Source organism: Beta vulgaris, chromosome 8 (genome assembly GCF_026745355.1).
Source record: "Beta vulgaris subsp. vulgaris cultivar EL10 chromosome 8, EL10.2, whole genome shotgun sequence".
Taxonomy (NCBI): domain Eukaryota; kingdom Viridiplantae; phylum Streptophyta; class Magnoliopsida; order Caryophyllales; family Amaranthaceae; genus Beta; species Beta vulgaris.
The window spans coordinates 31,253,639-31,397,817 of NC_079209.1; the positions used below are offsets into that span (position 1 = coordinate 31,253,639).

General features: G+C 37.7%; 5 protein-coding genes and 1 non-coding gene across 7 annotated transcripts; 1 reads left to right on the forward strand and 5 right to left on the reverse strand.

Moving 5' to 3' along the window:
* Positions 1–18,104: 18,104 nt before the first annotated feature.
* LOC125493044 (small nucleolar RNA R71) lies at positions 18,105–18,211 on the reverse strand. The gene has a single exon (XR_007269425.1). It is a non-coding gene; the product is annotated as a small nucleolar RNA R71 (small nucleolar RNA).
* A 37,136-nt stretch (positions 18,212–55,347) lies between these two features.
* On the reverse strand, positions 55,348–59,732 carry LOC104901293 (uncharacterized). 2 transcript variants are annotated; one of them, XM_010688846.4, is made up of 4 exons: positions 59,301–59,732; positions 56,369–56,896; positions 55,948–56,092; positions 55,595–55,774 (listed from the first exon to the last, which is right to left on the reverse strand). In XM_010688846.4, exons 1-3 carry the CDS (start codon positions 59,553–59,555, stop codon positions 55,991–55,993), a joined length of 885 nt encoding a protein of 294 aa, XP_010687148.1. In that variant the 5' UTR covers positions 59,556–59,732; the 3' UTR covers positions 55,595–55,774; positions 55,948–55,990. The 2 variants fall into 2 exon arrangements, with proteins under 2 accessions (XP_010687147.1, XP_010687148.1); XM_010688845.4 differs by lacking the exon at positions 55,948–56,092 and having other exon boundaries at positions 55,348–55,774; positions 59,301–59,724.
* Positions 59,733–66,592: 6,860 nt separating this feature from the next.
* On the reverse strand, positions 66,593–77,538 carry LOC104901292 (pentatricopeptide repeat-containing protein At3g59040). Its single transcript, XM_010688844.4, has 7 exons — positions 77,166–77,538; positions 75,876–76,188; positions 74,736–75,026; positions 71,842–72,090; positions 69,837–69,961; positions 67,847–67,945; positions 66,593–67,449 (listed from the first exon to the last, which is right to left on the reverse strand). The coding sequence occupies exons 1-7, from the start codon at positions 77,294–77,296 to the stop codon at positions 66,915–66,917; spliced, it is 1,743 nt and encodes a 580-aa protein (XP_010687146.1). The 5' UTR covers positions 77,297–77,538; the 3' UTR covers positions 66,593–66,914.
* A 1,547-nt stretch (positions 77,539–79,085) lies between these two features.
* On the forward strand, positions 79,086–89,223 carry LOC125492820 (uncharacterized). The gene is made up of 5 exons (XM_057391508.1): positions 79,086–80,093; positions 80,620–81,026; positions 87,625–87,709; positions 87,799–88,883; positions 88,966–89,223. The coding sequence occupies exons 1-4, from the start codon at positions 79,086–79,088 to the stop codon at positions 88,327–88,329; spliced, it is 2,031 nt and encodes a 676-aa protein (XP_057247491.1). The 3' UTR covers positions 88,330–88,883; positions 88,966–89,223.
* A 2,357-nt stretch (positions 89,224–91,580) lies between these two features.
* Positions 91,581–95,246, reverse strand: LOC104901298 (uncharacterized). The gene is made up of 5 exons (XM_010688851.1): positions 95,073–95,246; positions 94,677–94,801; positions 94,395–94,569; positions 91,774–91,902; positions 91,581–91,658 (listed from the first exon to the last, which is right to left on the reverse strand). Exons 1-5 carry the CDS (start codon positions 95,244–95,246, stop codon positions 91,581–91,583), a joined length of 681 nt encoding a protein of 226 aa, XP_010687153.1.
* An 8,424-nt stretch (positions 95,247–103,670) lies between these two features.
* On the reverse strand, positions 103,671–104,697 carry LOC130589882 (uncharacterized). Its single transcript, XM_057391509.1, has 3 exons — positions 104,595–104,697; positions 104,290–104,498; positions 103,671–103,689 (listed from the first exon to the last, which is right to left on the reverse strand). Exons 1-3 carry the CDS (start codon positions 104,682–104,684, stop codon positions 103,671–103,673), a joined length of 318 nt encoding a protein of 105 aa, XP_057247492.1. The 5' UTR covers positions 104,685–104,697.
* Between the last annotated feature and the right edge of the window lie 39,482 nt (positions 104,698–144,179).

A 144,179-nucleotide genomic window follows, 5' to 3' on the forward strand; every position in this document is an offset into this window, starting at 1 on the left:
ACGGTTTCCCAATATCCATTTAGTTTTATGATTCTTTTTTTTAAATAATTGTTGACGACTTCTTTAAGAAATATATATATTTAATAAAACCTTAACAATGGGGTAGTCAAATAAACGCGCTCACTCCGCGTGTAGGTATTAAAGGAATTAAAAAATCCACGCCTACAATTTCGTGACTTCACTTGGGAGGATTTTAAAAAAATTACTTTTCTTAAATGAGTGGGTGAAACTTAAAAAATACGATTCATTCTTATTTCATGCCTTTGAATACTATATTGTCTTACATATGCATGGCTATTGTTCATCCACCATAAGGACAATCTACCTTGCCTCATTAGCATATGTTCTATGTGTGAGGTCACCCCTGGGGGGTTTGCGCTTTGTCCTTCCAAAAACCTTCCTGAGCGATAGTGTTGGATCTTAGTTATAAGCAAACCTACACAATCATGACATTGTTATCTTGTTCGTGACTTGAGAACTGGAGTACGTCTTACACATGGCCACCTTTTTAAGCAAAGGTATGAAGCATGAGATCAATCTCTTAGTCATGGAACCTTTTTAGCCTTACCTAAACCTGGCAATAGTTGAATGTAGAACTGGACTTTACGTTGAGAACTTTGCATGTAATTATCCTACTTGTGCATATCTACTTGTGCGTGCCTTTAATTATTTTTGTGTTACACGAGTTTCAAGCTAAAATTGTCACACAGATTAACGCGACGTGAAAAGAAGAAATAGCAAATTTCGGATCATCGTCTGCTGCCCGTCGTTCGACTGTGATGAAGCCTCCTGCGCTTCCCATGTCTGCGTGCATCGACCTAGATTGCATGACACGCAATAGCCCAACGTCTCATGCATTCCATTCTGTTTGTTCATCTTGTGTGTCACATTTTGTCCATTTTTTTAAATCTCGCAAATCCTTTTTAAACCTATCTACATCTTTTTCGATCTCTTTTTTTAAAAGAAAAAACCCCATGTGTACCATTTTCTTATCTATTTCAAAATTCTATCATCTTTTTCCAAATATAATCTCCCTTCTTTTTGTTTTTTGAAAATTCTTCCTCATCTTTTTTTCAATAAAATCAATCCTCTTATCTTTTTTCGAAATTTCATCCCATCTTTAGTCTCCTATCTACTTCAAAGAATTTGTCTCCGCGGTTTTTTTTTTCAAAAAAAAACATCTCCATGTTTTTTCCTATCACATATCTTTTCTCGAAAATTCATCTTTTTTTCTCTATCCTATCTTTCTATGTATATTATCCATCCCTTATGTGCACATTACTTAGGATTTCTTTTAGTGTCCATCTTGTTGTGAAAGTCTCATCCACATAGGAATTCTATTTCCATAAAAAGTCCATCTAGCTCATGTGTCTAGGTTCATCCAGTTTTACTCCATTTAGAGTTCTTAACTCCGTCTAACTCTATCCATGTTAGAAGTTTTCATTTGCTTGAGTTCCATCCATCTTAGAAGTCTATAATCTTTATGTTATTTCCCTAGGAACACTACAAGAGAGGGGTGAATTGTAGGTGTAGAAATAAACGTAACTTTTTGCGGAAATTTAAACTTAAACGAATAAACAAGCTAGAGGAACACAAGGGATTTTTACGAGGAAAAACTTCTTGGGCCCAACAAGAAGAAACAACCTCGACCACTAGGGATTTTAAACTCAACTCTTTCACTAATTAGGCCAAACAACTTTGTTACAACCTAATTCTAACTCGAGCCACACCTTGAGTTCCTAAACTCAAGTTCCTGAGCCACTGTTCCCTTAACAGTAGTTCCTCTCAACTTCACTCGAAGTTTTCTCACTCATACAAGCTTTACTCAAAGCCTCTCTCTTACAGAACTTCACTCAAAGTTCCCTTACCCCAAAAACCAAAATACAATTGATCGAAATAAGCTTAGTGGAATTAGAGTAAGAAAGCAAAGAACAAATGGCTATTATGAGAGAATGAAGGCACTGACACTTAATTAGTTAAACTCACTTAATTACTTAGTCAGACACATTTTGGAACTCATTTAGACTTCAATATTTATAGTGACAATCACAAAGAACGTGGGAGTAAAACTAGATTTCATGTTAAGTCCATTAACCCATGATGTTCCTTCCCCTAAGGAACACGTTCTCATCATGTCCCATGATCCCATGATCTCATTATGAACGTGGATATATTTTAGCCACAACTCCTAAAGTTTAGGAGTTTCTTGAGCTTTATCCGAAAATCAGTTTAATTACCAAAACAGATTTATTATTAAAATGAATTTTAATCTATAAGAAAATATTATCTTTTTGAAATAAAAAACCGGATAATATTTTTCCTATCTATTTCGAAAAACAAAATCTTTTCTTTAAAAAGATTTTCTAATTAAAAACTGATTTTCACTTAAGTTAAAAACTATTTCCTAATTTTAGGCATGACTTACTCAATTCATTATTGTACCGTTATTAACTTACACACGCCTAAGTCTAGTTCCTTTATAAACCAAGTTCCTTTAAACGATTCGTTTAGTGCCACTTAGTTTGTTCCTTCAGAAAGGAACAAACTCTCATTCTCAAATAAAACTGCCACTGTTCCTTACCATCCTTACTTTGTTCCTTTACAATGGAACTAGAAAATAAAACGCCTAGCTTTTATTCTTCTTGATCCAATGCTTGCTCCAGTATCAACTTATAGAAACTTCTTTACTTAGCCTTTGAAATCCTCTCTTGACTTCTTCCTTGACTTCGTATTCTCCCAGTTCCTTTCATTGATACCTTAAAAAATCATACACTTAAATAACTCATTAGTTCACTACTTAGTTTGCATCTTTGTTTCTTTGTCATCATCAAAATATTCAAAACTAGGGTTCAACAATTTCCCCCTTTTTGATGATGACAACAAAGGTACAAACTAAGGCAATAACAAATAATATAAGTGAATGAGAATAAAACAATAAAGAAGAAAATCAAAAATAAGACACAATTAAGTAAGTTACTTAATGTTTGAATTTTGATTTTTCATTTACCTTAACCTATTTTTGATTTTTCATTTACCTTATCCTAATTTTTAATTTTTGAATTTCAGTTTGTTCCTTAAATTCTTTCCCCCTTTGTCATCCTCAAAAATAATAGACTCTGCGTGTATTGATGTATTGGTTTAACACCGTAGGACCTTATGCAAGCACCATTGGTGGTTAAGTTAGAATTTCAAAGAATAAACTTGCTCAAACATCAATCACATAATACTAGCCATTCCAAGGAAGAAATTATGCATAAACATTCACAAACACAGACATAATAGCAAAAGTCATTGTTTATATAAGCACTTTCCATAACAAAAACAAGGAAAGGAAAAGAAAAAGGATTAAACAAAAGTCGTGTTCCTTGAAAAGGAAACAGGAACAAAACAACAAAAAAAACTAAGAAAGGGAAGGGGAATGGTGTTCCTCTACAATCTCTTCTTCAACCACATCCTCTAGCTTCTTCATTACCTCTCCATGATTTACACCAACTTGTTCCTTCAACTCCTCCAAAGCTAGGGCCATAATATCCATCTTCTTTTTTGCGCAATATCGTATCACTTAGATCTTCATAAGACTCGTCATTTGTCAGTTTTAGCATCCAAAGTCCAGTGAAGGTGATTATAAAATTTTATCATGTGTTGAGCAGGAAGACAAACATCATTAACCCAGCTACAATCATCCGGAGATTCTTGTTCCTTACCCTTGGAACCTGAGGCAGAAGGATGAGTTTGTGGAGGAACTTGGGGAGGTTGAATGGAAGGCTCATCAGTTCCGGGAGTGGAAACAGATGGAGAAGGGTTTTAAAGGGGAGGAAGAAATGGTGGTGTTGGTGGAAGCAAAAGGGTTAGGTCCTTTTATTTCATCCTTAATCTGCTCAAAACTGGAAGGAACAGAAAAGGATGAGGGAGAAATGGAGGTCAGTTTTGTGAAAGGAACAGAGAGTTTTGGTGATGTTGGTGGAGTGAGTTCCTTGAGAGTGGAGGGTTCCTATTCCTCTGCATCAGAAAGGACTAAAGGGGAGTCCTTGTTAGAAGGAACAGAAACAGTAGGAGCAATTGTCAAACGATTGATCTTCCTCACTCTCTGAGGAACAGGAGGGGTAGGCTTTTTGGCAATGTGTTTGCGCCTCTTTGGTTTCGGTTCCTCCGGCTTAGGAACATGTTCCTCCAAGATAACATCATCATCTTGTTCCTCTATGTCTACCTTAGGCATTTTTCCTTTTGCTTGAGGAACTAGGAGCTATTCTCCCTGAATGAGTACTCCTTCTTGGACAGAAAGATCAAGTCCATTAGAGTCTTCTCATTCAAGATGTTCCCTTGTTTTCTCCTAAGTAGGCCATCCAGTGAGTCTTACTTCAAAGTGATGAAGTAGAGAGTAATCAAGCTCCATACCAATAACACAGTGATTTTCATACAATGGGTAAGATGTTGGATAAAGAGAGAAGGGAATTGATTTGTATGTGGTGGTCTAAAAAAACATGTAACACATTCTAAGAGACCCACTTCATTCCTCTTTTCAGTGCGAGGAATGAGTGCTCTCCATACTAGTTGAATAGACTTTGTGAAGGGGAGAGTAGGTTATGGTTTATTTTATTTTGACCAGCAGTTCCTCCAAAATATTCACAATTTTGTCCTGAGGAAAATTCGGAAAAAAAAGTTCCTTTCCGTTTAAAATATAAATCGTTCCTTTGCAAGGAACTTCCCAAATTTGCCCAATGTGGCTTGATTAAACTTAATTTTCTTTCCTCTAACCTCAGTTGTGCATAGTCCATTATCATTGTAAAATTGCACAAAATTCGTCCATAGCTAAAGGAACAAGTCGTGTTAAAGGCGAATTCAAACAAGAATTCCATGCCTGTTCCTTTAGAATGGTAGTTAATTCAGAAATTCTACTTTATTTGCCCATTCTAAATCTAACAAAAACCCAATACATACTAGATTGCTTCTTTCAACCCGTTTCTTGGAAGAGGAAGAAACAGTTCCTTTGGAAGGAACAGGTCGTAATTCTTCTTCTTCCCCCTGATGTTTGTTCCGGGGTTTCTTCTTCATCTCTTCCCCAATTAATTCTTCTTCGCATAGTCCTTCTGGAGATTCTAATTGTTGTTCTTATGGGGTTTCTTGAATTTGTCGTTTCAAGGGTTTTGGTGGAGAAGAGAATTTTCCATTTTTGAAGTGTGTTTTTGATGTTGGAAAAGGAGAGTTCGTGAGTTTTTGCCATGATTTGAGAGAGTTTGAGGTTTTTATGGAGTATAAGAGGTGTGATGAATTTTCGGCTATGGTGAAGATGAAAGTTGAGAGGAACACGGTTTCTATAATGTGAATTAAGGGGAGTTTTGCATGTAATAGTATTTTGACACGCGGGAAAAAATAAACAAATAAAAATAAAAGAAAAAGAAAAAAAGATGATAAATAAGAATCAAGATTTAATTAAATCTGATTCCTTTATTTTGGGATTTTTCGGATTTTTATGAGTTTTAATTTTTGAAAGAAAATAAATGCTAAGGAACTTGTGCTATAGGAACAACTAATGCTACATTCAATGTCCTTCATATCATGCATGTTTCTTACCTTAGGAACAGTAAGGGAGTATTATGTGACATTTGTGAGTTGTTTAATTTCTTTGAATTCATGTTTATGTTTTGAACATTCCAATTTGCAATGGTCTTAGGCAATTAAACACAATTATTTTTAGCACACAAAGTCACTCAAATTGATTCAAACATGGGGGAATGACATAGGAACAATCACTTAATTTTTATTAACCCTAACTCAAGCCTTAATTTTTCATATCTATCTCTTTGCAAAGGCTTAGTTAGTAATCAGCAATCTGATTCTCAGTTTGACAAAACTCAAGTTTAATCAAACCTTTTTCAACATTTTCTCTTAAAAAGTGATGTCTGATATGTATATGCTTTACTCTAGAATGATGCACTGGATCTTTAGAATACTATAGCACTTGTATTGTCACAATAAATAGGAACACATTAAAGTTTATTCCATAGTCACTAAGTTGTTGTTTTATCCAAAGCATTTGAGAGCAACATGCAGCAGCTGCTACATATTCTGCTTCAGCAGTGGATAAAGCAACTGTGTTTTGTTTCTTGGTACTCCAAGAAACTAAACTATGACAAAGGAATTGTGCCATACCTGAGGTGCTTTTCCTATTTACAAGATCTCCAGCATAATCTGCATCTGCATATCCTTTTAGTTCGAATGTATCACTTCTTGGATAGTAGAGTCCAAGATCATCTGTTCCTTTAAGATATCTAAGAATTCTCTTCACAGCAGTTAGGTGAGACTCCTTTGGATTTGCTTGAAATCTAGCACACAAACCAACACTGAAAGCTATGTCTGGACGACTAGCAGTTAGATACAAAAGTGAACCAATCATTCCTCTATATTTTGTTTGATCAACACTTGTTCCTATGGAGTCTTCATCTAATCTAGTTGAAGTTCCCATAGGAGTGTGATTTATCTTTGAATTTTCGAGGCCATATTTCTTTAATAGTTCCTTTATGTATTTTTGTTGGTGAACAATTATTCCTTTTCAGTTTGTTTGATTTGTAGTCCAAGAAAGAAATTTAACTCACCCATCATACTCATTTCAAATTCATTCTCATGAGACTTGAGAATTCTTTGCACAATGTTTCATTAGTAGCTCCGAATATGATGTCATCAACATATATTTGAACAAGCAAAATGTCAGTTCCTTTAGATTTTAGGAACAAGGTTTTATCAACCTTTCCTCTTTTAAAATTGTTTTCTAAAAGGAACTTTGATAATCTCTCATACCATGATCTAGGTGCTTGTTTTAACCCATAAAGAGCTTTATCAAGCTTGTAGACATGATTTGGGAGATTATTATTTTCAAACCAGGGGGTTGTTCAACATATACATCTTCTTTAGATAGCCATTTAAAAATGCACACTTAACATCCATTTGATATAGTTTAAACCCATGTAAGCAGCAAATGCAATTAAAATTCTAATGGCTTCTAATCTAGCTACAGGAGCAAAGGTTTCTTCATAATCTATTCCTTCTTGTTGATTATAAACAAGTCTAGCTTTGTTTCTTACAATGGTTCCATATTCATCTAGTTTGTTTCTAAACACCCATTTTAAGCCAATTACTTTTTGTTGTTTAGATGAGGGAACTAGATGCCATACCTTGTTTCTTTCAAACTCATTTAATTCAGCTTGCATTGCAGTAATCCAATCAGAGTCAGTTAAGGCTTCTTCATGATTTCTTGGTTCCATCATTGATAGGAACGCATGAAATGCACAAAAGTTCCTTAACTGAGATCTAGTTTGCGTACCTTTGGATATGTCGCTGATTATGAGTTCCATGGATGTGACTTTTGTTTGTCTCAAGGTTTTGGTTGAAACTCTCTTATAGGAACATGTTGTTCCTCATGAGTTCCTTGAGTAGATGAGGAACTCGTCAGTTGTTCCTCTGTTAGCCTCGGTGGACTCAGTTCCTTCATTTGAGGAACAGGACATCTTCTCCTCCTTGAGGAACAGGAACATCATTGATGTTATTTTTTCAAATTCCTCGTTCCTTTCCTCTTTCACTTCTTCTTCTTCTTGTGAATCTGCGTTTCCTTGGTTGACCACCATCTCATAGTCATCAACCTGTATGCTTGGATTAGTATTTGTCAGATTCATCAAAGATTACTGAATGCTTTCTTCAACACACATAGTTTCTTGTTATATACTCTATAAGCTTTACTATGTGAGAGTATCCTAAAAATTTGCTTCATCACTCCTTGCATCAAATTTTCCAAGATTATCTTTTCCATTATTATGCACATAACATTTGCAAAATGTTCTAAAATAAGTGATATTTGGTTTCTTTCCAAAATAAAGTTCATAAGGAGTTTTATTAATGATAGGTCTCATCATGGCACGATTAATTATGTGACAAGCAGTATTAACAGCTTCAGCCCAAAAGTTCCTTGGAAGTTCACTAGCAATTAACATGGTTCTAGACATTTCCTCCAAAGTTCTATTTTTCCTTTCTACAACACCATTTTGTTGTGGTGTTCTAGGGGCAGAAAAATTATGATCTAGGCCATTATCTCTGCTTAAGTCATCAAATTTATAATTTTCGAATTCTTTCCATGATCTGATCTAATGTGCATTATTTTATGACCACTTAAGTTTTGAACTCTTTTAGCAAAGACAAGGAACTATCATAAGTTTCATCTTTACTAGTGAGAAAAATAACCCAAGTGTATCTAGAGTAGTCATCTACAATCACAAGTACATACCTCTTTCCACTTCTGCTTTGAATTCTCATGGGTCCACATAAGTCCATATGAATTAATTATAATGGTTTAGTGGTACTTACAATCGTTTTAGATTTGAAAGAGGATCTTACTTGTTTACCTCGTGCACATGCATCACAAACTTGATCAATATGAAATTTTATGGATGGTAATCCTAAAACAAGATCTTTTGATCTAAGTTTCTCAAGTAATGAAAAGCTAGCATGTCCTAGACGCTTGTGCCAAGAAGTGAATCATCTTCAATAACACTAAGACAAGTTAAATTGATTTGAGGAACAAGGTCTAGATCCACAATGTATGTGTTCCCTTTCCTTGTTCCTTCCAAGATAACCTTCTTAGTTTTAATGTTGATGATCAAGCATTTTTCTTTATCAAATTTTACAGTATTTCCTTTGTCACAGAATTGAGAAATGCTTAATAGATTATGTTTTAGACCTTCAACTAAAAATACATTTTCAATGGAGTGTAGTGGTGACTTACCGCCTTACCCATAGCAACTATGTTACCTTTCTTATTTCACCAAATGTTACACTTCCACCTTCATAGGTTGTGAGTGAGAGAAACTTGTTTTGTCTCCTGTCATGTGCTTGGAACAACCACTATCGAGATACCATGTGTTGTTCCCCCTCACTCCAACCTGCAAAAATCAACTAGTGTTAGTTGTAGGAACCCCATCTTTCGTGGGTTCCTGTTCTTGACTAGGATTTGTTTTGACAACCCATTTTTTCTTACTTATTTTCACATTTTTCCCAATCATCTCAGATTTTAGTTGACATTGATTTATGTAATGACCTACCTTGCCACAATACATACAAAATTATCACTAGGTAGATCAACTATTTCTTTGTCTTGTTCCTTTTCTTGTAGTTTTCAAAACCAAGACCTTCCTTCCTTTTGGTCTGTGGTTTCTCAATCCACTTAGGAACTTTCATGATTTTGCCTCTGTTCCTTGCGACAACCAGTTCCTTTTTAAGATTACAGATCTGTTCCTTTAAAATATTTTCTCTTTATTCAATTTTTAATCTCAGATCTGTATCCTTTCAAAGGGTTGATCTTATATCAAAGGAACTCAGAACAGGGACAAATCCTTCAAGTGTGAAATCTCTAAATTAATTAGATAATTTTCATTTTTCAAACTTTCATAAATATTTTTGATTTTTAATTTTTATCAAATAAATCAAAGAATCTTGTTTCAAATCTGTTCTCATTTTCTTAAGCCATTCTATGTGTTCCTTGCAACTTTAAGGCTTGTTCCGTTTGTTTACGTTTTTCACGTTCTCTACATTCAAGAATTGCATCATAAAGAAGATCATATATTTCAGCCTAGTTTTACCATCTAGTCTGACTCAAGACCATGTTGACTTACCTCAACTTTTTCTTCATCTTCTTTTTCGTCAGTGTTTGCCATGAGGCAAAGGTTTGCTGTTTCTTCAGTTGGTGTTCCTCTTCTTCTTCCGTCTCTGAATCTCCCCAAGCAGCTATCATAGCTTTGCGCACATTTGCCTTAGAGAAAGGTGCTTTTGATTCTTTGTTCCTTTCAGCAAAGCGTTCCTTGTTCCTTTCTTTGGTTTTGTCATTTTCCCAAAGAGGACATTCCTTGATGAAGTGATCTGTACTACCACATTTATGACAAGCAGCTTTGTTAGAAAATTTCTTAGTTTTACCTTTGAAGTTTCCATTCTTCATGTTCCTGTACATCTTTCGAAATTTTCGAACCATGAGGGCTGCTTCTTCTTCTTCGAGTCCGAATCATCTTCATCATCTGCTTTGAGAGCAATTGATTTTGATTTGGAGCTTTCACCATATTCAGTATCAAGGTGAAGCTCATGAGTCATAAGTGACCCTGCCAGCTGTTCTAAGTTGAACTTAGTGAAGTCTTTTGTTTCTTGAAGAGCAGTGACTTGCCATCCATCTGTCCTTAGGAAGACTCCTAAGAACTTTCGAACCTGTTCCTCAGATGAAATAAACTTTCCAAGAGAAGCCAACTCATTATAATGTTAGTAAAACGAGTAAACATGTCTCGGATGCTTTCTTTGGATTTCATGCAGAACAGTTCATATTGATTCATAAGTAAATCAATTTTGATCTTTTAACTTCATTAGTTCCTTCGTGGGTTACTTCTAGTAAATCCCATATTTGCTTTGCGGATTTGCATCCCATGATCCTATTATGTTCATGGGGTCCAAGTCCACAATGCAAAGTTTAATAGCCATGGCATTTACTTCCATTTTTTCAAAATCAGATTTATCATAATCAGAGAGGGGTTTTAGAGTTACCTCATTTTTGTCATTTGTAGTTGTGACTTCGAAATCACCAAGCTGATAGTTTTCAGCTTTGATGAATATCTCCATGCGGTTCTTCCGGTAGTTGTAGTACTTCCCATTGAACATAGGAGGCCTTTGAGTGGAATAACCTTCTTCAAGTTTCTCGGTGGTATTCATTGTTCCTTGGATCTTTTTCTCAATAGGGTTTCCTATCTTACGTGAGTTCTGCTCTGATACCAATTGTTATTTCCTAGGAACACTACAAGAGGGGGGTGAATTGTAGGTGTAGAAATAAACGTAACTTTTTGCGGAAATTAAAACTTAAACGAATAAACAAGCTAAGGAACACAAGGGATTTTTACGAGGAAAAATTCTTGGGCCCAACAAGAAGAAACAACCTCGACCACTAGGGATTTTAAACTCAACATCTTTCACTAATTAGGCCAAACAACTTTTTACAACCTAATTCTAACTCGAGCCACACCTTGAGTTCCTAAACTCAAGTTCCTGAGCCACTGTTCCCTTAACAGAGTTCCTCTCAACTTCACTCGAAGTTTTCTCACTCATACAAGCTTACTCAAAGCCTCTCTCTTACAGAACTTCACTCAAAGTTCCCTTACCCCAAAAAACCAAAATACAATTGATCAAAATAAGCTTAGTGGAATTAGAGTAAGAAAGCAAAGAACGTGGGAGTAAAACTTGATTTCATGTTTAAGTCCATTAACCCATGATGTTCCTTTCCTAAGGAACACGTTTCTCATCAGGTCCCATGATCCCATGATCTCATTATGAACGTGGATATATTTTAGCCACAACTCCTAAAGTTTAGGAGTTTCTTGAGCTTTATCCGAAAATCAGTTTAATTACCAAAACAGATTTATTATTAAAATGAATTTTAATCTTTATGAAAATATTATCTTTTTGAAATAATCTTTTAATAAAAAACCGGGTAATATTTTTCCTATCTATTTCGAAAAACAAAATCTTTTCTTTAAAAAGATTTTCTAATTAAAAACTGATTTTCACTTAAGTTAAAACTGATTTCCTAATTTTTAGGCATGACTTACTCAATTCATTATTGTATCGTTTTAACTTACAGCACGCCTAAGTCTAGTTCCTTTATAAACCAAGTTCCTTTAACTGATTCGTTTAGTGCCACTTAGTTTGTTCCTCAAAAGAACAAACTCTCATTCTCAAAAAATGCCACTGTTCTTACCATCCTTACTTTGTTCCTTTCATGGAACTAGAAATAAAACGCCTAGCTTTTATTTTCTTGATCAATGCTGGCTCCAGTATCAACTTATAGAAACTGTTTACTTAGCCTTTGAAATCTCTTTGACTTTTCCTTGACTTCGTATTCTTCTAGTTCCTTTATTGATACCTTAAACATCATACACTTAAATAACTCATTAGTTCACTACTTAGTTTGCATCTTTGTTTCTTTGTCATCATCAAAACTAGGGTTCAACACTTTAGAAAGTCCACGCATAATAGAATTCTAAAATCATTAATTTGAAATTTGTCAATCTTAGGAGTCTAAGTCCATTAGAATTCCATCCACTTTAGGAGTCTAGGTCCACTAGAGTTTCATTCACTTTGGGAGTGTAAGTCTACTAGAGTTTCATGCATATTAAGAGTCTAGCATCGTTGAAAGTTCATCAAATCTAGAATTCTAACGTCATTAGAAGTCTACCAACTCTAGCATTCTAAAGTCATTAGCATTTCATATCAATTAGGATTGCATTCATACTAGAGTCCCTCTGCATTGCATAGTTCGTCATGCATACACTTCATGCATAAACAGAGTTATTAAGCATTTAGGAGTCTCGTTGCATCCATACTTTCCATTTCATTTTATGCATTCCGTATTTAGTAGTTCCGAACTACAAGCGATTTGATTCCCTCTTTCGGGATATGTAGGCAGCCCTTACAGGTTCAAACGCGTTGATTGAGTCATACATACATACATTAGGTCTAGGTGCATCCAAAAGAGTCATGCATACATACATTAGGTTTAAGTGCATCCAAAAAAAATTCATGCATTTAGGATATTCAGATTCGTTGATAGAAAGCTCAACTTTTTTTTGACACAAATGTACATTCTTTGATCCCATTTCTGTCTCCCCATCATCAATCCATTTTTAATCTCCGCTTGATGGTCCACTGTAGCAAATACGTAATATGTCAAGCACACTTCAAGAAAAAGTTAATGAGTTGAAGGGTATACTGGTAGAACTTGTAGCACGTGTCGTCAGACTAGAGGCACACTGCACTCTTATTCAAGAGAATCGTAGTGCAAATTACAAGTCACCAAATAGTTTTGCTGCAATAGCGACTGACCAATAAAGGATCAATGAACTACATGACATCATACAACATAGTCCGCTAAGAAATCCTTCCATCAAATCAGTCTCTAGAATCGCCTCTTTCCAAAGGAGGCAAAAGAATCATTGATGATTCACCTAACGCCAAAGTATCTATGAAAACAAAGGAAACCTGTGAGATACATTCCAGACTTCACTAACTCTTATGAGGCCTCAAAGAAAAAATGCAGGAGAGAATATATCTCACTGGGTATAAGTTATGGAACAGCTTTTGACCGCCTTCGAGCATAAGGCGCACTTTCCCCTCTTGGGCCTATTCCAGATCCAGACGAAGATAAAAGTGGGCCAAATTGGGACAAAGATGCTTATTGCAAGTACCATAGAGGCCATGGGCATAAGACTGACAATTACCACCCATCCAGACGAAGATAGAAGAGGGCCAAATTAGGACACGATCGATGATGGGAGACTTTCAATTTCTCCTACTGCAAAAAGGCCTCAAATTTGAGATCACTTGTCACATGACGTAGGAGTCTAGACTTAGGATATCATTTTATGTTTCATCTATCTTATTTTGCCCAATCTATAATAGGATTTTCCTTCTTATTTCATGTACTCATAAATGCCAATTAATAAATGAGTGTTTATTTATTTATTCTCTAACCTTGCACCAATGAGCATCAATGAAAATCACGATTGTCGCCTTAAAATAAATGAATTTCTAATTCTCATGTCTCTTCTAATGAAGGCAATGAACAATTGGCATATATAAAAGAGGTAGTCTTCCCTTTCACACAATTATTTATCCAATCCTTATCATGCATAACATCCCCTCTCCCTTAATCTACCAAATAAGAAGTACATTTGACGATAATTTAACGTAAATGGCAAGTAAAAAAAGGAGCAACAACAACAAAAAAAATCAAAGCAAAAAAAATAAAAAGCACAAAAAAATGAAATAAAAATTGCAAAATATATATATAAAAAAAAAGAAGTGTTGCAAATAAGCCCATCAAAACTTTGCCAAAGGTATTTCTTTAAACCTTTAACCTTCAACCCAAAACGATAACTAATCGCCCTTGACCTTCATAACCAACAAACTATTACGAGTCAAATCATGCCTCTGATAAACCTTCTCACGACCATGCATATTGCATCCCAATAAGCCATAATAGACAAACCAAAGCCCGCTAGGTCGAAAACCCACAAGGGCGACTTAGGCAAAAGTCAGAGCATCCTCTCATTTATCAGCCTGAACTACGAATGATCTGATTCTGCTAAAGATGCATAGGGAACCTCACCCTGAGGCCTGACCGCTTTAAACCAAACCAAGCCTACATCACTATCCACCCTTCCTAAAAACCTCTTCCAAATCAATGCTTAATTCATTACAAATGGCTCTAAAGCAAAATGCTCAACCACCATTAAATCTTAAGAGGTACGACTAACCTGATTCCATCACGGATATGTAGGCAACCTCTTTGGAGGACCGGCCATTTCAATTCAAAACATATTTTTAAGGCTCACCTAGGCTCATGAGAAAAGCACGATCGCCCACATCATGAATTTTAAATGCTTATCCCTACCCTTAAAACATAGATTAGAATTCAAACCTACATCATTAGCTTACCATATTACGTGAGTCGATTTATGACTTCAACACTCAACGCTATGACCGCGCCTCATCTTTCGAGTGTTCCTTTATTTGGCCTTTCTTGTCTTCTCATCTAGGAAACTTATATGGAATCCTTGATCGAAACTTCCACTAAGCGTTAAGAGATATCTTCAAAACCAAGCAATCAAGCTTAGTACTTCATCAACGCCATCATACTGGGGGCTCAATCAATGGTTCACGTAGAAAACTATAGGCTCGAAGTCTAGGCCTGTTGATAAGGCTATATTTTATATATGATTTTTGCTCGTTATATTACTCTTTGGTATAAGTTATGAGACTTATAATAGATTTTCTTCTAATATGTCAATGTTTAAAGAGTTGAGTTGCTTATGTTGTAAAGCTAATTTCAAATATGAAAAATGTGTTCAATAAATTATTTTTCTTGATGCTACTACTACCAATCTCATATATGTTAATTTGGCTTGTTAAATATTTATAGTAGCAGTATTACTATGCAAATATTTTACTACTTTATTGATTTATTTGTAGGTAAAATTAGGAGAAGGAGAAAAGAAAAAAGAAAAGTGGAAAACTTTCTTCCCTTGGTCCAAAAGACGAACAACAATAATGAGCGGAACTAGAGTAAAAAACCTAACACAACAACAGAGGTAACGAAGTACAGAGGGACGCAAGAGGACAACAGAGACCAGAGATGCAAGAGGCGATTGGCGCACCAGCCGAGCGAGTCACATCTAGCAAATCCGCCCATTGTGTTGGAAGTTTCTTCTGTTTCTGTACTCAACTATTTTTATTCAATTGTTAAACTTGTTAAATTACTATGTTCAGTAATGATTTTCCATTGTTATTCAATTGGATTGATTTAGTTGTTATGTCTTGCTAAATTTCTATGTTCTAGGTTATGGATGTAGTCTTTTATATATCTATCAATGAATTGAATTTGTTGTTTGGGTTTGATTTAGGGAAATTCTATATGGTGGCCTCCAAGTTTCACTTTTTCTACATGGTGGCAAAGCAAAAAAATTATTATATAAAGTGACTCCTAACTTAAGGAGATTCTACATAGTGACCAATTTTTAGTAATTAATGATTCAATAAGTAAACCTTATCCTTTTTCACTTAGCCCAACACCTTATTACTACCAACCAACCACCAGCCATGGTCACAGTATCTTCTTCGAAACTGATTTGATTCGAATCTCCTTCCAATCGACACCAGCCATCAGCAACGCCACCAACCTTCGAATTTTGGGGGTTTGATTTGGTTCGATTAGGTCGTGGTGGGGGTCTGATTTAAGGGCGTTTGAATTGAGGGGTGGTGCAGGTGCTTCGAAAGGGATGATGCAGGTGCTTCGAAGGTGCGATATTAGGGGTGCTTCGAAGGTGGTTTGAAGGTTCGAACACCGGCAGCCATAACCTTCAAACCTTGCCGACCTTCGACCTTTGAATTGTTGGTGGTAGTGTCAGCCTTCGAATTTCGATTTGGTGGTAGTGACAGTAGATGCCGGCGAATTTGATTCGACGGTGGACAGAATATGTCAGTGAGTAGTATAAAGTAATGGTGGTGATGCTGAGAAGGAAGTAGCTAGGTGCCTAGGTTTTGCAATTTTTAATGTGGCGGTGGTGGGTGGATGAAGAGGTAGCAGGTGATGGGTGGTGGTCTATTGGTGAGTCGAGGGAGTGGGTAGTGGTGGTTTGTTGAGAAGGGCTGTTGTAGGTGGCGGTAGTGGTGGTTTGTTGGGGTTGCTGCATGTGGCAGCAGTGGAGAGAAGGTGGTTGGTGGTGGTGGGCTTTCGGTGGTGGGCTTCGACAAGGTGGTGGGGTTTGGTTGTGTTGGTGGGGATTTGGGTTGTGTTGGTGGAGTTTGGGTGGGGGTGGTGGTTCTTTGGGTGGGTAGGATAAATGGTTGTGTGCTTGTGGTGATGGTTTGGTTGTTTTGTGGTTGAGGTTAGGATAGGTTAGCCCACTAAGGTCACTAGGTATGATTTCTCAAAGTTGAGGGTCACTTGGTATAATATTTTTTTTTTACCTACCACCACATAGAAAACTTAAAAATAGGAGGCCACCATATAGAATATCCCTTTGATTTATTATAATTGCAATTTGATAATCTTGGTTTGTTTTCATCTAATTGATTTGACCAGTTGATTATATGTTTAAGATATTGGATTATTAGCGGAAGTGAAATTTCAATATTAGTTCATGGGATTGTTAAACGTCAAGTAGTATAATTTTAGGAATAGTTATACACTTGAGGTGATCCTTTATATGAATTTCTTGTTTGTAATGAGTTTTTATTAATTGTTATGACCACGGAAGTAGGCGTAAAATTAGTACAAATACACGTTTTCTACCTTGGAAGACGACATAACATATCATAGGAAGTTCGATCATTGCAACCCAATATTATTTCAATCCAACAACTAGTTTAATATCATTATAGGAAGTAAAAGGTGAAACCCGAAACCTAGAACTATCTCTCTCATATTTTATTCTTACCTATTGTCCTACCCTTTTAGTGTTAGAATTAGTAGTTCATATTACTATTAGTTTATCACTATCATTCACTATTTTTGGATCATCTAAATAATATTAGTATCTCCTAATTTGGTAGTTGATTATACCTCCTTGTGGGAAACGATATCTTGCTTACCCTATATTTACTTTAATTGACCCGTGCACTTGCGGTATTTTGATGTACATTTAGGATTGACCAAGTTTTTAGCGCCGTTGCCGGGGAGGCAATAGTTCAATATCATACTAGAGGGATTTTTAATATGAGTTTAGACTTTATTTTCTTGTTGACACCTGTTTTATTTTTCGTTAAATTTTTTTTTATTTCCTCTCATAAACATTTTGTTAGAGCTATCTTTGTGTTCTTAAGCTATTAGTATTAAAGTTTTTTTTAATAACTAGTTTCTTTGTCTAATCACTAGTAGTTGTATTTTATAATTATTTAGCGTAGAAGTTGCTGCACATTTGGTGATTTTTCTTTCTTTGTGCTCACAGAATTATTAAGTCAAGTTCAATCTTTCTGATATTTATTAGTGTATTACACATACTACTCGTGCTTTGGTTTCTTTTGATCCTGAGATTGAAAAAACAACGCGTGCGCTAAGGAAATCGAAAAGGTTGGAGCAAATATAAAAGCTGCTAGATTTTGATTTGGTGTACATCTTCTCGGAAGAATCTAACACTAAACCATTAGAGATGGGGGACGACAACAATGAAAAGCCTTTACGTGATTACACAATGCCGAATGCTAGTGGTGCACCTTCAAGTATTGTAAGACCTACTATTTCTGCTAATAATTTTGAGCTTCGCCCTGCTTTAATTCAAATAATTCAACAAGAACAATTTAGTGGCCTAGATAATGAAGACCCTAATGAACATGTAACCAGTTTTCTTGAAAAATGCGATACTATTAAGTTAAATGGAGTGACTGACGATGTTATTCGACTTGATTTTTTTCCGTTTTCACTTAAAGATAAAGCTAAAACCTGGTTAAAATCTAATCCATCTAATTCATTTACAACATCGGCTACATTATCTTAAGCTTTTCTTAAAAGATATTTCCCTCCTGGAAAAACTACTAAGTTTAGAAACAATATAACTAGTTTTGCGCAATATGATGGGGAGTCTTTATATGAAGCATGGGAAAGGTTTAAAGATTTACAATGTAAATGTCCTCATCATGGTGTTCCTGATTAATTGCTAGTGCAAACTTCTTATAACAGTCTTAATGAATCTGTTAGAATAACTATAGATGTGGCCGCCAGAGGTGCAACAATGGATAAGAAGTAGCTAATAGGTTACTTGAAGAAATGGCTTCTAATAATTATCATTGGTCTAATAATAAGGGTAAACCAAAGAATGATGCTTGTATGTATGAAGTAGAAGGAATTAACATGTTAAATGCCAAAGCTAACAAATTAATTAATTTGTTTACTAAAATGAGTAGTGTCAATTCTGTGTCTACTACCATGCCATGCAATTTGTGTGGAGGTGCTCATTTGACCAATGAATGCATTAATGTGGAACAAGCTCAATTTGTTTCTAATTTTAATAGGCCACCTAATAATGATCCATACTCCAATACTTTTAATCCAAGATGGAGAAACCATGCTAATTTCTCTTGGAGGAATCAAGGACAACAAAATGCTAATGTTAACTCACAAATTCCACCTGGTTTCCATCAAAAACAACCCCAACAAGAAATTAGACCACCATGGGAGTTAGCTATTGAAAAATTGGCTAACGCTTCTTCTGAAAGAATTGAAAAGTTGGAAACTAAAGTTGATCAGATCGCTATTTCTAATATAAATGTAGAACTTCAACTTGGACAGTTAGCTAATGCCATTAATTCTAGAAGTCAAGGAACTTTGCCTAGTAAAACTGAAGTTAATCCTAAACAGCACTGCAATGATGTCACTCTTAGAAATGGTAAGGAGTTAACATCAAAGGTAGAATTAAATAAAATGAGGTCGCCAATGAAAGTGAAAAAAAGAGAAGAAGAATTATGAAGTTGAAAAAGAACCTAAATTAACACATCTTCCCCCAGTGACACCTTATGTTCCCCCTATTCCTTTTCCACAAAGACTTAACAAACCAAATTAGATAGTGGATTTCATAAATTCTTGAAAATGTTTAAGCAATTACATGTTAACATTCCTTTTATTAATGCTTTAATGCAAATTCCTTCTTATTCTAAGTTCCTTAAGGAAATTATGTCTGAAAAGAAGAAGTTGGAGAATATGAAACTATTGCTTTGAGTGAGGAATGTAGTGTTGTGATTCAGAAAAAGCTTCCCCCTAAACTGAAAGACCCAGAAAGTTTTTCCATTCCTTGCACTATGGGTTATATTAAAATTTCTAAAGCCTTGTGTGATTTAGGTGCAAGTGTCTCTCTTATGCCTTTATCTATTTGCAAGAAGTTAGGATTGCATAATATAAAATCTACTACTGTATCTTTGCAACTTACTGATAGATCTATCAAATATAAAATAGGAATACTAGAAAATGAGCTAATTAAAGTCGATAAATTTATTATTCCTGTTGATTTCATTATTCTTGATATGGATGAGGATATAGAGGTACCTATTATTTTAGGTTGACCCTTCTTGGCTACTGCTGGAGCTATTATAGATGTTAAAAATGGTATTTTAACGTTTGAAATTGGTGAAGAGAAAGTTCACTTCAATATATTCAATTCTTTAAAAAACAATTCACAACGTGATCTTGTTTATCAAGTTGATATAATTGAAGACATGATGAAAAAAAAACATGTAACTGATGCTACTAATGCTCTACTTGGAGTGTGTTTGAGTAAAACAGGTACTCCTCCTAAGCCATAGAACAAAAAGGTAAGAAAAGATTTTCCTCCAATCAAGGAATGTTTTTCATGGAGGAAAAAGGGTGAATTCAAAACTAAAGGTAAGTCTCCCTTGATTAGTAAGACGACCATTAAAGGAGTTAACTCCTCGATTGATCTTGGTTAAATGGAACTTGATGTAAGTCAAGCTATAGACTCTAAACAAGCGCTACTTGGGAGGCAACCCAAACTACTCTCCGTTTTTATTTTATTTCTTTTGTCAGCATTCTTATCTTCTTTTTGTTTTTATTTTTTTTTTTCATTTACCTATGCAGGTATATAGCTATTTAAAAAGTCATAAGTCATTTCAGCCTTGTGTGTTATCTCATGCTCAACTACTTATAGTGACTGGACTAGAAAACAACTAACTAGAGGAGAACATTTATGTACTCCTTCTACTAGCTAGCTGTCGCTCTCTTACTTTGTTGTACGAGAGAAGCCGTCTTAAACCCCAGATTGTTTCTTTCTAAGTCTTTTCTATTGCCATGGTTATTGCTACAATTTCCCCTTTCCCATATAGTTTGGGTATATTTAAACACTAAGGACAATTTTTATAATAAGTATGGGGGAGAGGCTTAATCCTTGAATTGTTGGATTTGGTGTATTGTTGTGATGTTAGAATTAATTTGTGTGAAGGAACAGGTCTAGAAAATGAGAAAAAACTAATTGGATATGCCATATTTTAGGGGTGGTGCTGTCAAAATTTATGCAGAAATTTATAATTTTCATGTCTGATATTGATTTGAAGGCAAATTCCGTTAGCTTAATTTGACTGAAATGAAGAAAAAATTTAGTTTTTAAAATGGAATTCAAAAAAAAATGATTTTCTAGTTTTGTTGCAAGCTAATGGGTTTTAATGTTGACTGATTCGGAGAATAGCATAACATAATTGTGTAAGTGTCTAGCAAGTGGTAAGACTAGTTATTTAAGACTTGATTGTCATGTACTTGGTAGACATTTATAACCATTGTGAGACCCTTTTGAGCCTTCTAATAGACTAAAACATATATATTAGTCTCTATTTTTTTTATGAGAGTGTGCGTTAGTTCCTAGTGATGTATAGATTCTTGAATTTGCATTGGTTTCTTCGAAACTACATCAAAACCTGAGCATATATTAAAATGATAAAGGCATTTGTTTTAGTTGAACCAAATTTAGCCTAAGCCACCTACACTATCATATTTCTTTCTAAAGCCCCTTTGAGCCTTAAGCCTATTTCTTAGGTTTAAACCATATTACAAGCTTATTTCCTAAACACGTGACTTTTACCTAGTCTTTGAGCTAAATATATGACAGGATTTGAATGGGTTTGTACATTATACTTTTATGTGTAGGTGATCCTATTAGTTTCCATATATGTTTTTCTCAAAAAGAAAATATCAAAATGAAATGAACAATATGAAGGAACAAAGAAATTACTAAATATGAAAAAAAAAGAGAAGGAGAGGTTGATACTGAGAATGAAAATGAGTTCGGAGAAGTTTAATATTAGATATATATTGCCAACATTTGAGTAGTTGAGGTTTTGATTATGGCCATTACTTTTGGGCTTGTTACAGATTGTGTACTCCACTGGTCTTAAAGGTTTGAGCACCAAATACTTCCTACCCCTTACCCGAGCCTTACGTTATAACCTTACTAAAGCCCTTTTGATTTTTGTATGCTCTATGCCTTCTCACTGGTGGAAAATTGAACGATATGCAAATTCAAAGATGATATATTTCATTTCGAGTCGACCTTATAGGTTTTGAGTGATAATTATTATATCCTAAACACATGAGTGATTATAATTTATTTTTATTTGCACAACTAAAGTGAGGGTTCATCAAGTTAATTACTCAATTCTTGAATATGGTTGTGGTAAGACTGAATGGAAACACTAATACATGAAGTACTATGTTTTTTTTTTTTGAAGAGGTGGTTGGTCTTTGGCTCATTGCTTGTGACGTCTAAAAAATGTTTTTAAACTAAAATTATTTCCATAAATCATATTTTTGGTCTTTGTAAAAACTTTCAGTTGAGCTATTGCTACTTATAATAGGATTTGCCTAAAAAGTCAGTTGGTTGGGAAGTTAAAATTTATATTGACAGATAGATGCTTCTATTATATAGTTTTACTTTGCTCGAGGACTAGCAAATCTCAAGTGTGGGGAAGTTGATAAGCTTAGGTCGAAAACCCACAAGGGCGACTTAGGCAAAAGTCATAGCATCTTCTCATTTATCAGCCTCAACTACGAATGATCTGATTCTGCTAAAGATGCATACGGAACCTCACCCTGAGGCCCGACCGCTTTAAACCAAACCAAACCTACATCACTACACCCTTCCCAAAAACCTCTTCCAAATCAATGCTTAATTCATTGCAAATGGCTCCAAAGCAAAATGCTCAACCACCATTAAATCTTAAGAGGTACGACTAACCTGATTCCATCACGGATACGTAGGCAACCTCTTTGGAGGCCCGACCATTTCAATTCAAAACATGTTTTTAAGGCTCACCTAGGATCATGAGAAAAGCACGATCGCCCACATCATGAATTTTAAATGCTTATCCCTACCCTTAGAACATAGATTAGGAATCAAACGTACATCATTAGCTTACCATATTACGTGAGTCGATTCATTATGACTTCAACACTCAACGCTATGACTGCGCCTCATCTTTTGAGTGTTCCTTTATTTGGCCTTTCTTGTCTTACTTCATCAACTCCATCATACTGGGGGCTCAATCAATTGTTCATGTAGAAAATCATAGGCTCGAAGTCTAGGCCTGTTGATAAGGCTATATTTTATATATGATTTTTGCTCGTTATATTACTCTTTGGTATAAGTTATGAGACTTATAATACATTTTCTTCTCATATTTTAATGTTAAAAGAGTTAAGTTACTTATGTTATAAAGCTGATTTAAAATATGAAAAATGTCTTCAATAAATTATTTTCCTTGATGCTACTACTACCAATCTCATATATGTTAATTTGGCTTGTTAAACATTTATAGTAGTAGTATTACTATGCAAATATTTTATTACTTTATTATTGATTTGTTTCTAGGTAAAATTAGGAGAAGAAGAAAAGGAAAAAAAAAAAGTGGAAACCCTTCTTCCCTTGGTCCAAAAGACCAACAACAATCATGAGCGGAACTAGAGGAAAAAATCTAACGCAACAACAGAGGGAACGAAGTACATAGGGACACAAGAGGACAACGGAGACCAGAGACGCAACAGAAGATTGGCGCACCAACCCAGCGAGTCATATCTGGCAAATCAGCCCATTGTGTTGGGAGTTTCTTCTGTTTCTCTACTCAACTATTTTTATTCAATAGTTAAACTTGTTAAATTACTATGTTCAGTAATGATTTTCCATTGTTATTCTATTGGATTGATTAGTTGTTATGTCTTGCTAAATTTCTATGTTCTAGGTTAGGGATGTAGTCTTTTATATTTCAATCAATGAATTGAATTTGTTATTTGGCTTTGATTTATTATAATGACAATTTGATAATCTTGGTTTGTTTTCATGTAATTGATTTAGCCAATTGATTATATGTTTAAGATATTGGATTATTAGCGGAAGTGAAATTTCAATAGTAGTTCATGGTATTATTAAACGTCATGTTGTATAATTTTAGGAATAGTTATACACTTGAGGTGATCCTTTATATGAATTTCTTGTTTGTAATGAGTTTATATTAATTGTCATGACCATGGAAGTAGGCGTAAAATTAGTATAAATACACGTTTCTACCTTGGAAGAGGAGATAACGTATCATAGGAAGTTCGATCATTGCAACCCAATATTATTTCAATCCAACAACTAGTTTAATCTCATGATAGGAAGTAAAAGGTGAAATCCGAAACCTAGAACTATTTCTCTCATATTTGATTCTTACCTATTATCCTATCCTTTGAGCGTTAGAATTAGTAGTTCATATTACTATAGTAGTTTAGTTTATCACCATCATTCACTATTTCTGGATTATCTAAATAATATTAGTATCTCTTAATTTGGTAGTTGATTATACCTCCTTGTGGAAAACGATATCTTGCTTACCCTATATTTACTTTAATTGACCCGTACACTCACGATATTTTAAGCTACATTTAGGAATGACCACCTGTCATACTAAGGACTTCATTACGAGTCTATATATACATGGAATCTTGGGTTTCAAAACCTAAATTGATACAAGATTGAACCTACTTTATGGGCTCATTAGGCTCTTGACATACAAAACTCAAAGCATATACAACTCAAGCGCTACAAAACCTCGTTGTATAACGCATTTCAAATGACAATATAATCTATTAACTAAATAGATCTTCTATAGAATCCAAGTGTACCTCGATTGGGACTTCGTTACGAGTCCATACAAAAAATTGTGGGATCCGGACCCATACGAGATCCTAACTGTTTTAGGGGCTCACTTAGGCCCGTAACGACTATGCCGCATTTCGAATCAAACAATAATTTACATGGATCATCCTTGGGGGCTTCCGATTTATCCTTTTACAAAAAAAAAAACAGTTTTCTAAACAAAAATTTGAGCTTCTAATGTAACATCAAATCATATTATCTGCATTAGTGTCATATCATCTGCATTAGTAACACATCTCTACATTGGCATTACATATATGCATTGTCCAAACATTATGTCAAGCATTATATCTTTCCTCCTTAGCCATATGATTCTAGCGTCAATCATGGAGTCGCACACACATACACAAACATATGCACACACGATAGCACCTTTAATTCTAGAGTATTGAAGGTAACTCTTTATAGGTAAAGTCTTCTCATGTCCATACACTAGCACCCACATCACGGCACATATACATATCCCCTAATTGTTTATTTGTTTAATTGTGTATTCTTCATATTTATAGGTATCCAATATTAAACAACACTATACGAGTTATAGTGGAAGACAAGCGCTATACACATGGTGCGTCCAATGCACTGACAACGTTGTGCCACACGCAACAAATTACGTCCAGCAAACGCGAGTTCTTTCAGAACCGAGACTCTTCAACAATGGCTAGTAAGAAATATTAAACTCCAAAATTGCCATGACTTAATACTGGAGACGTGGCGAATCTTCTTTGCAATTGTTATATGGTGGTTATGGCGTTGGAGGAATTATGCTACATTTAATATTACAAATGAAATACCGATTGATGCCTTAAGCTTTCTCATGTTCCGCTTTGAAGAAGCTTGGAGGACCTTGGGTGATGTTATAGTTAACAAGGAGCAACCAGTTGTTCCTAGGCAAGAAACCTTCATCAGATGGACGCAACCCCATCATGGATGGATGGTTCTGAATTCAGACGGTGCAGCAAAGGGGTCCCCAGGACCTGGGGGGGGTGGTGGTTCAATAAGAGTCCACACTGGAAAACTACAGATTGTGTATTCTGTAAACTATGGTGCTTGTAGGGCCTTCGTGTAGCAGAAGTAACTGGAGTGGATTTTGGATTTGAGTTGTCCAAACGTATGGGCGTTTTCGAAGCTACAAATACAAATCGACAACTTACCAGCGGTTTAGGGACTAAAAGGTACTAAAAATTATGGTGGAGAATGCACGCACATTATTCACCACTATATGGAGATCATTGCTGAAGATGATTGGGAAGTGGAAATCACCCATTGCTATAGAGAAGGTAATAGAGCTGCAGATTGACTAGCTAATCAAGGTGTTAACTAGAACAACAAAATAGAGTTGATTCAAGTGCCCCCCTTTACATTTAGGTAGAATTTTATTTGAGGACATTGTAGGTGTGGCCATGCATGCTTTGCCCGCCTAGTATATGTTTTGTTTGTTATTTAGTTACTTTGTTTTTCTGAGGTTGTTTCCTCTTGTTATGCATCAAAAAAAATCTCTCTTAATGAAGAAGAGAGTTTTCTCTCTAAGAATCAATAATAAAATTCCATATACATTTTATGTTCTACATTTTACTGCTGAATTTCTTCACAAATGTCAATAGATTAGTCAATTCAAATCACGTTTTTCATCATGGTATCAGAGCAATGATCTTAGTTCCGCAACTTCAATTGATGATTCATGAATATTAGAATCTGGAATCCAGATTTCAATCAGAAATTCAGAGTTTCTTATAAGATTTTGAAGAACAGTTGAAATTCTTGTTCCAGCTAAAGTTTACTGTAAGTTTCCAGATTAAATCTCCTCTTTCATTTCTAATTTTTCTCATCCTCTCTTCAAAATGCCTAGAAATTCAAACTCACAAGATTCTCAATCAAATCAAGAAATCACACAAGATCCTAGTAGTGCTTATTTTCTTAGTTCATCTTATTTAAGCACTATAAAACTAGTTCCAAATGTTTTCTCTGGTAATGCTTTTTCTTACTGGAAAAAAATCAATATATGATAATAGCTTTGTCTGCAAGAAACAAACTAGGATTTGTTGATGGATCTCGTTCTAAGCCTACTGGAAATGCTAGTCTTTTGAAAATCTAGACTAGATGCAATGATCTAATTTCTTGGTTCTTAACTTCACTAGAACAAACTATAGGTAGATCAATAATTCTCTACTTCAAACCTGCCAGAGAAGTTTGGTTGAATCTGGAAGAGAGATTTGGAAGCATTGCTGGAACTAACTTTATGGATTACAGCAAGAATTGTTTGATATAATTCAGGAAGAAAATGAAATTATATCTGAACTTTTCACAAGGATAAAGTCAATTTGGGATATGATTGATGGTTTATATCATGTTCCTTCTTATGTTTGCACCGGTTGCAGTTGCTGTATAACTATACAAGTTCTGAAGTCTCAGCAAAACACTAGGCTCCTTCACTTTTTGATGAAAGTGAGTCGAAATTATGCACTGGTTAAGAGTACAATCTTGATGATGCAACCTCTTCCCAACATCACTCAACCTTATAGACTTTTATGTCAAAAAGAGAATCATAGAAATCTAAGTGATTCTGCAAAGAATAGCAATGAAGTAGTGGTCTTCACAGCTAAACCCTGTCTTGATTACAAGAATCATAAACCATAGCAGCAGACTCAAAGAGTCACATTCAATACCAGCAACAATCAAACTGGATTAGGAAGAATGATTACAGACTATAAAGGAAGTTCAACCTTTTTTTGAGATCATTGCAAGATGTCTGATCATACCATGGAAAGATGTTGGAAGATTCATGGATATCCAGCAAATCACAAATTAGCCAAAGGAAGGAAGGTTGCAGCACTGACACATAATGATGATAATGAAGAAACTTTTCAAGCAACTTTTTCTAAGGAGCAATATTATAAACTGATGGAAGTTCTTAATGATCATAATCCAAATTAGCAAGGGGAACACAACTATCCTGGAGGATCTGGTTCTCTTGCAATGGTAGCCACTACACAATTAACAGGTACAATTTCTCTTAATTATTCAGCTTTAGGAAATACATGGATAATTGATAGTGGAGCAACTGACCATATATGCTCTGATTTGAGTCTCTTTACTTCATTTTAAGCAGTGAATGATAATACTTATTCAACCACTATACCTCATGGAAATAGTGTACAAGTTTATCACATAGGAAGTGTAAAATAAAGCCATTTCGGGCCGATTTTGGCCTTTGAAGCTCCATTCACTTAATTTCCTTTTCTTTCCGCATTTAGCCACATGTTAGATCATATAGTTCCAATAGGTACATATATAAATATTAGAGTCAATTAAACTCCACCCATATGCATTGAAACCCATTTTAGGTAAATGAAGGCCATTTCAGGCCGATTTTGGCCTTTGAAGCTCAATTCACTTAGTTTCCCGTATTTAGCCACATGTTAGTTCATATATAGTTCTAACGGGTATATATATAACTATAAGATCCAATTAAAGTCCGCCCATATGCTTCAAAATCCATTTTTGGGTAAATGAAGGCCATTTCAGGCCGATTTAGGCCTTTAAAGCTCAATTCACTGAGTTTTCCGCATTTAGCCACATGTTAGGTCATCTATAATTCCAATAAGTACATATGAAAGTATATAAAGTCAACTAAAATCCACTCACATGCTATGAAACCCATTTTGGGTAAATGATTGTCATTTTGGGCTGATTTTGGCTTTCAAAGGTTGATTTCCTTAATTTCTTACATTATATTATTTGCTCAATCTCTTTACAGTTGACTAAAGTCTCACTCAAACTCAAAATGATCTTATATGTGTTTCCTTATATTTAAGGATTCCTCGATGGCAAACAAAGGAATAGTTCTTTCACCATAGCCGAGATAACCGAGATTCGGGATTTGCTAGCACGCTACCTTATCGAAGTTTGCATGTGCATGATGCCGCGACTTTGAGTTTATTTTGGATTTTAGTACTTATTACAACTTCATTTGTAGTATATTCTCAAAATATTATATGTATATATAACATTATGATCTGGTCCACTAATAGAATCGGATACGTTAATGTTGCTATGCATACAACATTCTTGGCGCCAATAAAAAAAACTAATCCAGTTTTGACATGGAAACCCGGATTGGTTAATTTTTCCATCAAAATCAAATTGGTAAAGGCTTAACTGATTCGATCAAGGACCAGATCAGTTAATATTTAAGGATCGCTGCGAGCCCACCCGATCCGGACCAGAATCGAATCGGTAACCCGATTTTGACCAGATCGGATTGGCTTTTTTCCACTAGTGTTAGGACCATATATAGAACTTTAAAATGTTCTACATGATGCTGGTTTCAGATTTAACTTGATCTCTATTCCTAAAATGTGTAAGGATGATTCTTACATAGTTCAATTAACTCATAACAAGTGCTTGGTTCAGAGACCTTTGATGAGCAAATTTATGGTTCTTGGTGAGCTGGAGCATTGATTATACAAGCTCAATGCAGATATTTAATCCTCTCCAAAGACTGCATATAAAGATCATGTTACTTCCTTGCATTCTAGTTTCACTGCTTTAGAGAATAGTAAATTGTGGTATCTCAGATTGAGCCATATTTCTTTCAATAAGCTCAAAACTCTTACTAATTATGTGGATATTAATGGTTGTTTAGCTAAACATATTCGTCAAATATGCCCTATTGCTAAGCAACCTAGAAAATATTTTCCTATTAGTACTATAAAGTCAACCTTTGCTTTTTAAATGCGTCATGTAGATGTATGGGGGCCTTACATAACATGTATATATATAGGACATAATATGTTTCTTACCATAATATATGATTTTACAAGAGCCACATGGACTCACTTAATGAAGAATAAGACTGATTTTGTTTCTCTTATAACTTAGTTTCTAAACTTTGTTAACACATTCATGTTCATGTGCAAGTTATTAGAATAAATAATGCACCAGACCTTATAGAAGGAGAAATGAAGCAATTATTTTTTTTTCAAAAAGGCATAGAGAATTAGAAGAGATGTAGTGGTAAACCCCAACAAAATGGGGTTGTTAAAAGAAAGCATATGCACCTGCTAGAAACAGCTTGGTCCCTTTTACTTCATTCCAAAGTATCATCAAAGTATTGGGTTGAATGCATATTGACAGCAACCTACTTGATTAATAGAATGAGATTGAGCAGTATACAAAACCTCACACCTCAAGAGAAGCTTTTTCATCATAAGCCTTAACTTGAACATCTCAAGATCTTTGGATGTCTCTGCTATGCTAATACTAATCATGTTCGCAGATTAAAGTTTGATCCCAAAGCTAATCCTTGCATTTTCCTTGGTTACCCTCCTGCACAAAAGGCCTACAAACTCCTTGATTTAGTCACAAACAAAGTCATCATCTCTAGAGATGTAACATTCTATGAAAAACACTTTCCTTATCATTATGCAGCTCAAACAAACACTCCTATTTCTTTCATCTATCTTACTCAGATTTTCTTACCTAGTGTCACTGATCTTGGTGTTTTATCTCACACTTTACTTCCAAAGTTTTTTTGCAATCTTCCTCTATTTCTCCCTCTTCCTCTACTGAATTTGTTCCTTCTACTGATCTTACTCATTCTCCGCCACCTACTCTAAGAATATGTAACAGGACACCTAAGCCATCTATTCAACTAAATGATTTTATTTGCTATACCTCTTTAACATCTCATTGGTGTAATATTGTTTCTTCTCATCAAATTCCACCTCAATTCAAAGCCTTTGTTGCTACATTGATGAATGAAACTGAACCTACTGCCTATTCAGAAGCTGCCATCAACCCTTTGTGGATTAAAGCTATAGAAAAGGAACTCACAGCCTTGAACAATAATCATACCTCGAATATTGTCCCACTTCCTTCAAGAAAGAAACCATAGGCTGCAGATAGGTCCACGAACTTAAAAGGAAAGACGATGGTTCTGTAGATAGATATAAAGCTAGGTTAGTTGCTAAACGTTTCACTGAGAAGTATGGAGTTGATTTTCAAGAAACCTTTTCACATATTATCAAAATGCCTACATTATCAAAATGCCTACAATCGGAAGCATTTTAGCCTTAGTGGCAAGCAAGGGATGGGATTTGTATCAACTTGACATAAACAATACCTTCTTACATGAAGATCTCCATGAAGAAGTTTATATGAAGATGCCAAATGGTTTATCCAATCCACCATAATCATGCATGTCTGCAAGCTTACTAAGTCCCTTTATGGCTTAAAACAAGCCACCAGACAATGGTTTGAGAAATTGCATTCAACTCTCATCTCTCAGGGTTTTGTACAATCTTCTAATGATCAATTATTGTTAAAGAATCTCCTTATCTCACCATCTTAGTAGTGTATGTTGATGATATTATGATCAAAGGCGCCAACTTAGCTACTATTGACTCTATAAAATCCTACCTTCATCACACTTTCAGTATTAAAGATCTAGGTAAGTTTAGCTATTTTCTTATAGAAGTTTGTAAAACTTGTGATGGGTTTCTTCTTTCGATACAAAAATTCACCAAGGAACTATTACAAGATAGTATCCTTTCCTTCACTAGAAAAACTTCTACACCTTTACCTACACATATCAAGCTTTTATCTGATGATGGTGATTTTTATCTAGACCTTGATGGTTATAGAAGCCTTGTTGGTAAACTAAACTTCCTCACTCACACCAAGCCTGGTTTAGCCTTTGTTGTTCAAAGTCTAAGTCAGTTCATGCATGCTCCAAGAGTTCAACATTATCATGCTTTGATTATTCATACCCTTAATTATGTTGATCCACTATTGGTCAAGGCATCTTGCTCAAAGCTATAAACAATTTAATCCTTCAAGCCTACAGTGACTCTGACTGGGCCTCTTGTCCCAACACAAGAAGGTCAGTTACTGGATATGTAATGCTTCTTGGGAGTTCTATCAGCTGGAAGTCAAAGAAGCAAGGCACCACCTCTAAATGTTGTTTAGAAGCAGAGTATAGAGTCGTGGCTCAAGCTGCTTCAGAGGTTTGTTGACTTGTCAGATTACTCAATGAGCTAGGAGTTTTTTCTCTTACACTTGTCACTCTACAGTGTGGTAACATGTCTGCAATGCACATAGCTAAGAAAACGATCTTTCATGAAAGGACAAAACACATTGAAATGTCACTAGAAAGAAGGTTAATAAAGACCTTCTACAGCTAAGCTATCTCCCTACACCTAACCAGTTAGCTGATGATTTTCACTAAGTTATTACTTGTCACTCATCATAAGCATCTACTCTCCAAACTAGGTATGGTTCCTGTCTCACCATCCTCTAGTTTGAGGGAAGGTTGTTGAAGTAACCACTTCTATTGTAGCCTGAAAATCAATGGCTACGATGATGACACGTGGTACCATCTTGGCCCTACATGTGGCATTCACTTATGAAAAGAAAGTACATGGGTCTGCAGGTTATTTGGGCTAGAGTACACTTTTCTGAGGAAAAAGTGTACTGCAAGAACTCCCTTGTGGCCCTAAAATTGTACTTAGGCCCAGTACAGATAAAGCCTGATTCTACAACAGAGTGAAATGTACTCACCAATCAGCACTTGCCAATCAGCACTTGCCATGTGTCATATTATTATTGCTTAGCCAATTAGATGCTCCCAAATTAGGGTGACATCAAGGTACAACAGTCATCTCAAACAGTATAAATAGTCCTTGAAATCAGGGGAAAGGTACGTTTTTCAGAGCATAGTATTGTTATTCTACCATAAATTCTCTCTCTCTCTACTTTCTCTCTCTAAAAGTTCCTTCATATCCCTGAAATCTGACTTAAGCATCGGAGGGGGAAATACCACCCAAACCTCTAGGGTGGGTCCCTTTTTGCAGGTTGCTAGCCGGAGATCTAGATCGGGATTCGAGTCCAATCATTGTTGCACAAGTCTCCTAGTTGAGAGCCTGTTGTTGGGAATTGTTGTATTAAATTACTAGTTTCGTACTACGTAACATTTGGCGCCGTCTGTGGGGAGACGCAACGATGACTGATTGTCACGCATCTAATATTGCTCGGAACAGAAGTTTTAGGATCCAAGTAGAGGATACAGTGGATGATGAGAGGTTGCCCCGAGGACGAGACAGGCCCTCTGCTGCCGCTCGCCTCGCTAGAGGGAGTAGGACCCCTGTCATCCAGGAGAATCTTGACCGTCCAGTGACAGCGGGTCATCTGGAGAACGTCTTAAATGACTTCCAGACTAGAATGGCCGCTGTCATGGAGGAGCAAATTAAGAACAACATGTTGTTCTTCCAGATTAGCCCAGGGAGGGAGGCCGTTGAGCCGCTCAAAGGAAAGTCTCAAGAGGGTCGTCCAGGGACTAGTCGGCCACCACGGCCAGAGTTGACCAGGCCTCTGTCTAAGGGAAAACAGCCTGCTGGCAGTGAGCCAAGAAGGAAGATGGACTGGAAGTTGGTAGTTCGGCCAGGAGATAACGTCCCCCCCACTGGTCACAAGATGGAGACGGATGCCAGGGAGTACTTGGAGGCCAAGAGGGCTGCCGCTCTTCAGCATTCAGCTTCAGGTTCTACTCCTTACATGAAAGATCCTCCATTGCGAGGTCCGTCCAAAACAGCAGAAAGAAATCAGGGACCTTCGGATATTCAGCCAAGGCAAGAAAAAATAGTAATACAACCTATGGTGTACAGGCGTCGGGCCGTAGCCAATACCTCCTCAAACCCAGTACTTAAGGAATATCGCCGGGAGCACATACCCACTAAGGGACATGCTGGGGCACTCAGGATTGATTGGCCAACTCCCTTCTCGGTCATAATCATGGAGTCCCCCCATTCCCAAAGGTTAAGCTTCGGACGATTGAACCTTTTGACGGTACTATAGATCCAGATGATCATTTGTCAGCATACAAACATCAGATGTACGTTCAGGGAGTTGATGACACTACATGGTGTAAGAACTTTCTAGCCACATTGAAAGGAGTGGCGCAGAAGTGGTTTAACAACCTTCCTCCTAAGTCAGTAAATAATTTTACTGAGCTTAGTATATTGTTTACCAGCCATTTTGTTGCAAAATGTCAAGAACAGAAGACAAGCATGCATTTGGGCAAGGTCGTCCAAGGACCTAAAGAACCCCTAAGGAGTTATGTGAAGAGGTTTAACTTAGAGGCATTACAGATCCAGGACTTGAATGCTGGAGTGGCGTTTGACGCTTTCATCCGAGGTCTAATACCTAGGAGTTTTAAGTTTGACTTAGTGAAAAAGAAGATAACCACCATAACTGAGGCTCTTAAGGAGGCCGAAGCTTTTATTCATGCTACTGAAGTTTGTGCAGAAGCAAAACATTCGGAGGTAAAGAAAGTTGAAGAGGCTACTCGGCCAAAAAAGAGTCTCCCCAAGAAAGCCGAAACTTGGGCAAGGACTTCAATGACTACCTCGTCCAAGAGGAGCAGAAGATCTGAACCGACAGCCTCAGCTGAGCCCATAGAGTTCAGCAAGGATCAGTATTCCACTCTTATGGAAACCAAGGATCAGCATGAGCTGAAAGCGCCAGCAAAAATGAAGACGCCCTACAGAAACAGGGACAAAAGCAAGTACTGTCATTTCCACAAAGATTGTGGTCATGAGACGAATGAGTGTAAGCATCTAAAGAGTGCATTGGAGGATCTAGCCCGAAAGGGTAAAATGAACTCTTATCTACCTTCTTCAGGAAGAAAATTCCAGACAAAAGACAATCGTCAGGGAAGAAGGAAAGATGACGAAAGCACTGATGAAGATGTGGTGATGGTAATTTCTGGGGGATTTGCAGCCGGAGGTCCTACAAGTCGCGGCCACAAAAATTATCTGAAGGAACTCAGCCAGGTGATGCTCACCAATCAGGTAGAGTCTGATCCTTTCCCCAAAATAGTGGTCAGCGAGCAGGATCGAGGAAAGATAAGAACCCCTCATGACGATCCACTGGTGGTCGAGATGAAGATTGCTAATATCAGGGTAAGACGGATCTTGATTGATACAGGAAGTTCTACCGATATTATCAGCGCGGATTGCTTGTCAAGGTTGAGGTTTGATGAGAATGACTTAGTCCCTGTCAATCACCCTATAATCGGCTTCGGCGGAGGGGTTATTCATCCCATGGGAACGGTTACCCTACCCGTCAGGGTAGGAGATGAAGATGTTGCGAGAACACTTTTTGTGAAGTTCTTGGTAGTACGAGATATGACAGCTTACAATGTCATCCTCGGACGACCTACCTTAAACCACATTAAAGCCGTCATAGTAACCCATCTAATGCTCATGAAATTTGAGTGTGACGGTGGTAAAATCGAATTATTGTATGGAGATCAGCAGGCGGCAAGAGAATGCTATCTTACTACTTTGAGACCGTCATCATGGAAGGAGAAATCAGAGCGGCCAAAGGCCATGGAAGATGAATCGGCCGAGAAGATGAAAGGCCATATAAATGAGTTGAAACAAGAGGTAGAGAAAGCACAAACAAAGCCCCTCCTAGAGGGCAAGCCGTCAATGCTTCTGCCGAGCAAGAAAAGGAGATGCTTGGCTATTAAGGAACAAAAGAATTCATCCGAAGAAGTTATAGCTATCATGAGCTTAGGACTAGAACGTCCAGAGCCAGTAGAAAGTCCAAATGAGATTTGCTTGAGTCTAGATCGTCCAGAAAGGACGTTCAAATTTAGATCCGTCCTGGGCCCTCAGACCAAGGACGCCTTGGTTGCATTATTAAAAGAATGTGAAGATGTCTTTGCTTATACGGTGGAAGAGATGCCGGGAATTGATCCCGAAGTTGCGGTGCATAAGTTGAACATAGAGCCGGGGCAAAAGCCAGTCCGGCAGAAGAAGAGACACCTGGGTCCGGCCAGAAACCAAGCAGTTGGTCAGGAGGTCCAGAAGCTGCTAAAGTCCAAATTCATCCGAGAAACCTACTATCCGGATTGGATCGCCAATGTGGTCATGGTTCCCAAGACGAATGGTAACTGGAGGATGTGTGTTGACTACACTGATTTGAACAAGGCATGTCCTAAAGACAGTTTCCCTCTACCTAAGATTAATCGGCTGGTGGACTCCACAGCAGGGCATGCACTGCTAAGTTTGATGGACGCCTATTCCGGTTTCCATCAAATTCCTATGTGGCCGGACGATCTGGATAAGACTTCTTTTATTACTGAGAAGGGGCTATATGGCTGGCTTAGGATGCCCTTCAGCCTGAGGAATGCACCGGTCACCTTTCAGAGACTTATCAACACTGTCTTTCAGCCGCAATTAGGGAGGAATATGGAGGCTTATATTGACTATATGATCGTCAAGAGCCGAAAGGAGATGGATCATTTGGACGACTTAAGAGAAACATTCATGACGTTAACAAAATACAAGTTGAAGCTCAATCCGCAAAAATGCGTATTTGGAGTAGTAGCAGGCAAGTTCCTAGGGTTCTTGGTCGACCAGCGAGGAATTGAGGCCAACCCTGACAAGATACAAGCAATATTGAATATGACTTCTCCGTCCAAGATCAAGGAAGTCCAGCGTCTGACGGGATGTCTGGCCACTCTTGGAAGGTTTTTATCTAAGTCTGGCGACAAGTGCCATCACTTCTTTGCAACAAAAAAGAAGAATGCAAAGTTTGAATGGACAGAGGAAGCCGAGAAGGCGCTTCAACAAGTTAAAGACCACCTTCGGCAATTGCCCAGGCTAATCAGACCGGTCGAAGGAGAAAAGTTGTATGTATACCTGGCCGTGTCCCCATTTGCAGTAAATGTTGTTCTCTTAGCTGAAAGAGACTCGGTACAAATACATGTTTATTTCGTTATCCATGTGCTAAAGGATGCGGAAGGCAGGTATTCGTCAATAGAAAAGTTCGGCCTGGCGCTGCTTATAGCCAGCCGGAAGCTAAGGCCTTATTTTCTTGCTCACAGTATTCTAGTCTACACTGACCAGCCCTTAAGACAAGTTTTGCACAAAATGGATGCGTCCGGACGAATGTTGAAGTGGGCCGTAGAGCTCAATATGTTTGATTTATCATTCGAGCCCAGAAAAGCAATTAAGGGGCAAGCTTTGGCAGACTTTATTATAGAGCTTACCCGGCCTACAGTAGAGTACGTCCAGGATCCGGTAGAGGGAAAGAAGCATTGGACCCTAATGGTGGACGGATCATCCACCGCTAATGGATGTGGAGCCGGGATCATCTTTCAGTCACCAGAGGGGGACAAATTTGAGTATGCAATGAAGTTCCAATTCCAGGCTTCCAAAAATGAAGCAGAGTATGAAGCACTCTTAGCCGGCATCAAAATGTGTAAAGCTGCCGAAGCCCTGGAAATTAAGGCAAAAACAGACTCTCTGCTGGTGGTCAGCCAAGTGAATGGAGACTTTGATGCAAAGAGGCATCTATGAGCAAGTACATGAGTTTGATCGAGGAAATAAAGACATTGAAACGATTCGTACTGGATCAAGTACCACGGTCTGAAAATCATCAAGCTGATGCCCTCTCCAAACTAGCTAGTTCGGCTGAGGGGGATGTGGCTAGAACAGTGTTTTGGGAGGTCAAGGCGGCTAAAACCATTGATGCCAAAGAAGTCATGTTTCTTAGCCGAGAGAACGAATGGATGAGCCCTATTATTGAATATAAGAAAATAGGCCAGCTGCCCCTTGACCCCCTAGAAGCTAAGTATGTGAAGGCTAGGGACAAGTGGTTTGAGTTATGAACGAAACTCTGTACAAGAAATCTTTCAACCGGCCTCTTCTCAAATGCATCACTAGGAAGGACGGCATAAAAGTCCTGAAAGAGTTGCATGAGGGAGCTTGTGCCTCCCACATAGGGGGGAGGGCATTAGGATAAAAAGCTTTGAGGACTGGTTATTTCTGGCCGACTTTGAAGGAGGACGCCTTGCTTTACGCAAAGAAATGTGATAGTTGTCAAAAGCATGGCAAAATCTATCAGAAGCCGTCCAATTATTTAACTCCAGTCCTTTTTCCTCTTCCCTTTGCCAAATGAGGAATGGATATTCTGGGTCCTTTTCCCATAGCTGCCGGCCAGAAAAAATTTGTGATAGTAGCTGTCGACTACTTCACCAAATGGGTAGAAGCTGAAGCTATGAGGAGCATTACCACCAATGACATCAAAGGGTTCGTCTGGAAAAACCTAATCACACGGTTTGGTATGCCTCAGTCCATTGTCTTTGACAACGGACCACAGTTTGAGACGTCCAAGCTTCGCCAATGGTTGGCCGACCAAGGAATTAAGGCTCACTTTGTGGCAGTAGCCCATCCCCAGGCAAATGCAAGATCCTATTGGTTGGAATCAAGAAGAAGCAAGATAATGCAAGAGGGTTATGGGTTGAAGAATTACAGTTGGTTTTGTGGTCAATTAGAACAACGGCCAAGAACTCAACTGGAGAAACCCCATTCATGCTAGTCTATGGCTCAGAGGTCGTTCTCCCCATTGAAGTTGAGGAACCAACTCTGCGAGTCATGATGTACTCAGAGGATGCCAACTGGGATGCTCTCCGGACGGCCCTGGATCTGGTTCCTGAAGTCAGGGGGGCAATGCGCTGCTAAGGATGCAACTGTACAAGCTAAGAATGGCTAGAGAATTTAACAAAAGAGTAGCTAGGCGGCCATTGAAAAAAGGAGATCTCATCCTGAGGAAAATGGAAGCAGTAGGCCGAGCCAAGGAGCTGGGCAAGCTCACTCCAAACTGGGAGGGCCCCTACAAAATCGTCGAAGAAGTTCAGAATGGCACCTTTCGTCTGGAAGGCATGGATGGTCGTTCTATTCCTAGGACGTGGAACTCTGATACTTTGAAAAAATACTTTGTTTAAGATATCTTGAGAAAGTGTAATCTTTTCTTAGTACCTCGCAATGAAAATGTAGAAATGTATACATGTACCTTGGCTCTCCGTCAAGCAAAATTCATATAATACAGCTCTACTTCTCTTCTATGACTGTCTCTCTATTTGTTTTGTTTGCCTGGTTTAGTTAAAAATGCATACTATCGGCCAGACTAACTAATAAAGCAGAACAGCAGCTAAAATTATCTTCCATTAGGAGATCGGCCAACATGTTACTATCCTATCAAGGATAAATGCATGATGTCGGCCTAAAAACTTGTTTACTTAAAGAGTTAAACATCTCCTAAAAGAAGTCGGCTGGAATTAGGACGCCTTAGTAAAGGTATTCTACTTTCCGTCCAAAAGCCATTCCTAGGAATAACAACCTTAGTAAAGGAACAAGTTATTTCATCATTTAACAAGGACGAGTTACTATAAATTTCATTAAATGTCAAAGTTATTTAGCAAATTCTGGTCCTTCTCCTTCTTGAAACAAAGAAGGGTCACTAAGACCTCTTCGTCCAGGAAGGGGGCATATAGGGACCTAATTGCAATAGATAACCAAGTCCTTGTCCAATGACGAATGATAGCCAAAATTCAGGACGAACAAGTTCTTAACTTACAAGTTTTTGCTTACAAGTTTTAACTTAGCTTCTGAAAAATTTGCTAAAGTATTCGGCCAATTAGTGCCATTTGACTGGTTAAATTGTGTTATTGTGTTAGGACGAGTTGAACAGGCGTCAAGTGCATGAAATTACGAAGCTTTGAAGATATAAAAAGACAACTCTTTTATAGATAATAGAAAAGATTACAAACTAGTCTAAAAAAATACTAAAAAGAAAGCAAAAAAGTACAAAAAAACTACGAAGTACAAGTGGCCTGCGGCCAAGATCGAGAATAGGAGAGTTAGGCTTCTGGAGGAGTGTTGTTCTCTTCGTCCTGAGCTTCGGTTTCTTCTTCTTCCTCTTCATCTTCTAAAGATTCCTGAAAGACGGGAGGTTCCTCCCCTTTAATGCCAGCTCTATGAAGACTCTCCTGAAATTCTAGCCGACGAACATATCTAGGGATATCCTCTTCTTCGGCCAGCATTTCAAAGGCCTTCCCTGCCTAGGATTTCGAAGTATCAATCACTTCGTTCAGAGCCTCTTTGGCCGACTCCTCAGTAGCAGTAACCTCCGCTTTCAGTGCGTGGCTCTTACCTCGGAGATAGCGGTTCTCTCTCCTAAGCTCCGTCGCGGCCAGCAGGGCCGAGTTTCGATCATCCTTGAGGGAACGCTCCAGAGCGGCCTTCTCGTCCATAAGTTCGGTCAGCCGGAGAAGGTAAGTCTTGTTTTGGGACACCAACTCAGCTGACCGCTTTTCCCATGCTATCTTGGACTGCTGATGCAGTACCTCCTGCTCAGCCATGGAAAATTGAGCATGGTTGGCGGCCTCTGTAACGTCCGGGACGAGCTTTTTGTTCTCCTTTCTTAGCAGCCTCGCCCAGTCTTCGGTAATAATACTTTTTGTAAAAAGGCCCGAAATGGCCTAAAAGGGCTAATTTTGGTTCCTAACTTGTCTATATGTTGTATTAGCAATCAAATATACCTATAAATACATCAAACTAAGTATATATGATATGTTAGAGTTGTTTACAACTTAAACTAGCATGAAACAAGTCATTTTCATTCATTTGGGAAGAAAAAGGCCCGAAATGGCCTAAAAGGGCTAATTTTGGTTCCCAACTAGTCTATATGTTGTATTAGCAATCAAATCTACCTATAAATACATCAAACTAAGTATATATGATATGTTAGAGGTGTTTACAACTTAAACTAGCATGAAACAAGTCATTTTCAATCATTTGGGAAGAAAAAGGCCTGAAATGGCCTAAAAGGGCTAATTTTGGTTCCTAACTTGTCTATATGTTGTATTAGCAATCAAATCTACCTATAAATACATCAAACTAAGTATATATGATATGTTAGATTTGTTTACAACTTAAACTAGCATGAAACAAGTCATTTTCATTCATTTGGGAAGAAAAAGGCTCGAAATGGCCTAAAAGGGCTAATTTTGGTTCCTAACTTGTCTATATGTTGTATTAGCAATCAAATCTACCTATAAATACATCAAACTAAGTATATATGATATATTAGAGGTGTTTACAACTTAAACTAGGATGAAACAAGTCATTTTCAATCATTTGGGAAGAGAAAGGCCCGAAATGGCCTAAAAGGGCTAATTTTGGTTCCAACTAGTCTATATGTTATATTAGCAATCAAATCTACCTATAAATACATCAAACTAAGTATATATGATATGTTAGAGTTGTTTACCATAGTGTCTGTCCACATCACATTCAACAAGGTAGGAGAAATTGTCTCCATGACCAGTTGATGTTCAGCTTCCGCATAGAAAGACCGATCCAAACACCATACTTGGCTCGCCATGGACCTAGTAAAGAAACAATTAGAAATCCAAATATGAAATTGTAATAATCTAAGTATGATAAATTACATCTATTTACCTGTTGGTCTTCCCAAATCATCGAACTCTAAGACCATATCTCCTGTGTTGTGGAGATTCATCGTGGGACCTTGTTTACTCTTTCGTGTTGCCTTTGGATTCCACTTGACTTTCTTCCCGCTCCCTGTGCACCATAATATGTATGGTCTGACCTGAACCTAACATGCAAAATAAGAAAATTAAATTAGAGAACGAACAAGTAAAATACATAATGAATATTTAAAAAATTGAAATAAACGCGAACCTGACGGGGGTGGCTGCCCATCACCTGTCACCTCAATGCCAAGTAAAGCATTCCTATCATCCTCTAGCTCAAATCTCTCCGTCCACTCATCTAACACATGTGCATCACGATCACTGGCCTCTCCCTGATCAGGCTCCTTTTCTAGGTGAAAAGGGGCATCAGAATCCGATGAATGCTCGCTCGAATCGTCACTAGCCATATCTGTAGCATATAGATAGAAACAAGAAAGAGTGTTAACGAAATTTAAAACAATATACATCTTCACGTTACTGTAACAAAATTCAAAACAAGTCAAATTACTCATATGGAACATTTTTTACCTTAAATTTTGGTCAATAGGTTGCTCAATGACTGTTATACCTTCTTGGTGATCCATTCGCATGTAACTATTTTCAGTATCAATCACATTCATCACATCATCATTTGGGATTGAGAAAGGGGGGATGTCATCAAACTTATTGTAACAGCCCGTTTTCCCGAGCTGCTAGGTAAACACACTTAAGATTCACTAATCACAATTAATGCTTAATAAACCTCGAAGTAAACATTTACTCGCAGCGGAAACATAACCTACAAAACCATCCTGAACCTGTGGGTTATTGGCCACAAAACAAAATCCTTTATATAAGACTTCAATTACACCGATATCTCGACTAATATTCCCAAATATTATATACAATGAAATATATCAGAGACTATTCCATAATTGACTATCTAAAATACAAACGCAATTCATAAGCTACGACGACATCTTTATCTTGCTTCACTTCAGAGTCCTGAGCTTACAACACCAAACCTGCAACAATGTTTGACTCTGCCACCCACCAAGTGACAGCCCACAGAAATGACAACACCATCAGCAAAGCTGAGTACACACTGTGTAATAGAAAATACAAGTTTAGGTGAATTTTGAAAACTAACACATAGTTATAGTAGCAGATAATCACACTCAACTTAGTTGATATATTTTCACAAAATCAGATCGTTCGGCATGAACGCGAGTGGAGAGGGGTACCACGCAGTACCAGCTGTCTCCAAACTATTGAGGGTCGTCACCCAGCCTTTTATTGTTATGCTTGCAAGACTTACCCGGACATGTCCTATAACGCCAGGAATTCGCCCCTCCTGGAAGGCAACAGCTAGGGACTCTACCCGCCCTAACTCGGGGTGCCTAGTAATGCCTCACTTTCATATTTATAAAGTAAGATATTTAATGATTCATACTTGAATCCTCAATACTCATAACATAACACCATATTCGACCTTATCTGGTCTTAACTCATATTTGAATCATTTCCTCATTATCATACCAAATCATATTTTGAGAAATATAGTATTTTCGAACGATTTCGATAATTGAACAAAATGATACTTTTATAACAATCCAATAGCAATTCACAACTAACTCATAGAGATGTATCTATAATCATGGCCATTACCACAAACGATATATGATATCCAAAATTCAATATAACGCCCACGGGAGCATTTAAATATATTTTGCTGAACCTAAAGGTTGCCTCAACTCTATAACAATTATACGAAACCTCCAATCATCATAACTTGATTTCCCATATCATCTTCAATTCTATACGTCTACATAGCAATTCTCCAACAACCATCTCACGATAACATCAATAATCAATAACCAAACTTAAACTAATTCCCAATTCACAAATTATCAACCTTTAACATTCTAATTTCCTTAATCCTTAATTAATAACTATAACTTTGATGATATTAGCTACATCGACTTGCATCCCAATTCATAATCACAATTCCAAATTATATAATTAAACAAACTAAACATAACTCACAACTGTACCTAAATCAAGCACCTAATTGTGCTACCAACAATTATATTGAGAATATAAAGCCAGCTCGACTCATAAATAAACCTCAATAAACTGATTTCTATCTTGCACTCAAATCCTTAACCAATATAACAATTCCAACATTATAATCTCCTTCATAATTCCGAATGATACTCCATTCCAAAATCATCCTCCAATAATCACCTCATACAATAACAATAATCAACAACCAATCTTAACTATTCTAATTATCTTCTTCTAACGCAACCATTATGCTAATAAAACTGAATCGCGCAAATAGAAATTAATGAAGTCATTCCCATAACTCATAACTCGACTTCATACATTCAACTCCAACTACAATAATTATAACAGTTTCCCAATTCTAAGATTAGGACTTCCCTCGCATCATCAACAACGACTATCCAATAAGAAGATACAACAACAACAATAGGCAACAGCTTCACAGCAACTCCACCACAACCACAATGACAGAACAACAATAACCCAACAACACTACTACAACAGAGCAACAACAACAATAGCAATTCCACAACAACTTCACCACAACCACCACAACAACTCCACAACAACTTCACCACAACCACCACAACAACTCCAAAACAACAATAACATAACAACTCCACCTTAATCATCATAATTACTCCACAAGTCCATGTACTAAACACATTCCATTAAGAAGCATAATCGTAATACTTAGTGTATAAGTGTTGTTTAGGTCAAATGAAACATCTCTACTGGACCTTAGCATGTTATACTCATGTAATATACTCGATATACACATAATAAAATACACATCATAAGTAAATTCATTTCATAGACATGCTTTACACTAGAAAGAAACAATCACCTAACTATAGGTATGGAAATCTCTAGGGTAAAATCAAACTAAGTGTGTACCTTTACTAAGGATGCTTAAAGCCACGAAATTCCTTAATCCACTTGGTTAACTATTCCTACAGCTTCCCCTGAATGTATAAAATGCTAAAGATTAGTTTCAACAAGCTTATAGATATGAAAAACTAAGCTTAAATACAAGAGGTGTAATCTGTTGAACTTACAACAACTTATGTGATCTTTCAGCAAGGTTTTCTATATGAGTTTAAGGTCTAAAGATTGGAACCAAAGCTTAAACTACTTTGTATGGAAGTCTAGAAGAGTTATATGTAAAGAAAAGTGGGTGTCCAAGAGGAAGAAATAAGAGAAAAGAGACGAAAATCCAGAACAGGCTTTTAGAGTCTGCTCTGGCGGTACCCCAAGGGGAAGGAAACCTCTTCTGGGCAAGGTCGGTTTCCTGGAATTTTTAGGTGATTGTTGCTTGAGGTGTTAGCCTAAGGTGTTGGGTTTCATGCATAAAAAGGTCTTTGAGAGATCGACACTTAAGTAGCTGCTAAGCAGCTTTCTTTGAGGATAGGTCTGAGCTGTAATTTCAGCTTGCCAGGTTTTACTATGTAAGCAATTTACCCTATTCAGTCACGTAATTCTTGGGGATAAATGACCATTTTAACCTTAAGACATCCAAGCATGTCATATATCAAGTTTGGTTGGGTTCCGAGCTCGGATTCAATCCCAAATGGCTCTTTAACTGGAAGTTCATCGCTACCCGATAAAACAATCTCCAAACGATTTTCATAATCTTAATGTTCAAGGCTCTCAAGGACTTTCTAACTTATCTATTGGTTTCCAAAACCTTTTTAGCCAATAATAATTATGGTTCTTATCCTCTTTGACCTTTCTTAACCATTAAGAAAGATAGTGTCTTATCCACAAGCTTTCTTAACCACTAAGAATGTTAGTGCTTATCCACAACCTTTCTTAACCACTAAGAATGTTAGTTCTTATCCACAACCTTTCTTAACCACTAAGAATGATAATGCTTATCCACAAGCTTTCTTAACCACTAAGAATGATGATGCTTATCTACAAGCTTTCTTAACCATTAAGAATGATGATGCTTATCCACAAGCTTTCTTAACCATTAAGAATGATAATGCTTATCCACAAGCTTTCTTAACCATTAAGAATGATGATGCTTATCCACAAGATTTCTTAACCATTAAGAATGATAGTCTTATCCACTTTTAGCTTTTAAATAAAGGTTCTTAAAAACAGGGATATTACACTTATCATATTCTTCTTCGTCGTCAACATCACCCACTCCTAAAATTCGCCTTTTACCATTAACAACAATGCACCACTGAGTGTCTACAGGATCAGATACATAGAACACTTGTTTTGCTTGCGATGCGAGGATAAAAGGTTCTTCAGTGTCAGAGTAAAACCGCACTCATCCTTTTGCAAACCACGTCTATTATTCGCCCACTTGCATCGAAAAATAGGCATAGTGAAGTCATAATAATCGAGCTCCCATATTTCTTGAATGATCCCATAATATGATTGTGTAGCATCAATCGGAGTTTTATCCTTTGCACTCGCATACTCCCTAGATGATGCAATCGTTGAAACCCCACAATTCTGGACCACCTTTGATTTCTTATCCTGACTGTCAGTGTAAAAGGTATAACCATTGATATCATATCCTTCATAGGAGTTAAAACTGTCACGTGGATCGTATGCCAACCACTTAATTGTATCAGGTACATGATGGTTGTTTGCAGACAATTCACCGATTACTTTATTGTGAAACCAGTCAACGAAAGACCTGTTATGCTCATTCATTAATTCCCTCTCCCCTTTTGACGGATTTTTGTGACGCAATTCACGCATATGTCTTTCTAAGTATGGATTAACTTCAGTAACATGGTGTAACACAAAAAGATGAGCTTTATGCAACTCATCCAATGAAGGTGCAATATGTCGCATTCCGACCCCACCTTTGCCTTCTAATCTACCCTCGTGTCTCGACTTTGGAAGACCTATCGTCACAGCCTTAGCAAAATAAGAAGAACAATATCCTCCAACCTCTTCGGCAATTGTTCCTTGAATAATATTCGCCTCTGGTCTTGCTGGATTCTTCACTTTCTTTTTCAAAGAACCCACATGTCTCTCAAAAGGGTGTGCCCGTCTTAAAAACACAGGACCACACAGCTTAATCTCCCTTACCAAATGAAGGATTAAGTGAACCATAATGTCAAAAAAAGAAGGTGGAAAATACATCTCAAATTGACAAAGTGTGATCACCACCTCATTTTGCAAAGCATCCAACCTATCAGGATCAAGTACCTTGTTGCATATGGTATTGAAAAATGAACACAACCTCGTGATAGCAAGTCTGACATGTTTTGGAAGAATCCCGCGTATTGCAATCGGCAAAAACACTTGCATCATCACATGACAGTCATGAGATTTCAACCCAATTAATTTCAAATCAGTCATGGAAACAAGTCTTCTCATGTTAGATGAGTATCCAGTGGGAACCTTTATACCATTTAAACACTCACAGAACAATCGTTTCTCTTTCCTAGACAATGTATAGCAAGCTGGAGGCAAATACGTTGTTGTTCCCTTTCCTTTCTTAGCCTTTTCCTTAACCTTTGGCCATAAATTAGGTCGAATCTTCAATTTCTCCATATCTCTACGAACCTTAAGACCATCCTTAGTCTTTCCTGGCATATTCAACAGAGTACCGATAATTGCATCACAAACATTTTTTTCAATATGCATTACGTCGAGACAATGTCTAACTGGTAAGTATTTCCAATAAGGAAGTCTCTAGAATATAGACTCTTTTTTCCAAACGACACCATCGTCTTCCGAAGGTTTAACCCCCTTGCCAAATATTGTTCCCGTCCCCTTAACACGATTATAAACTTCTTTTCCAGTTAACGGTATAGGAGCTGGACCATTTTCAACAAACTCGTTAAATGGTGCTTTTTTCTTTCGATATGGATGAGAACTATGTAGGAATTGCCTATTAATGATATAGACATGTTTCCCACAATGTGGCAAATGAGTAGCCTCCATGCCATTCTCACAAATGGGACATGCCTTTTTCCCTTTGACCTTATACCCTGATAAATTCCCATAAGCAGGATAATCATTTATAGTACAGAATAGCATAGCACGAAGCCTGAAATCTTCATTAGAATACGCATCAAACACCATAACACCTTCGTCCCACATCTTTTTGAGATCTTCGATGAGAGGTGCAAGATATATGTCTATATCATTTCCAGGCTGCTTAGGCCCAGAAATTAAAAGAGACAACATAATATACTTCCGCTTCATGCACAACCATGGAGGAAGATTGTATATCACTAAAAGAACATGCCAAGTACTATGTTGACTACTCAAAGTACCGTAAGGATTCATTCCGTCCGTACCACAATGCATGTCCCAAGTTCCTAGCTTCCTGACCAAAGTCTCTATATTTGGAATCGATAGCTTTCCATTGAGGAGAATCTGCTGGATGCCTAAGCATCCCATCTTTCTTTCTGCGATCAGCATGCCATCTTAGGTTTTGTGCATCTTCTTTGATAGAAAAGAGCCTCCTAAACCTTGGCACAACTAGAAGATACCACAACACTTTCGCAGAAGGCCCAGTATTGCCCGGTCCGGGCACAACCCCATCCGGCAATTTGTAGCGGGACTTACCACACCTCGGGCATTCATAAAGGTCTGCATACTCATTTCGATACAACATGCAATCATTCGGACATGCATCGATGCGCTCATATTCCAAACCCAAAGGACACATTAATTTTTTGGCATAGTAGGTAGATTTTGGTAACAAATTACCCTCAGGAAACATATCATGTAAAGCTTCTAAGAGTTCTGTGAAGCCTACATCAATCAAATTATGTTTCGCTTTTATGTTGAAAAGAGTTAAAACCCCACTCAATTGAGTGTATTTTGTACACCCTGGATAAAGGGATTTCCCAGCAGCTTCAGACAAACTGTCAAACACTCGTGGCCGCTCATTAAAATGGTCACGAGCCCCTTCCAACATCTCACCTATTCGATCACCAAACTCTTCATCCTCAGTGTCACTATTATCTCCATTGTCATTTTCATCACCTACTACATCATCACCTTCAACCCTAACATGATCTTCTATCACAACTTCATTCTCAACCCCGACATTCGACATATCAATCTCTAATGAATTACTAGTGCCAACATCAACATTAACCCTATCCTAAGTATATTTTTCCTGCTCACCATGCCATAACCAAATATAATACTCAGCCCTAAATCCACGACGGATAAGATGATCCCTTATGGTCTTAATATCAGAAATCATATTCACATTGTAGCAATCAACACATGGACAATAAATCTTAGCCTCGCAAGTAAGTTGTTGATGTTCTACAGCACGTTTACAAAACTCATTCACACCTTCTACGAACTCCAACGTATTCCGCTTTCCATACATCCAACTTCGATCCATTTCTAAAAACCCCAACACATACATATATACAAATTATTATCAATTTAAAATTCACATAACTCCAACACATACAACAAACTAATATTCAATGCATGCTTCCATTGGGTCCTTATCACTCCAACCTAACCCATCCTTAAACGTCAAATCCCACTAGTGAATGCATGTATCATCTTTGATTCTAAGTAAAATTCGGCAGCATTTCCCTTCAGTTCTCCAAGTACACGATAAATATAATTGTTTATCTTATATGTACCGGGAGAACAAATTAGGGAAATGACTAACCGTATTACACTTAGAATCAAAGAATCAACACACATTCACCACCTAAGTGAGATGTGACGTTTAAGAACAGTCCCAAAACTGGGACTATTCAAGACTTACTCCTAATGAGTAAGTCTTGAACGGGTATCCAGACAATATGATGTACATAAAAACAATCGCATTCAAGCTATTCCAAATATTCACCAAACAATAATCGCATTCAAGTGATTTCAAGTTATCATCAAACAACAAGTACCAAACCATTCCTTAGATTTCCCTTCCCCTCCCATTGGTAAGTCTATCAATATAAAGGCATTGCATTCATATCACTTTAAACAAAGAATTACAAAAACATCACAATAACTTAAGCATAAACAATCCCGTATAACATATTAGGGCATACAAAAACTAAAGCAAAATTATCACAAAATCAGTTTTTAATACTCAAATCTTATAACTAATCATATATATACTTTATACTAATCATTTTAAACTACAATTTAAGCCAAAAATTTATTAAAACACTAATTAAGAAAAATTTACAAAAAAACTAACCTAAGATGACAAAACGGCGAGGAAATAGCTTGAATGCACCGGAAATTCTGAGGAGAGGCGCCGGAGGAGAAGTGGGGGAGGAGAAGCACCGGAAAAATTGAAGTGGCGCCGGTGAAATAAAAGCGGAGGTCGATTCGTTGGAGCAACGAAGGAGAGAGGCGGCGGAGGAATTCGAATTCGCCGAAAACCAAGGAGTGAATCGCCGGAAAACGAAGGGGGGACGCCGGAAAGTTGTTGCGGACGTCACCGGAAGAACGAACTGTCGCCGGAGGAGAGAGAGAGAGAGTGTGAGAGGGTCGAAAGTGTGAGAGACGAGACTGAGAGAGTTTGAGAGATTGTGAGAGAGTGAGAAATTTGACAAAACACGCCTCCTTTTTTTTTTTTGATTGCTAGCGAATATTGCTGCGGTTTCCACGTGGAAACCGCAGCAATATTTGCTGCTATGGGCCCACATGTTTTCCAAAATTTGTCCGTTGAATAATATTGCTGCGGTTTTTGGCGGGAAACCGCAGCAATATTGTAATTTTCAATTTTTTTTTCTTTTTGCGTGTTATATTCACTAGTAGAATAAATGCTTATTGCTGCGGTAAAAAAGTCGCCTATTGTTGTGGTTTTGGGCGCGCAGCAATTAAGGGGGCAGCAATAGGTAATAATTATATTGCTGCGGTTTTAAACCGCAGCAAAATCTGCAGATATTGCGGCGGTTTCTGAGAAAAACCGCAGCAATATTAGTATTTTATATTAGAATAGTATAACATATTGCTGCGGTTTCTAGGGAAAATCGCAGCAATATGCTATATTTAATAATAAAAAATACGTATATTGCTGCGGTTTTTTACCTAAAACTGCAGCAATATAAGCTGGGCAGAAAAAAATTTTTTTTTTTTTTTTTGCATTTTGACATCAAATTTGAAAGACAAAAAGGATGAAATAAAACAAAACATTACTAATTGAAACTAATGACAACAAATTATTATATAAAATTCAAAAACAAAAAAAAGCAGATTATATCATTACAATATATTTAAGGCAGATTATAAAAAATCAACAAGAATGTAACTTCAAAAACATATAAGAAAAAATTTATAATTACAACTATAATAAGATATAACATAAAACACTAGATCTGAAAATATTATAACAACAATAACCAAAATAACAACAATTAAAAAAAAACAATGGAAAATAATAACAGAAAAAACAAAAAATTCTGAAAAAAAAAAAGAAAAAATAAACAGAAAGCCCCGACGACTTGCGCGAGGCTAGGGCTTCGTCTCGATCTGAACAGCCGACGACGGAAGGACTTCGACCGACGAAGAAATCGAACAGCCGACGAGGGTATGACTTCGACCGACGAAGAAATCGAACAGCCGACGAAGATATCGAAAAGCAACGAAGAAATCAAACAGCCGACGAAGATCTCGAAAAGCCGGCGAAGAAATCGAACAGCCGACCAAGAAATCGGAAAGGCGATGAAGAAATCGAACAGCCGCCGATAAAAACGACGAAGAAATCGAACATCCGACGAGAAAACGAGAAGAAATCTCATAAAATGGGCTTAAAAGAAAGACACACGGGCAGGCATCTCATCTAGATTCGTTGTCTGCTCTCCACCAAAAAAAATTCAAAACTCGCAAATTGTACGACATCATATAACTGGTACCCAACTCTACTTTTGAGTTTTGATAGAACACTGAAAAAAAAGTAGGACTCAAGAAACTGCCTTTTCAGTCGTGAATACTTGGAGCACAATTCCTCATATTGATGAACTGGACAAAAACTAGAATAACAAAAAAATTATTGAAGTTTCGTAATGGCGGAAATGTGTTGAAGAACTCCGAATTAAGCATTTCTAGGTTAAAATAATATTGATTTGTTGATTCATTCGAAGAATTGAGAGAAGAGTCGAAGAATAGAGAGTGAGAGGGGAGAGAGAGAGGCGTGAGAGGAGAGGAGAGAGGCGTGAGAGGAGAGGAGAGAGGCGTGAGAGGAGAGAGAGAGGTGCGTGAGACTTGAGCGGTTTTTTTAGGGTTTAGTGGGAGGGTGCGGTCTTAAACAGTCGTATATAATATTGGGCCTCTATATTGCTGCGGTTTTTTTAAAGAAACTGCAGCAATACATTAAAATATTAATATTTTAATGTATTATTGCGGTTTCTTTATAAAATCGCAGCAATATAGATGGTCAAATTAGTCAATTAAATTTGAAAATTTGTCTCGTTAATATCTATTGCTGCGGTTTTGGGCGGGAACCGCAGCAATAATGTCAATTTCTATTTTTTCTTTTTGCGTGTTATATTGCTGCGTATAGGTTAAACCGCAGCAATATCACCGCAGGAAATAGCATTTATTCTACTAGTGATTGTTGCGTATAGGTAAAACCGCAGCAATATCAGCGCAGCAAATAGCATTTATTCTACTAGTGAATGCTGCGAGCAAAGAGCTGTTGAAGGGAAGACGGAAAAAGTGTTAAGACGGTTGCAAAATTGAAAAAATATCTAAGTATAGAATTCAAACGTCCAAAAAAGGGAAAATTTACCTCGGCAGCAAGTTGAGACATGTAGCCTACATGCCCTGATGAAGCCCCCCTCAACCCCTTGATGTAAGGTTCAGGGAAGCACTTGAAGAGCTCCAGCTTGAGCTTCTCACGATCAGCCGAGGTCATCCTCGCAAAGGCGGTCGAGGATTCGTCGTCTGAAAGTATGGGAGAGTCGTCAGGAGCCTGCCCTTTTCCTTTATCTGAGAGAGGAGACTCGTCAATATTTCTGACCGGGATAACCACGGCCTGTTTGTTGGACGGACTCATGGGACGCCCGCCAACTCGCAATGTCCTAACTACACTAGAGTAATAAGACTCACCAGAGGATCGGGAGGCCGTCCTATAAGCCTCCGGCATCTGGCCTACCAGTTTGGCAACTGGTCCACTAAAGGCCGACCCATCCATATCCCTGCTCGACTGAGCAGGTTTGATCTCGGACCCGTCCAGCTGAGCGACCGCTTCCGGCTGCTCAGATTTAAGGGGAGGTGTAGGATCAGTAGGGCCCGTGTAGGTGACCAAGGCCATCTCCTCGGCCTTGGTAGGGTCATCCTCGACAGGAATATTGATCACGGCCTTGGGAGCAGGCCGTGATGGTTTCTTCTTCTTTGTCGTGAACCCCTTTGATATTTTTGGAGGAGGAGCATCACTGGTAGTGGCCGGTCTTTTCTTGGAAGCCGTCTTCTCCACCAACGCCTTGGACGTTGGGGCATTTTTCTGAAAAAATTAAGTAAAAATGTTAGTCAAAAAAGAAGATTAGAAGAGAAAGGAAACCGTCCAAATAAGCTGTGGACGTTCTGCTCCACAAAGAGGGAGCTCGTCCGAATCATCCCAGGACATTCTGTCCTTCGAAGAAGGAAGCCGTCCAGAATCAACTTTGGACGTTCTGCTCCACAGAGAGGGAGCTCGTCCAGAGTCAGCTCCGGACGTTCTGTCCTTCGAAGAAGGAGGTCGTCCAGAATCAACTTTGGACGTTCTGCTCCACAGAGAGGGAGCTCGTCCAGAGTCAACTCAGGACGTTCTGTCCTCGAAGAAGAAAGTCGTCCAGAATCAACTTTGGACGTTCTGCTCCACAGAGAGGGAACTCGTCCAGAGTCAATTCAGGACGTTTTGCTCTTTGAAGAGGGATCCCATCCACATATAAATCTGGACGATCTGCCCCTCGAAGAAGGAGCTCGTCCAACAAAAAAAAAAGAGAGGAAAAATTTCACGAAGTATACCAGTGTATCCGTCCTCTTTTCAGCACCAGTCTTGTTGAACTCTTTCCAGAGAGAGTCGGTGAATTTGGCCGAACTCATATCTCCGATCCAAGATTTTCTGAGTTTTGCCTTGGCCGAGTCTACATAAGAGGATAAAGCATGGTTAAAAAAATAAACATCAGACGAGAAGATTTATTTGGGAAAAATACGGATTATACCTCTATCCTCGGCCCGCCGCAAGTCGGCCGCAGCCAGGAAGTTATCAATAAAACATTTCTTTAAATGGGATCCAGTTGGACGGTCCCTTAAAAGATATGTCATTAATAGAGTACTCTGATACTCTGAAGTACTCCATCATCTCCTCAGCAGATGTGCTCTCCAATTCCAAGTAGGACGCCATTCGTCCACTGTTGGTAGTTGATCGGCTGAAATAGCGAAGCCGCCTAGCAACGACTTCATTCGGTGCCTGGATGAATAGGAATTCAGCCTTCCAGGAGTGCATCTTGGACGTTTTGTCCCAAGACGTAAGGAAGCTCTGACGGTTGCACACACTGAACCAGGCTCCGTCCACAGTACGAGGAACCTTAGACACATAGTGGATTTGGGAAAAGGCGGCCATTGAAGGATCAACCCCTTTTAGCTCGCAGACGGCCAAAAAAGTTAGGATGTTCTGCCAAGAGTTTGGGGCAAGTTGGTTGTGGCCTATGTTGTAGTAATGAAGGAGCCGGCTAATAAAAGGATGCAGAGGAAAGCGTAGGCCGGCATCTAAAGCCAGCCGATAAACAGCGAAATGGCCCGAAGGGGCACTAAGTATAGTGTCCTCTCGGCCAGGGAGAACGAATCGATACCCCGGCATGGGCATGGCCGCAGAAAAATGTTTGAGGTGAGAACCTACTCGTCCTAGCCAAGTATTATCGGTCAGGATGTATCTAGGGTCAGAAAGAGGTCCTAGCCGGCGCTTAATTTCAGAAGAAGTAGTGGACGGCTCCCTCGACTCACTGGCTGGACTAGAGGAAGCCTCCACTTCGCTAACCTCATCAGCGGCCGCCTCTTGTCTGGACGGGCTGGGGTCTGGAGACCCCTTGGCAATCACCTCTTCCTGGACGCTTCCAGGGGAAGGATGTGGGATTTCCGGACGGTCGCTCTGGACTTCGCGTTCCCCGTCAGCGGGAATTCGTCCAGTGGATACCTCCATTTCTAAGCTGGAGGCCGGAAGGTTTACCCCTCGTCCGATGCAAGCCGTTTGCTTGATGCGCGCCAGATTACCCTGCACAGGTAAAGACTGGGTCGTCTGACTTTGCCGTCCATGATTAAAGAAAAAGAATGCATGTCCAGCCGAGATAGGTCCAACTCTAGAATGTGCCGAGGAAGACATGCCTTCTTTTCTAGGGTCAGTACCAACCCTTGAGCGGCCGGGATAATTCGATGAAGAAGACGAATCCATTTTCTTAAAAAATGTGGGAGAATACAAGGGAAGTGAATAAAGTAATACCTGTAGAAAATGCTCGGACGAATGTCAAGGACGAGCTGGATGAATGGACGATTTGAAGAACAATTAGCAGGAACTTGGACGGGAGTAATTTCTCTCTCTAAAAGCTCAGTAAAAATTTCAGAGTCTCTCTCTCTAGAAAATCTCTCAAAGATGTTAAAATGATTCCAGAAGCGTCAAAGGTTCATATTTATAGGGAGGTAAAAGTGACCCCCCCATCCGGTAAAAAGTAACTGTTGCATCCAAATTGTCTCTGAAGGTTGACCTGGTATGACCGGCTAAATGGTGCCTCCTTTTTGAAAAAGAAGGGCAGTTGAGGTCGGTTAAAAGAGGAAACCAACCGTCTTGGCGCCTAAATGGTAACTTCCTCTTTTAAGGGGAAAATGTTGTAGCCTGAAAATCAATGGCTACGATGATGACACGTGGCACCATCGTAGCCCAACATGTGGCATTAGCTTATGAAAAGAAAGTACATGGGTCTGCAGGTTATTTGGGCTAGAGTACACTTTTTTGAGGAAAAAGTGTACTGAAAGAACTCCCTTGTGGCCCTAAAATTGTATTTAGGCCCAGTACAGATAAAGCCTGATTCTACAACAGAATGAAATGTACTCACCAATCAGCACTTGCCACGTGTCATATTATTATTGCTTAGCCAATCAGATACTTCCAAATTAGGGTGACATCAAGATACAACAGTCATCTCAAACAGTATAAATAGTCCTTGAAATCAGGGAAAATGTACGTTTTTCAGAGCATAGTACTGTTATTCTGCCATAAATTCTCTCTCTCTACTTTCTCTCTCTAAAAGTTCCTTCATATTCCTGAAATCTGACTTAAAGCATCGAAGGGGGAAATATCACCCAAACCTCCAGGATGGGTCCCTTTTTGCAAGTTGCTAGTCGGAGCTCTTGATCGGGATTCGAGTCCAATCGTTGTTGCACAAGTCTCCTACCTGTTGTTGGGAATTGTTGTATTAAATTACTAGTTTGGTACTACGTAACAACTTTTGTTCAGCAACAACAAGCCTAGGAATTAACAAACTCACGACAGCTCAGCATCTTTCATCTTTTGTAACTAACAATTAGAATTAGTTAGCTTACCATTTAAGCTTTTCCTCTTATAGCTTTAGTTTTAGCTTCTGTATATATATAGCTAATGATGTAATATCTCTCTAAGATTTCAGTTTATTACATTCAAAATCTCTCTTAATGAAAAAGAAAAAGTTCTCTCTAAGAATCAATAATAAATGCCGTACACATTTTATGTTCTTCATTTTACTACTGATTTCTTCACAAATGTCAGTAGATTAGTTAATTCAAATCATCACCGTATCTATTATTATCTTCTGTGAGCACAAAACTATTACAATCGGTGTCCTCTCGTAATCAAGGAGAACAACAATAACAATAATTTTTTGTTACAGCAGCGGAAACAACTGGTTACCAATTGAAAAGTTGTTCAAACCCTCCCCTAATCTAACAAAAATGAATTTTATGGAGTTGTTTGCTCATCTGAATCACCTTCAGCACTGACATCTTCCTCACTGTCCTCAGTTGGACCCTCGTTTTGTACAGATGATTCAACCGTTTCAGGCTTTTCTTGTCCTGGACCTGCGGATACTTTCACCATAGATGGGCGTAGAAGCCTATCACCAAGCTTAAACCCTTTACGATATTCTTCGATTACAACGCCCTCATCATATACACTGGAATCTTCTCGCATGATGGCTTCGTGCAACTTTGACAAAATGGCCAAAAGATATGTCAAACAGAGGTTTTTACCCAAAGAGATTGTTTTTTACCCACAACAAAAGTTAAAATGATTAATAACATGAATAATCTAAGATGCAATTTTGTACTAGAGGTGAGCAAAGATCCAGCACAATACATATATTATCTATGTGGACTCACCAAGTTGGCAAGAAAATCAAGAAATACTTAGGTTTTGAAGTTATTAACGTTTCCAGGTTGTCATAAAACCTGAAAAACCACGATTGAGAAATTGAATCATTTTGCCAAATACTCGGCTGAAATTCAAGCCAACTTGGTTGCCCACCTGCATTAAACCACACAGCAAACAGCGTAATCACTAAGCCAATCAAGTTATTCAGGCAGGAGATCCTAATCACGTAACCCAAGCAAAGAATTTTACAGTACTTCCACATATTATCATTTAGTGAGATGAACTGCTAGCTAGCCTACACAAGGGGAAGCCAAGCTCCTCTCTCTTTTCACCCAAACCCCAAAGAGAAGAATATAGAAGTCTCTCAAAGCTAAAGAAAGCAGAAAGCAATTCACTGTTTTAACAGATAATGAAAGAAAAAGAACTCACCAATGGATCAAATGGTTTACCAACTGTCTCAACAGGAACAACACCAACTGAACCTAAAATTTCAACAAACTGCTTGTATATGCTCTGGTAACTATTGCTGATTTTCTCCTCAGCTTCAGACTCTATCTTGATCTGAGATTTCGCCCTCTCAAAATTATCCAAAACACCCAAAAAATTCTCAATTACCTCTCCCTTTGCATTCGTCACCAATGAAGAACGTTCTCTTTCTGTTCTCTTCCGGAAATTATCAAAATCTGCACCAATCCTAAGAACACGATCTCTTTCTACTGACAGATCTTCAGACATAGAGGCAACCTTTCTTTCAAGCATCTCCTTTTCATCTTCAATGGATTTAAAGAACGCCTCTAACTCACCAACTGTGGTCTCATCATTATTATTCAAAGCCTCTTTATACAACTGTAAAGCAGTTATCACTGGTGATGTGGGAGCTTCATCAGCATCAGATTTAGCATCATCACTTACTTCCTCTTGTACAGCTTCACCATTCAGAGCTTCATCTGTATTCTCCTGTCAAAAAAGATATAAACCATTAAAATCATGAGACAGTTGTTAGCAGAGTACAAATGACTGGCCACCATTAGCCAAATGATGTGGGGGCTGGGTACCATCCTGCATAGTTAAAAGATAATCTTGATCGATTGAGTTAATTTATTCTAGAGCACAGAAAAGACTCACCACCTTGTCCCTATGAATCTAAAGTGATTTTCAGAGACTTATTGGCCGTTGTCATTTAACATACAACACAAGAAGATTTGCAAAAGACCTTATAACAGACAATGAAGACTTCCTATAAGCTGGAAATTTTTTCTGTTTTATACGCTTCTCTTTATTCTGCTGGGTTAAGACAAGGACAAGGGTTCAGACTTGAATCTTGCATTCCCTAAATTTGCCTGCTAGCAAGCACATCTGGAGCTGGATTACCCTATTAAAATTATCAATCAGAAAAGACTCACATCAGGATTTAAGACCGATAGTAAATTCAATAGTTCCTAACAGATTTACAATTTAATATTGACTCATTAAACATATAAACAGACTTCATCCACATATTATTCATATGGAAGATTAGATGAAAGGGCATGGGTTTAGAAACTACAAAACTACTCAATTGTATGTCCTGATTTTGTGTGATTTTGTGAAGATAAGCAAATCAAGTTGTTGCATTCATTCTGCACACTAGGATGGCAGAACATTCAAGGCAACCTTGCTTCTCTCGTAATACTACCAGCTATATCGCACAATATTGCCATTAAAATGAGTTCATTACTACAGAAAGAAGAACATTAATGTTGAAGAAACAGAAATCTAAAATCTCTAGAGTAAGAGATGGAGTTCAGAAAGAACTACATAAATTAGCTGGCCAAACACGGCATGCCACACAAAACCTTCGTTCTTTAGTGCATCACCATCATTTTTTTAGCCTTAAATTTGCAGGACCTAATATGTGAATCATTTACTCAAATATTTTCAAAATACAGATGCTGATGAACAGTGATTAGCGTTCAATGACACAGAATAGTTTTAAATCGATAAAATGCATGTTCACAGCAGTAGCACAAGATCACGTCTTACAGGTTATGGATCCTCACAGATAAACTTACATGCAACCCTGTGCAGCTCACATAAACAAACAAAAATATAAACTTCATATATGTTCTTTGAAAGAAAAGCAAACAAAATTTGTGTTCCAAGGAACTCAATTGAAACTTCAGATTATATGTTCAATGACAATATGAGAAACCTTCAGCCAACAAATTCAACGAACTCAAAATGAAATCGAAATAATGAGTTCAATAACATTTATATAAACAAATACTAAGATAATGAGTGGTCGGGCGAGAAACATTTTCCCATAATAGTATTATTCCCATTTCCTACTGTTTGGTCTGTAAAGGATGGAAAACAGATTTCTAATCGGTGGACAGTAGTTCTCCCAATAAGTCTCCTAAGGGTTGAAAACATGTTCCTTCTAAAAGGAAATAATGTCCCATTTCTTTCCTCATTCTTCACCTTCCCTCGTTCCTTTCTTTCATCCATCCTCTGCCTTTCATTTCCATTATTCCTAAACAAAGGAAAACTAATCTAATATCGTGTTTTCCCGTTGGATAATGTTTTTTCATGGAAAATCATTTCCATCAAAAATGTTTTCCTTCCAATCAACTGAAGCCTTAAAGCTTTCCACCAAAACATTCTATAAAAACAAGTTACAACTTGCCCTTTTCCCTGGAGGTGAACATCATCTGTTCATTGCCCTGCTCATTCCCTAGTACATTTGCCACCACATAAAGGTAATTGACAGTTTATGCTACCAACAATGGCAATTCCAGACTATAGCTAGAGGTCAGTTTTTGACAACCCTAATTAAATGTGACACAAGAACTAAGTCATTGAAAAAAAACCACCAAAAACTATCTACTTCCTGTGTTTTAATATACTTCCAAGTTGCAAACATTTGCTCTTTCACACTCATCAATACACATCTTTAACAATTAATATATCTAAAGATAAAAATAATAAAAAGTTGTTATTTGGAAAAAAAAAGAAATACATATGAATACTAATCAACATCTAAGTTAATAACATTTTTATTTTACCTACCATAAAAAAGTTATAGTGAAAGTTAATAGATAAATACTGCTAAGGATAGCTAATATAGGTCATATTGTTCAATCCAATTTGTCCATTGATGATTGTAGCTCCTCTTCCCTTTCAAACATTCTTGTATCAGACAATTTAGGAGTTCCCTTCGTGCAGAGGGGCTCCTAAATTTCTATCTCTTCTTTTCCTTGTCATATAAAAAGGTACTAAAATGCCCAACAACCTTCGAAACATATATAAGAAATTATGAAATTCTAGAAAAAGGGACAAACCTGGATGGAAAAAATAGTTGGAAAAGAAAAAAAGGGAATACCTGGATCTCAGGTTGCTGAATTTCTTCAGTTTCAGTGGCTTCTCCAGAAGAAGCAAGAACCACAAACTTTGACGCAGCAACTTTATGGGAGAATTTGGAGGGAAAATTGTGAGAATATAAGCAAGTATTTGTAGTGTAGCATTTAGTTTTAAAAGTAACAGAAAGAGAACACTTGATAGGTCTTAATGGAGAGATAGGAGTAGAGAGAGAAGGTGACGGCGCGCGAAAATTGGCGCTTCGAAGAAGCATGGCCATTGTTGTTGGGGGTGGAGAAGGGGGAGCGGATGAGCCTGGGGATGAACAGGAGAGAGAGAGAGATAGATAGGAGAGATAGAGAGAGGCGCAGGTAAAGCGAACAGTAGAACTTACTAGCAGCTACTAAAAACACTGATTGACAAGTTGGAAAATAGAACGAGCAACAGCCAACAAGTGATAGCCTTTTACGCCAGAACTCTATTGACGAATGACGATGAAAAGGAGTGGTTATTACTTATTACGTAGGAATTGAGAGTGACGACGGGTAAGTAGATAAGAGTAATTTCAATGGTAAAGCAAAATGTAAGTTGGCTTAGAGGGTGTTTAGTATGAAAATTTTTGATGTAGGAAACGGGTTCAGGTAAGTGTTTCTATTTTTAATTGTTTTCATTCCATTAAGATACCAAACAACAATTAAAGGTAACGATTATTATTTTCGTTTCCCCTCCTTATCCAAATCCTTTCCATTCCGTTTACGCTTTCCATACCAAACACCCTCTTAAAGTGTTATTTAGGTTTTTAGTTAGTTCTTGTCGTTTGAGCAGGTCTCACTTAAAATAAGATAATTTTTTTTATAGAGAATAATATAGAAATTATTTACCAAAATTCCACATGAGCCTACAGTTTTAGCTCAAGCAAATTGGCAAGTCCCAAATGCTCACCATTGGGAGTTACTCTAAATCAATTCTTATATTTTGTGGAAATTTCAAATTTTCAAAATTTTCATTACTTTTATTTTTTCACTTCTTGTCAATAAAAAAACTTTTCAAATCAGAAAATCTTGAAAATTTATATTGCCTACATAGTTTCCTTTATATCATACAAATAGTATTACATAAACGATTATGAAGGTGAGATAATATGTTGTTTCGGATATCAAGTAGGTGCGTCAAGGATTGACGACCTTATAGGCGTGATTTTATTGCCTACGCGAATAAACGCATATTTGACTACCTCATTATAAAGGTTTTGTTTTGAAAAACGTTTTTGAAGTTGCCAACAAGTGTTTAAAAGAAGACTAATAAACCTAATTAATTAAATATTAGAAAATCGTAGAAACAATTTTGGGACTTATCCTTTATAGACTTTCCCATTTTGACTCTATGAATGGTCAATAAACTAAAGATTAAGTTCAGGGCTGAGGATACGAATATAATCTGATGTATAAGAGATAAGGGAGTGTGTTTTTCCTTCTAATATATCTTATAGAGTTCAATTTGGGAGATCTAGACGTTATTTTGGGGATGAACTGGTTAGGTTCCTACAAGGCCAAGATAGTTTGTGAAGCTCACAAGGTAGTATTGATGAGTCCTTTAGGAAAGTCAACTCCATATTGACGATTTGGGAAAAACCTAAGAGTTTTGGGATTAAAACTCTTCTATATCTTATTTTTAACCCTTAAAAAGAATGAAGGATTTGAGATAATGTTTGTCAGATGTTTCCTTTAGTTGTAAAATTAATTGCAACTTCAGGTTTACGATGCCGTTTCATCAAATAGATTGGAGTTTGTATTTTGAGACTTCTTTCAGACGACATATTGGCATAGTTTTTGATAAGTGAACTATGATCACACTCACTTCAATGAATCGACTAAGGTGAAATACTAGGGTCATCACAAGCTATTTATCCCTTGTTAGAGAGGGGAAGTACTTGTGTAACTTAGAGAAAAGAGAAATCGTGTTAAAAGTCAATGGCTTATGAGTTTTTTTTTGGGGGGGGGATTTAAGAACCCCATAATAAGAAGAATAACCCTACTCGACCAACACCTCTCGTATGTCAGCTAGCCCAGTTACACAGGTCAACGCTTAAGGGTAGGGGGATATAAGAGAATTCCTACTCCCAAGGACAAGTAGGTAGTGGATTTGAACTTCTGACTTCAAAGTCACAAGGTGAGTTCTCCAGTATGAGTTAAATTACTATGCCTCTATTGCATTTATGGAGTAAAGAGAGCATAGGTCCCTCTTATAATGGTAGATGGTTTGATGTGTATGTACACAGAGAGATGAATGTGTCAACTTTAGTTACATCGAAAATGGTTGTTCGAAAATCTGATTAAGTGATTTTATTCATTTATATTCTATTTTGCTTAACTAAATATAGTGCGAATGAAATAGAGAATTAAGATGGTTGATGTGAAACTCATGAGGCATGAGTTATATTGATGTTAAAGTTTTTTTTTTTGAGGGGTTATGTTACAGTAGTTTGTATTAGCTAGAAAACATTAAACATGGGTAAAAAAAGTAACTTATTCTTTTATCGAAATATTTTCTTTTCATTAATAGAAAGGAGAAAAAGAGTGTTGAGAGGAAAGGCAAATGACTACATGAAGTAATGATACGAATAAGAAAATCTTATGACCACAAAAGCAAATTTGAAACTTAAATTCAAATAATTTAAAGTTTTCATTTGAAATTTAAAAGAAAATTTCAATGTAGTCTGTTTCGGATCCCATAATAAGGAACAACCAAATAGAGTATACCACATAGACTTTGTGATCATATTTATATGTTGATACCTAATGACATACATCTAAGATGTCGTTAGGTTTGAGGTTTTCAAGATAGGGTAAGAGAATCACCCATGAAACCCACCCCACCCACCACGAAAATCCACCCCAACAACCTCTAAACACTAGTGGAAAAATAAGGAAGGGCTACGCTAAAAAAGGCCTGTACGTAGGGCTGCGTATTTTGACAGCAGCCCTTTTCATAGCAACCCTTCACTTTTTAAGTAGGGTTGCGCTTTTCAAACGTAGCCCTTCACAATGAAGGGCTGCGTTTTGGCACAAAAACACAGCCCTTTTGACTCATAAAAAATCAAAAAAAAAATTACATTTTTTTAATTTACTCGTAAATATACTAAGAACAGTTGAAATTTACAAACGAAATTACTTGTGACCGCAACATTATAGATGAAAGGATCAAATAAATACTTCAACAAAACAAAATTATAAATTAACAAGAACATCAAATTAGTTCCACAAAAAGTGAAAAAAATAAACAAAAATGAAAAAAAAACCCTAAAATTGTAGATCTGAAGTTCTGCCAACAAACGAACGGAAATAGAAAAAAAAAGGAACAAAAATAGAACAAAAATGAAAAAAATGAACGAATTAAAATGAACAAAAAATGAGAAAAATATTTGTGTGAATCAAGATTACAAGAAGAGAATGATTAAAATACCAACCAGGAAAGGGTTACACTAACGTAATAATCAGTAGCTTGTACTATTGTACAGCAGCTGAACAAGGAAAGCCAAAAAAACAACAACTTAAATCAAAAAATTAAACTTAATGCCTTCGGAACAACTCATAGAATCATCAACCAATGGAGAAAACTCATGGAATCCCAACAAGGAACCCGACGAACAACGAACCCGATGAACGACGAATTGAAGATTGAGCCGTAAAGATTGAGTCGTGAAGATCCGTGAGGGAGTAAAGGACGGAGGTTGTTTTTGAAGAGAAGAGGAGAGAGAGAGAAAAAAAATGGGAGAGGAGAGAGAATGAAGGCTGCGTGAGGGAGGAGAGAGATTGAGCCGTGAAGATCCGTGAGGGAGAAGGAAGGACGTGAGAGAGGAGAGAATGAGGGAGAGGAGAATGAGCCCGCTTAATATGATAAGCCCGCGCTTAATTCTTTTCAAAATAGTTTTTAAAAAAAGCCCATAAAGGACTTCGTTTTTTTTTACAAGCGCATTCCTTCACTTAGTAGGGCTGCGCTTGTAGAAAAAGCGCAGCCCTTCTGACTGTAAGAAGGGATGCGCTTTTTTACAAGCACAACCCTTTTTCAAAAGGGTTGCGCTTTTCTTCAAAAACGTAGCCCTACAATATAGAAGGGTTGCGTTTTGAAGAATGCGCAGCTCTTCCAGCGAAGCACTTCCTTTTTTTTTTCCCTAGTGAAACACCACCACAACACTAGAACTACAAGAGAGAGAACGAGATAGAGAAAATAAAATAAAATACATGATCAGGAAAAAGAAGCAGAGGCGCAGAAGAGGTGGAGACCTCAACCTAGTAGAGGCGTTTTTTGTAGGATTTCGGTTCTAGACCAAAGCAAATTCTTGCGGGCTAGGCCCAAAGAGGATAATATTTACTAGTGGGCTACTGCACACCTAGGGGTGTTAAATATGGTATCAGATCCCATTACAGTATCTTGTAGTGCCTACGGGGAAGCATGGTCTTTAAGGAAGGGGAGAAGGTATCTAAGATCTTGCTTATCCCACATCAGAAGTTGATAAGAACAAAGCCTTCTTTATATAGAGGTGGACACCTCAACCTAGTAGAGGTCTTTTGGGTAGGACTTCGATTCTTCACCAAAGAAAATCTTTGTGGCTAGGATCCAAAGAGGGTAAAATCTACTAGGGGTATTACATAAACCCTTTTCTCTTTCCCCTTTGTGAACCAAATGCCTTCTTAGTTCAGTTTCCTTTAACCAATTAAGGAGCAACTATAATTTTTTAGTAACAAAAACAAAATATTAGAAGTCTTCTATATCTTATTTTTAACCCTTAAAATGAATGAAGGGTTTGAGATAATGTTTGTCATATGTTTTCCTTTTAGTTGCAAATTAATTGCGATTTCAAGTTTACGATGTGGTTTCATTAAGGAGATTGTTGTTGCATTTTGCGACTTCTTTCGGCTGACACATATTGGCATAGTTTTTCGATAATTGGACTATGATTGCACACACATTAATGAATTGACTAAGGTGGAATACTAGGGTCACCAAAAGCTATTTATCCCTTGTTAGAGAGGGGAAGTATATGTGTAACTTAGAGAAAAGAGAAGTCGCGGTAGAAGTCAATGGCTTATGAGTTACAAATATTTTGGGGGCCCCACTTGAAAATCCCATAGTAAGAAGAATGACCCTACTCGGCCATCACCTCTCACAGATCAGCTAGCTAAGCTCCATAAGTCAACGCTTGAGTACATAGGGGGTATATGAGAATCCCTACTTTCAAGTACAAGTAGGTAGTGAGTTCGAACTTGTGACTTCAAAGTCACAAGGTGAGTTCCCCAGTGTAAGTTAAATTAGTATTCTCTCTATTGCATTTATGAAGTAGAGTAGAGCATAGGTCCTTCTTATAATGGTAGATGGTTTGGTGAGTATGTACACAAATAGATGAATGTGCCAACTCTAGTTACATCGAAAGTGGTCCTTCGATTAAGTGATCTTGTACATTTATATTCTATTTTGCTTTATTAAATATAGTGTAAATGAAAAAAATAAATTAAAATTGTTGATGTGGGACTCATGGGTTATATTGATGTTACAATATTAGAGTTTTTTGTATTAGCTAGAAAACATTAAACGGGGTGAAAAATACCTTTATTATTCTGTTGAATTATTTCATTTTCATCTTTAGAAAAGGAGAAGGAGAGTGTTGAGAGGAAAGACAAATGATTACATGAGGTAGTGACACGAATAAGAAAATCTTGTGACCACAAAAGAAAATTTGAAACGTAAATTTCAAATAATTTAAGGTTTTCATTTGAAATTCATAAGAAATTTCAAGGTAGTCTGTTTTGGACCCCATGAAGAACAACCAATTAGAATAATTGTTTATATTGAGACCACATCTGATCAACTTCTTTCAAAGAATTTCAAAGATATTCAACTTTTGACTATTATCTACCAAATATGTAAAAAAGAGATGTGGATTGTTGTCTCTTAAGGGAAGACTAAAGAGTAAAGAAAGAGGGGGAGGAAAGAGAAAAACAATAAAAATAAGTGTGCTTATTAATTGTTGTGTGCCTTCAGTTTCTTCTAATTTTTAGCTTTGTAAAATAAACCCAATAAAAATAAGAAAACATGTTTACCACTATTGCTTCATTACCAGCCCCACATCAATTCATGTAGAAGCAAATCTCAAAGTCCATTATTCCTTACTTTATGTTTTTCAAATAATTTCTAGGATTTTTTGTCAAAAACTACCTATTAATTACAGCTTTTTGGAAACAACTACCTAATATGTCTAACTTTTAAAACAACTACCTTTTATCATGTTTTTTTTTGGTAGCACTACCAATACACAATAAACGTTATTTATTCCGTTTGGTGGGCCCCACTTGACTACTTTCCCAAATTCATTCGACACACCTCTTCCACATTTCCTTCAAACACCATTCTCTCTCATCTCATCTCTTCACATCACACCATTTTCTCTCACCTCTTCCACCATTTAAATCATTTGAAGAAGACCAACAAGATTCACATTTTCCATCTCTTCCCTTTGCCCATTATTCTTTTGCTTTTACGTTCGGGGCCACTTTGCTTGCTTTTTACCATGCATTTTACTGATGTTGATGCTCAATGAAGAATCAAAGATAATGGGGGAATATGCAATTCGCCAAGTAAAAAGGAGAGAGAATTTTCTTTTTGTTGACATTGAATATTGGAGTATGAGGTTGGTGATTCTAATTCAATGAAGGGGGAAAAAGACAAACCCACAACACTAAAATGGAGGAAAATGTCAAGTGGGACCCACCAAACGGAATTACTAACATTTACCGTGTATTGGTAGTGCTACCAAAAAAAAACATGATGAAAGATAGTTGTTTCAAAAATTAGACATATTAGGTAGTTGTTTTCAAAAAGTTGTAATTAATAGGTAGTTTTTGACAAAAAACCCTAATTTCTATTTCAATAAGCACCTCATACCCACCAAGCAAGAATTCAGATCCAAAAGATTTGGTAAAATAATATCCCAACAATAACAACTCGCCATCAAGAAAAAGAAATTTCTACCGTCTAACGAATCTCAAGAGGTTCAGCCGTTCAGGTGCAAGAAACCTATTGTAAGTACTAGAAAGGTTGTTCCGGAAGTCGAGACTCGAGAGACTAACATATCAGTATATGCCCAAAGGCCAAAACTACTACATACCATCATACTACATCAGCGGCCATTTTAGCTTCTCTAAAACAATGGAAGCCTTCTTTTATTTTATGAGGCCGGGGTGGAAAGAGTGGCCCGTGGGAGAAAGTGGTTTTCAAGGGATGCAACTCAAGACTTATTTGGAATTAACTATACTATAGAACTTGAAATAAGAACTTATAATATATTGCTATATGTAACACTTCTTTCACTACCATAATACATGCCTCGAAACAGTTCTCTATCAAGTTAAGGAACCAATCTAAAATATGGGTTCGAAAATATACAAACAAATATGGTGATTTACTTCGGTGTCATGAGTAAATTATGACATCACCATAGACCTTGTTCTCTCAGTCCTCGTCAGAACTCTCAAGTTCAGGAGGACCAGAGAAGCCCTTCCGTTTTTTCGAGGGATCAGTGATTTAAGAGCTTTACAATCAGCGTGCCTAACTATCATGAACCTTTATCAGCCACCAACTCATCCTATACCTTTTCATAAGAGTCGAAGGTAATCTTCGCCTCTGCTTCGTCATCAGAATAATCATCATCACTAGCTTCATCTACATCATCACTACTGAATTCAGAGAACCGAGAGGTTTGATTGCTTGTCTCACTTCCCACGAGTTTATTAGCTTCCTCTCGTTCTTCTTCTGTTGAAGCTAGTGACAGGAGGATATTCTTTGCCTTTTGATCAGGAGGGCATCCACGAACGTCCATCTCCTGAAACCAATGCACGGCACTCGGAAAATCTTTGTTCTTCCCGTATGCATCCATTATCGTGGTAAATATTGTTTGATTTGCTTTAATTCCGTGTGTTACCATTTCTTCATATGTTTCCATCATCTTTTCAAGATCATTTACTTTTGCGTAGCCTTTCAACAAAGTCCCATACGTAACGACGTTGGGCTCAACTCCATCTTGTCTCAGTCTCTTGAAAAATTTCTCAGCACCATCCATGTCAGAAGCATTTATATATGTTGACAACATAGTTGTATAGGAGCATAGATCAGGGGTCAACCTGTAGCCATGCAAGAGAAAAAAAGGTCACACCAGCTTCTTGCAATGAATTGGCAAACAAAAGGTGCACCTTATTAATGTGCCACTCACTGCTATATGAACAGGAATTCCAAGCACAGCTAATTGAACCAGCTAAAGTATAGGTGCAAGAATGTTAGAATGAACTAGAAGCTTCACCAGTTACGGAAACAAAGGTCTAATGCAGGCATTGTGCTCTCTTAATTTTTCTATTATAATATGGGGGCATTAGGAAGATACGCTTTTGTTTGTATGCAAAAAGGCAAAACAAAATGAAACTATTCAATCTAGTATTTAACATGAAATAATGGCGGAATAAGTTGTTCAATAGTATATTAACATGGATTGCCAACAATGAGAAATGAAAAAAGAACACCAACCTATCACGCCTCATGGACTTAAAGACAGTTCGAGCTTGCTCCACCATCCCCGAGATAGCAAAAGCGTCAAGCAATATGTTGTAAGCTTTATGTGTCGGTCTGAGAACAAACAATAGCATATTGATATCAAACTTTTGAAAAAATAATTACTGTCTTAAGATCTGATTACCTTTCAGATGATAACAGGAAACCATTTCTTGATTGATAGTTCTTCCTAACTAGCTTTTGAAAAACCACTAGCAGCCCACATGTTGGATGACTCATCTCTATTATATATGACTCTTGAGTACTTTGGTGCGCACCCGAATTCCCTTAAGTACCCTTTATGTATTCGTTATTCCAAGATAATTAATGAAGGCAAAAAAGTGATGGAAATTAAAAAAAAAAACAAAAACTCTAATGTAACTCCCATTTTTTTTTGTGTGAAGCTAACTCCCAATTTTTTTGTGTGAAGGTAACTCCCTATACTATTGATAAATCTCAAAGTAATAATTAAAATTTTCTATTTGATCTTTAGTCATTCTCTAGAAAGATATATTTATACACTTACATCTTACGAGTAATTTTCACTAAAATCCATCGAGCCTTATTTATAGATGTATAGTTGTACACTTATTCTTATAATTACATTTACAACAATTTTTTAACCCAAAATAATGAATGAAGAGTAAATTGAAAATTTCCACAAAATCACAAACACGCAATGTCACGCACGCATCGCGTGCAAAAACTACTAGTAGTTATTCATGTAATGAGACCTCTTTTTTCTATAAAGACAACCATATGCTGGAAAAACATCTTGGTATTAGTGTCACCTCCTGTCACACATTTCACTTTGTGCTTTTCTTATCCTCCACCTATTTCACCCACGTTGGTTCTGCATCTACCATCCCAACCAAACACTCCAAGCCATTTCTCCTTGAGCTCACTCTTTTCCAAAAAGAGTTGTTAAGACTCCCTAATTGATATAGTGATCATACCATTCCAAACATCCTCTCCACGTTTCGAACTTTCATTTCAAATGTTCCTTATTCCTAGTAATACAGAAACACCCTAAACCACATATTCATGCCAAAATTCTTTGATTCTAGTACTATAATGATTCTTAACATAATTTCTTGATGTGAAATGAAAAGAATCCCCAGGAGTGAGACTAGACTTCAAGTGATAAAATGATCAGATACAAGTCATACAACTAAACAAGTGCTACTAAAGACTGGGTAGTTTTCCTTTGTGCTGAATACTACAACGACACGACCCTGACTACTTGACATCTAGCATAGGAACATTGAGGTGGCCATCTGAACACAAGTCCTTATGCTTAATTAAAGAACAACACTACAGTTAATGAGTTAAACTTCAACCATCCATGAAGATAGCACAACGCTCAAACAGTCAGTAATCTTGTCATAGAAAGATTGGTGGCTACACGGATGGTATAGAGCAAAATTAGCCACTACTAGAAAATCTCAAAGAACCAGAGATATCATATACGCGTTGCACAAAAATTTACTCACTTTCCTCTTTGGTATGTTTCACAAAAATGTACACCTTTTTTTCTATTGTGGGACATGAGGCCCACCATAACTTTTCACTTTATTACTCACATCTTCTTACTTTATAATTGTTTCTCTCTCCTTAACCCCACCTTTTCTATTTCTCCCACCAACCTTTTCCATATTTTCTTGGTTCATCTGAAAAGAGAAGTGATACTATTTTCAGAAACAAAGGGAGTATTTTTTGTTTATTGTCTACTGACAAGTATAGATGTGTTTTGAATCAAGTACTCAGGGAGCATATGAAGATACATGCTCTATAGTTTGATTACTTGGTTTTAAACAATTCATATTGAGCAATTTGAGCTTATGATTACATCAAAGTCTTCATGAGGCAATGTAATTAAGCTTGAACATGTCAAATTCTAGTTGTTTCCATCGGATGACTATATTTTTCTGACAGAAATCAAAACATGACTTTAATATCAGAATACCTGACACCAGCATCCAGCATTTCCTCAAAAACTGCTAGTGCTTCCTCCTCGCGTCTGGCTTTCCCATAAGCATGGATGAGTAAAGCATAGCTTACAACATCTGGTCTGAGACCTGCTCTTTGCATCTGATAGCCACAAAAGATATTAGAAGCCAAAAGAACATTAGTCCAAGGTAGATAGGAACACCTTAATAAAACAACATGAGCAAAATTCTGTCGAAAAATTTCTGAGCAACATAACAGGTAAACTTCTTCTCATTTTAATCAAGCACGTCTTGACTTTCAATTCTATCTAGGCCAAACAAGTAAATGAGCAAATCCCCATTTTCCTCAGATGTGTATTTTGAAATTCCACAATATTGGGTACATCAAAGTGCTCCAGAGTGTATTCAAGTCCATATTTTGCTTCAAATTTCGATTAGTGGGTGTGAATCATATATCTAGTTGATTTGTGTTTTAGCTACTTCTTTCGGTTTCCTTGTATCTTTTTTGGGCATTGTACTTTTTCGATATCCATTTGATCTCTCTCATTTCTCCTCAAAGAGACCATTGCTTTTCTCCTTACAAATAATTATGCTTCACTTTTAAGGGAATCTCTCATCGAGAAATTCAATCAAGAGACTTGATAATGCACGTTCCCCACTATATCTCTCTCTCGACCACAGCCTCTCTTATATTCAATGTAATGCTGGAGGGCCCCCACTAACGGTCGATCTCTCACAATCAATATTGTCTAGAAAAAATTGATGGGAATAATCCATCTTTGAGCGGTCTTCTCAAAACGGTCCACCTTTTGATTAACTCAATACAATCCGATATTTGAGCTTCTTAAAATGGTCCAGAACTTTTAGGGGTGTTCACAAATCCAATCCAGTAAAATGGGTATCCAATCCTTTTTTTTGGAGTTTGGATATTTGTAATAAAATGTACGGGGTTTTACCTACAATATAGGGTAATAGACATATTTTAGTGGATAACGCTCAAAGATGGGATTATCTTGTGCTAATATAAAGGTGGGACTGTTTTAAGAAGAACGCCCAAAGAGAGGATTATTTTCATCAATATTTCCTTTTTTTCTATCCGTACTTTTAAATTATCTAGCATAAATCCTACACTCCCCTACTAAAAACATTATAATGCATGAGCAAGCCTACAGGAAGTTTACTTCAAGATGAAGAGAGTACCAACTTACAAAAATAAGCTTGAATACTATAAAATGTTATAGAAGTTAAGATGAAAATAGGAAGATGAACCTACTAAGATTTTTAAGAGAAATACATACTCCCCTTGTTCCTTATTGATGTTCCTACTTGGAATCTTAGCACAATTTAGAACTACATAAAATCTTCTAAAATTTTCCCAATACATAAGAAAAAACATAGTCAGTCTCATGTGGGGTTTTATTTTATTCGTCTTAATGAGTACTTCAATAATATCAAAATTTTATAATCTATTACTAATAAGTAATTACATATAGTCATATATTATAGTCAAAGATGTATATTGGCAAATGTGCAAGTCAAACTAGGAACTTCAATAAGAAATGGAGGGAGTATCAAAATACTGAAGTAAATAACTTAGCAATATTGAACTACAAGAATATGAAAGTACATGAATGAATGTAAGAAATGCCTAACAAAATTTGCAATAACTGTCATAACTCTTAATAGTATAGGCCCATCATACGACGGAGAATACATCTATTCAAAGATATGTTTCTACAATACACTATCCAGATCAAACAACATGGATAATAAATGAAGAAGACCAAAATGTCGTGCACTGTCCTTTAGTTTTTCTGATGACAAAAAACTCTGGAACTTTCTTTTTCCAGATTATTTTTAAGAAGTAATTTCTTGATCCTGTATGTGATATCTATTTCATTCAATCCTTTTCCTGTTCTGTTATATCACATACATAGAAATTCAGAATCACAATAAAGAACAGACAATTTAAAATCCTAATTTTTTTGGTGAACAGCATGATGACTAATTCTTCAACCTTACCTGATCGTAAATACGTGATACATCCTTATAGCTGGTTTCAAATGACATTAGACTATTGAAAGTAACTGTGGATCGGTGAATTCCCCGTTCAGCCATTAGACAGAAGAGTTTGTAGGCTTTCTCATAGCTTCCAGCCTTCCTATGCATGTAAATCATCATATGGAACATCTTCTGATCTGGCTTCAAAGGCGATTTCTCATCCTTAGTCAAATTCTCAAATATTTGTTCAGCTTCTGTAAACTTGTTTCCCTGCACAAGATGCACTGATGAGATTTCATAATACAAACAGGTCCAGGGCATTACATGACCCTAACCATCTAACATGTGGTTTTTGTAAAATAAAAGAAATAAAGAAAAAGATAATCCACAATCTCTTCAGATCTAAAAGTGAGGTTAATAATATCTATCTCCAAAGAAAAAAGGTGAAAATTATCTATCAATTACCAGATAGAACACCAAGCAGAATGCAGACAATATCCCAAATATTAGGCAATGAGATTCAAGTGCTTCAATAGACAGGATTCGTTCACCTCTTACTTGAAAGCATCGTAAAAATTATGTGACTTTATTTGCTAAATTAATTGGAAATGATAACTAGATATAAAACTTCAAAGCCTGGTTTTACAAAATAGAATTTGAAGCTTTGCGGATTGCTCTTAATGCAGAATTAAATCAGATATAGTGTGAAAAAGGCCACAAGCCTATCGCAGCCACTGTGACAAAAATCATCTCAAAAAGCAATCTCACCTTCCTCCATGACTAGATAAACATATGGTTTATATCAGTTCATTTGGTAATTAGACACCATAGACCCTGATCTCCGACAGTAAAGACAGAAATTCAGTGTAGGTGTGCTTCAAAAAAATCCACTTTATGACTCTTCTACTCGTGTAAGTATACAATAGTAAAGGAAAGGGGTTTTCTCGATGTTAACTTGAAACATTGGCAAAAGCATTCGTTTTTTATCGCAAGGAGAGAGTGCAGGTGTCAATACTAAAACTGCCAATCATATGGCTACCTTCACTAAGCTATAAGAAAATAGTTGCTCGAAGTATAATCTACATACAAAAAAATGCAATGAATCCTTTACTACGAAATTATGTGGGTTGTTAGATACTTAAGAGGTAAAGAAATATTTTTTGGAAAATCTAGAACTTCACATAGCAACAAAAGAGGAAGTACAGTCATTGTCCATACTGCAACCCCATGCTGTTTCCTTTTCTATTTAGTGGACAATTGGCATGTTCATTTCTTAAATTTATGTACAGGAGGGAAACAAATATAAGTAGATAAATAAACTAGACCACCGTAATAATGTGCGAGCACAAGCTGCATGGCACCCAAATATCATCTTCATGGCACATTGGCACTGCATGGGGATTATCATTGATGTGCCTTTTGGTGCCTGAGGTGCAAGATGCTCATGTTTCTAGTACAATTATCTTTTCTTTTAAAATGAAGTGATAATACTCTTGTTCTTTGATTACATGATAGCAGAATGATTATGCATTTCATTAGAAAACATCAGCTATCTTATAGATCAGCTTTCCTTTCTACCATCTACACACTACAATTGTGTATTAAGACTAGTTACACGGTAGTTGAGCCTTTAATAATCGAAATGCACATGTTAGAATTAAGGTTGTGTAAATGATAATAGTTACATATGTTATTCCTCTACAAATCATGGATTTGCCCATTTCTTTGAATTAAAGTTATTTAAGCATCCAATAGATTGCATGAGTGTTCTAATCCATTGCAAAAGGCAATCATTTGCATCTTCAGCACAATGATAACAGATAACCTAACATGTGAGCAGCCACCCATACTGCAGAATAGTGAAGGTTAAGATGCCAGCAAGCTACCCCTTGCAGTTGCAAAGAACCAGTATTCATTAGGCCATTGCACCTTTACCAGACATTCTTGCTTACATATTCTGAGCAATGAAGTCTATGACTATGCATTCTTATGCGTAACTTTATATGACATAGATACCAAACCTCTTACTGTACGAAGAAGAGATTGCAAGTAAGATTAAAGTACAAAAGCCTCCATAAATACAATCATGTGGTTCTCAAAGAGATTCACAAATGCTTCTATACAACAAACTTTTTTGAATTTTAGAAAACAACATTTACACATAATATTATGGTTTTTACCCACCCGCCCCAAAAAAATATAAAGTTTCACTTCCAAGTACGTAAAAAAACAAATGCAATGCAGCAATGCTATTTAGATCCCAATTCTTGATATATTATGCCCCATAGAAACTGTCTATCTGAGACTGTCCCTTGGCCCAAAGGTCCTGACACAAGGTCAGAATTCTAGCTCTTTCAGAGTGGTATCTCACTGATGGCTCGGAACCCCCAGAAGGGGACCTTCTTTGCCTTCCACTTAAGCTGTGCCTTATGCTCAAAGGAAGAGAACCTTCACTATCTATAACATAAACTCTTATAGAAGCTATTAGTACTATAATCATGACGAACATAAAGAGTAGAGTCTGCCCAACTTCTTTGGATGGCATCAAATAGGTCATGTTCAATCTAAGACTAAATTTGATTAGATAGAAGAACTAATGTTGAACAACAAAGAAGCCAATAGTGGTAGTAGCAAGTTGAAGATTTATGACAGAGAAAGCGTAGCAAAAAGCTATGCTTCAGAAATATCAGAAGCCTAAATGACTACTGAGTGATCGCAATGAAAGAAAGAATCATGGCTGTCGCATGCACATTCTTTCAATTTGAGAACCACTTGGCATAATTCTTTATGCTGGTACATTAATCAATAAGCTTATGTCGCAACTATATCTTTCTCAATTTATTTGTGACAAGAACACTTTACAGGTAGTCAATAATAGGCATTAGGCAAGGATATATATTAGAAATATGCATTACCTCAACATATATCTTAAGAATTATTTGATATGTCAAAGCAGAGGGTTCAGGACCTGAAGTCTGCATTCTACGAAATACAGACTCGGCTTTATTGTATTGGCCTCCTCTCCCATATGCCTCCATAAGAGCAGTATAGGACACTACATTTGGAGCGAATCCCTTCTTGTTCATGTAGCTGAATATGTTCTCAGCTTTTATGAAGTCCCCTTGCTTCCCGTAAGCTGTGATAAGCATCACAAAATCCATTTCGTTGAAGTCCCACCACTCCTGAGTCCTTAGCCATTCAAGAATCTTGAAGACAAAATGGATGCTACATGTAAGAAAGAAATTCAAGCACATTCACTTTTAAAGAATGTAAAGAACTTAACAAACAAAGAGCTTATGGTCCCCACTTTAAAACAGGGCTCAGTTGGTATTCCCCCAATATTAATCACCAAAAAGGCTATAAGATTAAATTTTTGGCACCCCTCGACCTCCCAAACAAGCAGCTATTGTATTAAGCTCCTTAATCTACCTTAAAAAAGAAAACAGAAAGAAAAAGCAACCTTAAACAATACACATAAAGAAGTCTCATCTATAGTATCAATTAAAAGTAAATTAGCACTCAAGTAAGCAAATCTTTATTAAGATCAGGCTTGACAACAAGTGTCAAGTGCCAACAACCCTGTAAGTAACCATAGTCCCATAAAAGATAGAGTAAGTTGATCAAGTCTTACACAAAAATGAACACCCTACATCCCATCAACTATTTATCAAGAGAGAAGTCTGGAAATGTAGAATGTTTAACACCTTGTTTGTTAAATTACTCCAAAGCAAACATTATTATCTCTCTTCGCAAAGATTGGATTATTGAAATCATTTTTGAGTTTCTAGCAGCACTTCAGCACCCTACCACCAATTCAGTGTCCTATCTCTTGGATCATGATTTTATTCGTAATTACATAGCTTATCAGCTTCCATGACCAGATAGATTCACCAACCAGAATACAGTCATCCAAAAGCACTAACTGCCGTGATGATGCAATAAAATTAATGTATAGAAGAAGTCCAGATACATGTGAGAATTTAGTATATTCAACTGAACTTTTAGCCAAAAACTGAATGAAGAAAAGCAGGGTTCAGTACAAGAGGATAAAGTACCTCGCTAACAAGATTCCATTTCTTCAATTGCTTCAATCTGACCAACGTCCCTAATACAAGTTCTTTAGGAAGAGATACATTGGACGCCTTTCGACTTATCAAAACAGGAACTGCAGAACCAGTCTCCTCAATTTCCTGCATAAGTTTCCACCAGCTTTTTTGATCTGCTTCATGGGCTCCATCTTTGAAAAGTTCTATTTTCTTCCTCTTTTGCATAAACTTTCTTGGTGCCAACATACCAAGACAAACAACCTCCAGTCTTCTGTGGTTTTTAAAGTTGATGTAACACATGTTTGCAAGTGCCATCTGTTTTCTGAAGCAGAAAATTTAAAAGCATAAGGATGTCATGCATTACAAAGCTCCCATGGACCCCAACACATAGACACACTAAAGAAGCCGGATAAAAAAAAAAAAAAAGCAGCAGTCTAGTGCTACAAAAATTTAGTAGCAGCTATTTGCTAAGCCAATTGTCCCAATTCTTATCTTCTTTTATTCACAGGGTAAATAAAAGTTATTACATAATTTCTTTGTGGATTAGGAAATCATAAAAAATGACCATCATAGCCCAAACAACATCAAAGGAAAAGCCTCAAAAGAAAAAGAGCACCATAGCATACTGCAGGTTATGGCAATAAATGGCCAATAACCAAGGGCAAGCTAATGAAAAGATAATCCTCAACGGCAATAGCTAGTTTCTAACCCATTCAAAGAGGTACTGCCTGAGTGAAAATGCATGGAAGGATTCCCCAAGCAGATCACAAAATACAAAATACAGCATTTGTCCATTCTTCACCTTATTCTATAACCAGCCCAAATTATGATGTGAAGAACAATTTACTGGCGAGTTAATAGCAAAGAGGTATTTCCATTTTAATTTGACTTTCCAGGATGCATTCTCTTCACTTTTCAAATAAAGTTGGAGCTAGATTGGTTCCAATAAGTTATAATATGTTTCAATAAGTTAGATAAGTTCCAATAAGTTATATTTACTAGTCTTTTTTGTATTATTATACTACCTTTTGTAATAAATCAACTATTGTTTTTGCTGAAAATACCACCAATTTTTTTCTGAACAAAGTTACTTATCAAATTATTACCCACGAAAGTTATATATACGAAATTGACCTCTATCTAAACATAAAATTTACCATACGCAACTTAACTTTTGAGTATATATATATATATACATATGAAATATATAAAAAGAAGGAAAACTCCATATAAAATGATTCTTATCTATAAACAAATATTGAGCAAAAACAGTGAAAAATCTAGAAAAAATAAACTCACTGAGAGATGGCGGTCGCCGGGAAAGCTTGAAAGGAGGTAACATCAGAAAGAGAAGGAGAGCAAGCATGAGAAACAAAATATGGTGCGTGAGTTTGGACTAGGTGGCGTGTGGATAACCCTGTCAATGTCATGTATGATGTAGCTTATTAAACCAAATTAAACTGTTAAAGTATAACAGGTAACGCTCGGAATTAAGCAAGCTGAAGACTAGAAGAAAAAACAAACACTGCACAGCAGTAGAACATCTATCAAGTACTGTTCTAGGAAGAACAAAGCATTTCACTCGAGTTTTTGTGAGAAGAGGGAGGGAGGAGTTTTGAGCTGGAGAAGTCGTTAGACTTAGAGATATCTTCTTTGTTTTTCTTGCTTTTGTTTTTGTTGGGCACTTGGGCCTTTTTTAAAAAAAAACTTTATTTTTACAAGTTAGAAATTACTACCTTTGTTAATATACTTTTTTTCAATTTAAGTACATTTATTATTTATTATTTTCAAATTCAGATTATTGCTACCTTTTAACGAAATTCGTCAAATTTTTTATTGAGTGGGGCCCACTTTATATCCCCCCCCCCCATTTTTCATCATTTCCCACTTTTTTTGGCTTTTTATAACATGCATAACAACCACATTGTCTTCATTCCTCAAATTCATTAAAATTTCCCGTAATTATATTATGATTTATCAATTAAAGTTGTGTGTTGCAGTTGCAAATTGCAATCAATTGATTAGAGGATTTTGCTTGCTTCATCAATACTACTGGCACAAAGTGAAGGTAAGTTCTCTAATCACGCAAATTAGGGTTTGTAATTTGGGAAAATTGGAATTTTTTTGGGTAAATTAGGGTTCACTAATAAAGTATTTTGTAATTATAATGTGTAAGTTGAAATGTCTTCCTCCTCTCACTCTTTTGATCAAAAGCCAAAGGCAAAATGTAATTGTGGTGTTCCAGCAGCCGTTAAGAAAACTTGGACCACTAGTAATCCTGGTAATAGATTCCTACATGTAATTTTTATGAGCCTGGGACTCAATGTGTGAGTGTAATAATTTTGACTGGTATGATAAGGACAAACTACAATGGTAAAAGGAGGTGATAAACTAACTTGTCTTCGACAAAAAGTTACTCACGCTTGAAGCTGGTAACTTGATGTAACACCCCCAAATTACTCGTTTTTAAATAAATAATTTAGTAAATAATATTTGAGTAATATAGGAGTATTACCGCCACGTGACTAACGCGCTTTCGCAACCAACTACTAACTAACAAAATAACTTACAGCGGAAGACTTTAACCAAAAATAATAATACTTCTTTATTAATAGGGTTAATTGGCTAGAACAGCACCAACTTTGGACCAAGTGCAAGAAACAGCACAACTCTAAACGGGTGCAAAGCGTAGCACCAACTTAAAGGTGGGGTGCAGGAAATAGCATAAATGATACCGGAGAACGGAGATTCCGCCGGAACTAGGGAATCTCTATTATTTTAATATTTTTCTTAATTCCCTCCCCTTTTTTTTAGTAAGTCACGTGACCCCTTGTTTTTCCCTCCTTTCCATTTCTTTTCTGTTTCTCTCTCTTCTCTTCTTCTTCTCCAAGCTATTTTCTGCACCCATGAACTTCTGGAAATCGCAATTTTAGACAAGGAAGACGAAGATCAATTGAACATCTACGCGTGAAGCAAAATCTGAACTTCAAGTTGGTGAGTTTGCTTACATTGTTTTTTTTTAATTTGGGTAATTCTCTAATGTGCGATAATTAGGGTTAAGTTAGATGAAATTAAAGGGGCCTGAAACATGTGTGGAAGATTAAGAGTTAATTGCTTGAAAAAATGTTTGTGCTTGAAGTGAATGTATGTGATGGTTGTGTTTGATTTTGCTCAATCGTATTTTTTTCTGTGCTTTTTTGTTTTTTGCAAAAATAGGTAATGGCATCCCTGTTCACTATCAAATTAAATCATGGAGGGGCCTTGACTGATAAATGGGAATATGTAGGAGGGGAGGTACATTATTGGGATAATGTTGATCCAGATAACCTGAGTTTCTTTGAGTTTATTGATATGTTGAAGGAGGAAGGGGTTGAATACAACTCAAAGTCAACATTTTATTACAGTTTGCCTGGGCTAGATCTGAAAACTGGTTTGGTTAAGGTATATAAGGATGTTGAGGTATTGGATATGTGTGAAATTGGGATGAAAAATGGGATGGTTAAAGTCTTTGTGGTCCATGATGTTGATGTGCCTGAAGTAATTCCCCAAATTGAATGTGGAAGTACTGGTCCCAACCCCACAAATGACCAAGTAGATGAGGCCCAACCCAATATAGAGGAACCCCAGCCCAATACTCATACAGAGGCCCATCCCATTACACAAGCCACAACTGATAAAATTCCACCAAAGGCAGCAAGGAAGAAAATGTCAGCAAGGAAGAGGGTAGCTTCCTCCAAAAAAGTGAAGGGGACAAGGCCCAAAACCACAGAACCCATTCCACAAACAAATGAGGAAGAAACTCAGCCAACACAACACAGTCCTCAAACAAGTGACTCAGAACCCCAGCCAACACAACCCACTTCCCAAATAATAGAACTAGAACATAACCCAACACAGCCCACTCTTGAACCTACTTCCCAAGCAGACCCAAAACCACAGGTAACACAGCCCACTTCCCAAATAATTGACCCAAAACCACAGGGAAGTCAGCCCTTGGATAACTGGTGGAATGATGATAGTGTTGATGATGACTATGATGCCACAATGGATTTGTCTAATGATGATAGTTTAGGTGGCTGTGATTGGATTGTAGAAGAGGATGATATTGACCTGTCATGTAGTTCAATAGATGTGAGTGATGGTAGTGTAGATGAGGACTATGGGGGAGGAGAATCAGAACCTACAAGAAGTTCCAGTGATGAAGAGCTTCTTGATTCTAGGAGGAAGGTAAAAGAAAGTAAGAAAAGACTTAGAAAGAAGGGTGATGGAGGAGAGGTTGCTAAAAAGTGGTAGGACTTGAACATTCCTTTGGGTAGTGGGTGGGAAAGTGAGTATGAGGAAGAAGATCTATTGCCTAATTCAGATAGTGAAGGTGGGAAGTATGATCTGCCAAGTGGAATGGAGGGGGCTTCTTATTATAGGAAGTTTATATGGAGGGTTGGCATGAAGTTTCCATCACCTGAAATGTTCAAGGAGATGGTAAACAAGTATGTTGTTTATGCCGGGTATAGTGTTAGGTGGATTAGAAGTGAACACAAAAAGAAAATGGAAGCTTAATGCAAGATGGGTTGTGAGTGGAAGGTCTATGCTTCCTGGGATGGCCAGAAGAAATCTTTCATGGTGAAATCAGTTCATGACCAACACACTTGTGATAGAGCTGATTATGAAAACTTACAAGCAAAATTAAGATGGTTGGTAAGAGAATTTTTAGACAAATTTAGGGAGGAACCTAATTGGCCTAGGAAGTCTTTAGAGAAAAGTGCTTAACAGGTTTGGGGTAAAGCTTAGCAAGTGGAACTGTTACAGAGTTAAAAAGCATGCACATAGGCTCTTACATCGAAATTTGAAGGATCGTTATTCAAAGATTGCTGCATACTTGAATGAATTGAAGAGGGTAGATGAGGATTTTAGATTTCAATTGCAAACAGATGTCCTTGAAAATGATGCTGAACATGTTGAACAGCAGTTTAAGAGGTTGTATATTAGTTTCCCAGGATTGAGAGCAGGTTTCATAAGTGGTTGTAGGAAGGTGGTTTGCATAGATGGATGTTTTCTGAAAACTTTTTTAGGTGGGCAGCTGCTGTGTGCAATTAGCAGAGATGGGAACAATCAAATGTTCCCCATCTGTTGGGCTGTTGTTGACGCTGAAAACAATGAGGCCTGGTGATGCAGGAGCATCTAGCTTAAGCAACCAAGGTCTTCTTCTACATGATCATAAGGAGAACATGGTGAAGGAGGTTCAATTTCTAAGCCTAACTAGCTCGGTTTATTCTAAAACCTTACTTAAGCACCTTGATTAGGCTAATCATATGTTAATCTCTACTTAAGCAAGATTAGCTAATACTAATGACACCTTAATCATCATTATGTATTGGTAATTAAGTTTAGTAAGTGATTAGTAGCCTAATTACATGCTTAAGTTATGTTAATTATGCTTTAAGAGCTAAGCTAGTTTAAGCTCATGTAATCCGGTTCTTTAAGCTAGTTTTAGGAGATGTTTTTGCTGCTTTTGGTTGCCACCTCCAGCTCAATTGAAGCCCTTGGGAAGTGTATGAAGCCACATGAAGTTCACATGGCAAGGGAAGTTATATCCAATGAGCATTGAAGACTTCAAGCTAAGGTATGCTGCTGCCAGCTCCCAGCCGTCCAGCCTACCTTCTCTTTGAAGCTTTTGGGCAGCAATCATTTGAGCTGCAAATGGCTCAAGCTTTTGAGGAGTTATAGTTTAATATGTCTATTTTAATATTCTTGTGGTAGTTTTTCAGTTTATAGCTTTCAATAGGTCTAAGCTAGTTTGTAGGAAGTGTGCTGGACAGTTTGAATATTTCTTTTTGTATTTTATTGCTTAGTTGGCGTAGCTTTGTGGTCCAAATCAGCTAATTTTTGGACACAAGTAAACAAATATGTTAGCTTTGTACTCTTTTTGGAATTAAGTCATTTGAATCAAAATTGAGAGAGTTATACTCAAAATTAAGCTGTGTGCTTATTGTTCTTCGGTCAGTTTAGACCATTTCAAATCTTTGCTTAATTCTATCACTTAATCGTTGAATTAGTGATTGAAACTCAAAGTAGATGCAAGTTAGAAGCTTATTGTTATAACTTGATCTTAGATTGGTGGTATTTGGGTTGTGAAAGTGGTGGTTGTTCAATCTAATTGAACCGGTTTGTAACAAACATCTTATGTTCTCTTTCTTTGTTCTTGCTTACCTATTCGAATGCTCTTGTTATCTTAATCAATATGTATCATTTGGTATCAGAGCTGTAGGTTGATTAAGAGCATTCTAATTCATCCCAAAACATTAAACACACATACAAAACCCAAACACAATCCCGGCCCCCCCAAAACCGAACCTAATTCTAAGCCAAACACACTTCTTTTCTTTCTTTCTAGCCTATCTTTCATTGAGGTTGAATCAATCATGAGTGGAGGTGAAGAAAATCAGTTTAGAAGAGGTATGAATGTGATGAAGCAAGGTTGGTGGGATGGAGAATCAAATGCCACTTTGGTGACAAATGGCTAATTTGATGACTGTTGTAGAGAAGGGTATAGAGGACCTTTAAGGAGAGAAAATGTGGAGGATGAAGGGTGCTTATGATAGTAGTGAGGAGATTCTCTCTGAATCTTCAAGAACTAGGAGAAAACCACAAAAGAAAGATGATTTTAGAGACATTAAGTTAGAAGTCCTGAGTTTGATGGAAACCTTAATCCAGATGTTTTTTGGAGTGGGTTTCAAGGTGTGATCGAATCTTTGAACTTAAGGAGTATGATGATGTAAACTTTCAAGTTGCTGTAGCTAACTAAAGGGGTATGCATCCCTTTGGTGGGAGAATGTGTTTAGCTAGGAATAGAAACAAAAGCCTAAACTTAAGAGTTGGAGTAAGCTAAAAAAGAAAATGAGGGAGAAGTTTTTACCATCTACTTACACCCTTGATTTGTATAACAAGTTGGCCGAAATTTCTCAAGACCATAAGGGGGTAGAACATTACATCCATGAGTTTGAAAAGTTGTTAATGAATTGATGTACAGAGAGAGAGAGCAAACAATGTCTAGATTTCTAGGAGGCTTAGAAAAGACATTAGGAGGAAGGTGGAGTTACATCCTTATTCTACCTTAGATGAACTCTTTAAGTTAGCTCTTAAAGTTGAAAAACACATTAAGGAGAAGAAGAAGAAACCTTTTGTGAAGGGAACTACCTATTCTAAGGGAGTTTCTAATGTTAAAACACCATACACATCTCCTTACACCCCTAAAGGTGATGGTTGAAGGTGTTGATAAAGGGAAGAAAGTAGTGGATGAAACCTCAAAAAAATCTGATGTAAAGTGCTTTAAGTGTCATGGTTATGGTCATTATCAAGCTCAATGTCCTAATAAAAGAGTAATGACTTTAATTGACATTAAAAAATTGAAGAATCACTTGAACAGAAGGAAAACCAAGAAGAGGAGCTGAAGAGGAGGCCGAAAGTGATGAAGCTTTGGAGGTTGGAGAGGTGACTCAAGGTGATCATTTAAGCCTTGTTTTAAGAAGAGTTCTTCATGCCAAAGAAGCTGAATTGGTTCCTCTCAAAGGGATCAAATCTTTCAAACCAAATGCTTGATTGGAGGGAAGATATGTTCGATGATCATTGATGGAGGAAGCTGCACCAATGTGCTCATCTTCTATGGTGGACAAGCTCAATCATGCTACTTTCTCACATCAAACCATATAAGCTTCATTGGCTTAATGATGGCAATTGTGTGGAGGTAACAAAACAAGCTTTAATTAGCTTTTCTTTTGGTGATTCTTATAAAGATGAAGTTTTATGTGATGTATTACCTATGGATGCATGTCATGTACTCTTAGGTAGACCTTGGCAATCTGATAAAGAAACCTTGCATAATGGTAGGACTAATACTTACACTTTCATGCATAAAGAAGAAAATTGTCTTAGTCCTAGTCCATGGCCGAACATCTTAAACCAAAAAAACCTCACCTAAAACACAAAACAAAAAAACCTTAATCCTTTCTAAACCTCAACTTGATAAAGCTGTAGAAAAGGGGAAGGTTATGTATTTGTTGTTGTTATTGGATGAAAATGATGTAAACTTTAATGAAGTGCACGAAATGGTGAACCTTTAGTGAAGGAGTTTGGTGATGTTTTTCCTATTGATCTTCCATGTGGTTTACCCCCTAGTAGAGGAATTGAACACCAAATTGACGCCCCTTTACCTAATAAACCAGCTTATAGATGTAATCCTGAAGAAGCTAAGGAGTTGCAAAAACAAGTTAGTGAGTTGTTAGCTAAAGGATTTGTGCAAGAAAGTCTTAGTCCATGTGCTGTGCCTGTCATTTTGGTTCCTAAGAAGGATGGTTCTATGAGGATGTGTGTGGATTGTCGTGCTATTAACATATAACAGTGAAGTATAGGTATCCAATACCTAGGCTTGATGATTTGCTTGATGAGTTACATGGTTCCACTATATTTTCGAAGATTGATTTAAGAAGTGGTTATCATCAGATTAGAATCAAAGAGGGTGATGAATGGAAAACAGCTTTTAAAACTAAGAGTGGTTTGTATGAGTGGCGTGTGATGCCATTTGGTTTGACAAATGCTCCTAGTACTTTCATGAGACTTATGCACGAGGTACTCAGCCCTTCATTGGTATCTTTGTTGTTGTTTATTTTGATGATATTCTTGTGTATAGTCAAAGTGAACAGGAACATCTAATGCATCTCAAGAAGGTTTTCCTTAAACTAAGGGAAAAGAAGCTGTATGCAAAGATGGAGAAGTGTGAGTTCTTTACTTCAAGTGTGACATTTCTTGGATTCATAGTGTCATCTAATGGCATTTCTATGGATGAATCTAAGGTGGAAGCAATCAAGTCATGGCCAGTTCCTAAATCTATCACTGAGGTTCGAAGTTTCCATGGTTTAGCTTCTTTTTACAGGAGATTTATCAAGAACTTTAGCACCATATTGGCGCCATTGACTGAGTGTATCAAGAAAGGGTCCTTTATTTGGACTCCTGCAGCACAAGAAGCATTTGATCAATTGAAGAACATGCTTAGTAAGGCTCCTGTTCTAGCCTTACCTGATTTCAAGAAAGTGTTTGAAGTGGAGTGTGATGCAAGTGGCGTGGCATTGGAGCTGTTTTCAACAAGGAGGGCGCCCATAGCCTATTTCAGTGAGAAGCTAATCAATCAGACTCAACTACAGCACTTATGATAAGGAGTTCTATGCTATTGTTCGTGCCTTGACTCATTGGACTCATTATCTCAGACCAGCTCATTTGTGTTACATTCAGACCATCAGCTTTGAAGTACATAAATGGACAACATAAGCTCAGTCCAAGACATGCAAAATGGGTGGAATTCCTTCAGTCCTTTGATTTTGTTTCAAAATATAAAACTGGAGTTTCTAACATTGTTGCAGATGCTTTATCAAGGAGGCATTCTATGCTTTCTCTTATGGAGGCTCGTGTACTTGGCTTTAGCATCTTAAAGACTTGTATTATGATGATCCAGATTTCTCTTTATTTTAGAAGCATGCAAAGAAGGATCTCATGGAGCTTATTCATTGCAAGATGGCTTTCTTTTTGAAACAACAAGCTTTGTATCCCTAAATGCTCATTAAGGGATTTGCTAATCAAGGAGGTTCATGGAGGAGGACTAGCAGGACACTTTGGCATTAACAAAACTGTTGATGTATTGCAGGAACACTTCTACTGGCCGAAACTTGCAGGAGATGTTCATGCTATTCTAGCTCGATGTTCTATATGTCAGAAGGCTAAAAGTTCCTTTCATCAAGGCCTTTACACGCCTCTACCTGTTCCAGTTCAACCATGGGAAGATGTGAGCATGGATTTCATTGTTGCTCTACCTAGAACTCAAAGGCAGAAAGATGCAATCATGGTGGTGTAGATAGATTCTCTAAAATGGCTCATTTCATTCCTTGTAATAAAACTGATGATGCTATTCATGTTGCTGATTTGTTCTTTAAAGAAATAATTAGACTTCATGGAGTTCCTAAGTCTATTGTTTCTGATAAAGATGTAAAGTTTCTTAGCTATTTCTGGAAGAACTTGTGGAAGCTTTTAGGTACTAAGTTGCTGTTTAGTACTACTGCTCATCCTCAAACTGATGGCCAGACTGAGGTGACCAACAGGACATTAACTATGCTGCTAAGGACACTGGTGAACAAGTCTCAAAAGGATTGGGATCTAAAGCTAGCTCATGCTGAGTTTGCTTACAATAGATCACCAACTTATGCTACTAAACACTCTCCATTTGAGGTAAATTATGGGATTAATCCTTTAAGTCCTATTGATTTACTTCCATTTCCTATTGAAGCACATAGTAGCAAAGAAGCTGAAGTGAAAGCAAAGGAGATGAAGCAACTTCATCAGCAAATTCGAACCAGAATAGAGAAGGTGAATGAAGCATACAAGGTTCGAGCAAACAAGCAAGGAAGGAAGTTCTTTACAAGCCAGGTGATCTAGTGTGGTTACATCTAAGGAAGGAAGATTTCCTACAAGGAGGAAGAACAAGCTAATGCCACGAAGTGATGGTCCTTTCAAAGTGCTAGAAAAGATCAACAACAATGCATACAAGATAGAATTGCCAGATGAAATGGGAAACATCTCAGCTACATTCAATGTTGGTGATTTAGCTCCATATCTTGCAGATGATTCGAGTTACAAGAAGACCTTTTCGAACCTGAGGAGAATGATGCAGGAGCATCTAGTTAAGCAACCAAGGTCTTCTTCTACATGATCAAAGGAGAACATGGTAAGGAGGTTCAATTTCTAAGCCTAACTAGCTCGGTTTATTCTAAAACCTTACTTAAGCAACTTGATTAGGCTAATCCTATGTTAATCTCTACTTAAGCAAGATTAGTAATACTAATGACACCTTAAATCATCATTATGTATTGGTAATCAAGTTTAGTAAGTGATTAGTAGCCTAATTACATGCTTAAGTTATGTTAATTATGCTTTAAGAGCTAAGCTAGTTTAAGCTCATGTAATCCGGTTCTTTAAGCTAGTTTTAGGAGATGTTTTTGCTGCTTTTGGTTGCCACCTCCAGCTGAATTGAAGCCCTTGGGAAGTGTATGAAGCCACATGAAGTTCACATGGCAAGGGAAGCTATATCCAATGAGCATTGAAGACTTCAAGCTAAGGTATGCTGCTGCCAGCTCCCAGCCGTCCAGCCTACCTTCTTTTTGAAGCTTTTGAGGAGTTATAGTTTAATATGTCTATTTTAATATTCTTGTGGTAGTTTTTCAGTTTATAGCTTTCAATAGGCTAGCTAAGCAAGTTTGTAGGAAGTGTGCTGGACAGTTTGTAATATTTCTTTCTTGTATTTTATTGGCTTAGTTGGCGTAGCTCTTGTGGTCCAAATCAGCTGATTTCTGGACACAAGGTAAACAAATATGTTAGCTTTGTACTCTTTTTGGAATTAAGTCATTTTGAATCAAAATTGAGAGAGTTATACTCAAAACCTTAAGCTGTGTGCTTATTGTTCTTTACGGTCAGTTTAGACCATTCTCAAATCTTTGCTTAATTCTATCACTTAATCGTTGAATTAGTGATTGAAACTCAAAGTGGATGCAAGTTAGAAGCTTATTGTTATAACTTGATCTTAGATTGGTGGTAATTGGGTTGTGAAAGTGGTGGTTGTTCAATCTAATTGAACCGGTTTGTAACAAACATCTTATGTTCTCTTTCTTTGTTCTTGCTTATCTATTCGAATGCTCTTGTTATCTTAATCAATATGTATCACCTGGGAGTGGTTTTTAGAGAACTTAAAGAAGGATCTACCAGGTTTTGGGGGTGAAGATTGCACAATCATATCAGATCAACATAAGGTGAGAAACTTTTATCTTCCATGGCACATTTTTTTTTAGTTTCAACAGCTTTGATTGGTATATTCACACTGCTTTTTATTTTTTGACAGTCAATAATGCATGGTGTTAAAACTATATTCCCTGATGTGGAACATAGGAACTGTGCTAGACACATCTGGCCTCCATGGCACAAAAAACATAGGGGAGATAGTTCGAAAGAGAAATTTTGGCAGGCTGTTTATGCCTATAACATGGCAGATTTTGATTTAGCCCTACAGGAGATGGCTGTGTTATGCACAACAACTGTAGAGGATTTCAAGGCTTTGAAACCTAAGACTTTTTGTAGGTTTGGTTTTAGGATTCACACTAAGTGCAACCTTGTGGTGAACAATCTTGCTGAAACATTTAATGGGTGGATTCTGGAATCCAGGTCAAAGCCAATTTTGGGGATGCTAGAAGATATTAGGAGGGTAGTTATGGAGAGATTGTTCTTGAAGAGAACATTGATGGAGAGAGCAAAGGATGATATTTGTCCTAGAATAAGAAAAAAGCTAGAACAAACAAGGAATATGCTAAGACCTGTCATGTTCTTGCATCTGATAAAATGGAGTTTGAAGTGCTATGTGGTATGGAGCTTCTAATAGTGAATCTAGAAAGCAAGAGTTGTACATGCAGGAGATGGGACTTAACTGGAATACCTTGCTCTCATGTTATTGCTTGCAGCAATTGGCTTAGAATGCCATGTGAAGAGTTGGTGGATCCCATACTGAAGAAGGGGGTATACTTAGCTGCCTACAGTGGGTCAATCAAGCCAATAAGAGGAGAGAGACATTGGGATAAGGTTGAATTCCCACTGCTACCTCCTAATATCAAGGTTGGAGTAGGTAGACCTAGGAAAATGAGGAAGAAAGCCCCACATGAGAGGGAAGACAAGGCTGGAAAATTAAGCAAACATGGAATACAACTGACATGTAGCTTGTGCAAAGGCAAAAACCACAACAAAAGAGGGTGTCCTACACACAAAAACAATGGCCCTGCCATTGCTTCAACCTCTGGGGAAGTCAGCAACACCAACAAGAGGCCTAAAAAGGCAAGAGCCCCTTCCAAAGCAACTTTACCACCCCAACCAGGTGCACCAAAGAGAGGTAGAGGAAGGCCTAGAAAAGGCACCAATGCCATCCTCAATGATTCTAGGGTAAGTATTCCAGTCTTCAATTATCTTCTCTTCAATCCCATTCTTTGAAAATTTCTAACATCTACATTTCTGTTGTTTTCAGGCTGCCACAAGTGACATTTGTGGAACTCAACAATCTACAGCAGCTGCTCCAATGAGCAACCACTAAGCTAGGGTTTCACTTTCTTTTTTGGTGGAGGAAATGGTAGATTAAGAAGGGAGGTTGTAGATGGGTTTTTTTGAACTTTACTGGGAAGATTTTTGTAATTGAAATGTGGGACAAACTTCACCACTTTTTGCACATGTTGTACATTGTTGCCAATAGGGCTTTTGGAATCTAATGCAAAGCATTTTCTTGGTATTACAAGTGCACAACTATTTAGACTAATATAGTAATGCAAGTGAAACAAATCAATATACTCAAAAGCCAATAAATATACTCAAAAGCAATATTGCATTGAATAACCACCAGTCAAAGATACAAATTCAATATTGTCAAAAGCAATATTGTATCATACCTAAACTACCTACTTAAACACAAGTACACAAACATCCATGAAATGAAGAGTACAATAATGAAAGTGGTTTGCTGTTGTTTTAGTAATTTGTTCTCAGCCTTCAATCCTCTAACCTCCATTTTCAACCCTTGAATCTTCCTTTCGGCATCCGCTTTTGCTTCAATTCCATTTCTCAATCTATTGCTTTCATATTCTAGTGCATCATTCGTGGATATAAGAGCTAGAATAACCTCAGTAGCACGTTGCCCATATGCTTCCTTATCAATCCGCTCAAAGAATTCACAATCATCATCCTATCACAAATCAAATTCAAATCAATCAGATTACATAAAAATGGTTAATATGGATTGATTTCAAAAAAAATTCAAACTAACCTTCCACTTTGAGCACCCATGGAACCGTCTGCCATGGTTCCCATTTCTCTTGCTCACAGTTTGCGCCATGGCTAGCAAGCCATGGTGGCAGTAAACTTTCCCATGCCTTTCAACCATGATGAAGGTTGTCAGTTAAAGAAGAAGAAAAGAGAGAGAATTGGGGATTTTTGTTAAATGAGATTGGGAATTTAGGGTTTCTGATAATTGAGAAAAGGGGATTGAAAATGGAGTTGGAAGTTAAAGAAGAAGAGGGAAAAACAAGGAGAACAGGTGACTTACTAAAAAAAAGGGGAGGGAATTAAGAAAAACATTAAAATAATAGAGATTCCCTAGTTCCGCCGGAATCTCCGTTCTCCGGCATCATTTATGCTATTTCCTGCACCCCACCTTTAAGTTGGTGCTACGCTTTGCACCCGTTTAAAGTTGTGCTGTTTCTTGCACTTGGTCCAAGTTGGTGCTGTTCTAGCCAATTAACCCTTATTAATAAAAGTGAATGTCTCAATACTCAATATAAATAAAACACCTTAATCTAGGTGAAGATCCCCTTCTTAGTATGATCCCCTTCTTAGTATGCTCCCATGCACATCCAATATTCACCTGTAAAATTACTTACCAAAAAGGTAAACAAGACAAAGCCAAATAGGACAAAAAAAATACGCGTCAGTCTAGTATAAAACTGAGTATAAAATGTACTAGATAAGTAACACATTTGTTAGTTCGCAACACTTTTCATTTCGAAAACTCCATCACTAATAATTCAAGAATAACTCCTTAAGAATAAATTATTTTCAAACACTTTCATAATAATTCAAGAATAACCTTTTGAGAACAAACTATTTCCAAACACTTGAATAATAATTCAAGAATAACCTTTTAAGTATTTCCGAACACTTGAATAATAATTCAAGAATAACCTTTTAAGAACAAACTATTTCCAAAGAACTTGGATTATAAATAATCTTGAAAAAAATTCCTCTTCTTAGCTCCCCTTTTATTTTGCTAAGTGCGCACACCCCCCAAGCTAGTCATCCCATCACGGAGCTATATCAAGGGGTAACTAAAATAGCCAACAAGTGGACTTTGAAGTTCTTGATGTTAATCAAGCGGAAATAATAATAATATGACTTGTAAGTCATGAATAAACCTCTTTTCCTCATAAATAACTTTTTGAACATTCAAAGTTCATAAAAATCAATCAATCTTTCCTTGTAAAAATAATTTAATATTCCAAAAAGGACAACAAAAATTCTATATATAAAAATGAGTGATAAAATCATTCCTTCTTTTCACTTTCAAGAGTGAATAGTAAAATATTGTAACCATTTTAACTCAAATTTCAAAACCAATCCAACCAGTAAATCAATAAACAACTTCATCACATAAAATCACATTTCAAAAGATCTAGCTACATAACGTACCTTGATCTTGCACAAAGAGTATACTAGTAACTCCACTTAGTCTTAATCGTGAACGATCTCCTAACAAATCAATAATATTAATATCTAATAAGTAACTTATCACATGAACTTAATCATGAATTCAAACATGAATAACCTATCATGAGCATAATATTTTTGAGTAAGAAACATGGAAAATCTTTCTTTTTTTTTCACCCAGAGAAAATTGGAACTTGGATAAAAAATATAAAAAACTAGAATAGAGAAGAAGAGAAAGAAGAACCTTGAAGTAAGAGAGTATGGGTTCTCCAAAGTTCAACTGTCAAATGAATGATTGAATCACAACCCATTCGAGCACGACCATGCATTTTACAGTTTAAACTCTCTGAGAGACCCAACACAACATTCCTATGTAATAGTCAAAGTGTACTAGTCACCAATGTAAGGAATCAACTGAGTCTCCGAAGTTGAGTACAATGCTGCATCAGAAGCAGCAAAAGAAGCCGTCTGGATAAAGAAGTTCATTTCTGAATTAGGAGTGGTTCCTGGTATTGCTAGTGCTTTGGATGTTTATTGTGATAACACTGGAGCTATAACCCAAGCAAAAGAACCAAGATCACACCAAAAATCCAAACATGTACTCAGGAGATTTCATCTGATTCGAGAGATAGTTGATCGAGGAGATGTTAGGATATGTAAAGTTCATACGGATAACAATGTTGCAAATCCGCTTACTAAGCCACTTTCTCAGCTGAAACATGAGACTCATACTTCAGCTATGGGAATTAGGAACATTGGAGAATAACCTATATTTGTATTTAATATTGAACGTAGCTCATTATTGAAATAAAAGGTTTATGTTTATTATTTTATAAATATGTGTTTGTTTAAATTCAGTTTACTATAAAACAAATGTCCAAAGTAATCAGTTGTGGTCAATAGGATGTTGAGTACAAGGACTTAACCATGGAACCCTTTTAAGTGAACTAAAATGATTACCTAATCCTTAATTAGGTCATTAAGTAGGTACATTAATGACCTATCATGATTAGTTTATAGATTGATTGATGATCATGTTTCATGGATTATAGGGGCCTTGTATGTCTAATCAATTATATTAATGTGAATTGGTGAATACACATTGGATTTGACCCACATAGAGAAATCTTTAAGAGGTGAATGTCATAAGTTTCTCTAAAATATAAATGAGTTGATTCCTCAGACTTGAGTTTACCACTGATTCCTTATATTGGTGACTAGTACACTTTGGCATTATCAAACGTCGTGCCGTAGAAGGATACTATAAAGGCAATGTACATGTTGCTATAAGTCGTGTGAAGGATAGAGGGTAAATAAGATGGAATTATCCTTCTATTACATAGGAATGTTGTTTTGGGCCTCTCAGAGTGTTTAAACTATAAAATGCATGACCGTGCTCGAATGGATTGTGATTCAATCATTCGTTTGACAGTTGAACTTGGAGACTGAGCAATATATTGGACTTCATAAGGATGACAAGATTTCTTACCTTATTATCATATACAACAATAAAAAGACAAAGGAATTATAAAGCACCACTTGCTCTAGGACAAGTGAGAGATTGTTGGAGTATGTCCTACGATCAAGTGCATAACTCAAAAGTTTTAAATTATTAATTATATCCAATATAGTTTAGGTAGTCATGATACTTTGCTAGAAGCCAATCTTGACTTGTAATATTAATAAATAATTTAATATTTACTACTGAACTTGTTTGGACCTACAGGGTCACACCTAAACTACAATGTCGATTAATTAGTCTATTGGAGACTAATATTATTTGATAATACAAATAAATACTCTATTGCTAAAATAAAATGAGATAATTGTAATATCTTATTATTTAGTACAATATCAAGTATAGGGATAATTGATTGTGCTAATCTTTGATTGATTGGAATTAATTAATTTAATGAGTAACAACATCAATCATGTGATGATTGATTACCCATAAATAAAGAAAGCAATATATTATCCTTTTTGAAAGGATTTGCACGCATATATCAAGGGTGATAATTTAAGAATTTTTTCGACCATTCATTACATTTGTGCATTGCTTACCCGTGAAATAAAAGAAAGAGAGTGAGAGAAAATTTTGCTCTCTAAAATTTTACAAGTGAGTATTACATCAAAACAATTAGTTATTTTAAGGTTTTAGCAAATCTAAAAGTCTAATCTTCATTGTGGTGGTGGACTACTTGTGGAGGGATTTCATTTGAGATTCTAGAGTTAACATCAACGAGGCACGCTACAAAGGTACAATAACTTAACTCCCTCCTGTAGATTCATTATAGTATTTTTAGGATGTTCTTGGATTTGTAAAAATTGTTTGTATTTCCGCATCGTAAATCTTATTATTTTAATTAGCATGTTTTTTTTTACTAGGATTTAATACCAAAAACTTAACAAATTCAATTTTGGCCCATATTCTCGCCAAAACAATCTAAAATCAGTGAAAATATTAAAATACCCGACCCTTTGCTTAAAATATTTTTCTTTAGAAAATAAATATAAAATAAATATTTAATTATTTAAATAACTACTAAAAAATATAGGGTATTATAGTCTACCCCCCTCAAAAGAAGTTTCGACCTCGAAACTTAACACAAAAGCCATAACACTTTCCAAAAAGGGATTAAAATCTCAAAATTGCAGTTTCTTACTCAAATGCTTATGTCTAAAATGCATATAATGACTCAAAAAACATGCTAAAATGCAATAATTATAGTAAAATCTTGAAACTCTATCGCATTCTACCCCCCTTAAAAGGAGTTACGATCCCGTAACTCAACTAACCTCATAATACAACGTTGAATATTTCTTGTGCATATCCGCTTCTGCTTCCCATGTTGCTTCCTCACTCTGATGGTTTGACCATAATTCTTTGACTAATCTTACATTCTTAGTTCGATTACTTCTAATTTTATTATCAAGGATTCTTACAGGTCTTTCCTCGTAAGTCAAACTATCATCTAATTCAATATTCTCGGGTTGCAGCACATGAGACAAATCCGGAATATACTTCCTTAACTGAAATATATGGAAAACATCATGGACTCGACTTAAATCATTTGGCAAATCCAACTTATATGCCACTTTTCCGATCTTCTTTGACACCTCATATGGCCCAATATACTTTGGGCTTAACTTTCCCTTCTTCCCAAATCGCATCACCCCTTTCATTGGAGATATTTTCAACAATACCTTCTCCCCAACCTGAAATTGTTCATCCCTTTGCTTCCAATCAGCATAACTCTTCTGCCGATCTTGAGTTGCCTTGATATTTTCTTCAATCACTTTCACTTGCTTCACCATCTCTTCGAGGAACTCGTGTCCAAGCACCACAGTTTCACTAATATCATTCCAGCAGACTGGACTTCTACATTTTCGACCATATAAAATCCTCTAATGGAACCATACCAATACTTGCATGATGATTGTTGTTGTAGGAAAATTCTATCAAATCCAAGAAATCCTCCCACGAACCCTGGTAATCCATAACACGAGATCGCAACATATCTTCTAAAGTCTGAATTGTTCGTTCTGTTTGCCCATTTGTAGCTGGATGAAAAGTTGTACTCATTAACAAATTCCAAAGCCTTCTGCAAACTCTGTTAAAAGTTGGACAAGAGCCGTGAATCACGATCGAAAACAATGTCCTAAGGCACACCATGATATATCACCACCCACTTCACATATGCTTTAGCCAATTGAACATTTGACCAAGTATTTTTTAATTCATAGGTCTAAAAGTTGCAAATTTAATTCAACAATATACCACTACCAAATTGTATCATTTCCATCCTTAGTTCTTGGTAATGTAGACACAAAATCCATTGATATAGAATCCCATTTCCAACTTGGAATATCCAGAGGTTGAACCTTATCTTGCGGGCTCTTGTACTCAAACTTGACCTTTTGGCACGTGAGACACTTAGCCATGAACTCTGCTACCTCTAGCTTCCTGTTTGGCCACCAGAACGTTTGCTTCATGTCCATATACAACGTATCACCACCTGGGTGTTCTGAATAAGGTGAGCTATGAGTTTCGTCCATTAATTTTCACTTCAACTTTTTCTCAATTACTTGGTATAAACCACCTCCCCTTGAACCAAATACTTCTATCATCGGCTATCTTGAAATTCGACACCCGACCATCCTGGATCTTCTCTCGAATCTTTTCTAAGTTTCACCCTTTGATTGACCCTCCCTAATCTCATCATAGATTGAGGGTTGAACCGACAAAGAACCCAACAATTCTTTAACAACTCCTTCTTCTAGTACCTCTAATGATAGTTTTGAAACTTGTCACATAACTGATTGGCAGCACCATTGCATTAACTGAATGACTCGACTTTACGACTCAATGCACCAGCAATAACATTAGCTTTCCCTTCATGACACTGGCTCTCCAAATCATAATCCTTGATCAACTCTAACCACCTCCTCTACCTCATGTTCAACTCCTTCTAAGTGAAAATATAGAATCCCATAGGAAAATATGGCCCAATTTTTTTTTTTGGTTTTCTAAATTTTTTTGAATAGGATTTAATACCAAAAGCTTAACCAATCCAATTTTGGCGCCATATTCCGGCCAAAATAATTTAAAACCAATGAAAATACTAAAATACCCTTTGCTTAAAATATTTGTTTTCGAAAATAAATATTTAATTATTTAAATAAATACTAAAAATATGGGGTATTACACTTGAAGACTGAATTGAGAGATGTTTGTAGGCAAAGAAGATACCTTCTAGCAGAGAATGACTCACTTAGGGTGAAGTGCAAGACTCTAATCTCTAAACTGAAGCATGTGATGAACGAGGAAATGAATAAGAAGAAGAAAAGGACCATGATGCCCACTGTGGTTGTATTGACGGTAGTATTGAGTTTGATAGGTTCAATGGCTATGTTAATCTAGAGTTTGTTAGTAGTAGGTGCGTGGCTTAAGAATGATGGATGTATGAATTTATTGTTTCACTCCAAAATTTCTAATGAACTTATGACTTTTGTCATGTTTATGTAACCAACTATCTATCAATGAAAAAAGTGTTTGAACATTATCTTTGCATTTTAATTCAATGTGTAAACATTATGTGTTGTGCCAAATACAAAGTATTTGTTTGTTCAACACAAAAACAGAATTGCCTGGCATTAAATATTATGTTCATTACATTAGAACAAAGTGCAAGTATGATTCTCCTCTACAAATATCGTTAAACTATTACAAAGGGCACCTTGGACGCAACTTGGATAACCTGGTCATTGGACTTTGCTGAGTTGCACCACTTGTTTGTTGTGTAATAGCTCTATTTTTAATAGGGTTTATTAAAAGCTAATTATATTTATAATGTTAATTATATTTTGGAAACTCTTTTCATTATTTGGGTTAGAGTATGAATATTTATTTTTGTCGGGTTTGTAATATATTTATTTGTTTAATTTTATGAAATTTATTTTTAGGAAAAATTGACAATAGAGGTCTGAACTTTGGGTGATAATTTTTAAAAGGTCTCAACTATTGATTAACTTGTGTAGGTCCCAACTTTAGGGGGTCTTAACTTTTAGCGAGCCTCGACAACTTAAAACTGAAGATTTTTTTTTAAATCTCATCTAGTTCCTACATCCCTCCCTCAATTAACCCTTCTGATGTAACCCATGTTTTACAAGTGATGACATATTAAGCCAGATTTAAGTCACTAAGGCCCGCTAAAAGTTAAGACCCCCTAAAGTTGGGACCTACCCAGGTTAATCAATAGTTCAGACCTTTTAAAAATTATCACCCAAAGTTCAGACTTTTATTGTCAATTTTTCCATTTTTTATTATATATTTTGGATTTTAGTTATTTAAAAGTTGTTGAGTGGTATTTGTCGAAAATGGAAAACTAGAGTCGATTTCCATTTTTATCTTTCCTTTGTCGGTTTAACTTCTTAGAAACAAAGCCCAACCCACTTTTTGTTTCTCACGTTATTTCTCAAACCCCAAAAATGGAAAACATCAAACCCCAATTCTCTCTCTCTAAGAGTATGTACAATGGGGCTCTCCAACTAGCTCTCCAACTAGCTCTCCAAGGAGAGAGAAAATGGAGAGCCACCTCTTACCCAACAATGGGGCTCTTGGGTGTGTCTTGGGTGTCTCTCCATGGAGACACTTTGCCAAAGGGCTCTTGGGGGAGATACCATTTGGGTTGATGGAGAGATGGCTCTCCAATGTGTGGGACCCACTTTTTATTGTAATTACTTCAATTCTTTTTTCTTCATGCAACCATTTAATGATCTTTTCTATAAAAATTATAAAAAAGATGGTAATAATTATTATGCCAACAAGTATAATTTTCCTTTATCTATAAAATGAGCCTAATATTGGATATTTAAAAATTAGTTTTTCATGTTGTAGGTTAATTCTTCATTCCATGCCAAATTTATGAAAATTAAATATTAGCACTCATAATTATATTGTTTTTTAAAAATTCTACTTTGCTTAAATTATGAAAAAGATTAATTTGTAATTATATTTAATTTACATGAATAACTTAATTTATATAACTTTGATCATAATATGAAATGAGGTTCATTTATTGACATGGGGACCACAAAATAATGAAAAGTTGAATGGAGAGCTCTTTAAAGGGTTTTATTGTTGTTGGGTGTTTTTAAACATGGCTCTTGAGAGTAGCTTGAAGAGAGAGAATAGGAGAGAGAGTGTGGAGAGCTAGTTGGAGAGACACCAACCCGATCTCCCTCTTCTCTCTCACGGTGTTGCACCACCACCACCATCTCGCTCTCACCAACCTGTCTCGTCGGAGCTCCTTTTGTTGTTGTCGGTGTTATGATGCTGCTTGCCAGAGTCTTGTTTCTCACGAACGCCACTCATGCCGCTAGACCCGTCGCACCACCAGTCTTTTGCGGCCTCGCCTCACTTGCTGCCGGTGCTTTTTGTCCCCGCTACTCGGAGATTGTCTTTTTTGTGTATCCTCTGTTCGTCCCTGCTCCTTAGAGCAGAGGTAATTCATCCCTTTTAATCTCACTTTGTTCGATTTTTGAGTTCACCAATCCAATTCCCAAGCGCAAGTATAACCCTTGTTAATTAGTATAAGGTTGAGCCTAAAACATACTCGTTTTGTAAACCATGTAAGGCTAATTCGTTAATCGAACGTAACTATTGGGTCTTCATCTGATTTGTTAAGTGAGTCACTTGGTTTGATTTATGATAGGCGAATCTCGCATAAGCTAAGAGGCTAAACTAATTTTGTATTTGTTAATTTAGCTAAATCATTTAGTTCAATTTGATGCTTTTATTGGACCGATCGCCTCACCTTCTTCCTGGATTTGCAAAGCAAAAATCAGATTTCACGAAGTTTACTTGTGTGATTATTTGCAATAATAATTGAGATTAAAGTTAGAATAGTTATTGTTATTATTGTTGGTGTTAGGATTGTTCCTAAGATAATTTGAGCATCACTGTTAATTATTGAATTATTGTTGGAGTAATAGGATCTAGCTTATGGGATTCATATTAATTTGTTGATGTTCAAGGTATAGTAATGAAGTAAGATTGGTGAATGGGATTATATTAGGAGTTTATTAATTATTGTTATTATTGTGAGGTAAATTATTGGAGAATGATTATGGAGTTAAGTCTCACTTGGAGATCAAGATTAATGAAGGAGATTATGTTGTAATTGGAATGAGTTCATGTAACTTTTACATTCGGCAAAATAATTTGCTCATGTCGTTCCGTGTGCGGATCTCTTTATTTTGATAAATAACTTCATACTGTGGCCATAGTTATGAATGTGTTGATTGTGGAACCATTATTGAGTAACATGAATACGCAATTGTTTTGGTGGCTTAGTTTATGAACTGAAACTATAAAGTGGGCAAGGTGTGGGTGGAGGATGGTTACTCTTTTGACCTGATATGGTCGGCTATGCTCCATACGAACCTTGAGGGTAGTATTGCTGTGCTTCATACAAACTTTGGAGGCGGCGGTTGTCCGAGTCTTGTACTTGCCACTGATTTGTTTAAGAGAAGGAGTTACATAATGAAATGATTTGAATAGGAATGTTTATAACAGGATGAAGTAAAGGTTACAAGTTTTTCACTCATTTTGGAATTTTGTTTGTTTTGTATTTCTTCCCTAAATTTGTAGGTCGGGTATTAAGAGCCCGAGAATGGAATTGGAGCAAGATTATGATGTCATTGTAGGTTATAAATTAAGTTAATATTCAGATAGCTTATTTGAGAATAGTTATTTATAATTTGTTGTATATAATTTTGGGGAATTTTAGTCAAGTTATTAGTGTAATTAAGGATATTTTATTGCTGAGATTTTATTTAATTAATAGCTAATTCTAGATTACGGATGTCGTGTCTGTTTGGCTAGCAGCTCGAGAGAGCGGGTTGTTACAAGATGGTATCAGAGCAATCTTGCGACCGTATGCTGAGATGGCTACCTAGAGAGGGTAAAAGATTCTTGGGATAATTTGAAATCAATTTTGGTTATTAGTGGCTGAGAATTGACGATTGGACATTAACAAAGTTGAAAGTTAAGTAAATTAGTGGTTGCGCTTTTGTGTGTGCTATATGATTTCTTTACGTGAAGGTGTAATGCCTTGTAATTGTTTATGATGTTGTGTATGTTAAGAAAATTGTATGATTGCTTAAGTAAAAGAATTTCAAACGAGGTCTATGTAAATGAGATGACTGGAATCCTATGCCGAAATTTTTTGCCCCTTTTGTTTTCTTTGCTCTTCGATTCTAAAATCGAGTTGAAGTTCAGATGTAAAGGATGATGGTAAAAATTGAGATTGGATGCCTGATATCTTACGAGTTTGAGACTTTGATTTCCTGAAATAATTATTTGCAAGTTTCAAGGACATAAGTTTCAATAAGGGTGGTAGTATGTAATAATCCTACTTTTAAAAGGGTTTATTAAAAGCTAATTACATTTATGAAGTTAATTATGTTTTGGAAACTCTTTTTATTATTTGGGTTAGAGTAAGAATATTTATTTTCGTTGAGTTTGTAATTTATTTATTTGTTTAATTTTACGAAGTTGTTTTTTATTATATAATTTGGATTTTAGTCATTTAAAAGTTGTTGAGTGGTATTTGTTGAAAATGGGAACCTAGAGGCGGTTTTCATTTTTATCTCTTCTTTGTCGGTTTAGGTTCGTAGAAACAAAGCCCAACCAACTCTTTGTTTCTCATGTTATTTCTCAAACCCTAAAAATGGAAAACATCAAACCACAATTCTCTTTCTCCAACCCATTCACCATCTTTTCTCTCGCAGTGTTGCGCCACCACCACCATCTCGCTCGCACCAACCTATCTCGCCGGAGCTCCCATTTTCCCCTACTCGCGTCGGTGTTGTGGCGGTGGTGTAGTTATTATTTTGTTGCTGTTATCAGTGTTGTGATTCTGCTGGCAAGAGCCTGTTGCTCGACGAATGCCGCCAGACCCAGCGCACCACCAATCTTTTGCCACCTCACCTCACTTGATGCCGGTGCTTGTTGTCGTTGCTGCTCGGAGATCGTCTTTCTAGTGTCTCCTCTGTTTATCCTTGCTTCTTAGAGCAAAGGTAATTCATCCATTCTAATCTTAAGTTAACAGATGTTAAATAGTATGAGGTTGAGCCTAAAACAGATTCATTTTGTAAACCATGTCAGGCTAATTCGTTAATTGAATGTAACTATTAGGTCTTCATCTTATTTGTTAAGTGAATCGCTTGGCTTGATTTATTATGGGTAAATCTTGCATAACGTTGTGTTTTCACTATGAATATTTTGATGATGATAAACACCCTATGCTAGAACATGAATATTTGTAACAGTGATCAAGCTATGAAGATTCCATGATTTGAAGAGAAGGAAGCTTAAGTCTAGTTATATTGAATTCATGTACATGTAATGTAATTAATATATTAGAACTTTATGTTAAAATTAGAAAATATGAAATTGATATGATTAAATGTTTTCTTTGAGTGAAGAAAATAGATGATCATATTAATTCCATGTTTATATGCATTAAAGAAAAAGAAGGGAGAGTTTTTATAAAACAAGGTGTTTGGGCTCAATCATGGGCTCGCCTAATATCTACACAACATCATCAGAATTAACCAGACATGTAGCACGGTGGGTCTCACTTGGGAGTTGACCTAGTTTCAGGTTGCTTAGGGATCCACTAATGGGGCTGAAATGGCTAATTGCCTGAAAAGGCAACATAACCATTGATCCCAAGAAGCCCATCCCATCAATGTTTCTCGTATACACTAGTGGAAAAAAGCAGAAGGGTTGCGCTGAAAATGACATGTAGGGCTGCGCTTTTTGACAGCAGCCCTTTCCATAGCAGCCCTTCACTTTTCAAGTAGGGTTGCGCTAGTCAGGCGCAACCCTTCACAAAGAAGGGCTTCGCTTTTTACTAAAAAGCGCAGCCCTTCTATGACAGAAGGGCTGCGCTAGTTCCAACTAGCGCAACCCTTCACTGATTTTTTTTTTTTTTTGCATCACAGCAGCACATCACAGCAGCACAACACAACAGCACAACACAACAGCACAACACAACATCATCCTGCATGCATCACAGCAGCCCTAACCACCCTCACACCCACCCCTGCCCACCCTCCACTGCCCACACTCACACCCCACTGCCCCCCTCCCCACTGCCCCCCTCCCAGCCCCCACCCCCACCACTGCCCCTCCCAGCCCCCACCCCCACCACACTGCCCCACCCCACTCCCCCTTCCCAGCCCCCACCCCACACCAGCAGCCCCCACCCCACCCCTACCCCCACCCAAAACCTCCCTTGGACAAATAAAATTGCAAATTGCAGTACGATGATATATGACAAGTGGAGAGGTAATAATTAACTTCAAATATATTTAATAATGTAAAAAGTGTACATAGGATTGATAGAAACTAGTACATTCGAGCTAAATCTCATCCTATGGAATCATCGGTAATGTGGGACGCCAATTATCCCGAACTTCATCAATTTCTTCTTTGGTGAAGTTCCTCAAACGTGGTGTGGAATTCGCATAAACCTTGCAAAAAAACCAAGGAATAAACACATATATAAGAATTCAATCATATTACCGTAGTTAGTACTTCTAAAAATGACATATACCTTCCTGAAATTCAATCAAAATCAAATGCAAGCCTAAAAGTCTACACACTAGTTATAATATATCTCATATAATCATGTTCAAAGAAAATTTGGGGTTAAATGACTTAATAAGTACATTTTGGGAGCGAAAAGGCCAAAATAGGTAGGAAATGGCCTTTTTGTTCCCGAAATGCAACCAACAACAAATGCAAGCCTAAGAATCTACATACTAGTTATATTATGCCTCATATAATCATGTTCAAAGAGAATTTGGGGTTAAATCACTTCATAAGTACATTTTGGGAGCGAAAAGGCCAAAAATAGGCCGAAAATGGCCTTTTCGTTCCCGAAATGCAACCAACAACATATGCAAGCCTAAAATCTACATACTAGTTATATTATGCCTCATATAATCATGTTCAAAGAAATTTGGGGTTAAATCACTTGATAAGTACATTTTGGGAGCGAAAAGGCCTAAAATAGGCCGGAAATGGCCTTTTCGTTCCCGAAATGCAACAAACAACTATGCAAGCCTAAGAATCTACATACTAGTTATATTATGCCTCATATAATCATGTTCAAAGAGAATTTGGGGTTAAATCACTTCATAACTACATTTTGGGAGCGAAAAGGCCAAAATAGGCCGGAAATGCAACAAACAACAATTGGAAACCTAAAAGTTACATACTTTCGAAATACCAACATCTTTGCAATAGTTGACGATATCGAGCATGAACCTCATGACGTAATACCCACACGCACGTCCACCTTCTTGTACCGGACACTAAAATTCACCAAAGATGCAATAAATGACATGTTAGATGTGTATTATGTGTTTCTATAAAAGGATGCAAAAAATTACTCATGTTACCTCGACTAAATACCAAACAGGAGGTTTTGGTTGTCGAAGTCCAGATGCAGTAACTTTTCATCACACTACATCAATACATTATTATAAGATTAGATGTACATTTAATATTTAATAAGCTAAGTGTGCATATAGTTTCGATTAGGCTACCTATTTAACAATGATTTGACTAGTAAGGACCGTATTGTTCCTTTACGCAAAGAATCAAAGTGGTAGACTTCGTTACGTGACAAACATATTGCAATCAGTGTCCAATGGTTCCTACAACAATAAAAATGTTATTATTATCGTAGAACAACTAATAGGTCAATTTAATTAAAGTAATAAAAAGTGAGTTTAAGAAGCATACGATTCAATGTAAGGAAGAAGAATGATCTTATATCCAATACGAGAAATGCGTTCAAAGAATCCTTGAGATATGCTTTCACCTCCTTTTCGTTTTGTACGCAACTGTTATCTCGTACAAAGCTTGGACATAACCAACCAAACATTGGCTGACTAGATGCCTCAAACATTGTATAATAGCCTGAGAATTCATATTGATAAAAATAAAACTTACTTATTATGGAAGTTATATTAGTTGGATTGAATACTACTTAATTAAGGCATATATGTATATTTATTAATTTAATATACTAATAAAGTATTACCTCATGAATGTTTGTATCATGGAAACATTCAACTCTTCTCAAGTAAGAATTCTTTAATATACCTTAGAAATGAAGGTCGATGTTTCCTCAATGTAGTGGAATTGGTGGTCCGACAACTTAATCTCAATCATTGCTTCATCGTCTGCATCGCTAACGCACTCATGTAGCCAGAAGCACGGTTGAGTAAGGCCTTGCACCACCTCCATATCCGTAATGAGTGGAGACTTTGCCGTAGAAACATTTACTTTCTCCACTTGGGCACGTCGGCCTCCCTGAGGTGAAGCTACCTTCTTTCCCTTCCTGTCGGCCTTCCCCAACCCTAGTAATTAGTTAAATTAAAAATATTACTGACAATCATATATAGGAACTATAAAAGAAAACTATGTATATAACTTATGTTAATCATTGTACCTGATTGATAACCGCACCAATGCACGCGGCCATAGAAATAACTGCCAAGGGCATCAGTCAATAACTGTACACCAACTTCTGCATTCGGCAGCGGAAGAGGAAATGCTTCGAAACCGGGCACAATGTCTGAAACGCTGACCACATAGTGAATATCAGCGACTGGCTGGTTGTGCAATCGTACCCGGTCCCTAGGGGGCTGTGCAGATCCATAAGCAACGATAATGAAACTACCATGACCATCTCCTTGATTTAATAGCTCACATGGTGTCTCTTCCTTTAAAAAAAAACTCTATTCATAGTTAGTCTATGAAACAACATATATATAGTAAGAACTATGATTAGAACAATAGTTGTGATATTAAATGATTACCGTGAACTCCGGATCTGGATGAGGCTGCGTAGGAACAGGCTGCGTAGGAACACTGCCCTGCGAGAAAGCACCAAAAGTCGGTAAGCCCATCTGCGCCAAAATGGCGTTGAAATTCTGAGTCATCTCCACTGAGCTCCTCCCGAATTGGGCTTTCATAGCCTCCACATCTATGGAAGCTGCTGAATTGACACTAGAGGCACTGGATTTTGACACTGGAGGCACTGGATTTTGACGTACAGGTGTATTGATCACCAGACACCTTTCTGACCCCGAGGCGGACACTCCTACGCCCCTCACACGTCCATACTGGTCCCGTCCTAGAGTCTCGTGTAAGGCATCAACTTGTCCTCTAGGAGTGAACTCACCAGTTGCCTCCTTTTCCTTCAAGCCAATCTGCATAAGGATAAGAGAAAATACTCGTGAGCGCACAAGTTATATTATTATGTATACCTTATCAAAAACTTATAATATGTACTTACAATGGCATTAGCTATCTGTTTTGTTCCGGGATCAGGTATGACTCTCTGTCCCTTTGCATCAACCCCATGCATGGAACACCACCAATCGAGCGCTCTATCTGGTTGCCGCTGTGCAACTGTCGTCGTAGAGCTAGTGCCCGATGCCGTGGTCGACGCAATCGTGGGGTAATGGTCATACATCCACGATTCTCTCGCCTGACCATACGACTGAGCACCCAGATGGTGATAGTTACCTAGCTTTTGCATTCGCGCTATTTTCTCACGAGATGCCTGAAACACACAAATATAAACAAAGGTTAGATATGGTGTTATACAATAATATTGGATCTAAAAGTATTAAATCTTAGCAAAAAAAAATATTCTTACAACAGCTTCTGGGGTTGTTTTTTGTGCAACAAATGCATGCCACTCCTCAGCTGTGATATGCCTCCATATCTGATATGGAAGCTTGGAGGGCTCCTCAAATGATGTGTCCGGTGAAGCCTCAGAAGAAGGTGTTCTCCCCCTAGATTTTCTTCTTCTTTGTTCCCCGACTTTTCTCCGCTTCGTGATCCACCCCGACACTAGCTTGGCCTTGAAGTCTCGGAACCTCTGGGCAACCGCGGATAGAAACAAATTCTTCTTGCTTTCATTTGGAATATGGAATTGATTCTACAAAGAACGCATTTCACAAATTAGTAAATATTACATAGTATATTTAACTAAAGTGTTAAGATTCTAAACGTAATTGTACCGAATCTTACCATAGTATCTTCCCAAATCATCTTCTTCAAAGACTCGGGGCCTCTTTCCATGAGTGGAGAATGGAGAGCTTATGCATGCAAATCCCAACTTGCATGGCATACTTTTGACGCCATTTTCCACAAGGTTGCCCCAAATGATCGTAATCCAAAGTCATTAGGGTGGGTTTCCCTAGTGACTTTGTAGGTCCCCTTCCTTTCCTCTTTTTCGTCTCCAAGTTCTTACTTGGCCTTTGTAAACCTTTTTCTTCACGGCGAGCCATAACCAATTGCCCCTGTTCCTTTTTGTAATCAAAACACTCATCCTCGGTAGTGTGTTCCGCACTCGTATCCGTATGCACCTCCGCCATGTCCCTGAAAATATACAAACATACGCATTAATAAAAAAAAACACATTTAGTACGAGAAGGGGCTGTTTAGTGGGCAGCAGGGGGCACGAGGGTGTGCAGCAAGGGGTGAGGGGCGTGGGCAGCAAGGGGGAGGGGGGTGTGCACGGGGAGGGAAAAGGCCAAAATAGGCCGGAAATGGCCTTTCGTTCCCGAAATGCAACCAACAACAAATTAAAGCCTAAGAATCTACATACTAGTTATATTATACCTCATATAATCATGTTCAAAGAAAATTTGGGGTTAAATGACTCGATAAGTACGATTTGGGAGCGAAAAGGCCAAAATAGGCCGGAAATGGCCTTTTCGTTCCCGAAATGCAACCAACAACAAATTAAAGCCTAAGAATCTATATACTAGTTATATTATACCTCATATAATCATGTTCAAAGAATATATGGGGTTAAATCACTCGATAAGTACGATTTGGGAGCGAAAAGGCCAAGATAGGCCAAAATAGGCCGGAAATGGCCTTTTCGTTCCCAAAATGCAACCAACAACAAATTAAAGCCTAAGAATCTACATACTAGTTATATTATACCTCATATTTCTTGTAATCGCCCATAATAGTTGCTTTCAGCATGTACATGCGACTTATCTTTCGAGCTTGCATATTGTGTAGACGACACCACAAGTGAAACACCACTATTTTGTTGCGATCTTGACTTCAGATCTTGACGTTCAGTCCAAAACGTATACCCATTAATATCATAACCCTCATAAGAGCGTACAACTTCACGAGGACCAAATGCTAACCACTTGAATGTTTCAGGAACACTTTCATCCAAATCATTGAGTACTCGTTTATGAAACCAATCAATGAAAGTCTTGTTATGCATTTGCGTCAATGCCCTCACTCCTTTTCCAGGATTGCTAACACGTAATTCCTCCATATGTTCACTTTTAAATAAGGATGGACATCTGGTACGTGATGCAATACAAATAAGCCGGATGCTTGAGCAGACCGTCTTTCTTCTTACGATCTGCATGCCACCTCAAATTCTTCGCATCTTCTTTAATTGAGAACATGCGCTTAAATCTAGGTATTATGGGTAGATACCACAACACCTTGGCTGGTGGTCCTTCACTACCTCCAGCTCCTTCACGCTTGTACCTCGATAATCCACAACGTGGACACTCATGTAAATGCTCATACTCATTACGATAAAGCACACAATCGTTAGGACAAGCATGTATCCGCTCGTACTCTAAACCCAAAGGACACATCAGCTTCTTCGCATAATAGTACGACTTTGGCAGTTCATTTCCATCAGGGAGCATCTCAGCTAAAACTTCCAACAACGATGTGAAACTAGAGTCCGTCCAACCAGTGTTCGACTTAATGTTGAACAGAGTTACCACCGCGGACAGTTTGGTGTACTTTGTACAACTTGGATACAACGGCTTTTCAGCAGCCTGAGACATAGACTAAAAAATACGAGGTCGTCTACACGACTGATCTTCAACCTCGTGTATCATCTCGTCTACCCGATCCCTATCATCATCTTCAAGTTCATCATCCAAATTCTCATCCCCTAACTCATCATCATCCTTCTTTTTTTCTTCACATACATCATTCTTTACTCCAGAGCTTCCCATATACCTCCCCTGCTCACCATGCCAAACCCATACGTGGTATTGAGGCCTAAACCCACGACGAAAGACATGCTCCCTAACCACATGTATACTACTAACCTTGCTCACATTTCTACAATCCAAGCCAGGACAATAAAAGTCGACTGCTCCAGAGGATGTTTGATATTCTAATGCACTTCTACAGAATTCCGAGACCCAAACTCAATCGATTCACGACTCCATACATCCAAGTACGATCCATCTCATTCAAGAAGACCACCTCTAATAATTAAACACAACATTCATTATAATAATCAATCATTATTAAAGTACATACACTCACATATTCAAATCACACACGTATACAACAAGCTAAGATAGTGACATGTTCAATTGTATGCATGCAGTCGAAGATCCTTATCACTCCAACCTAACTCATCCTTGGACGTCTAATCTCACTAGTGAATATATGCCAACTTTTCAATTCTAAGGAAAATCCGACAACATTTCCCTACAGTTCTCCAAGTACACAATGTAGATAATTGCTTATCTACATATGTACACAGAGAACAATGTAGAGAAACGGTAAGCCAAGATGTTCCTTAGAATTGAAAAGAAGACACACATTCACCACCTAAGTAAGATCAAACGTCCAAGAACAGTCCCAAACCGGGGACTATTCAAGACTTACTCCTAATGAGTAAGTCTTGAACGGGTATCTAGGCATATATGATGATGATTCAAACAACTTGTAGATTTCATATATAGCTAAATCACATTGCGTTTTCATACAATATCATATCAACAAATATATGTACATATAAATAATACATATATACATCACTAAATTATCAACTTTGTCTACATGTTAAAGTAGTTACCTCTTAACACCAACGACGAGCAATGAAGAGAAAAGAGATACTTGGAACTTTACTTGCCTCCCTTAGCCTCTTCTTCCTACAATTGACAAAACCCACATTGCACATTAACCATTTAATTCAATTAAGAAAAACAAAAGCAACTTAAAAACAAAATTAATTCATACCTAATTAACCACTCAAATGGTGGAGAAGAGAAGAAAAGAGAAGAGAAGAGAAGGGGGGTGGTGCGCAAGGTGGTGGTGCGCAAAGTGGTGGGCACAATGTGGGAGGTGGTGCGCAATGTGGCGGTGCCAATGTGGTGGTGCGCAAAAGTCAATGCGCTCGCTCGTAGTGGTGGAGCAAGGTGTTGGCAGCAGTAGTGGTGGTGGTGCTCGAATTAAGGCAGTAGTAGTGGTGGTGTGGGTGGTGCACTCGAATTAGGGCAGCAGTAGTGGTGGTGGTGGTGGTGGTGGTGCAACACTTGAATTAGGGTAGTGGTGGTGGGTGCAACACTCGAAGAGAAGGGGGGTGCTCGCTCGTAATTTTCTAAGGGAGGGAAATTGAAAGAGGGAAATAGAAAGATACAGTAAATCACGCACTAAGTCAGCAAAAAAAAAAAAAATTGGAAGTAGGGCTGCGCTAGACAAAAAAAGCGCAGCCCTTCTGAAAGTGTAGGGCTGCGCTTTTTTAAAAGCGCAGCCCTTCTAATGTGAGAAGGGCTGCGCTTTTTCATAAAGCGCAGCCCTACTAACTGAAAGGCTGCGCTTTTTTAAAAAATCGCAGCCATTCTGCTATGTAGGGCTGCGCCATTTTAAAAAAGCGCAGCCCTTCATTAATAGGGTTGCGCTTTTATCAAAAGCGCAGCCCTTCTTGCGCAGCCCTTCTGTTTTTTTCCCCTAGTGATAGGAATTTCCAATACTATAAATATCCCCAGTCTCATAAATGAACATGTATTTAATTTTAACCTAACAAACTAGAGCATCTCTCTCTAGACTTTCTCATCAACAGACTTGAGCGTCAGAGAGGCGATCCCGAAACAACTCCCAGGGTAGTCTAATAGTGTTTTCCAGGTTTCCGGCGTATGTACAATCGATTCAGGCGAACACTCTTGGGGTTCAATCCTACTCCGCACACATCAGTAATCATCAATTTCTAGACATAACCAGTTGGACGTCGCCTTTGAGAAGATACAAATAAAGCTACTTCACCTCCACTCAGAAATATTTACCTCATTGTCACTCAGCAATGGCCCCAGCCAAGAGCACTCGCGGTAAATAACCTTTAACACAGGCTCAAAGATCCGAACGGGCACCCTCGCCCTCCCATCATCATAGGTCCGAACGGGTACCTTCACCCTCCATCGGTCTCCCATAGTCCAGACCATCGATCCTAACCAAGAGCAATCCAATGGTGATCGACCAACTCCCTCCTAACAACTGTAAAAAGCCGACCCTCAACCCCTGTTTGCAGCAGATATCACCCTGATAGTTGCTTAGCGTCAACAAACCTTATAGCGTAGCATAATAGATATGCCTATTGCCCTACAACAGGGACATGCTCAGCCTGACCCTCATGTCCTACCCGAGCTTAAGAAACAAGCACTAGTACGTTCCCAAAGGGAAGAACACAACCCCCGCTCCATCCATGGTCAGCCTAGTCGGCAATGACCTGGAGAGAGGGAACCTAGCCAACATGATCGACAGAGATCTATGCAGGTTGAAGGCGACCGACACCCACCCAAAGAGAAACTTGCTCGGCGTGGGAAGGAGACCCATATCTCCAAATCTCCTAGAGGCGACATGAGACACAAACCCATAAATGCTCGACATTTCCTCAACCAGAATCACCTTAGTTAGGGGTGTGATGTTAGGCATATTCTAAAAAAGAAAGTCGCTCAATGAGAGGGGCAAGGTGATTTGGCTCAGTCTAGCCCCCCTCGGGTCAACAGTGGAGCACTTGAGTTCATGATCCCATTTAGCCAAGAAATCCTAGAAGCACTTAGTTTAGAGAAAATCAAAACGCCAACCATTGAACCATTTGCACACCTAACCGACCCGGATGATGACATGGCCACGTACAGATCTTAGAGGAGAGTTTAGACCAACTGTGAAGCTACTTGGTGTCGTCTATGCCCTACTACACTCAAGGGCCTCACCCTAAATTGGTTCCAAGAACTGCTTGCACGCTTCATAACCGACTTCTCACTATTTGAGGAGCTATTCATCCACCAGTTCGTAGCAGGAAAAAGGTGGAAAAAGTCCAGTCTTCACCAGATGGTGGTAAAACAGGAGAAAAATGAAAGCCTGGTCGACTACATGAAAAGATTCAAAGAAGAATCACTGAAAGTTTTAGACTTACAAGATGTGGTAGCATTCGCCGCCCTAATGTCTGGACTCCAACCTGATTGGTTGAGATGGTCCTTGGCCGAAAATAACTCGGACGACGAAAGTAAGAAGAGAAAGGAAGAAGAAAACCACAAGGACCAGCTAAAACAACAAAAAACGAGAGGTCGAGAGCCAGTGGTGTGAGTACCACAAAGACTGTGGACACACCACCAAGGATTATAGAGAACTCAAGCAGTCCCTTGATAGCCTGGCAGATCAAGGCAATTTGAACCGCTACCTCAAGCACACAAGCGACGAGAAGGGCAAGCATAAGGTGGGTCAGTCGAACAACAAAGACACCAAAGGATTCATTGGGGTCATAGCAAGTGATTTTCCATCAAGAGGCCTAACCAACCGACCTCGCAAAGCCCACCTACATAGTCTCAAGCACCATTGACGTCCACCACCCACGACCATACTGCCCCGTAATGAACTTTGGGGCATCCAGTCGGACCCTACACACACCCTACGACACCCCCCTAGTAATCAAACTGTAAGTGGCTAACTGATAAGTGCCTATTTATACATATTTTTACCCTCTAATATAATACTTTTAGTGTCGTCTATTGAGTTATATGAGTTAAATAATATACTTTTAGAATATTTCGGTTTAATTGCTTGATAATTATTTTTAGTGTTTAAAAGATGAATTTGTGTCTATATTAATTATTTATTGATAACCTATGTGAATAAAATTCGGAAAGATGCACTAAATTCGAGTATTACTAATTCTGCAGGGCTGATATAGTATTTTGGTCATATCTCAATCATATGGAATCAAAACAAGACGATTCAAGTGGCTACGGAAAGCTGAGATCGAGACCTACAACTCCTTAGAAGAAAGCAAGAGCTAATTCAGCTGTTTACTTGGTTGAAATTACACTATATGAAAGCAGCTCATATCTTTTAATTGTATGAAGGAGTTGAAATATTAATGGTTGGGCCCACATGTATTGCAAAGAAGAAATAAATCACGCAGCAAAGGAAAAGAAAAGGGGGCTGAAAGCCCAATTATTCACAAAAAAAAGAAAGAAAAGGATACAAAAAGCCAAATAAAAGGAAAGAAAAGCAGTAGTGAAAAAAAAAGAGGGTTTGGACTTTGGATATAAAAAACCCATGGGAAAATAGAAGGAGGCATTCTTGACGGAGGAAGGCTGATAAAAAATAAAGAGCCGACGGAAGGAATTGAGGAGATACGGAGACCAGAGCCACACGTAGGAGATGAAGGCGGGACGAAACAGAGTGATGGCGGTGGAATTTCATTCCAAAATTCGTCCCTCATGAGTTTTCTCTTTTATCTCTTTTCTTTGTTTTTATGTCTAATTTAGAGTAGTTTTACACTAGTAGGATCATGTAATTGAATCTTGTTATGGGTTTATGAGATTATGATTTATGTTTGTTCAATTAATTAGTTTGATTGGGTATTCACAAAAATTTTATTGAGTTTATAATTTATGAATGTTAATTTTAGATTGATCATTATTCATGGTTATTTGCTTGAATTAACAGTAATATTATTAGGTTGAAGCTTTCTTATCTGATGTTATTGCTGGAATTTTATGTGATATTAATTTTAATATAGTTGCAGCTTTCTGGCTTAATTAAAGTTAACTGATTGGTGCTCTTAAAGTGGTCAAGTTTGTTAATTTAATATATGCTTTCATTGTTAAATTGATATATTTGATTAGGACTGAACTTGCGTGCGTTCACGGGGTTTAGTTAGTATGAATTATAAAGCAACTAATTTTCTTGCGTTCAAGGGATTATTTGTTAACCAATCTATCTACCGACTAGTTAAATGATTTAATGATTAAACCTTATCTCGAGAGGAAATTACATGTATCCTATTAGCTTCTTTATTATATTTTAAAACTGAATTTATTTCCTGCAATTTATATTTTTAATTTTAGTTTAATAGTTTCAGTATAATTCAGATATTTGAAACCCCCCAATTTATAAAATAGTAGTTATATATATAATTAAATAATTAGTTTAAGATAATAACGCAGTCTCTATGGGTTTGACCCTTACTTTCCCTATCTATTTGTTAGAGTTAGTGAGTGATTTATAAATTTAATTTTGTTGCGGAAACGACTCGCACCAAATTTTGGCGTCGTTGCCAGGGACTGTATAATCTATTATTTTAGACTATTGTTTTAGTATTAGTATATATCTAGTTTTTTGTTTAATTCTAGTTTTTTTTGTTGCTTGATCTAATATTTATTTTTTATATTTTGTGTGACTATTAGCTAGTGAAATGGCAGGAGAAGGTGAAAAGAGCTTGAGAGAACATATGTTCAATGCATATGAGACACCCATGAGTGTTATTTTTCCCGCCTTAGAGAAACCATTCAAAGTTGATCCAGGTTTTATCGGAATTCTCCCTAAATTTTATGGTCATGATAAGGAAGATGCTAATAGACATTTACAAGAATTTTCTCTTGCTTGCTCTACTTTGTCGTTAAATGGTAAAGATGATGATGTTATTAAACTTCGTGTTTTCCTTTTTACTTTAAATGATTTAGCTAGAGATTATTTACTTTATCTACCCGTTGGATCTATTATTTCTTGGGATAGCCTTCGGAATGTTTTTCTTGAAAAATACCAACCTGCTAACATAACTAGATTAATAAGGAGACAAATATGTAATATTGAGCAAGATAAAGATGAACAATTGCATGAGTATTGGAAAACATTTAATAAACTTTGCATTTCATGCCCACAACATCGATTGAGTGAGAAAGTCCTAATTGAATGTTTTTATGATGGTTTCTTAGATGACCAGAAACGTTTAATAGATATCGCTAGTGGTGGAACGTTAGTGAATAAAACTCCTGGTGAAGCTAAAGAGTTAATAACTACTATGGCCCTTAATAGTGAACAATATGGGACGAAAAATGATTCTGAAGTGAAAATCTAAAGTCAACTGAAGGAGCAAACTGAACAAATTACTGAATTTAAAGCTGTAGTTGCTAATATTAGTAACCAAGTTTCCAGTTTTAGTACCCAACATGAGTCTTTGGAAAATTTAGTTCAGCAACTAGCTCTACAAATAGGGCAAGTTCACTCTCGTGAGTCTAGTAGTCATGAACAAACTGAGAACCATCTCCACCATCTAGACACCAAAATTGAACGCTTGTGTGCCACACTGAGAAACATAGAGGATAAATTAGATGGACAAGTCTTAGAGAAACCTCCAACTTACTTTTTAGGTGAAACTAATGCCATGATTTTGAACAATGATAAGGACTTGGGTTGTATAAGTGAGGTCGATAATAAATATGAGGTTACCCATGAGGAGTCCAAAGAAACCGATAAGAGAATATGGGATGAGTTTGCAGATTCCGATGATGAGGATGATGAACAGTGGCTAGTGGATTATTACACTAAAGACTCTCAGATTTTACCTTGCTCTTTTGAAAATAATATGGAAACAAAATTGGATGGACTTGTAGCAAAACCTTATGAAGAATCTAAGCAATTGAAGATGTCGGGCATAAGTTAAATTTTAATGAGGTTGCATTGGCAGAAATTGAGAATTTAGAGCGGCTATTAGGTATTGAGACCAAACCTAATTATGATTTTCCAATTAATTCTATGGGAGATACTTCACAAATTGAGCTTGATGGTTTTATTGAAATGCTTAAGAATGAATCACGTTCACCACTTGAAATAGAAGAGGACATCACACTTTCTCCTATAGTTGAAGTCAATGATAGCTATTCTGAACAAGACTTTTCTTATGCTCTTGAAACATCCATGCCATTATCTAAGTCACTAAGTTTATCTTTTGCACTTAATTATGAGTCTGATGAGTCTTACTATTCTAAGTTTAAATTGATAAACTTACTGCATTTTTGTAACCAAACCAAATGGAAAGAGTTTTTATGTTCTAAAAACGATTTGCACCTTCAATTTTGCGTCAATATGATAGTTTGGTTTGTAGGAAGGCTTTTACTACATTGTGTTTGGAGTGCACGAGAGATAGCTTTAGCTGCCGTTGCGTATGGGGCAGCGAGTGTTTGATTAAGCATACAATTTTTCAATGTAGAGCTAACGACAATAACCAAAAGCGCTGCTAGGGAGGCAACCCGAGACTTATTTTTCTAGTTTCTTTCTTATTTATTTACTGTTTTTATTTCATTTTCCTTATTTTATTTGCAATCATGTTATATCTTCATATGTGTTTGACTTTACTCATCCTATGTTGTTTTGTGCTTCCATTAGCAGTTCTGCAGCTCATTGCATTTAGTTTTGCTGGTATTGAACGCGGTAAATTACCAAGTTTGAAGACTCAACTACCGATGAACAATTAAAGTAACATATGAGTGTTGTTGATTAATTTCATGGGTATGCATCAATGTCTAGCATCTGCATAATATGTAGTAGCTGGGAAAAGGTCTAAGAAAAGCTACATTGCTGCCACTATGGAACAAACTAAACAAAACAAAAGACAACAACAAAGCAGCAAAGATGAACCAGGGTGCCTGCTCTCATTTCCATTCACTTCTCCTTATTGAATAATGCGCACATAACCAGCTAAGTTTCTTTTTCCTTTCTTACTCTTTGTTCCATTGAGGACAATGTAACACATAAGTGTGGGGGGAATTTTGGAGTTATTTTGAGCTGGATGATGAAGTTGTGCTGGATTGATATTTGTTGTGTTGTGTTTTGAAACAAAAAAAAATTATGGATTGTTACATTTTATGGGAGGTGCTACCGAAAATTTTCTTGCGCTTGATTATATATTTGCATCTGCATAGTAGTTTTATTTACGTGCATTCGTAAAAACAAAATAAAACAAAAAAAATTATATAATGTTCTTTTGTTTGCATTAGTTTAGGATTCGTCTGCATTAATTAGGATTTCACCTCTTAGTTTCCTAAGGAATTTCTTTTAGTAATTTTGATTAGAAACTCTAATCTAACTTGTTTTTGAAACTAATATGTTTTCGAAATAAAAGATTTTGGTAATGTCTGTATAATTGGAAAAGATTGGTCAAACTTGAGAGATTCATAATATAATTGGAAAAACTATCTTGTTTCTCTTAAATAAGTTGGCTAGATAGATAGATCAAAACCTGTGAGTTTCTGAGCCTATTAGACTGACACATCCGAATCAGTCTGTATTTTTTTCTTGTGTGATAGTTCCTCAATGAAGTGTGGCTCTTAAGCTTGACTTGGTACTCTTTGAGACTTTTGTGACAAATGCTATGAAGAAATGATTTAGGCGTTCTATTATTTTTTTTAGCCTCAGATATTTTACTTCATATACTATTTCCCTTTCTTTTGCCCTTTTGAGCCTTAAAAATCCGTGTTTATTTGCTAACCATACATTACAAACCTGCGGCCTCCTACATATTATACCCAAGCCTGGCTAAGGGGAGTTATTAAGTTGAGTTTGTAGTATAAGTTTTTGTTATGAAAAAAAATATTGTGAAAAGAGAAGGGAAGAAAAACAAAACAGGAGTTGTGACATTGAAAAAAAAAAAATTATTTGAAAAGAAAAACAGGAAAAAGAAGTGATTGAATATATTTGGAATTGTTGACATTGCATTATTATTTATGAAGGCGTGGTGAATGATATAATTTTAAGAAGGAAACAAGTTGGAGTACGATGTTCAATATATAGGAGTTCGTTGTGACTAAAACATCTTAAGTCATGTATTTTTGCTCCCTTTAGTTTGGCTTCTTTTAACTCTACATTCCTAAATAATTTCCCTACCCTTTAACCTTAGCCACGTTACAACCCTTTGCAAGCCCTTTTGATCTTTATGCATTTTGTCGCTCTTAAAGTGGAAAATTGAGACAATAGTCAAGTTTAAAGAAAAATACTTCATTTAGAGTTGACTTGGTTACATGTTTGAGTGATATATTATTTACCCCTAAACACATGAGAGTAGAGTGTTTAAATTATATCTGGGAGGGTCTATCTATTGAACTTGATGTATTCACAAGGGTGAACTCATGCTAGCTATCTTTGAGTTGCAAATAAAACCATTTGTTCATGAAGTATTATAAGTTTTGATAGTATGACACTTTCAATGCCAAGAGTATAACATGCCTACTAAATTTTTCACAATGTTTTTGTGACTAACTTAAAATGTTTTAGTTTCTTGTCTTATACTTGTCTAATTTAGTTATTTCCAATAGAAAAATTTGAGGTGGTGAATTAGATCTTGCATTTAGTTGGTAAATTGCATTTAGTTTAATCTTAGTGTTATTTTGATCGAGGACGACCAAAAGCTAAGTGTGGGGGAATTTGATAAGTGCCTATTTATACATATTTTTACCCGCTAATATAATACTTTTAGTGTCGTCTACTGAGTTATATGAGTTAAATAATATACTTTTAGAATATTTCGGTTTAATCGCTTGATAATTATTTTTAGTGTTTAAAAGATGAATTTGTGTCTATATTAATTATTTAGTGATAACCTATGTGAATAGAATTCGGAAAGATGCACTAAATTCGAGTATTACTAATTCTGCAGGGCTGATATAGTATTTTGGTCATATCTCACTCGTATGGAATCAAAACGAGACGATTCAAGTGGCTACGGAAAGCTGAGATCGAGACCTACAACTCCTTAGAAGAAAGCAAGAGCTAATTCAGCTGTTTACTTGGTTGAAATTACACTATATGAAAGAAGCTCATATCTTTTAATTGTATGAAGGAGTTGAAATATTAATGGTTGGGCCCACGTGTATTGCAAAGAAGAAATAAATCACGCAGCAAAGGAAAAGAAAAGGGGGCTGAAAGCCCAATTATTCACAAAAAAAGAAAGAAAAGGATACAAAAAGCCAAATAAAAGAAAAGAAAAGCAGTAGTGAAAAAAAGAGAGGGTTTGGACTTTGGATATAAAAAACCCACGGGAAAATAGAAGGATGCATTCTTGACGGAGGAAGGCTGATAAAAAATAAAGAGCCGACGGAAGGAATTGAGGAGATATGGAGACCAGAGCCACACGTAGGAGATGAAGGCGGGACGAAACAGAGTGATGGCGGTGGAATTTCATTCCAAAATTCGTCCCTCATGAGTTTTCTCTACTCTATTTTCTCTCTTTTTTTTTGTTTTTATGTCTAATTTAGAGTAGTTTTACACTAGTAGGAACATGTAATTGAATCTTGTTATGGGTTTATGAGATTATGATTTATGTTTGTTCAATTAATTAGTTTGATTGGGTATTCACATGAAATTCGTTATTTGAGTTTATAATTTATGAATGTTAATTTTAGATTGATCATTATTCATGGTTATTTGCTTGAATTAACAGTAATATTATTAGGTTGAAGCTTTCTTATCTGATGTTATTGCTGGAATTTTATGTGATATTAATTTTAATATAGTTGCAGCTTTCTGGCTTAATATTAAAGTTAACTGATTGGTGCTCTTATAATGTAAGTTTTGTTAATTTAATATATGTTTCATTGTTAAATTGATATATTTGATTAGGACTGAACTTGCGTGCATTCACGGGGTTTAGTTAGTATGAATTATAAAGCAACTAATTTTCTTGCGTTCAAGGGATTATTTGTATGTTAACCAATCTATCTATCGACTAGTTAAATGATTCAATGATTAAACCTTATCTCGAGAGGAAATTACATGTCTCCTATTAGCTTCTTTATTATGTTTTAAAACCGAATTTATTTCCTGTAATTTATATTTTTAATTTTAGTTTAATAGTTTTAGTATAATTCTGATATTTGAAACCCCCCAATTTATAAAATAGTAGTTACATATATAATTAAATAATTAGTTTAAGATAATAACACAGCCTCTGTGGGTTCGACCCTTACTTTCCCTATCTATTCGTTAGAGTTAGTGAGTGATTTATAAATTTAATTTTATTGCGGAAACGACTCGCACCACTAACACAAGAGTCAAAAAGAGTGCTAGTGGATAGTGGGTTATCAGCTGATATAATCACACTGGAATGCCTCAAGGAGTTTAAGTACAACGAAATGGATGTCACCCCTCTCAATCAGCCACTCATAGGTATTTGGGGAAACTCGGTGTATCTAATCGGATCGGTAAAGTGACCCACCCGGATGGGAGAAAAAGGCAAGGGTAAAATTCTGCTGATTGACTTCTTAGTAGAGGACATCCCTCTGCCATATAACATCATAATGCTGAGACCCACTCCGAATAAGGTCAAGGCTATAATCTTTGTCTACCAGCTCCTCATGCAATTTGAAACTGACGAGGGCAAGGTTTGAAAGATCCAAGGAGATTAATAAGCAGCGAGAGAATACTACGTTAACAGCTTAAAGAACAAGGTCGATGTCCAAGAGGACTCGAAAAAGAGAATGCGAGAAGATAATCGGCCCCCAAGTGGCCTCGAAATTTAGATCATTGAAAACCCCAAGCAGTACAAATGCCCTCTGCCAGCTGAGGATGATGAAGAAGTAATCATTGATAAGGATCATGGTCAGACTCAAAGGGTAGGTAAAGCCATTGACCCTCAAACAAGAAAGGAAATCATCCAAGTACTCACCCAGTACAAAGACGTTTTTGCATATGAGGCTTCAGATTTATCAGGGCTCGACCCCTAGATCATGTGTTATGAGCTAAACATCAAAGAGGGATTCAAGTAGATCAAGCACAGTTGAGACATCAAGGTCCGGAGAGAGACGTCGGAGCAGTCGCGAAAGATAAACAATTGCTTTAGGCAGGCTTCATAGAGGACTGCTAGTACTTGGAATGGTTGGCCAACGTGGTAGTGGTCAAAAATTTGAGTGGACCATGGAGAATGTGCGTGGACTTTACAAGCCTGAAGAAGGGCTGTCCAAAAGATAACCGCCCTCTACCCATGATTGATAGGTTAGTTGACTCAATGATAGGGAATGCTCTCTTGGGCTTAATGAACGCAAATGCTAGGTACCACCAAATCCTAATGGCTGAGCAAGACCGAGTCCACACTTCCTTTGTCACTAAGCAAGGGCTGTACTGCTACAAGATGATGCCATTCGGACTCAAAAATGTGGGGGCTACGTATTAACGAACAGTGAACAAAATCTTCAACAATTAGCTTGTTCGGAACATTGAAGTATATGTTGACGATATGATCGTCAAAAGCAAAGCCCAAGGGGATAACCCCTGGGATTTAAGAGAGACCTTCACAACACTAAGGCGATTCTGCAAGATGCTGAGTCCGAAGAAATGTGTCGTTGAGGGTAGGGAGGGGGGGTGAAGTGCCTCAGATTCCTGGTGGATGAAAAGGGAATCGAGGCAAATCTCGACAAGATTAAGGCTGTGATGGAGATGAAATCTCCCAGGAATGTACGACAGGTATAATGCCTAATCGACTATTTAGTTGCCCTCGAACGCTTCCTCTCCCGGTTGGCAGATAAAAGCCTTTACTTCTTCAAGGCACTAAAATGAAAAGAGTTCACTCGGACGAAGAAGCCAAGCAAGCCTTCTCCTCCCTTAAAGCACATTTATCAACCCTTCCCAAATTGATATCCCCCTTGTAGGGGGAAACTTTGTTCATTTACTTGGTTGTTTCAGAATACGCTCTTGGCGATGTTTTGGTAGTCGAGAGAGTAGAAAAGCAACACCTAATTTACTTCATCATCCATGCTTTCCCATGAGCGAAAGCTAAGTACAACGAGGTGGAAAAGATGGTCTTTTCCCTAGTAATGGAAGTTGGAAGCTGAATCCTTACTTCCAGGCTCACCCGATCTAGGTCCTCACAGGACAACCTCTCAGGAAGCTGATCGAAAGCCACAACCACTCTAGTCGGATGACCGATCAGGCGGATTAGCTCGCCGACTTCGGATTGGAATATGAACCAAGGAGAGCCATAAAAGATCAGCATTGGCAAATTTTATAACATAGTGCACCACTAGACCCCCCGTCGGTGAGTAAGACGGTTGTGAGCTGCATGTGGACAACTCATCCACAAAAACAGGGTGTAGAGCTAGTCTGGTAATCAAACCTCCTGTCGGGGAGAAGATGGAATACATCATCAAATTTGAATTCTTGGGATCTAATAATGAAGCACAGTATGAAGCCCTCATCCGCAGACTCCAACTCATAATGGATCAGAGCCATCGCCGTCAAGGCAAAATCTGACTTACAACTCATAGTGGATCAGGTTTTAGGCAAGTATGAAGCCGAGGAAGACAGTATGAGAATGTACTTGGCCAAAACCCAAGAAATTGGCCCAATTCAGCATCACCACATACCTAGATCAGAAAACCAGCAAGCGGATACACTAGCTCAAATGGCAAGCTCGGTAGAAGGATCAGCTCCTTGGACCATCATGTGGGAATTACTACGTAAATCGCGCATCAATGTCAAAGAGAAATTGGTATTCAATCGGACATCCACCTAGAGGAATAGGTGGTTAAATACTTGAAAGATGGAACACTACCTGAGGACCACAAGGAGGCCAAGAAAGTCAAACATAAATCTGGGTGGTTCCTACGGCATGAGGATCAGTTGTACAAGAAGTCCTTCACTCACCCTCTATGCTCAAATGCATGAGCCCGAAGAGGGGGACTACATCCTTAGAGAAATCCACTAAGGAGCTTGTGAAAGTCACCAAGGGGGGGAGAACTATAGCTAGATCTCCGAGCAGGTTACTATTGGTCCACTCTGAAGGAGGATGCCCAAGAGTTAGTCAAAAAGTGCCCGTCATGCGAGATCCACTTGGACATTCCCAAAGCACTAGCCACTCCTCTGATGACCATCCAAGCAGTTTTACCATTCAACAAATGGGGAATGGACCTACTCGGACCGTTTCCCCCAACTTCTGGCTAATGCAAGTGCTTAATAGTGGCGATTGAATACTGCACCAAGTGGACATAGGCCGAGGCACTCACCTCAATAACAGACAAGCAAGTGCAGACATTTATATGGAAGAACATCATCACCAGTTTCGGAGTACCAAGGGCACTAGTATATGATAACGAGCGACAATTCAACAGTGGTCCTACTCGGGACTATTGTGCTTGATCCAAAATACATAGTATCAAGGGAACAAATCAACGAGCAAGCCAAGTCGGCCAACAAAATTGTCCTGAAAGGAATAAAAAAGTCCTTGGATGCCACCAAAGGATCATGGGTCAATGACCTACCTGGGGTCTTATGGTCAGCCAGACTAGCACCAAAGAAGCATCGGGACATTCCTCATTCGGTCTGGTGAGGTGGTTCTCCCAGTAGAGTTTGACATCCCCTCTCCCCGAATGACTTTCTACGAGTTTAGAAGAATGAAGAAGAAAAGCCCATCAACCTGGATTTGTTGCCGTACTCAATGGGAATTCCTTGCTGAAGTCCATTTGGTACCAACAATGAATCACCCGACAATTCAACCGATGAGTAAAATCTAGGCCAATCCAACTCGGTTATTGGGTGGTTCGAAAGGTCGAGGTTATTGGACTTTCACAATTCAAAGGGAAATCGGGCACCAACTTGACCGACCCATACAAAGTGACATAAATAATCAAACCATGCATATTCTGACAGGAATTCTCAGAATGTGTACCCCTAGCCTGACCCTGGAATGCAGACAATCTAAAAAGCTTCTACGCCTAGTGTTTGTTAATTGCAATAGGGACATTTAATAGACTAGAAGTGAAGTGTAGCTAATGGTATACCCTGTAATGAGTCGGACTATTAGACTTTGTCAGTCGAAATAGTTAGACATTTTTTTTAATCAAGCAAAATGACTTAACCAGTCGAATAAGTATGAGTTAACCAGTTAGAAAGAAACGCGATAACTTAACCAGTAAAAACAATTGTTCAACTTAACCAATTGGTCGGACAAGGCAAGTCAACTGGACATAGAAGCAGTCAGTCGAATTTTCAAAAAGAAAAAGAGACAATATTTTAAATAACTAACAATTACAGTTGCAAAAGGTTTCATTCCATTTCATAAACCAAAAGTTACAAGAAAAGGCCTTGTTCTACGAAGGGCCAAAAAGAAAGAAAAATACAAAGGCCTAAGAGCTAGGAGGCAGATTAGACGCATCATTGGTGCTAGCAGCATGGTCGCCAACTAACTCATCAGAACGACCAACCTCCCCCCGGTTGGTACCTTCCTCCGCCTTCTCGGGATCCTCCTCATCCTCTTCATCCTCTTCCAAACCCATCTCCGCTCGGATGGCAACTTTCTCGGCTTCAACGGACGCCTGGTACCCAGACTAGATGTTAGCCCGAGGAAAATCAAGGTGGGATCCGGCGAACACTTTTTTCAGACGATCGAGTGCTTCATACTCAACCATCTTTTGGGCCTTGCTGCCCACCTTGTTTGTGAAAATCTCGCAAGCCTTGGATTGCTGCCAATCACGGAACCACCGCTCCTTGGTCTTGACGAGCTTATGTGTCTCCGCCAACGACCCAATATCATAGTAACTCGCTGCTCTGCTGCCTTTGCCTTACCTCAACATCGGCCTTAGCTACTATGGCAGAGTCGTGGGCTAAGATGAGGGAGGCCTTTTCCTTATCCCGGTGGTCCTGCTCCTCCTAGAAACTCCTCTTATCGGCCTCAATAACTCGCTCGGCATCATAGAGCTTGGACTTGGTTGTGCGCTTGCCTTCTTCTTCATACCGTTTACCTCCTCGGCCAACTGCACCCGGCTCCGAGCGACATTGGCCATCCGAGCAGAGAAATGTTAAAAACATAAAGCCACATTTAGACAAGTGAAAAAGGGAAAATCAGAAGTCCGTCGAAATCTAAAAAAGAAGCTCACCTCAACCCACGAGCAGAATAGCTCGTTAGTTTCATTCTTTCCCCAAGTTTGGTGATGTATTCTTGATCGGCGGGGGGCATAAATATAGTCGATGGCATTGGTCGACCGTGTATCCTTCTCGTGGTGGTTCAACTTCGAGAAGGGTTTGGTCAGAATCACAACCACAACGTCTGAAACCCCCCTCGGCTGCTCTTGTTGAGGGGAGAAGGGAGTGTACTGCAAGCTCCCGATTGGACGAAAGTACAAGGAGTGGAGGGAGAGGACAACAACCTCGGTTTTATGTCGAGGCTCCCTATCCTGAGCAGATGGGCTTAGGGATGGCAATTGAGCTGGGCAGGTGCAGAGGATGGTACCTCCACACCCGCACGCATAAAATTCCAATCCCCATCCCCGCCCCATCACCCATTGTAGGGGAAAATTCCAAACCCATCCCTGCCCCACCAGCTCTGTATTTATACCCATCCCCGCCACACCACCCGCATGGGTACATGCACCAGCTTCATACCCGCGTCGTACCCACTTCATCCCCACCGTCACCATCTGCATGGGTATCCGCACTCGCTTCGTACCAACGATATACCCACATATTTATATTTTGCAAGATAAAATTATTAATAATATAAGTATATAAATAGAATTTTAATCATATATATGAGGGGCGGGGCGGGGATGGGGCGAGGCGGGCGGGGATGGGGTGGGTATAGCATAAAAAATCCATACCCGCTCCACCACCCATTGCGGGTAGAATTTTAATCCCAATCCCCGCCCCACTTAGGCGGGGATGGGGCGGGCCTCCTGCTGGATCCGCCCCACTACCATTCCTAGATAAGTTACGCACCTTCACTGATTTGGCCTTCTTCGCCTTCTCCCGTTCAGCTTGGGCCTTGGCTACAACCTTCTTAGTTTGAGCAATCTTGTTGGCTGCACTGTCCTTCCTCTTCTTGGATATTTCGGCTTCGCCGGGTCCTAGGTCTAACAAAAGGTCAGTTAAATTTTCAAATGAAAAACTAAGGAAAAACAACTGACGGGTGGTGGAGGCACGCCCATGGACTTCTCCTTCAACGCGTCCCTTATCCGAGCCGCCCTCATCACTGCAGTGCTCAGTTTGTCCGGCATTTATGGGTCAGATTTAATCAAATTGTAACAGTCCAGATTTTTACCAACCAGCTTATAGAGGATTAAGCACAGCGAAAGAGACTCTAGTCGAGATAACTCGTACTATTACCATCACACTCACCGAACTACATCGAAGAGTGTGGAAATCAATTCCCAATTCTATTCAATTGAAATTAACTATTACAACAAGAACTTGATTCTCAAACCCTGTTCTAAATAATTCCTATAGAAAATCTGGTAGATTTTCCTTTGAAAGTAGGACAACCTTAAAGCGGAAAGTTATTTAAACGTGTTCTTAGTTTCAATTTATAAATTACTCCAAATTCAACAACCTCAATGCATTCGTGGAGTAATAACCAACAGAAATCAGGAGTATTAGCTATCGACTCTTAAATACAAAATTATTTTTATAACTAATTTAATTGCTAACTAATACAACATCGAGCGTCCTCACTTTGATAACAACTATAACACTGCTCTAGCTCGTATTAGCTTCAACTTGCAAAATATTAACATACGACTTCAACCTGAAACATTTAGGGAAACTGCCACCCACCAAGTGACATGCCACAAAAATGACAAAACAACATACACACACACATCAACAAAGCTGAGTACTAAACTTGTAAATAAGCTTAACACATGCTTTGGTGGCTTTTACTTAAGAACTACTCAACAATAAACATAGTCACACTGTCACAACATGCATCACATCAACTCCTGTTGACCACATACTTATTATATCTTTATATGATTATTTCTTTTCTATTACACCATCATTCTAATAACAACAAATGCAACAAGGCAACTTCTAAGCAATCACAACGAAGACATATTTCATATATCTTTATTTAGTTAGTCTTCATATATATCACAGTTCCTTATCAGGAAACTAATTTTGCCAACTCCACTATAAATAATATTTGATTACCTTTAATCGATTTCTTATCAAATATCCGTTTAAATTTTCAACTATTATATCAATCATTTTCTTATACTTTATAAACAATTCCTTATCCAGGAATTCAATAACATGACATTCATTACGCGATTCCTTAAATACCCAAGTATGATTCCTTATTAGGAATCCAACATCAAAACAACTTACCATGATATGATTCCTTATCGGGAATCCAATATCAAGATATGTTTCATATTTTGAGATAACTTTCTTTTATCTTGGGGGAGATAGAACACGACGAAGGAGCCAAAGCTTACACTCCGACGATGGAGTTCGTCATCAAACCATTCGCTTTACTTTTGGCCAATAACCAGGACTAGTACGGAGTACATTTTTCTCTAATTTCATCAACCATCCATAGGTTTCGCATTACCTGATATATCTCCCGATTATCGCCCTACGGAGCAATGGGAAGGTCTCCCTGTGGGGCCCCGAAGGTTCACAATCCATGGGGCACTATTCGTATCACCTCATCCGTCGACTCAGACGAGGCTACTTTCACCGTTAGATCACCTTCCATTATTGTTCATAACTTACTCTAATAAATCTTAAACTCAAGTTTACATATCATCTCAATAACTCTTAACAACAATCTTTGAACAATAACCAATTTTGAACACTTCTTCTTAGAGAATTATAGTCGATTAACATAATATCTTTACAAGTATTTCATAACAATACATATATACTTTTATATACAATCCAATTCCAATCATGAAACTTATAAACCACAACAGAAATAGATAATTATGCTCGCTAAACATCAATAACAATGACAGAAGGTCTCTCGGTTAGAATTAACTAACAAGAGTTACTAAACCACTTACACTCAACTCAAACTCTTGCATATGAATAGTTTATATTCTCTTACACTTTATGAATATCGATGTAGACTCATTTCAATAATAATAATAATACCAATTATCAAACACCAACAATACTCGTCTCACTTAGAATTAACTAACGAAATTTAACTTCAACACCACACTCCAAGTTCATTAAGGAAAGGTTGAATAAAAGTAACTAAATATGGTCCATGTTTTACCATTAACTAAATTCTAATTAACATAATTAACAATGGGTCCATCTATGAACCTTCCCTTCCTTATTTTGATACCATAGTGAGTAAGTTTCTGGCATTGGATCATCCTCAAAATTATAACCTTGCACCACATATCCCTTAATTACTTTCAGATTAAAGTCATAAGTTTTTATCTTGGTACACAACAAAATCACTCCACCAATGAATTCCTCAATTTATTTTCCTTTAAACTTTTTTATAGTTGGTGAAGGTCTTACATGTAATCTCATGTCAACATACTGAGCATCACAATATCCCAAGTTGTAAAGACAAAGCGGAAGGATAAAGTGCCAATTAACAATAATCGTTATTCATATGTAGAGGGGGAAATTTAGTCAAAGGGAGCAGCAAAGGAAATAACTTTATGCTAAATAAAGTATAATAGAAGATATAAGATTCCAAGCAATGCAATTACCATGTTAATTACCAATTAACTAATCCCTCAATTTCGTAATGCGCTAATAAGCCCTAATTTATTCAATTCAATTCCACAATTACAGTTAAATGCACTTAAACTTACCTTCCAGATTTGGACAATTGCGAAAAAGCCCTATTTTGGCAATGATAGGTCAAATGTTGTTGTGGTCTCTCACTCATTTTTTTTGTTCAAATGATGTGGTGATGAAGATGGCAATGACAGCTTAGACAGAGAGAGAAAATGAAATGGGGAAAAGGAGATGGAGTTGGGTGAAAGTATTCAATAGCAGTAAAGATGAAGAAGTATGAAGAGTGAAATGAGTTCAAGCTGTTGGGGTAAATTCAAAATGGGAAACATAAAGTTTGCCGCACTGGATGGAAAACTTGATTGATTATGATGGTTGGTGAAACGATGGCTGGTGATGATTGTTGTGTGTGGTATGTGAACAAAAAATTCAAGCTTGATGTCTCAAAATATCTTGACACGCACTTAGTCTTCTACAACAAAGCCAGTTAGTATGGAGCTTGATTCCAATTTCTCCTTGGTTCTTTCTCTTTCACCTTCAAGTGAGTTGGTTGGCTCTAAACAACCAACCAATGGTGCATGCATGAAGATGATCTCTTATAATTGTAGGGGTCTTAACGAGCTTGCTTCCCCTCAAATTTCTTACTTAAATTGGCTCATTTATACTAATCAACCTATTTTCCTTTGTCTTACACTAGTAGAATAACTTTTTTATTGCTGGGGGGATATTGCTGTGATTTTTACCTATATGCAGCAATAATATATCACGTAAAAAGAATAGGAAAAATAAAAATTAACTATATTGCTGCGGTTTCGGCCGCAAACCGCAGCAATATGGTTTCAACAAAAAATATTTTTAAAATATTTTGATCATTTGACCAAACATATTACTGCGGTTTCTGGCAAGAACTGGAGCAATACATTAAATTAATATTTAAAAAAATATTTAGTCCTGTTGTTGATGTTGTTGTTGTTATTGTTGTTGACCCTAATTACCAACCTGAGTATGACGCTTCAGATGATGATGATGGTTTGGGAGAATTAGGAAAACAAAAAGAGAGTAGTGAAAGTTCTAGTGATGATTTATTAGATAAAGAACATATTTTGGCAGAAGAATTAGAGGGTACAAAAGGTGAAACAAGTGATGATGAATACAAGATAGCCACAGAAGGGGTGAAGGGAACGTGCTCTAAGTTGATAGCACTAACTTAACAGCTATAGAAGGAAGCAAAATAAGGTAAGCTAAGTGAGAACAAGTCCACTACCAGCTTGTTAACTCCAACAAAGAATAAATAGCTATAAATGAAGAGTGGGTTAGTGAGTATGAAGATAGTTAGGAAGACATACAAACTCCCGTAGATAGTGAATAAGAAGCTGAATTAGGGATTACAAGGGGTGTGAGGAAAGCATCATTAGTGATAGACACATATTTTTCTATGTTCTATTAGAAAGTGGGGCAGTGGTTCCCTAGTAGGAAAGCTTTCCAAATAGTTGTAGCAAAGTTTTCAATACTTCAAGGTAGAAACTTAAGTGTAACCAGTGCAAATATGATAAGGCAATAACGAATGGAAGTAAGGTGTGCAGATGGTTGTCAATTCAGGTTATATTTTGCTTGGGACTCAAGAAGGGCTACATTTACCGTTAGACAGTGGATAGTAAGCACACATGTGTGAGGAACATGAAAAAAAAACAATTTAAAGCATCATGGCTAGCTAAACAAATCCTTGATATTTTTAGGGCTAGGCCTCATTGGCCTACAAAGGAGCTAATTGAAAATATAAGAAGGGCCTACATAGTACTTGCAAGAAAGCCTATGCATACAAAGTTAAATATCATGCCCATAGGATGCTTAATGGTTTTATCCAAAACCACAACAATAAGGTGGAAAGGTATTAAGCAGCATTGAAAGCTGCTTCTCTAAATACTCACTTAGTTTTTTTTTTTTTATGGAGTGAGGAAAGGATGGTTGCAGGGGGTATAGAAAAATCATATCTATGGTTGTTATTGGTGGGGATAACAATGATAAAATGTTCCCAATAGCTTGCGTGGTAGTAGAAAGGGAAAATAATATCTCTTAGGAATGGTTCCTCACGGAATTGCAATAATGTTTACGCCTTGACGATGGAACAAAAATTGTTTTGATTTCTGATGAGCATCATCTATGATTAATTGCTAATCTAATATTGAACTTTAGTGTGGTTTGTTTTTTATTTGACATTACAAATAACTCAAGTGTGTATTTAAATCCTTTCATTGTAGTCAATACTCTCTAGTGTAGCACATGTTCTCCCACAAGCTGAACACAGACATTGTGCAAGGCATATCTTTGCTCACTAGCACAAGTCTTACAAGGGAGAGAAGATGAAGATGGCTATTTGTAGAGCTGCCAAAGCATACAAGTGTAGCATATTATGAGGATGCATTCGAAAATATGAGTAAGACTACACCAGATGCAGTGGAGGCTTGGAAGTCATACGACCCACAAGTGTTTTGCAGAGCACTCATGAAAACTACCACAAAGGTAGATGTTATTTGTAACAACCTAGCATAAACATTTAACGAATACATAATTAAGGCTAGGGTGAAACACTTGATTGACATGTTAGAAGACATAAAACTTCCTTAATGAAAAGGTTGGCAGCGAAAAGAGAACAAATGCAAAAAGGTAATTGGTAAGTTGCCCTAAAATTCAGGCTAGGTTAGACAAGGAAAAGGTTGAGGCTTCCCAATGTGATCCCATAACATCAACATTCTAAATCTTCCAAGTTAACTACTATATGGATTCTTTAACTGTAAATTTGAAGAAGCAGACACGTACTTGTAGAAAGTGGGATATGACTGGCATACCACGTTACATGATACTTCATGTATTTACTTGCTGCATAGAAATGCTGAAGATTTTGGCTATAGAAAGTAAAAATACATGAAAGCCTACTCCACCTACATTACTCCTTGTATTGGTCGGGGAAAGACATTGGCCTAAGGTGGATATGCCTATAAACCCTCCTCCTATAAAAATTGGGCCTAGAAGACCTACATTGAATAGGAGGAAAGACCCTCATGAAAATCCCAAATGACCAAGTAGGTTGACTAGGCATGGTATGGAAATGACATGTAGTATATGTCAAAAGAAAAGGCATAACAAAACACGTCCTAAGAGGGATATAGTACTTCTAACTACTACCCAACCAATGGTTGCTGCACCAAAAAAGGGTTCATGAGGGCAAGAAAGGATGGTAGCCCATCAAGGTTAAGAGAGGAAGCGCCCGAGGAAGGAGATGCACCCAATAAGAGACAAAGGAGCTCCACTAAAACATCATCATTATCAACTTGCCTCCAAACTCCACACCACTCAACTACTACATAACCTATTAGGATAGGAAGACGAAGTAGGATTGCAAAGGGTGAAGGCAGCATAAGTGAGAGGGGCATCAGTTTAGGTGCCACATCACAAAGTAGTAGTGACGGAGATAAGAGAAGGGGCAAAGGTAGAGGCATGGGAGGAATGTATTCTAGATCCAAAGTAAGTCAGTGAATATTTTTTAAATAATTAAATATGTTTAATTTGGAAAAATAGATGATTTATATACCTTTTTTTTACCATTTCAGGTTCCTCAAGAAGTTGGAGTTTTGATACCATTAGCACATAATTGATAGGAAGATAAAAGAAGCAACCTAGTTTTTTATTTGGATGCCTGATGTAGTTGCTTAGAATATTGAAGCTGTGCTTTGTTGATAGTTATTGGTATCTTTTCATTATAATTTTGTTCATGACACTCATTTTGTTCAAATGATGGTTACGTGATAAACCTCATTTTATTAAACTTATGGTTATGTAATGAAAGTAAGTTTATTAACATTGGTTACGTAATCTAACTAAATAGTGTGGATTTTAAAAACCCTTGAGGTGATACCATCGGGACATAGGGTAGTACTAGTTTTCATATTGAAGAAATGGTTTTTGATCTCCGATGTAGTAGTAGGGATTGAGAGAAGATTATCACATTAAGCATGTGATAATCATAGTAGATCCAACTCATTGAGTATATAATGATATAACCATCTTCTGCTTGACTGGAATCAGGGAAGAAGATATGTTGAAGGAAGTCTACGACCAAATTCATCATACACATTGATTTAGAAATCCAATCATCAAAACCATTTGGAAGAGCTGTAAGATGTTTTTTTTTTACCTAATATTTACTCTTTTATAACATATTTTAGTTGAACTATCTCCATAATGTAGCCAAATGTCCTTCATTCGTTACCTCCAGTATGAATAGGCAAGAATAGTAACATTTAAAGAGCTAAGGTAAGTGGAACCTTGGTTCAAGTCCAATATGTTGCCAGAATCAGACAAGGTAGTTGTAATAGATTTTCAGCCGATATTACTAGATTCTTTGTGATTCAGGCACCAGTTTTAGTAGCACATGGCACATCGATCTTGGCCGATTTGGTGGAGAAGACAAAGCTTGGGTTACCCACAACATGAAACTTCCATGTATTTTAGATAAGGGGAAAAACTGGAGCTAAAGGCAAAAACAAATTTTAGAGTTGATATGGTATACTTTATAAGGCGGAAGGTGTAGTATTTGAAAAGATAATTGTGGCATGAACATAGCATGTAATGGGATGATTAGTAATAAAGCAACTAAGGAATCAAATCAACCATGAATCTAACATGTTGCCTTGATCTAGCCTTTCATGGATTATCAATGAAAAGAGGTGCTTATTAGCGCAAGTAAATTAAGGTCCAATATAAGGTATATTGAGTATCATAACATCAATTTTCTAGTTCATAAAGCTTTGTCAACCTTTAATGAAAGGGGAATAACCCAATTTATCCTCAAACTTGTCCAATTGATTGAATTCACATACAATCACAAAACCTTCTAGCAAAGAGAAAATCGTTCTTAATTGATTCCAAATTAATTGCCTATGTTGAGGAAGAGAGGCAACATACACGAAGATAACATTCCATTCCTTACTCGTGACATTAATGATCTTACACAAAAATGATGTATGTAGATATAAAAGTACAAGTAATAGAAAGAGTAGACCAACATATAACAAGTAAACCTCCTTTAGACCTTAAGACATCACTGCTTGTAACAGCCCCCTTCATAACCGACCTTAAATTAATTAAAAACTATAATTTCTAGCATTAGCGGAAGCTAAAATTATAATCAACGATACGGAGGCTGTCACTTGCGGGAGTCAACCCATTAATAAGGCTGAATTGACTCTACGAGCTAATCTTAAAAGAACATTCATCACACCAAAAGATAAGTTAGTTTTTACAGGCCCAAAGTAATATCATAATATACTTTCAAATATTCATCATATAAACAGAGTTGTAGTTGCAAAATATGATCATGTTCAAACTTGATTCCCCTATGATTGTTGAGACATGACTTCACAACAGCCTTCCATCAGCCTACCTTAGCTTGCTATTTCCTGCACAAAAGTCTGCCCCCACCAGGACAGGTTCACAGAACAAGATCAGCTTACGCTGGTACACATATCAACTCAAAAGCTAATTATGGTGGCTAAAAATAAGAAGTATTCACACTCCAAGATTTCTTTTGCAAATAAATGTTTTTGAAACACCACATATTAATAATCTACACATTCCAAATGTTCACAAGTTAATCACAGATTTCTCAATACAACACAAGGTTAAAACGGTTTTCTAGTAATGTGTAAGAAGAAGAGATCACACAGTGAGGTGCATCAAGATGCAACCTCGACACAGTTCGGAGTTAAACTCCTACTATTTACTCGCTTGCAAGCTTTTATAGGACATGTCCTCACACATATACACACATTCCTCTTCTATACGCAAAAAGAATTCAAAACTATTTATCACAATTTCGAAACAAGTCACCAATGTTCTGTGATTGAAAGAAAACTATTTATTACTTCAATAGGAATGAGTGAGGGTAGTTATGACAGTAGCTAAATGATAATTTGAGGTGCAACAAGACTTATCAAAATCAATGCTTGATCATACAATCCATCTAGTAAAGAACTTGAGTTATCTTAAGTAAAAAGGATGTTTTAGATTCCGGAAACAAAGATGTACTTAGCTTGAATTCCAATTTGAACATTAAAATTAATAATAGGAGTTCTTCAACCTTAAACCTACTGGAAATTCCATCAATTCTAAAGGAAATTTATTTACCCAAATTCTCAAACGAAACTAACATACGTTTGTTTCTAAAAATGCGGTTTTTAAAGTGTAATACTCATACTTTGGCGTGTCATTGAATAAGAGAAAACTTTAAACAAGTTTAAATACTAAAATACAGTAGCTTAGTGATAAGAACCTTTGGTATACTTCCTCAAAACTTCCACTTATCATTTACTAAACATAATCTCATAAAAACATTGAAAATCAAGGTAGTTTAGTCACCCTTTTAATGTAAAAATCAATTATCAAACAAGAATTGTCTTTTTAACCATGAATACTTATACTTGAAACCTCTTAATCATCAACTAACCTACTGTATCATCAACCAATATCATTCCAAAATACTTCAAATTCCAATCACACACAAAATTTCATGAAAACATCAAAAATCACATAATTAGTTCTAGTGTAGTGAAAGAACATAATTTTCACTTGATTTATAAACATGCAATGATTAATTAATATCTAATACTAATATAAAGTATATACTAATCACCTAAAACCCAGAAAAACATCCTTAAAATTGTTCTCAATAAGTTTCCCAAATTTTGTATATAACTAGGATTCCAAAGGGGTTGTTTTATGTGTACCTTCACTTCCAATAGCAATAACTCGACTTATCCTTCTCCTCAAGGGATGATTATTTCTTCTTTTTGTTCCTAAAACACAAAGGAACATTCACACAAAATTTCATAAGAAAATTCCTAAAGGAAGTACCTTAATTCAACCCAAACATTCACTATACTTACTGTTTCTTTGGTTGAAGAAAATGACCTTGCTTCTTGAACTTCGTAACCCTTAAAGCTCAAAACTTTACCTTCCCAGAATGCACCTTTATGTATAGAATATGAATTAGGCTTTGCATGCAAAGTTTTATAGAGAAAAAATGAAGAAATCGAAGAAGAAGCCAAGCCCTGCAAGTACCGCAGGACTGGCGAGTGAGAGAGAAAGAAATGTGTAATTCTGGGCAGCAAGTTTCTTTTAGGAAAAATTGATTTTATAAGTCCCAATTATGGACGCCCTGATAAAAACAGTCCCAACTTCAATTTATTATTGTTCAGTCCCAACTTTTGGGGGTATTTTACAATAACGGTCTCAGCAGGTTTCTAACCTGCTGTAGCAAGTAAACTTGCCAAAAAAAACCCCCACCCCCTAACAACCCCAGCCCACCACCCCACCCAGCCCACCACCCCACCACCAAACTGACCCTACCAGCCCCACCAGGCCCACCAGCCCCCTCCCCGAAACCACCAACACCAACCACCAGCTCCCTCCTCGCAGCCCCCACCCCCCGCAGTCCCCTCCCCTGCAACTGCCGCACCCACCGCCCGCATCCCCTGCAACTGCCGCAGCATCCCCTCCCCTCCCCTTCCTCTGCAACCGTCGCACAACCCCCCCTCCCCTCCCCTTCCCCCGCAAACGCCGCTGCAACGGCGACGAGGCGAACATTGAGAGGAGGTGACGACTCGACGGGGCTGAGTGAGAAGAGATGAAGACCGACGACTCGACGGGGGCTGGGTGCGCGAAGGGACAGGGAGGGGAGGGGGGTTGCGCGACTAGCGAGGAAGGGGAGGGGGGCGACGTGACTGGCGGGGAAGGGCAGGGGGCGGTGCGATTGGCGGGGAGGGGGAGGGGGGCTGGGTGTTGGGGCTGGGGTTGTTGGGGGTGGTGGGTTAGGGGAGAGAGGGGGGTTGGAGTAGGGGAGGGGAGGTGGCAAGGGATGGGGAAGGGGAGGTGGCAAGGGTGGGGTTAGAGCATGGGAGGGGAGGTGACCTCTTAAACAGGTTACTGGTGAACCTGGACCGTTATTGTAAAATACCTCCAAAAGTTGGGACTGAACAATAATAAATTGAAGTTGGGACTGTTTTTATCAGGGCGCCCATAGTTGGGACTGATAAAATCAATTTTTCCTTTCTTTTATGTTCTTGTGATGAAATTTTTATGTAGTGTTGGTATACATGTGAACTAAGTGTGGGTATCTTTGTATTTCGTGAATTACTCTTCAATAAGTCAAATGAGGTCTTTGTTCCTACTTGATCCTTTGCAGGAATTTCTGCTCTTCTTTTTGTACTATCCTAATCCTAAATTTTTATATTACATTACCTTCGAGTGGACCCACTTCTCACAAGATGATTATTCCTCCAATTATCCTTAATATATATTTTTTTGACTTACTTAAGCCCATTTATTAAAGGAACTCCAAAGTCCATTCTATTAAGCATAACCATTAATTTGCTTAATAGTTGAAACATAATTTCTATCTTCCAATAGTTCTCAATTTCCATAATTCAACTTCTTAAAATAATATATCGATCCTAAATGTTCTCATGTAACTAATGATATTATTATCTTTATATAATTTCTTCTAAGCACTAATTACACACAAGCACAACTTATTTTTACATATAACTTATCATACGTACTATCTACGTACGATCACATTTAAATTCCACGACTTAGGTTACTTAATCATATACTAATCCCTCATTATTTACCGGTTGTTACACTGCTACTCCCGCCGTCCCAGAATACTCTTGACACTTATCAAGGCACGTAGTTTTAGATGATAAGTTGTTGTTTGATTATCAATTGTTATTTTATTGAAAAGTAGATGTGATAGGAGTTTTTTTTTTTGCAATTCAAAGTATTTATTGATAACCAAAAAAATAATTACACATACATCACCAAGGCAACAGGCTGCTTGATACTACAACCCAACCCCTGGGACAGAACCATACAACTAGATCACTTAATCAGCTTATCCCTTGCTTGCTTGCTACACCTACAAGACACTCTAAAAATAATGTCCTTAAAAAACAATGTTATGACTCATTAATGTATGATTAAAAACCTTGTTGTTCCTCTGCATCCAGACTGCATACAAGCTCTCTGTATAAAGCATCACAAATATTTTATCCTTGGTTTTTTTTACTTCTGGCTTTCTTCATAGCTATCAACTACTCTTCTTTTGCATCTGCATGGGGCTGCCAGTTGATATACTCCAGCACATTCTTCCATATCTCTTTACTGTAACTACAACTGAAGACAAGATGTTGAGTAGTTCCAGGTTCCTGACCACACACCCTACATAGAGGGCTAACATTTCTATCCCAATGATGCAAACTAGTTGTAGTAGTGAGCCTGTTTAGCAAGTTGAGCCATAAAATAAAGATACTCTTTGGAGTAGCTTTGTTATTGCGATGTGATAGGAGTGAGTAGTTAGTAAAAGTAGTATTATTTTATTTTAAGGAGAGACAATGTGGCCATAGAGTTGGTAGTTAATAAGAGTGCTATTATTTTATTTGGAAGAGAGAGTGTATAGGCCAATAGTTACAATGTAGAATGATTAAAATAATAGTGGGTCATATCCCAAAATAGAAGTGTGAAGAGTATTCAAGGACATATAAAAAAGAAAAGTGTAAAGAGTATTTTGAGACGGATGGAGTAGTAACAAAAGTGGGGGAGGATCTAAACCTATAATGAACTAAAGCATCCAAGTAGGCCAGTTTCATTTCATTAAGACAAAGTAAAATAGGTTGATTAGTAGAAATGACCCAATTTAAGTAAGGAATTTGAGGGGAAGCAAGGTCGTTAAGACCCCTACAATTATAAGAGATCATCTTCATGCATGGACATTGGTTGGTTGTTTAGAGCCAACCAACTCACTTGAAGGTGAAAGAGAAAGGACCAAGGAGAAATTGGAATCAAGTTCCATACTAACTGGCTTTGCAGTAGAAGATTGGGTGTCATGATATTTTGAGACATCAAGCTTGAATTTTTGGTTCACACAACCATCATAATCAATCTCGGGGAGGGTTCTTTTTGTCCATGTTGATGAGAGATGTTGTAGCCTAAAAATCGACGGCTACTATGATGGCACGTGGCACCATCTCAGCTCTACATGTGGCATTTGCTTGGGCAGAGAAAAGTACAAAGGACTGCAGGTTCTTTGGGCTAAGGTACACTTTTCTGAGGAAAAGGTGTACTGAAAAGCTCCCTTGTGGCCCTAAAATTGTACTTAGGCCCAATGAAGTAAAGCCTGATTCAGCTAAAGGGTAAAATGTATTGACCAATCAGCACTTGCCATGTGTCCTGATATTATTGCTCAGCCAATCAGATGCTCCCAAATTAGGGTGACATCAAAGCACATCAGTCATTCCAAACAGTATAAATAGTCCTTGATTTCAGGAAAAGGTACGTTTTTTCAGAGCACAGTACTGTTATTCTGCCATAAATTCTCTCTCTCTAAAAGTTCCTCCATATCCCTGATATCTGACTTAAGCATCGGATGGGGAAATACCACCCAAACCTCCAGGGTAGGTCCCTTTTTGTAGCTTGCTGGTCAGAACTCCGGATCGAGATTCGAGTCCAATCATTGTTGCACAAGTCTCCAAATTAAAAACCTGAAGTTGGGAGTTGTTGTATTAGTTTACTAGTTTTACACTACGTAACATTTGGCGCCGTTTGTGGGGAGACGCAACAATGACGGATTGTCACTCATCAAATGTGGCGAGGAACAGAAGTTTCAGGGTTCAAGTAGAAGATATTGTAGATGATGAGACGCCACCCTGAGGACGGGACAGGCATCATGATGCCGTTCATATTGAGGGAAGGACAGTGACCCATGTCATCCAGGAAAATCTTGGACTGACAGCTGGTCACTTAGAGAATGTCTTAAATCACTTCCAGAACAGGATGGCCGCTATCATAGAAGAGCAGATTAAGAACAATATGTTGTTCTTTCAGATAAGTCCAGGAGGAGAGGCAGCAGAGCCGTTCAAAGGGAGGTCGCAGGAGGGTCGTCCAGGAACCAGCCGGCCACCTCGGCCAAAGATGTCCAGGCCGCCTTCCAAAGGAAAGCAGCCAGATGTTAGTGACTCAAGGAGGAAGATGGACTAGAAGCTGGTAGTCCGTCCAAGAGACAATATTCCCCCTACCGGCCGTAAAATGGAGACGATGCTAGGGAGTATCTGGAAGCCAAGAGAGCTGCACCCAGCAGCGTTCAGCCTCTGGTTCCACTCCTTATATGAAGGACCCGTCATTGAGGCTTCCGTCCAGGACAGTAGGACGAAGTCATGGACCTTCGGCTTTTCAGCCCAAGTAAGAAAAAATAGTTTTGCAGCTAATGGTGTATAGGCGTCATGCCTTAACTAACACCTCTTCTAATCCGGTACTAAAGGAGTACCACCGGGAGCACATACCCATTGAGGGTCAGGTTGGGGCACTCCAGATCAATTAACCAACTCCTTTTTCGGTCAGAATTATGGAGTCCCCTCCTTTCCCAAAGGTTAAGCTCCTGACGATCGAGCCTTTTGATGGAACAACAGATCCAGATGATCATCTATCAGCCTATAAGCATCAGATGTATGTCCAAGGGGTGGACGATGCTACTTGTTGTAAAAATTCCCCGGCTACGTTGAAAGGGGTAGCTCAGAAGTGGTTCAACAATTTACCGCCTAACTCAGTAAAAAATTTCACTGAGCTCAGTATTATTTTCACTAGTCACTTTGTGGCTAATCGTCAAGAACAAAAAACAAGCATGCACTTGGGTAAGGTGGTTCAAGGTCCTAAAGAGGCCTTGAGAGGTTATGTGAAGAGATTCAATCTAGAAGCATTGCAGATCCAGGATCTGAATGCGGGAGTGGCGTTTGACGCCTTCATCAGAGGTCTAAGACCTGGAAGCTTTAAGTTTGATTTGGTAAAGAAGAAAATCACCACATTGACAGAGGCTTTGAAGGAAGCTGAAGCATTCATTCATGCCACGGAGGTTTGTGCTGAGGCAAAACAGCCGGAGGTAAAGAAAGTTGAAGAGGCTATTCAGCCAAAAAAGAATCCACCCAAGAAAGCTGAAACTTGGGCAATGACTTCTTGACCACCTCGTCCAAGAGGAGTAGGCGGTCTGAGCCGGCAGCCTCAGTTGAACCTATAGAGTTCAACAAAGATCAGTATTCCATTCTTATGGAAATTAAAGATCAGCATGAGCTGAAGGCGCCGGCTGAAATGAAGACGCCCTACTATAACAGGGATAAAAGCAAGTATTGTCATTTCCACAAGGATTGTGGTCATGAAACCAATGAGTGCAAGAATGTGAAGAGAGCATTAGAAGATCTGGCCCGAAAGGGAAAATGAACAATTATCTCCCTTCGTCAGGAAGGAAATTTCAGAAAAGAGATAACCGCCAAGGAAGAAAGATGGATGGCGACAGCACGGTTGATGATGTTGGAATGGTCATTTCAGGAGGATTTGCGGCCAGAGGTCCAACAAACCGCGGCCACAATAACTATTTAAGGGAACTCAGCTAGGTTATGCTCACTAACCAGGCCGAGTCTGATCCTTTCCCAAAATAGTGGTCAGCGAGCTGGACCGAGGTAAGATAAGGACGCCGCATGATGACCCTCTAGTTGTGGAAATGAAGATTGCCAACCTCAGGGTTAGGCGAATTCTGATTGATACCGGAAGCTCTACTGATATAATCAGTGCTGATTGTTTGTCTCGATTGAAGTTTGATAAAAATGACTTGTGCCTGTAATCACCCTATAATCGGTTTCGGCGGAGGGATCATCCATCCCATGGGGACCGTCACTCTGCCCGTCAGGGTTGGGGAGAAAGATGCCGCCCGAACGTTTCTTGTGAAATTTTAGGTAGTACGAGACTTGACTGCTTATAATGTGATTCTCGGACGACCTACCTTAAAAATCATGAAGGCTGTTATTGTGACACACTTAATGCTGATGAAGTTTGAATGTGATGGGGGGAAGATTGGATCTCTATATGGAGATCAGCAAGCTGCTAGAGAATGTTATCTTACCACCCTCAAACCATCATCATGGAAAGAAAAGGAAGACCGTATGGAGGGCAGAGAGGAATTATTCGGCCGAGAAAATGAAGGTCGTCAGATTATTGAGTTAAAGCAAGAAGTAGAAAAAGTGAAAGTGCTACCTCTTCCTGAGAGCAAGCCGTCAGAAAAGAAAGTGTTTGGCTATTAAAGAGGAAAAGAATTCATCTGAAGAGGTTATGGCTATAATGAGCCTGGGACTAGAACGTCCAAGCGGTGAAAGCCGGTAGAAATCTGTTTGCGACCAGACGTCCAGAAAGGACATTGAAGATTGGGTCCGTCCTAATTCGGAAATCAGGGACGCTTTGATCAAGCTGCTAAGAGAATTTGAAGATGTTTTGCCTATCCGTAGATGAAATGCCTGGGATAGATCCTGAGGTGGCGGTGCATAAGCTAAACATTGAGCCGGGGCAGAAGCCCGTCGGCAAAAGAAGAGGCATCTTGGGCCGGCCAGGAATCAGGCCGTTGACCAAGAGGTTCAGAAGCTGCTAAGTCTAAGTTTATCGTGAAACTTATTATCCAGATTGGGTGGGAAATGTGGTAATGGTTTCGAAGCCTAATGGCACGTGGAGGATGTGTGTGGATTACACGGATTTAAACAAGGCTTGTCCTAAAGACAGCTTTCCCTTGCCCAAAATTGATCGGCTGGTTGATTCTACAGCAGGGCATGCACTGCTTAGTTTCATGGACGCCTACTCAGGTTTCCACCAGATTCCCATGTGGCCAGACTCCCTTCATCACAGAAAAAGGGTTGTATGGCTGGCTCCGGATGCCCTTCGGCCTGAGAAATCGCCACCACCTTTCAAAGGCTTATCAACAATGTGTTTCAACCACAGCTTGGGAGCAATATGGAAGCTTATATCGATGATATGATCGTCAAGAGTCGAGAAGAAAAGGATCATCTAGATGATTTAAGAGAAACTTTCCTCACTTTGAGGAAGTACAAGTTAAAGCTCAATCCGTAGAAATGCGTATTCGGCGTAGTAGCTGGAAATTTCTGGGGTTTTTGGTCGATCAGCGAGGGATTGAGGCCAACCCCGACAAAATTCAAGCAATCATGAATATGACCTCGCCGTCTAAGGTCAAAGAAGTTCAGCGTCTGACGGGATGTCTGGCTGCCCTTGGACAGTTTCTTTCAAAATCAGGAGAGAAATGTCACCACTTCTTTGCAACCATTAAAAAGAATGCCAAGTTTGAATGGACGGAAGAAGTTGAGGTTGCGCTTCAGCAAGTTAAAGATCATCTTCGGCAGCTCCCTAGGCTGATCAGTCCGGCCGAGGGAGAAAAACTATACGTTTACCTGGCTGTGTCTCCATTCGCGGTAAGCGTTGTTCTCTTCGCTGAGAGAGATCAGTGCAAATACCCGTCTATTTTGTTATCCATGTCCTAAAAACGCGGAAGGCAGGTATTCGTCAATTGAGAAGTTCGGCCTGCGCTGTTAATGGCCAGCCGGAAGTTAAGGCCTTACTTTCTACCATAGCATTCTTGTTTATACAATCAGCCACTAGCAGTATTGCATAAGATGGACGCATCTGGCGAATGTTGAAATGGGCGTTGAGCTCAATATGTTTGACTTAACATTCGAGCCTCGAAAGGCAATCAAGGGCAAGCTCTAGCGGATTTATTGTAGAGCTTACCCGGCCTATGGTAGAAAGCGTCCAAGACCAGCAGAGGGAAGAGGCATTGGACCCTAATGGTGGACGGATCCTCCACTGCGAATGGATGTGGGCGGGATCATTTTCCAATCACCAGAAGGGGATAAATTTGAGTATGCAATGAAGTTCAATTCCAGGCCTCAAACAAGAGGCAGAGTATGAAGCTCTCTTAGCCGGCATAAAAATGTGCAAACGCGGTGGGCCCTAGAGATTGAGGCTAAAACTGACTCTTGCTGTGGTCAGCCAAGTGAACGGAGATTTTGAGTGTAAGGAGGCGTCCATGGTAAATATATGAACTTAGTCAAAGAGGAGATCAAGGCTTTGAAACGATTCGTCCTAGATCAAGTGCCTAGATTTGAAAACTATCAGGCTGATGCCCTTTCTAAGCTAGCCAGTTCGGCTGAAGGGGATGCCCCAAGAACAGTCTTCTGGGAGGTCAAGGCGGCCAAGAACATTGATGCCGAGGAAGTTCTGATACTCAGCCGGGAAGATAAGTGGATGAGTCCTATTATTGAGTACAAGAAGACAGGACGGTTGCCTCTTGATCCTTTAGAAGCTAAGTACGTGAAGCCTAGGGACAAGTGGTTTGAATTGTGGAATGAGACTCTATACAAAAAATCCTTCAACGGCCTCTTCTTAAGTGCATCAGCAGGAAGGAGGGATTGGACGTTTTAAAGAGCTGCATGAAGGAGCTTGTGCTTCCCACATTGGAGGAGAGCTTAGGAGAAAAGGCTCTGAGGACTGGCTATTTTTGGCGACCTTGAAGGAGAGCCTTGCTCTACGCCAAGAAATGTGATAGTTGCCAAAAGCATGGCAACATCTATCAAAGCCGTCCAATTACTTAACTCCAATCTCTTCCCTCTTCCCTTTGCTAAATGGGGAATGGATATTCTTGGCCCCTTTCCTATTGCTGCCGGCCAGAAAAAGTTTGTAATAGTAGTGTTGACTACTTTACAAAATGGGTTGAAGCCGAAGCATTAAGAGGCATTACCACCAATGACGTCAAAGGGTTCATCTGGAAGAACCTCATCCTAAGGTTTGGTATGCCCAGTCGATCGTCTTTGACAATGGACCGAGTTTGAAACACCCAAGCTTCTCAATGGTTGGCCGATCTAGGAATCAAATCTCACTTTGCTGTCGTGGCTCATCCACAGGGGCAGGTCCAGGCTTTTACTAAGATCTTGTCGGCCGCAATCAAAAAGAAGTTGGATAATGTAAGGGGACTTTGGGTAGAAGAATTGCAGCTGGTCTTATGGTCAATAAGGACAACGGCCAAGAACTCCACGGGAGAAACTCCATTCATGCTGGTACATGGCTCTGAGGCCGTCCTTCCTATAGAAATTGAAGAGCCAACCCTGAGGGTGATGATGTACTCAGAAGATGCTAATTGGGAATCTCTTCGGACGGCTTTGGACTTAGTCCCTGAAGTTAGGGGCAATACTTTGCTGAGGGCGCAACTCTACAAGTTAAGGATGGCAAGGGAGTTTAACAAAAGAGTTGCAAGGCGTCCATTGAAGCTTGGAGACCTCGTCTTGAGGAAGATGGAAGCAGTCGGCCGAGCCAAGGAGCTAGGAAAGCTCACCCTAATTGGGAAGGACCCTACAAAATATTCGAAGTAGTGCAGAATGGCACCTTTCGTCTGGAAGGCATGGACGGACATTCTATTCCTAGGACGTGGAATTTTGATACTTTGAAGAAATACTTTGTTTAGGGTATCTTGACAAATTGTAATCTACTCTTAATGCATTACAATGAAAAAAGTAGAATGTATACATGTACCTTGACTATCCGTCAAGCAAAATTCATATAATACAGCTCTACTTCTCTATGACTCTCTGTTTGATTTATTTTCTTAAGTTATATACTATCGTCCAAAGCTAACTAATATAACAGAGCAGCAAGACAACGCACCTTCTATTAGGAGATCGGCCAACATGTTATCATCCTAAAATGGATAATTACATAAAATTGGCCGCTTGTTTACTTAAAGAGTTAAACATCTCCTAAACAAGGTCGGCTGGAATTAGGACGCCTTAGTAAAGGTATCCTACTTTCCCCAAAAGCCAAAATTAGAAATAACAACCTTAGTAAAGGACAAGTTATTTCATAATTCAACAAAGATGGACGGTTGCAATCATCTTCTAAAAACGTCCAAGTTATTTAGAAAATTATGGCCT

What these genes read in the sequence shown, in the direction of transcription:
- LOC104901292 (XM_010688844.4), bottom strand. Translation starts at nt 77,296, where the DNA reads ATGACATTGACAGGGTTATCCACACGCCACCTAGTCCAAACTCACGCA. An exon ending in AATGGAATCTTGTTAGCGAG is followed by an intron (nt 75,027 to 75,875) that starts GTACTTTATCCT and finishes TTTGTCTTCAAG; the next exon opens with ATTCTTGAATGGCTAAGGAC. An exon ending in AAGTCCATGAGGCGTGATAG is followed by an intron (nt 67,450 to 67,846) that starts GTTGGTGTTCTT and finishes GCATGGCTACAG; the next exon opens with GTTGACCCCTGATCTATGCT.
- LOC104901293 (XM_010688845.4), bottom strand. Translation starts at nt 59,555, where the DNA reads ATGGCCATGCTTCTTCGAAGCGCCAATTTTCGCGCGCCGTCACCTTCT. An exon ending in TTCAGCAACCTGAGATCCAG is followed by an intron (nt 56,897 to 59,300) that starts GTATTCCCTTTT and finishes CTTTTTTGACAG; the next exon opens with GAGAATACAGATGAAGCTCT. An exon ending in GTAAACCATTTGATCCATTG is followed by an intron (nt 55,775 to 56,368) that starts GTGAGTTCTTTT and finishes ATTTTGTCAAAG; the next exon opens with TTGCACGAAGCCATCATGCG.
- LOC104901298 (XM_010688851.1), bottom strand. Translation starts at nt 95,246, where the DNA reads ATGGACGAAACTCATAGCTCACCTTATTCAGAACACCCAGGTGGTGAT. An exon ending in ACAAGAGCCCGCAAGATAAG is followed by an intron (nt 94,802 to 95,072) that starts GTTCAACCTCTG and finishes AACTTTTAACAG; the next exon opens with AGTTTGCAGAAGGCTTTGGA. An exon ending in AGTACATGTTTGGATTTTTG is followed by an intron (nt 91,659 to 91,773) that starts GTGTGATCTTGG and finishes TTCTTTATCCAG; the next exon opens with ACGGCTTCTTTTGCTGCTTC.
- LOC130589882 (XM_057391509.1), bottom strand. Translation starts at nt 104,684, where the DNA reads ATGGGCTTACCGACTTTTGGTGCTTTCTCGCAGGGCAGTGTTCCTACG. An exon ending in ATCCAGATCCGGAGTTCACG is followed by an intron (nt 104,499 to 104,594) that starts GTAATCATTTAA and finishes TTTTTTTTAAAG; the next exon opens with GAAGAGACACCATGTGAGCT.
- LOC125492820 (XM_057391508.1), top strand. Translation starts at nt 79,086, where the DNA reads ATGGCATCCCTGTTCACTATCAAATTAAATCATGGAGGGGCCTTGACT. An exon ending in TTCTTGATTCTAGGAGGAAG is followed by an intron (nt 80,094 to 80,619) that starts GTAAAAGAAAGT and finishes GGAAGTCTTTAG; the next exon opens with AGAAAAGTGCTTAACAGGTT. An exon ending in TCATATCAGATCAACATAAG is followed by an intron (nt 87,710 to 87,798) that starts GTGAGAAACTTT and finishes ATTTTTTGACAG; the next exon opens with TCAATAATGCATGGTGTTAA.